Source organism: Podarcis cretensis (assembly GCF_951804945.1).
Source record: "Podarcis cretensis genome assembly, chromosome: 6".
NCBI classification, from domain to species: domain Eukaryota; kingdom Metazoa; phylum Chordata; class Lepidosauria; order Squamata; family Lacertidae; genus Podarcis; species Podarcis cretensis.
Window position 1 is genome coordinate 75,552,703 of NC_137175.1, and position 144,179 is coordinate 75,696,881.

The 144,179-nt window shown below is 43.5% G+C and overlaps 2 protein-coding genes across 2 annotated transcripts in view; one reads left to right on the plus strand and one right to left on the minus strand.

Annotated features, from left to right (window-relative positions):
- Positions 1-26,996: 26,996 nt before the first annotated feature.
- On the minus strand, positions 26,997-59,865 carry PLPPR4 (phospholipid phosphatase related 4). Its single transcript, XM_079981281.1, has 7 exons — positions 59,070-59,865; positions 38,972-39,157; positions 35,692-35,821; positions 32,301-32,496; positions 31,315-31,372; positions 30,606-30,779; positions 26,997-28,812 (listed from the first exon to the last, which is right to left on the minus strand). The coding sequence occupies exons 1-7, from the start codon at positions 59,607-59,609 to the stop codon at positions 27,475-27,477; spliced, it is 2,622 nt and encodes an 873-aa protein (XP_079837407.1). The 5' UTR covers positions 59,610-59,865; the 3' UTR covers positions 26,997-27,474.
- An 82,191-nt stretch (positions 59,866-142,056) lies between these two features.
- The window catches only part of PLPPR5 (phospholipid phosphatase related 5), a 91,403-nt gene continuing 89,280 nt past the window's right edge, over positions 142,057-144,179 (plus strand). Inside the window, exon 1 of the mRNA XM_079981685.1 lies at positions 142,057-143,335. Coding sequence (XP_079837811.1) covers positions 143,054-143,335 — 282 coding nt within the window. The 5' untranslated portion in view covers positions 142,057-143,053. The remainder of the gene's footprint in view (positions 143,336-144,179) is intronic.

The following is a 144,179-nucleotide window of genomic DNA, read 5'->3' on the forward strand; positions in this document are numbered from 1 at the left end:
AGATGATTGCTCTGTAGCAACTGCTGCTTCACTGCACCCCCCACCAATGTCAGCCAAGAATAAATCATTCATCCAAGTGACCCTTCCAGTTGAGGTTTATTGTAAATGACTTGTTTGCACCCCCAAGCTTGGATGAAGAGTAATCCAAAGGAATTCATTAATCGTTCACTGGAGCCGTTCAGGTACGTCAGCTGCACTTAAGGCTATCAATGTGCTCCCAGCCAAGCATAAATGCCCCAGAAACATGCCAATTATCCTTCTTCTTCAGTTCAGTACACTCCACGACACAGACAAACATGGCTCATAAATGGCCTATTTCCAACCTTGATTCGCCTCTCGATGCTTGGGTCACAGAAGTAGGCCAGAAGTTAGGCAGTAATCCTGGAGCACAAAAGTGATGCTTCCTAGGGGAAAGGGAAGGGAGGACACAACATCCACAGAGCTGCCTGTCGTTCAGTGTCCAATTTGGGCCATGACCTGCCTCAAGGTGGATGTTGCCCGACCTGAATTAATTCGCAAGGGTAGTTATGAAGCTGCATTTGAAGCCAACGATTTGATGCAGAGTTCCTTGGATTATGTCACAACACTAGTATATATTGCAACCAGCGACAGCCTTTATTAAGTGAAAGGTGTGAGCCAATTGTCACAAGTTGTGGTTCTGGAGGTGGTGGGGCCATGGCAACTGCAGCTACAGAGCTTTATTTTTTTAGGGCTGATGTGTTTTTCTTTTCCATTTAATGAATGCATTCTCATAAATATATGTGTGTGTGTGTGTTCTGTTTTACAATTTAGAATACTCATTTAAACATCCTTAAAACATCAGTGACTCCCTTCTCCTCTTTCCATGGTTCATTTTGCATATCATAAATCCCTGCGTATTTTACAGAAACTAAACCATTCAGTATTCCATTATTACCACCATCAGAACTTATTTACACTGTTGAATTTATCTTAATGCTGCCAACATTTTGAAGTATACGCAATTCGCCCCAATATATTCAATAAACATTTTCCAATCTTCTCTAAATGTACATTCAAAGCATGCTAACACTAAAATTGAGACTGAATATACTTCTGCTTTGGAAGAACTGGTTGCTGAATTGAAACGTTCCTATCTGTGGGAAACTGGGAGTTACAGAAGTGATCAATAGGATGGGTGGAAGTGTACACTTCTGAGTACATTTCCGAGCACAATTCAAAGTGTTGGTGCTGACCTTTAAAGCCCTAAACGGCCTCGGTCCAGTATATCTGAAGGAGCATCTCCACCACCATCATTCTACCTGGACACTGAGGTCCAGCGCTGAGGGCCTTCTGGCGGTTCCCTCACTGTGAGAAGCTGAGCTACAGGGAACCAGGCAGAGGGCCTTCTCGGTAGTGGCACCCGCCCTGTGGAATGCCCTCCCACCAGATGTCAAAGAGAACAACAACTACCTGACATTTAGAAGACATCTGAAGGCAGCCCTGTTCAGGGAAGTTTTTAATGTGTGACATTTTAATGTGCTTTTAATCTTTGTTGGAAGCTGCCCAGAGTGGATGGGGAAACCCAGCCAGATGGGTGGGGTACAAATAATAAATTATTATTATATTATTATCTCACCATAGTGGGGAAGACCAGGTGACCTGTGTGCTGACTCAGTCTCCCATGCTGGTTCTCACTGCTGATGGGCAACTTCAAGGCTCTTGATCTTCATAGTTATGCATCTTTGCCCTTAAGCTGGACTAGAGTTGGACACACCTTCAGATACAGAACTTCAAATGGAGGACACAAGAGCAAACGAAGAGCCTGCTGAATCAGGCCATTGGCCTACCTAGACCAGCCCCCTGTTTTCACAGCGGTCAACCTACAGGGAACCAGCAAGCACGATCTGAGCTCAACAGCACTCTCCCATCCTGTAGGATCCAGCAACTGGTATTCAGAAGCATGCTGTTTCTGACAGTGGAGGTATAATATAGTTATATGGTTAGTAGCCAATGACAGCTGTCTCGTCCATGAATCTGTCTAGTCTGTTTCTAAAGCTATCAAATCCTTTTTGGTAGCCATTACTCTTGTAGGAGGGACACGGGTGGCGCTGTGGGTAAAACCTCAGCGCCTAGGACTTGCCGATCGCATGGTCGGTGGTTCGAATCCCTGCGGCGGGGTGCGCTCCCGTTGTTCGGTCCCAGCGCCTGCCAACCTAGCAGTTCGAGAGCACCCCCGGGTGCAAGTAGATAAATAGGGACCGCTTACCAGCGGGAAGGTAAACGGCATTCTGTGTGCTGCGCTGGCTTGCCAGATGCAGCTTGTCACGCTGGCCACGTGACCCGGAAGTGTCTGCGGACAGCGCTGGCTCCTGGCCTATAGAGTGAGATGAGCGCACAACCCTAGAGTCTGTCAAGACTGGCCCGTACGGGCAGGGGTACCTTTACCTTTACCTTTTTACTCTTGTAGGAGTGAATTCCATAGTTTAACTATGTGCTATGAAAAAAAGTTCTTTTGTCTGTTCTGAAACTTCCAACATTCACCTACAGTGGATTTCCCCAAATTCTAATGTTAATGTATCAGGACAACACGACCACCCTAGAGCCAAATAATATCACAGGCATACATGCAATCCAGAAGACTGGCAACATTTCCTAAGCATGGGTGTTTACATAAATAAACCCTGAAGCTATAGCATCTTCTCATGTTTCCAAGGTATTTTAACTAATGAAACAGAGCCTTTGCAAAGTAAAAATTGATTATAAGCAGACAGATTCTGTTTTGATAGTTTGAGTTCTTCTGGAAGCCGTAGACAGCTGAGTCATAGGCTCAGTTCACTAGTAACAGAAAGAAAACCTAGTTTAAATTGGTACAGTATTATGTGAACATGACTCAGATTTTCAAAATTAGCCACTTAATATTTGTCTTGAGAAGCTGATTAGTGTTTGACTTATTTAATTCACAAGAAGCAAGGTTATGAAAAAATTGTGGACAACAGTCAAACCACAGATACAGAAATAATTCATAATGGATTAAAGTTCATGGGTGAAGTGAATAATAAGTATGATGATACAGTACGAGAGGGCCTATAATTCCAAACATCACATTTACAGGTATAATTAATGGGGTTATTATGGACTGGTAAGTTTTCTTATATATTATTGTTACAGTTGCATCCACCATGATGCATATCCTTCTTTCAAATTTAGATTGATCTCCTGATGTGCATGTTTTTTTTGTGTGTGTTTTATGCTCCTGGGTTTTTATAGTGCTGCATACTTTAATTTATAATTTGATAGCTGGGTGCTTGTTATATGCTAGGCAGCTCATTCTGTCCCCCAAGGATGCTGGAGCTGACTGCGACTGATGCTAGCTACTTAGTGTCAGAACTACAGAGTTCTACAGAATCCTCACACACATTACTGTGCTTGCTACTGTCAGTGCCCAGTTGTATCCCAGGCAAACGCCGTGGTCCAAACAGGCCAGTGGTTCTGGAGCAGGCAGATAAAAATACAAAAGGCCAGAGGTTGATGGGTGTGATCTAAACTGGGTAGGTGGTCAGGTTCAGGAGGAGGCATGGCAAGTCTTTGAAATTGCAACAAATCTCAAGGGGATCCTTATAAAAGGTCAGCAGGAGTCCTTTTTGTTCTCCAAGTCCCATTTCTTTTGGACTGACTGGGTGTTGTTTCCCTTCTAAGAATGGTCAGGTGAGTGCTGTGACATAGAAAGACCACTAGAAGCTGGGCCATTTGGGTGAATGAGAGCCAGTGTGGTGTAGTGGTTATGAGCGATAGACTCGTAATCTGGTGAACCGGGTTCGCTTCCCTGCTCCTCCACATGCAGCTGCTGGGTGACCTTGGGCTAGTCACACTTCTCTGAAGTCTCTCAGCCCCACTCACCTCACAGAGTGTTTGTTGTGGGGGAGGAAGGGAAAGGAGAATGTTAGCTGCTTTAAGACTCCTTTGGGTAGTGATAAAGCGGGATATCAAATCCGAACTCCTCTTCTTCTTCTACTGCCCCATCAACCTCAGTCTGCCCTTAGCCAGCCCTGTCTGCCTGCCATCTTATTACTTGTTCAGGGTATGGGGCATTGCCTATCAGCTTCCTCCTCTGTAGCCTCGGTACATCCTCTTGAGCAACTCAGAATGGAGGGCGATGGGGACAAAACTAGAATTAGTTAGCTCTATTGGTCAGTGGCTCCAGCTCTACATACTGTGGGTGGTATTCACTTACGTTTTACTGAAAGTAGACCAACTGAAGTCAGTCAGTAGAGCAGAAGACTCTTAATCTCAGGGTCGTGGGTTTGAGCCCCACGCTGGACAAAAGATTCTTGCATTGCAGGCAGTTGGATTAGTTGACCCTCGTTGTCCCTTGCAAGTCTACAATTCTGTGATTCTATGAACTTAGTCATGTTCATTCATTTTAATGGGTCTGCCCTGAATAAAACTTAGTTGAATGCCACCCCTTTCTTTCCATCCTACTATTCCCAAAGTGCACCCTGCACCACTGACCCAACCCTCCTCCTATAAGTTATGCTGGTGGCCCAGAGAGTAAGGCACTTGAGTCCTGCTGCCAAGATCTAGGGATCAAATTTGCAGGCAGATTCCACTGAGCACATGGATTGATAATATGGACAGATTAGCTACATACAAACGAATTGCATGTTGACACAAAATAAGAATGGATAAATATGAATAAATCTGGAACGAATATTTAAGCGATAAGGCGGATAGTGGTGGGAAGTAGAGGGAGGAGAGAGAGGTGGGAAAATATTGTTTAAAAAGGTGTAGTCATAGGTATATCAGTGTATTCAAATCTAAATTGTCAAATGGTGTTATTATTGTTATTATGATTTTTGTTGTATGTGTCTTTTGCGGTTTTTGTTTGTATCGGGAAAAAAGTAAATAATTTTTTTTTTAAGTGTGCAGGCACTTTGTAGTTGATGAAATGCACATTCCTGAGTTCATGGCAATGAGTGATCATGGATAGATGCATCCTGATCCTTCTGATGCCATATGCATCTCTTGTTTCCCATGAAACCCTGTTTGCAATTGGGTGCTGGGTGCCTTTTTCTCTGAAGTGGAAAGCAGGATCCAAGACTGCAGCCCAGAGTGGAATTTGTTCCAAATGTACAAGATAGATTTCTAGTACATCGATTTTTGGAGCGGAAATCTCAGCACTGAAATTCTGTTCTGAAATTTTCATGCTCTCCCCTTGATACTTTCTTGGCCTTTTCAGGTTCTCTTGCCTTGAAAATTCACTTCTTATGGCTTTCTCTGTTCTCCACCCACATTCTGTCTTTCCAAATGTTATGGCTTATGGAACCCAGAAGCAAAGAGCAGTCTTCAGCCAGCTAATTCATTAGTTAACAGCAGCTGTCAATTAAGCAAATTGGAGTTGGTAAATAATGTTTTGCAGCTTGGCCCAAGGAAATCACCTTTTCGGGTGTGTGTATGTTGAGTTTAGAACTCATAGACCACAACAATGACTTTTGATAATCGGAGAACAATTGTTTCTTCTCCTTTTTGGCTACAGAAATCCCTTCCTGAGATTCTTTTTGCAGAAGTGCTCCCTGCTTCAATCAGCTGACCCCTACCCCTGCACTAAACTATTCTAGCATCTCCACAAAACTACAATTCTCAGTGCTCCTTCGAAAATTATTTGAATTTGCAGCATAGACATATACAGAAGTCGTTTCAGAAAACTGCATTTTTCATTTTGAAGCTCCAAAGCCATAGCCTGAAAATGAGATGGTTGATTCATTTATTCTTCTGCTTCTCCTAAGTAGAACATGGGATTCAAATATAGCTTTGCTGGGATATTTTCTCCAGAAGTTATGCTTATTAGCGCAAGATGTGTTCTTAGTGTAAATGGCAACACATAGAGATAAAACAGCAATGTCAAAATATTCTTGCTGAGACCCTCTTATAAGGAATAACGCAATCCATTTAAAACCATCACAATACCTAGCGGGTGGAACTATGTAAAAAGGTCCAGCAGTTTGCAAATAATTTGTACACGTTTGTCTGCTGCTTAATACAGAACAGAGGCAAGAAACATGAAGGTCTTTTTCAGTAGGGTCCAATATTATACTCTTAGACATCTGTGCCATCCATTCATATTTTGTAGAACTTTTCACAGCATAAATATGACCTTGTATATTTTAATCTTCTTCCGCCCCTGACAAAACAGTATAATCCACAAAGCAGACTGAAAACTAAGCATAATACCAGATGCAAAGAAGAGGAGATTAAAACCAAAGACCCCAGTCCAATGGGGGGCAATCTGTGAACAGGACATTTTCCATGTCACATGCAATAGGTTGCATGTGGGGTCCAAATCTATGCAACCAGACAGGCTGGTCACTTATGCATCACTGAAAAAGAGGGTGCTGGTTTGCATAACATTGGTGTAGGTTAATTTATATGACTATGTGTCAAGATTTGTATGTCCAATAATTTTGGAAATAATTACTATAATTTAAATAGGAATGTAATAATTTCATTATAGTGGGGAAGACTGTGACCCAGTGAACTGTATTTGCTGAGCCTGTTGTGAAGGTATTAACTGAGGACAGGGCCAGATTTAGGTTTGATGAGGCCCTAAGCTACTGAAGGTAATGGGGCCCTTTATATGTCCAGCTGTCCTTTGTCTACAACAAATTGTCACTGTTTTTTGTGTGTTGAATATATGCTGTATGACAATTTATGGTCCTAATAGGCATCTAAAGTCCATTTGCACATGCAGAATGTAGGCACCCTATATCCAGAAATGAGCAAACCAGTGATATTTTAGGGAGCAGGCTAGCAGGTGGGGCCCATTACTTACATCAGGCTTCTTCAACCTCGGCCCTACAAATGTTTTGAGACTACAATTCCCATCATCCCTGACCACTGGTCCTGCTAGCTAGGGATCATGGGAGTTGTAGGCCAAAAACATCTGGAGGGCCGAGGTTAAGGAAGCCTGACTTACATCATAGGAGCCTACACAACACAAAACACTGTTGCTGTATGTAGGTTTTATTTTATTTGTTTTTTATCTTATATTTTGGAAATGTACATCCAGGTTTTTCCCCCCTTTAATTTTTTTGGGGTCCTCCAAGAGAGTAGGGCCCTAAGCTGTAGCTTGTTTAGCTTATACGTAAATCTGGCACTGGGTGGGGAGCTTCAAGGCCCCTTCTCTCTGTTCTTAGGATTCCTTGGTCTTTAAAGTGATCTGGAACCAGGCAGTCATTGAAACAGGGAGCTATTCTCTGTCACGTAGGAATAATAAACACCTGACATCCAAATGAAGTGGCCAGGTATGTAGGAACAAGTTTAGTAGGAGAGAGCTGTGAAATGGGCATGATGCTTCTGAACGCTGCATGGGAAGCTCAGGAAATCTATCCATGTACACATCACCCTTTTGTGGCAAGCAGGTTTTATCTATTTATTAGGCTCCTATACCGCCCTTCCTCCCTAAGCAGCCTAGGGCAGCAAATAACAAAGTGATACAGCAATGCATATTTTAAAACAATTCAGAAAATCTAAACCTTTTTTGAAATAACCATGTACAGTACCCTCACAGATGAAAATTTCAAAAGGTTGTCAGGAACAGTATCTTTCAGCCATGAAGTACCTGAGTAAACAAGATTCTTTTTCATGATTCCTTCTGACTGTTAATAAGTGGACTCAGCTACATTAGCCATGTTAGAATGCTATAACTGTGTTATAAACATGCGACACAAGATGTCGCTGTAGAGCACAAAGCTTTGTCAATGCAATTTTACATAGAGGTTTTTTTTTGTTATACCGATTAAATTTATGACTTCTTTATAGCGGGGTTTTTTCTGTGTGAAGATCCAGCCAAGGTCTACTTGATTGACTGAGGTCTACTTGAGTTGAAATGTCCACCACATATGCTGTGTCATACGTTCTGCGCAAAATCAGGTGCAGGCTGTCTCATGCATCCACCCCACATTTTGATAAATGTGCGATTCAGCTCTTACTACGTAACACAGCGAAACAGTCTTCTGACTCTCTGTTCCATTTTCTAAACATTTGAAGCCCTCTCTCCATCTACCATTTCTGATGCCACAAACTTACCGTATTTCTCCATCTACAGGACGTCCCTGTGTATAAGGACCCCCCCCCCATTTTAGGGGACTCAATTTTAAGAAAATGAGGGAAGATGGCCCAAAGTTGTTGAGCCTCTCCCCCCATGCAGCTGGGGGCAGGAAACACTCCCTAGATCGTTTCCCACACGCAGCAGCATCGGGGGAATTTGCGCTCCCGTCAATGAGCTGGCTAGCAGTGCACAGCTTCTCCCCCCCCCCCCCATGTAGCTGTGGGCAGGAAACACCCCCCCCAGATCACTCCCTGCTCGCTGCGGCATCGGGGGAAGCCAATCTGGTGGAACGCTCTGTCACAAGAGACTAGGGCCCTGTGGGACCTGACATCTTTCCGCAGACTGCAAGACAGAGTTGTTCCACCAGGCCTTTGGTCAGGGCGCAGCCTGACTCCCTCCTCTGGCAACCTGCACAGAATTTTGCTTAATCGGTTGCCATTAATTTGATTTTAATTAATTTTTATAATGAAATATTTTTAGAATGTGTGATTATTTGATTGTTTGATTATTGTTAGCCGCCCTGAGCCCGGCTTCAGCTGGGGAGGGCGGGATATAAATAAAATTTATTATTATTTTATTATTCATGCTCCCACGGCACCGTGCCGCTTCTCTCCCCCCCCCCCCATGCCATTATCTGTGTATTGGACAACCCCAGGTTTTTTACGTGATTTTTGAGTCAGAAAACCTCATCAAATACATGGAAAAATACGGTATTCTCTGTCCTCTTGGCAATTGCACTACATAAGGTTGAGATTTTTGAGAATTTTCTATGTTCTTGGCCTCAGGGACCACCTCTCCAATCATTTAATATATACAAATATGGTGTGTTACAGGGAATATTACAGGGGGAAAAACAATGCTGTCCAGGGTTGTAAAGACTGCAGAGAGAATAACTGGGTGCGTTCTTCCCACCTTAGATCAAATGTATCCTGCCAGGTGCCATAAGAAAGCTGCAGAGATAGTGCAGGATAGTGCGCATCCCGGAAATGATCTCTTTCAGCTTCTACCTTCTGGAAGAAGCTACAGGGTTATAAAGACTAGGACTAGCCGCCTGAGAAACAGTTTCTACCCAAATGCAATTCTGGTTTTAAATGCAGTATAAGGAGTCTCTATAGGAGTATATTGTATTTTAAAATGGGGTTTCAGAGTTTTTAGGGGGTTTTTGAATGTCTTATGTAGATTTTTCAATTTCATTGTTCTGTATGGGACAATGACAATATATATATATTGTATTGTATTGTATTGTGTGTTGGGGGGGGGGGCAGATCTAGGCCTTCTGCCACCTGTTCCATGCAGCATCATAGGGTGTAATCTCATCATCAGTTATGCAGCACAGATAATGAACTTGTTAGGTAACTGGGATCAGGGTTGGAACCATAAATGGGTGAGACGCTTTGGGTTCCATCAATAGGCACCTAGCAGACAAAATTGGAAGAGACCCTAGAGATAATTAGCCGGATGGAAGAAGTAAAGATGTTCCTCTATTCATCTTCTACCAATCACCTCACCATTTTCTGAATCTTACAGACAAAAGTGTATCACTGCTGTGAAAATAATACTCCCCCCACCCCTGATTTCAAGACTTCAGAAAATGACATATAAATGATAACCCTTGTAATGTCTGCCGTGCTTTCAGGGAGTCCAAGTTCTGTGATAATGGAAAGCTTGACACTCCAGCAATCGCCGTGTTAATGGATTATTACAAACAAATGGTCTTTCTAACATCTTATCTTCCTGGTTTTCATCAGATCAGAGACTACAATTGAATTTATGAAAGGGTAAACAAATGTGGCAAGCGACAAGGAGGGTAATTTTTCATCAGTGATGAAACTAACTAAAGCTGGTACATGAATTGTGTCCCACACAGTCTGTCCTCAGTAATACCAGTGAAGACTAAATGTGTTCAGTTTAAAAAACGAAATAATCTTGTTGCCTCTTACTAAGAAAACATAAAAAATAGATTCTGTGGCACCCTGGAGAGTGATGGAAGACGGCCTCCTCTGTTGATCTTAACTATTGCTGCTACTGCTGCTGCTGATAAATATGGACTGAATCCCTGTCAGTCATTAACTGCAGATCACTGTATCTAATTCTGGAGTTCATCTGTTATTAAATAAGCATTTCATATATTAATACATAGTTTCCATCGGTGCCAAGGATTGGGGAGATGACTTGCAGATGACTTGTGTGACAGGAAAAGAAAACGGATATTGCCTTTATGTGTTTGTAAGGTAGAGTACTTTTTATTATTTATTTTGCTTCAAACTGAGTGAGCTCTGGATACAAATCTCTGTTGTTGACGATGACCTCAGTATTTTTTCGAAGCAGTCTGAATTCAGGTCAGCATCTGTCCATTAACAGATTACAGGCTTGCTAACATCTTTTATCCAAGTTGCAGAGGAAATATGTTTTCCAGATTTCACAGGCTGGTGAACATTCTCTGATTTAAAAGAGTTTGGTAGGACTTGCTTCTTCTATGTGGTCAGTTGGATATTATGACGGGTGCTGATAGGGGTGCCAACAAGCTTCTCTATTTTACATCCTGCCATTTCATTTTTATCTGTTGTTGTTGTTTAGTCGTTTAGTTGTGTCCGACTCTTCGTGACCCCATGGACCAGAGCACGCCAGGCACTCCTGTCTTCCACTGCCTCCTGCAGTTTGGTCAAACTCATGCTGGTAGCTTTGAGAACACTGTCCAACCATCTCATCCTCTGTCGTCCCCTTCTCCTTGGGCCCTCCATCTTTCCCAACATCAGGGTCTTTTCCAGGGAGTCTTCTCTTCTCACCTTTTTATCTAGCATCAACTAAAAGTATGATGGGCCAGGGATGAATGAGGGAGGGGGAAACTCTGCAATTCTAGGCCAGTGTGCTTATTTGTACCACACCAGAGCACAATCAGAACTGAGAGGCAATGTCATTGCTTTCTTCTTTGTCCCTTGTCAGTTGTCTGTAGTTTGCTTATGGTGACAGCAGCAGCTCCTTTCTCCAAGCCTCACAGAATTTGCTCCTCAAGAGGGGTAGAACTGGAGATCTGAACTAGCTTCTGATAGGAACAATCTCAGATCTCCTGAGCTGACTCTGCTGACTTTTCCAGGGTTGCAATTATCCAATCACAGATCAGCTTGTTTGGAGACTTAGTAAGGGCAGTAGGCCAGAGAGGGTGGTTTCTCATTGACTGCCTGTCTGTATTCACTGCTATTAAATACAGCTGATGAGGAAAAGAGTATCCAAAGGATGCGACTGTGGCCAACACCAGTTGACTCCCAAGTTCATGGAATAATGTATTTACCAGAACCCACTCATGCCAGTTCTGATACACTTTTTGACACATGGCTTCTAGGCTAGTCCTGGGTCGACTTGCAGCACATAGCTACAGGGGAGCATTTGGTGTGCTCTTGGTCATACTTGGACCAGATGGGGTAAATGCACAGCAGTGGGTCTCTCTACTACCCCATTTGAATACCGTATGCCCTAGAACTGGACCCAGAATCCTCCGCAATGCACTCAAAGTTCTTGAGAAGTGCAGAGGTTTCTTTTTAAACATATGTTTTTAATTGGTTTAATAACATTAAATAACAGTACAAAATATGACAATGAGATACAGAGTAGCCATGCCATTAATATCAATGCCAATTACACATTTTATTGGTTCAGTCAGGTCAGGTAGAAGCAATGCTTTTTTTCCTTTAAAAATGTTTTTTTCCTTTAAAAATGTTTTTTTCCTTTAAAAATGTTTCCTTTAAAAATGTTTCGACTCAAGAAAATCACCATTTTATCGTTCAAATCGAGAAAAATAAAGTAAATAGACAAAAGTACAAAGATTCACAAAATGTTTAGGGATATGCGTCCCCCTGCGTCCCCCCAGAAAAAAGCACCGCCAATAATGATATATAATAAAGAAAGTAGGTATAGGCTCATGATATAATAAATATGGTTTGCTATTTACCCAAGGAGATTCCTCCATAATGCTCTGTGCATCAAGGGTGAACTGCAATCTTGTTCTTGCTGGGGTAAGTATGGAATAAAGCTAAGCCAATGTCTCAGTGTCTAAACATTTCTGTCCCCTCCCCATCTCTCTAACCTGTTTTGTAATTTTTTTTCCCATTAGGGCTGTGGACCAAACCTGGGTATACCACTCATTACTCATGTCCAAGCTTGCAGTTTTCCAGCGTTTTGCATTTACGATTCTGGCTGCCATGAAAAATTAAGCCAATAGGTCCCATTCATGTGCACCAGAATCTTCTCTGTCAAATATTGACTGGAATGCTCTCAAAAGGTTAGATATTATTAGGCTGACTTCGTGAAATATCCATGCACATAAATCCTGGACTACTGGGCAGGGCCACCACATATGATAGAAGGTACCTATCTCCTCACACCCTCTCCAGTGTAGGACTGGTAGGTTCTGTGACTCTGATAAGGATGTGGGGAGTCAGATACCACCTATGGATCAGCTTGAAATAGTCCTCCAGTGATACCTTATATGGAAAAGGTCTGTTGAAAGTAGAAACAAAGACCTTTACTTAATTCTCCGTCCTTAAACATATGAACCTAATTTGTACACCAGCAGATGAGTTAATAACGTCTCTTGGAAACTAATAATCACAATGAAAAGATCAGAGCTCCCAATTAGATATTAGAAGAGAGAAAGACTCAGAGATGGATATGGCATTCTTTTGAATTATTTTCTGTATTGGAAGAATAAAGGATTAGAGTCCTGTTTTGTTTTCCTTAGATTACAAGACAAAATGAGGCATCTCGCTGAAGTCTTTATTTCTTTAGAGCATGATTGATCTGCAATTCATAGAAAGAGACAGCTGTTTGCAGAAATAGTGTTGTATCCTTGGCAGCAGAGAGAGACTTCGCAAACCCAGCAAACAGCTGAACTTCTGAATTAATAGCTTCTTAATGTAATTGAATCCTCATATTCTGGAAAGACAGAAGGCCTTTTCATTAATGTAGGGGAAGCAATCTGCAGTTTGTGAGAAAGTGATAAGGTCAATTCTTGCTTTGAGATGAGAGGAAGTGTTTCTGTGTTATCCGCTCAGTCCCCAAACCTCAAAAGCAACTCCTGAAATTTCTGCACAAAGGGAGGTGATGATGAAGAGGCTCCCACACTTCCTGAGGACAAAGTGTGTTTAAGCAACTCAGGCTCCCTCCTGTTCTTTGCAAAGAAAGACTACTTGGCTATTCAGGCAAGCTTTTCTCGAGGACATTTTAGCAACTCTGTCCAAGCAGTATTTTGGAACCCATTGTAGAAACACATTTCAGGAAGGTGTAATGTCGCAACAGCAATGGGATGTTCCCTGGTGCAACGTTCACTGAAATGTACGGGAGCTGTGTAAAAGCACTGTAGCCTTAAGGATGCGCTGGGTATTATGGAAGGCATCTATCTGCTATTACACAATCCACCTATGACCATTTAAAAGAATGGGAGGAATGCCAGAGCACTGCTGTGGTATTGCCCAGCATCCACTCACCATGGCTGAGTTTGTGCAAGAGAATTGCTCAATGGAATATGCTGTTGGCATATATAGGCTGGGGGCAGACCAGAGTGAAACCTGCTCCACTCTTGTCTGCTCCCAAGCTCCACCCAGCCTGGCTGGATTGGCCAGAATTCAAAATATCGGGAGGCGGGAAAGCCTGCCAATCCAAGTGGCTGGCCCAGGAATTTCCCAACTGCTGGCCACCATGCCCCATGTCACTCCTCAAGGGATGGAGTCTGCTGCAACAGGTTGTAACAGCTGCCCACTCTTGGACTGGGGTTTTAACATTATCTGTGACCTGTTTGAGTGGGTGGGACATTTTAATAAAAAGACAATTTTTTATGTTTTTCTTTTATGTCCGTTTTAATGTATGTGTTTGTTTGTTTCTATATTGTAAGAAGGCTGATCGCCGAATAATTGATGCTTTTGAATTATGGTGCTGGAGGAGACTCTTGAGAGTCCCATGGACTGCAAGAAGATCAAACTTATCCATTCTTAAGGAAATCAGCCCTGAGTGCTCACTGGAAGGACAGATCCTGAAGCTGAGGCTCCAGTACTTTGGCCACCTCATGAGAAGAGAAGACTCCCTGGAAAAGACCCTGATGTTGGGAAAGATTGAGGGCACAAGGAGAAGGGGACGACAGAGGATGAGATGGTTGGACAGTGTTCTCAAAGCTACCAGCATGAGTTTGACCAAACTGCGGGAGGCAGTGGAAGACAGGAGTGCCTGGCGTGCTCTGGTCCATGGGGTCACGAAGAGTCGGACACAACTAAACGACTAAACAACAACAATATTGTAAGTCACTTACAATAAAAAGCAAACAATAAATATATTTACAAACAACAACCTTCCTCTCATTGTTCTTTATAGATCTCTCCAACTTGTACTTTACATTTGCCTTCTAAATTGGAAACATATGTAGGGGGGGGTGAATACACCTTTCTCAGTGTAATTGTAAAAAATTCCCATGATGCTTGAATGTGTGTGTTTAAGAAGATTTCAGGGGAAAGATGTAGCTGATGAGCATCACAGTTCCATCAGCTGCATGCTTATTTCTTACAAATGCTAAGCTAAACCCTTCCTTTGTAATGTACAGCTACCTGGTGCCTTCGCTTATTAAAACAGGATCCCCGCAGGCCTAATTTGCTGCCTTCATTTATGAAACTGGACTCCTGTTGACCTACTTGATTGGCTTCATAACACTATCTTACTAACATTTCTATTTAAAACTCTTAATACCTTGCGGTTACAACCAACATTATGCTGCGATTGCAAAGAGATTGCCAAGATATATGAAGGAGTTTACCTTGAAGCCATAAAACTGCTATTCTAAATTCCCTGGGTACTTTTTGGCTTACTAATTTAGGGCAGATATTACATAAAAGTTCCCAGCAGAGGGGTAGTTGGGGGGGGGGGAAGGCTCCTTTGTAAAGTTGGGGTTTTTTTAATTTGTCTTTGATGATTTTTTAAGCATGCAACAAGAAAACATCTGCCAAAGATAGTTCTGTTTGATTGAAATATGCAAATGCAGTATTAGTTTTATATCAGTTTAACTGGCATGCCTTCCTTCATAGAATCTTGGGAATGGTAGTTGCAGTGAGAATTCTCTGTTAGAGGTTCCTAGAGTCCGTTGCAGAAATAGCAGTGAATTGGGAAAACTTGGGAGACCATGATTATATGCAAAATGTGCTTCCTCAGCAGATGTGACAAGGAAGGAACACACACACACACACACACACACACACACACACACACACATTGTGGCATCAAAATTTCCATTTCTCTCATGTGTGGGAGCCCTTCAAGCTTGCAACTACATTATGACCAAACACAGACTCATAATCTTTTCTTCTCCTGACAGTAAGTTGGCTTTATTACTTACATGTCCAAAGTCTCTCAGTAGTTAGTAGCATCTCCTTAGGCTGTTTTAGGGTCCTTCTCTAGATCATCACTTTTTTGGTAGGATTCATTCACATGCTGGCATTTAAAGCCAGTTTGGCCTCTTGCAGGAAAGAAAACTGCTTCCCCACCCTGCCTCAAACTGGCCTTTTTTTGCAATAAGGACAGTGACAAGTAAATACACTGGAAAGTGTGGGATAATACTTGTGTCCCACTTGCACTGCACATTTAAAGCAGTATCGTGCCACTTTAAACAGTCATGGATTCCATCAAAGAAGCCTATGAACTGCAGTTTGTTATGGGTGCAGAGAGTTGTGTGGAGACCCATATTCCTTTCATAGAGCTGCAATTCCCAGAGGGACTGGTTGTTAGGCTGCTCTGATAATCATAGCTCATAGGAGTCTCGTCACAACTCACAACACTCTTTTTAATTTTTTAAAAAATAAAAATTATTTTTTTTAAAACAACAACAGCTCACAACCCTCTTAACAAAATGGAGTTCCCATGATTCTTTGGGGCAAGCCGTGACTGTTTAAAGTGCATGATGCTGCTTCAAATATATAATGCAGATACAGTGGCGTAGCGTGGGGGGTGCAGGGGGGCCGGCCGCACCGGGTGCAACATCTGGGGGTTAGGGTTAGGGGGCGCAAATCCACAGGTTAGGGGGTGCAAATCCACGGGTTAGGGGGCGCAAATTACTTGCCTTGCCCCGGGTGCTGACAACCCACGCTACGCCACTGTGCAGATAGCAACATTGCCTAACTTTCCCACGAACAATGGAATGCTCAATAAACTACTAATATTGCCTAACCTCCCCTTAAACTTTGTTCAAACAAATCAGGATACGTGCTCAATAAACAGGTCATCTGGAAGCAATCTTCTTCTAGTTGTCCCAGAAACCTACTACTTACATTACATCAAGGGCTGTAATCAATGTTTCATCTTCCCCTTAATTAGCAAGTATGTTGTACGTATTGTTTTATGTGTTCTTTTTGTTGCCTGTATTTTTAACTTGTTAACTTTGAAATGGGGTGTGTGTGTGTGTGTGTTTAAAATGAGCCACAGTTCCCAGGGTTGTGAGGGAATGACTCTTAAAGGAATTAAGCCTGTAATGTGAATGCTTGAAGAAAATCGTCATTTTAGCCAGAGCACCAAAACTTTCACATTAGTACTCATTACCATACAGAATGAAAAAGAGCATGCCAGTTTCAATATTTAAATATGAAATATAAATATTTAAAATGTAAACACTCTGCTCCTCCACACATGGTCCTGCCTAATGGCAGATAGGTCACCAAATTTGTTTTCAAGCTTCCTCAATATGGCTTGAGCAGTTCAATTTTGGTTTTCCAGATGGGGTCAGCAATATTGATGGCATGGTACATGAGGCAAAAGAAAACAGCCAAGTGAAACGCTTAGGTGGATATGTGCTTCGGCCAGCATGTGTCACCTTTAAATCAGGGTTAATTACTGCTTCAGTTGATACATTTCATGGGGGATGGGCTGTCACTGTGTGGAAGATAGACGCTGACTTACAGCAAGTCAGAGCATGGAGATTTCTAGCTGTCGTGAACTGGATGCATAGGAGTGGTGGGAGGCACCTAGCTGGGGAACCCCCAAGGGAATCCCCATGGGAAGAAAGCTAAGAGTTCGAGGAGTGGTAGTGAGATGACGATGAGTGGTCAGAGGAAGAAGAGGGAGCAGACTGGGAGGTGTAAGTGTCGGAAGCCGAAGAAGTAACAGGGTTTAGTGAGCAGGAGGAGTCTGTGGCAGAGAGCAGTCCAGAATCAGAGACAAAAGCAGAGGCTGGAGAGAAGGAGGACCAAGAGGTGGATATGAGGCAGGCTGCTGAAGAAGCCAGGGAGGCATCCCTCTCCTGCTGCGACCAGCTCCCCTCTCCCAGAACCAGAAGAGGTATGAAGAGGGAGGAGCAAAGGCAGGCATGGTGATCAAGTCTCAGATTGCTTGGAAAGGACCCAGGGGAGGAAGAGATGTAGGGAACTGTGGGGACCTTCAGTCCCCACAGCTGGTGCACAGCGGCAAGTCATGCTGGGATGAGTTGCTGTGCATACTAGGCCTGGGCTCCCGAGTCGACCTTGTTTCCATGACTAAAGAGTCAACTTCACTGACGCCGTGTGATTTATTGCTGACCTGCTCCTGGCTTCTGCTCCTGGAACTCACCCAATATTGTCTACACTCACTGGCACTGTCTCTTCAGGATTTAAGCAGGGCATATTCCTAGCCCTACATGGAGATGCCACTGAGTTTTCAGTGGTCTGCCTCTGCAAGGATTGCTGCCTACAGATATTTTTTGGCTGTAGCATGGAGACAATCTCATGGGTGAGCACAATCTGTGTGGCGAGCCAGTATGCATGAAACTGTTGGTTGCATGGTTGCAAAGTGTAGGCACTTTTGAGTTGCCTCGCTGTATTTGCTACACCCAGTGGTGCCTGGTGCCCATCGGGGCTAGTGGGGTGGAAGGCAAGGAGGCCAACAGCAGGTGGCGCCAGAGCCAATGACAGAAAGAGCCAACTCATTCTAAGTTTGTCCCCCTCCCTGGGAATTCTGCAAGGGCAACACTCAGTTTGAAAAGGAGAAAGCTGGCAAGTGGTGCCAACCCCTGGACTTGGCATAAGCAAGAAAGCAAGCAGGTGGGGACTGGATGAGGGCAGAGGGAGGCTGGCAGAGTGGTGATCCATTAGTACTAATGGATCAACCCCCCACTCCAGTTATAACATGTGAAGTGGCCCTATGCAAGAGAGTAGGAAGATATGGCGACTTCTGCCCTGCTTAATTTGTTCTTGAACATAGCACAAACAGGGCTTATAAATTCTTCATTAAAGACCCATGTATATTTCATCCGTGATCAAAACTGTTAGTGTTTCTCATACCCATTTTTGCATGTAAGTTCTTTACCCCTGTGTCCACGTCAACAAGGACCTCAGCAAGGCAGCAGCTTAATTGCCGATGCTGCCAAATCCCCATAGAGAATATGTCTCTTTTGATTCTGGTCTTCCTTTTCCTTGTTAATGCAGAAAGATGATTAAAAATTGAATTTCCATAATGCTGCACTATAAACGGCTATTTATAAGCAGATAACTGGATTAGTTGCTATGGAAACAGAAAATATCGTGCCGAAATCGAATCAGCATAATCTAGAAAGGATCACTTCTGTTCAGGCACAGCACCCTGTTACTCCTCTATTCATCTTCTCCTCTGCTCCCAGCCATGGCTGTAGAAATCCCATCATGGCCTCCACATCCCCTTCTGCATTGGTGGTCGAAGTGGGGTGGGTGGGGGGTAGAACGAGAAAACCATACTATGGAACTAGGAGGAGGTCTGCAAATTTTGCTCTCTCTCTCTCTTTTTTAGAATTGAGCTTCAGAATTTGGTTTTTTGTTCTGGTCCATTAAACTGTGGGGACTAATTCATTTCAAGCGAACCATACCATAATCACCACTTTGCGATTCTGAATGCCGATGTGCCGTCAATAAAGCTATCAAAAGAAGCTGAGCCATGTTGATATACAAAGATGGCAATGCTTGCCGTGTGCACATCAGGCTCCTGTGATGCTGGTATGTTTCTATGGCAACGGGCCTCTTGCCTCATCACTGTAGCAACAGGTGCCTGATCCCTTTGGCAGCCAGTCTGAAAATCTGCAACAGTATTGTAATTGTATCCTTTTTGCTGGCTCACAATTTTCTGCTCTCCAGCGCTGCTAATCAGGGCCAACAGAAAGAGCCCTTGCAATCCGGCTTGGCCACCAAGTATAAGAGGAACTCAATAAACTCCTCGGTATAAGAGGAACTCAATAAACATTTTCTTATCTGGACCCTCATTGCAAATTTTTATCAATGAATTGCTTAAAGGTGGTTCGAAAGTAATTTCATGTGGACCACCCAGAGCTTGCTGATTGCTGGAATACTGACAAAGAATGCTTGAGCTTTTAAGCAAGAGTGATTACTTAAAATAATTTAACAGACATTAGTTTTGCCTGACCTGTTCAGAAATCCTGAGTATGTGCTTTGGCCTTATAACATGGGGATTTTAGTAAGGTGGTACCTCGGGTTACATACACTTCAGGTTACATATGCTTCAGGTTACAGACTCCGCTAACCCAGAGATAATACCTCGGCTTAAGAACCTTGCTTCAGGATGAGGTATACCTGGGCCATATCTGATGACACACTGTACATTTAAAGCACTATTATACCACTTTAACTGTCATGGCTACACCAAATCCTGGGAACCTGTAGTTTGCTAAGGGCGCTGAGAGCTGTTAGGGAGACCTCAATCCGCTCACAGAGCTGCAGTTCCCAGAGTTCTCTGGGAAGAGGAATTGATTGTTAAACCAGTCTGGAAATTATAGCTCTGTGAGGGGAATAGAGGCCTCCTAACAACGCGGGACGCGGGTGGCGCTGTGGGTAAAACCACAGAGCCTAGGACTTGCTGATCAGAAGGTCAGTGGTTCAAATCCCCATGATGGGGTGAGCTCCTATTGTTCTATCCCAGCTCCTGCCAACCTAGCAGTTTGAAAGCATGTCAAAGTGCAAGTAGATAAATAGGTACCACTCCGGCGGGAAGGTAAACGGCGTTTCTGTGTGCTGCTCTGGTTCGCCAGAAGCAGCTTAGTCATGCTGGCCACATGACCCAGAAGCTGTACGCTGGCTCCCTCGGCCAATAAAGCGAGATGAGCGCCGCAACCCCAGAGTCGGCCACGACTGGACCTAATGGTCAAGGGTCCCTTTACCTTTACCTTTTAACAACTCTTGACACGTTTAACAGACTATAGTTCCCAGGACTCTTTGAGGGAAGCCAAGACGTGATATAACAGCTCTTTAACTGTGTAGCACGGATGCAACATATAACAGCAATTCTATCCATGCCTGCTGTGAACTCAGTACTGCTGAATTTGGTGAGGCTTTCTCCCAGCTAAACGAACAAACTAATGCTAAAAATTTGAGAATATCAAATTCTGTCATTATATCCTTTAACCTTCTGGGTTCTTCTGCAGTCAACATTGTTAAGGGCTCTTTGTTTTTTATTTAATACGAAATGTTCATTCTATGTTTTGGGAAGTCCTGTGAGAGGTCAGTCATTTTTTAATTTTACCGATGGTGCGGTCCACAGCTTGCCTGATCATGGATATACAATCTCATCTAACTGAATCAGTTGCACCCTTTGTATTCCAAGCTATAAAAAGATTTGCAAGCAATTCTTACAGAACTGTTGAAGAGGTACTGGTTTTAATTTTGTTCTCAACGTGTTTAAGTTTTTACTAATTAAATACTGAGTTTTATTTTTAAAAATGGAGCTTCTTTCCCCCTTGTTAAATGAAATGAATACCTCACGGCAACCCAGCAGATGCAGTGAATTGAAATCCATTTTCCCAGGTCATGAGAGAGGTGACAGCTAGCAATAGGAACCTCCTTTTTAAAGCACAACAAAACTGCACAACACCTCCTGGGTCCATCAGGGATGGTGTAAGGAAGATTCTCCCATGGAAAGCTGAGCCATAGCATAGCTACTTATTTATCCAGTGTGATTTTAGGAGAAATATTATAAATGAGTACATTTAAACATTTCGGTGAGTACAGTGGGACCTCGGGTTACAGACGCTTCAGGTTACAGACTCCGCTAACCCAGAAATAGTACCTCAGGTTAAGAACTTTGCTTCAGGATGAGAACAGAAATCATGTGGCGGTGGCATGGTGGCAGCAGGAGGCCCCATTAGCTAAAGTGGTACCTCAGGTTAAGAACAGTTTCAGGTTAAGAACGGACCTCCAGAACGAATTAAGTTCTTAATCCGAGGTACCACTGTATAGATCTCAATGACAGCAGTGCGACACTAGTAAGAGCTTTATAATATCACTTTCATAGAACATGAAGTCAAGGCAATCTGCTCATTTGCATAACTCCAGCCTAGGTTTGACGTTTTCATCCCCCAAAAGTTTTTGATTTGAGATTCTACTGAAATGAGGCTGCATTTTAATGTTGTATTTTAATCTTGTTTTTAAGTTGTATTTTAATCAATTGTTTTATACCTGGTGTTAGCCGCCCTGAGCCCAGTCTTGGCTGGGGAGGGCGGGGTATAAATAAAAATTATTATTATTATTATTATTATTATTATTATTATTATTATTATTATTAGGTTCCATCATGCTAGTTTCTGACACAAATATGGACTCCCAAAACTTATTTCTGAACGATACCCAACTAACACATTCTGTCAACACAAGAATTTCCACTGCCACAATGGGGCTTTACCCCCTCCCCTCTGTGCCCCACACTTTTGCTAAATCTCTGTAGGGTTGTGGGAGCTCCTAGAAACAAATTCAGGGGGCAAACAGGGAGGGAGGAAAAGTCCTGTTTCTCAAGTGCAAATCCTTGCACTGATGGGATGTGTTACTCAGTGCTACTTTGGATACAACCCCTGGTATTTTCTGTGCCTATTTTAGATTTTGTGTTGCCAAGCACAACACGTAGCAAAAGAGCATTAGGAAAGGGTCCTTCTCAAGATACAAGATCCGACACATGGCATTCGAACCCAGGAATGCTTTAAATTGATGGCAATTATTCACAAATAATGTGAATTATTTGTTATGTGTGTTATGTTGAAGACCTTTAAGCACCACTCATTATAGAGTCTGCAATTCTCCTGTTTATATTTGTTTTTGTACCCAGAAAAATATTGGGGCTTAGGAAACTGCTCTTTAATATTAATATTTGATTGAAAGAATTTCAATTCTGCATTGCATTTTTGTGTATATATATTCTTACACACATTTTTGTTCTCCCCCCCTCACTTCCCCCTTCCCCCCTCTGTATCACTTTATTTCTTTATATTTTTGATGCCATGGCTTCATTTCTCCACATTGCTTTAAAAAAAAAAAATTCCCACTTGCCCGTGTACCTGATTTAACTCAGGAAACTGATGAAGCAGACTGTGTCCCTTCAAAGCTTGTGCCATAATAAATTTGTGAGTCTTGAAAGACCTACGAGATCTTGATTGCTTTTACTGCAACATATGAACAGGACTGTCCCCCGTGACCTTGTTCAACATGTGAATCTTTGTCAATGTTTTGAAATGTTCTTAGCTCATGAATTGTGCATGAATAGCTCTGTATAGTTTTGTTGTTTAATCATTATAGCACAATCTGGCTTCTCACCGTTGGGACCTTGGTCTACAGCTGGCCTTGAATCCTGAACAAATGGGAGTAGCATACACTTTGTTGATTAATGCCTGCAAATACATCTTTATGCAGTTAATTTTCCTGTTCTGAGGGGATGACTAAGGAATGAAGCACAGAGGCCTCTGTCCCAGATCTGCAGGCAGAGTTATCCAGTGCTGGCCAAGGAAAGACCTCCACTGTGGATCACCTTTTCCATCCAAAGACAGCATGGTCCATAGCATTCTATAGTCCTTGAGACGCCCTCTCAGAGACCATCGAGTCACACCCTTAATCTTCAGAAATGCACATGCATATTCTATTACACAGAACCAACCAGACGACAAATTGACAACTGTAACTCTTGCGGGACACAGACGAGATACCTCTGCTTCAATGAGGAATTTCATATTTATTTTAATGATATTAGCACAATAAACTCACACAGTAGCATTGATTCTGTAATTATTTAACAAAATACATTTATAGCAATTTACAAATAGGTTTTTTTTTGTTTTCATTTTAAAACAGTGCATAACATTTTATTAGAACACAATACTTTATATAGAATTCTCGTTTAAAAACATATCTTGTATTTTACCCAATTTATTTGTTTTTCTTAGTAAAGCACAGCCTAACAAAGAAATTGGTGCCCGTTTTAGCGAGTAAGAAAAAACTAGAAGATGCCACCTGTCAATTTATCTGATTTGTTTGAAATTAAGGTATCAGTGGAATGTAAACAAAGGTTAATTTTATAAAAGGCTCCATAAATGATATACATGCCAGATTCAAGAGTTCCAATGTATATCTTATAGTTATTATTTTGTTCTTTAACGTAATTATGTTTCTGAGAAGCCAGTATTAAAAAGAGTAGCCTTTGGCACTTCTGAGTAAAAAAAGAGTATTTTCAATATTTTAAGTAAAGAATGCAATTACAATGATTCTGCAAGTGCTTTTAAAATTGTCTGCTATTAAGTAGGAAAAGTTTAGGTAGGAAAAATAGCACACTGCACTTGAAAAGATGCAGTGAATTTCAGAGACTTAAAAGCAACTTGTAATGCCTTTATCTATGGTAAACTACTAAAACAAAGCAAACTACAAACCATTGCTCCCACTAAAGCTCACTCCGCTCACCTATTGTTGACAGAATAAGCTGCTTTCCCAGAAGGGCTATTTTTTAGTCCTTGTTTTATTGCAGTTGCTTAAATTGTCATTTTCCCTTCTTAGATTATCAAGTTATTAACAACTCTGTGTTCTCTCACTATATTTCTAGGTCAGCCGTGATTGCGTCCTACCTCTTTGTTTCAAGGTCTTCCCTGCTTGGTGTATCTAAACTAAACTACAATCTCTCATCAAGCCAAGTCTTTGCAATATTTTTTGTAAAAAAAAAAGTGGGAGGGAAAGGTCAATACCAAGCAGATCTGCTTGGGTTGTTTTACAGTTTTTAAAAAATGCTTATAAATACTGTATATGGAAAACAGTCACCCCCAACCCAGCTAGGTAGATCTGTATGCAGATTTTCTACACAAAATGTTGGGATCTTTGGGTGCAAGAAAGTGCTGGATATGAAAATCTGCTGGCCGGATGCCTGCATCCAGCGATCAGGGCGGCATGCTTGGTTCCTGAGCTGGATTGGGAATTTGCATGGATGGCAACCGACACAGGGTCTGTTGAAATGGGATGTGGAGATACAACTGGATATCCACCCCAGTTCTCGGCATGGCGCACTCATTGTCGCAAAATGGTATGAAGATTAATGGTGCCTTTGAATCTAATCCAGATGAGAAATGCTAAACCCAACCTGCTCTCTGAAGTCACTGCACATGGGGCTTTTGTTTCTGCACAAGTCATTGCCTGCTAAATACTGTTGCGTGGGACCGACATGGGGTTTTTGAGCCGTTATCTGAAGAGCGCGTTTTGCAGGTGTGAAACCTCAGTACTGTCACTGTCTGGGCAAGTGTGAAAGGCTCTCAGGTAGGAAAACTGGGAATGACCTCTGTTTTAGGACCCCAGAGACTAGCTTTCGATGGGGGCAAGGTGTGAATGCATAGCTCAGCTGTGAAACTGGGTGATCTTGGGCAAATCGATATCTCTGTCTAATTTACTTCACAGCTGTGGTGAGGGGTAAATACCACTGGGCTCTTGGGCAAGGGAAACAGCTGCAATCCTATACACAGATACCTGGGAGTAAGTCCCACTGAACCCAGTGAGGTTTGTACTTCCAAGAACACATGTATGTGATTGCATAATTAGATTAACTTTGTATCTTTATACCCACTGTATTTTTGTCTGCTATTTTATAGCACTGAGTGGGTTTTACTCAGAAAGGCGGCCTACAAATATTTTAAACAAAATAAAAAAGTAAGGAGGAGGAAAATCATTAGCATCCAAAGGTTGTATCCAGTGCTAGTTTTGCTTGGAATAGACTCACTGAAAATAATGGACACAACTAATTTAGGTCCATTATTTTCATACAATCCACTCTGAGTAGGACTTAGTTGGGTATAATTCCCAAGTATTTTGAGGTCATTGGATTCTGGATAGGTCTGTAGGTTTTCCAAATGGTAGATGCTCCTGTGATTTTCAACGTTTCTAGCTGACTACTGCAAGAGGCATTCACAGAATTTGATTTTTGTGAGTTTCTGGTATGAATTGATCTTATCCGTGTCTCCAGATTAATGTGGAGATTGGAATTTTGTTTCATTACAGATTTTGCACTTCTTGAATATTCTGATGCAGTTCTTGGCAAAACAGAAAGTATCAAAATACCATATGTTTAAAAATGTGTTTTAAACTACACTTTAACATTTGTACCTTTTCTTTTAAAAAATCATATTTTGAGAGTCACATTTAAATGTGAATTTTCATGTCAGATTTTTATAAAAGAAATAGCAAACTAATGCAGAAACATGGAAGGGACGGAGTGAAAAAATGTCTCAGATAAAAAATAGTGTGGTTTGTCTATCCCTAGATAACTCCATTAGCTACATTCTGTATGACTTAGGGCAAACACTTCAGTTTACAACTGCCATCATCCCTGATCATCAGCCAAGCAGGCTGCGATTGTCATCCCAATTCCAAACCAGTCAATTTTCTCCTTAGAAAATAATCTCGGCAGCTTCTCATCTCCTCAGGATGAGTTCACAGCAAGGAAAGGCTTTTCAAATCCCTAACTGAAAAGTATGTTTAATGAGAATATCCACTGGATCTAATCTGTGGTACAATACAGCACTTGTGTATTAATTTGGCTGTTGCAGGCCACTCCAAATCTCAAAATAAAAAATAACGACAACCCAAATGAACATTCTAGGAGTAGCTTAATGGGCATTATGTGCCAAGCCAGACAAGTGAAGGAACAACGTCTTGGAGTGAGCTCAAATACGCGTTTCATCAGCAGTTTCCCACAAATGACAGGGTTAGCCCATCCATTGGACTGGGACTTTTGTCTATGGTATTATGCCCAGAGAGATTACCAGATGTCTCATTCCCTGACACTACCCTCATCAGGTTTGCCTTAAGGGATCTTAAATAACTCAGAGGAAGGCTAAACTGCCACAGTGGTGCAGGGATACAGGATAAAATACTGTACCTGCTTAATGTTGCCTTACTTTGAGTCTTTATGATGGCAAAAACCCATCTGGGATAGGACCTCGCAACTTAAACACCCAGTAATTTCACTGATGCTGTTTCAGGTCAACCCCTTGACGGTTTTTACTAGCTAAAAGGAGGTTAAGGTAAGTGCATTAGGATTGCTTGGCATTCTTAAATAAGTTCAGGTCATCTCCGAAGGCAGAGAATGTGGCTCAGGTTCTGGAGGAGGGTACAAACAGGCCCAAATCTTTGGAAGCCTGAATTATAATCCCCCCCCCCATCTTTACAACATAGTAGCAATTATCAGAGTGAAGCACTAGATAGTCAATAATGAATAAAAATTAGGAAAGATAAGCAATGAGACAAATCGAGAAACTGTTAAAAATGAAGTGTTAATCAGTGCTCTAAGAGATCCCTGTTTGTTTGTTTTTAAAAAATCCCATGCTATTTCAACTAGTCCCAGATTAGCTCACTGAGAAGTGACCTCTTTGTAGCACCTGAAACTAAACAATTGGAAAGAAACAGAAAAATTAACCAGAAGAGAAAATGTTTCCATTTTCATTCACATTGGTTTTTTTTTTGTTCCAGTAAACATTTCAAAGAACTACACAAAACCTTTGCAATCTTTTAATGTGAAATACCCACTATAACAAAGCTGTCAATATTTTTCTACTCTAAATGAATGCAGCCAGCATCATATTTTCAGCAATATCACTTGGAAAGGAATTACACATCAAAACGTCATGTGTCTGTAGCAATGAACAGGTATGTAAGTTTACTAAAAAAGTAAAAGTAAAAGTAAAGTTAGAATCAGCACCGACTTGTATTAAATTTTGGTGCAAAACCCGCAAAGGTGAAGTACAACACTGATAGTACACCTTTTGCCCATTGTCCTTAGACATATATAAATCAAAAAGTTGGCACATTCAGGAAATAAGGTGTCTGTATTTAAGATTGCTGTTTTTGTTGACATTGTTCCCATTGGAAAAACATTTTGAGTCTGAGGGAAAAGAAAAACCTGTTAGGTAACATCCCGTTTGATAGGTTCTTGCATTTGTGCTTCCCCCTCCCCCTCCACTGCAACATGAAACCCACAAATTCATGCACAATCACTACACATCAGCAACATCCAAAAATGGTCAGGCTGATGGTTGATATTTTGGCACATCAAGAATATTTCGGCATCAGCTCAAAAATAGAGCACAAAGCTAGTACCAAACGGTGTCGATTGTCAGTGGCATGGCTGGGCGGAAGCACCGAGCCTCATTCTTTGTAAGCTCTTGTGGGGGATGTTCCCTTGTAGAAGATGTTCCTGGTATTCTCCGGGCTGCTTCCTCTTTCAGGAATCAAAATGATATTACCTTTCCTTCGAAGCGTAGAATCACGGCTGGAGGAAACAGACAGGGTCTCTGAGCCAATCTCGCTGCCTTCCACTGGCGTGACCCTTATTGTCGTCATCCCGTGATGGTGGAGCTCGCTGTTGTCGATGTTACTTCTTTTTCTGTCCCCGGATCCATAACTGTCTTTCAAAGATTCGCAGCTCTCCGAGTCTCTGTTGAGATCATTGAGCTCGTACGTCTGGCGAAGGCTTCCTTTCTCGGGAGCTTTCCATTTCCACGAGCCACTTCCTTCACCTTCCGACGGCATCTGAATGATGGGCCTGTTGTTTTCGGGGTGGGCTTCGACTCGCACGATGCTGCTCGGCTCGTGGTCCGTCAAGGTTTTGTATCGGATGGAGCCTGTGCAGGTGACTGTGCTGCCGTCGGAGCTCTTTGGGCTGCCCTGAAGGACGCCTTGCTGCTTTGACATGGCGATGACCTGCATGATCCTTGGCTGGCTGTTGCTTCTGCACCCGACAGTCTTCTCGGCGGCTTTCAACCACTTAGCTCGGGCGGAGCTCGTTTTGGGAGACGTGTTCACATTCTCCTGCGTCTCTTCGGGGATGTGGACAAGCTGTGAAGAACCTGGCCGGGACTGAATAGAAACTCTTGGCCCACCAGAAAGGCCAACGCTATTGCAGCCTGGCATGCTGCCGGGCTGGATTTTCAGGTACTGACTGGGAGGCCCATGGTGATCGCCATTAACGCCAACCCTGGATGGCTCAGAGCTAGACCTCATTTCAATTGCTCGAGGTGGTGACTGCCCAGAATCCGTCTCTATCACCTGCAGGGACAACTTCCGGCTTTCATTCTTGTTCTTCCACTGGGACAGAAGCTGTTTGGAGCGGGCAGAATCCATAGATGCATGGATGGTTGCGTTCCGACGAGCTGACTCTTCCATTGCAGGCGTGTTGGCTCTCGGCAGTGTGTTGCTGAAAGTCACCATGTTCTCCTTCCCCATTGGACTTCGCGGCATTATAATTTCTACGTCGGCATTTGCCCTTTTGAGGTTGGTCAGGGAGCCAGTGTCCCTGTGGTTCCTGTTTAACATACTCTCAGTATGGTGAGGGGGGATGACGTCGTTGCCGCTTCCGTTTTTCCCTGGTAAAATTCGACTGGGATCTTGGCTCAGGTCAGTCAAAGACCTTAACGGTTCTCTGTGCGGGTTCTGGTTGAACATATTGTCTTCGCTCGGCAGGAAGTTCCCCACAGCGTACAGGCCCTGGCGTTGGGAGAAGAAAACAAAACACAGGATCCCATTATGAAAAATAAATATTTGGACGTTATTGACATTCAGTGGCTGTGTGTGCAGAAGCTAGAAGGAGAATCCACTTTATGAAGTCTTGGTTCTAATATGTCTTGAGAGACCAACACAGACAGGCCAGCAAATTGCAGGACATTTCTGGAAATGTCGCCTTGACATATTTTAATATCTTGGGCATGCCCAGTGGGATTCTGTTCCCTGCCCTGCTCCAAACAACAGGCTTCACCAATTGTTTTGAAACATTCCATAATTTAAATTTCAAAAGTTGCTTGCCAGATGGGCTGCTTCTGGGCAAGAAACATCAGCCTTTCAAAGCCCTTGCTGGGTGCTTGGGTTAAGCCAAACAGTCCTTTGGATCTCGACCACTGTGGGAAGCATCCATTGATGTTTCAACAGAGCTTACCTCCAAATCAAAAACCATTTTGAGTGCATCATTTACTAAACAATGTGGCTTAAAATGAAGAAGAATGGCAATAAAAGCAATAACAATAATACTAGAAATGCTATCATTTACCATTTAGGTTTGTGATAAGGTGATGATTTCTCATCATAATTCACCAGTAAATGAGTTAGGACAAAAATCAATCCGAGGCAAGTTATCAACGTTGCTGAACATAAATTTCAAAGAATTCTCAAAAGATTATTTTTCTTAATGTAAATACTGCTATTTCATATTCATTTTCAGCTTTGGGATAACTCCTGTCCCTCACACTCAATTTTACAGTCACACCAGCCTGATTTACCGATCATGGCCTCAACCTGATTAGTTTTCTGCTCAAAGGTTATGCCCTTTCTGTTGCTTAATAGCCATGTAATGCAATATCTTGGCGAGAGACAAATTCATCAGTTTCAAATCAATTTGTGCAGAACCTCAGCAGGAGCTTGAGCTTCTCTCTATTTACACATTCAGTGGTCCATTAAAAAGAAAATGCATTCCACTCTCTAAGGACAAAAACAAGTCTCAAGTTTGAAGAACACCAAGTTCATCACGCGTGTACTCCAAATGGGCTTTATAAATGATATAAGGCTGCTACAGCTGGCCTTATCCATTTTAATGGTTTCAGTGTTCAGGCACTTGTCTCAATGCGTGCTGGGTGGTGATTTTAGGCTGACCTTCCCCAACTTGGTGCCTTCATGCTGCCTCTCCTGGTATGCCCCGCGGAGGACCTTAAGGTCCACAAATAACAACACTTTGGAGGTTCTGAGCCTCAAGGAGGGTAGATTGGTTTCAACTTAGTTTCAACTAAGAAGAAGAAGAAGAGGAGGAGGAGGAGGAGGAGGAGGAGGAGGAGGAGGAGGAGGAGTTTGGATTTGATATCTCACTTTATCACTACCCTAAGAAGTCTCAAAGCAGCTATTTCTTTTTCCCTTCCTCCCCCACAACAAACACTCTGTGAGGTGAGTGGGGCTGAGAGACTCTAGAGAAGTGTGACTGGCCCAAGGTCACCCAGCAGCTGCATGTGGAGGAGCGGAGACGCAAACCCGGTTCACTAGATTATGAGGCCACCGCCCTTAACCACTACACCACACTAGCAAGGGTGACATAACTGGGCTTCTAAGGCTTAGAGCACAATGCCCCACAGCTGCAAAAAAGAAGGGAGCCATGGACTCAAAAAGGTTGAAAACCTCCGTTCTACAGTATCGTGCAGAACAGAATCTACTACAAATAAAAGTGAAACAAAATATTTCTTATTTGTAGGGCATTTAGCTACCAAAACACAGGCGTCTCTGCACACTTCCCGTCTACTTACCAAGTACAGGGCAATTCCACCTCCAATTAAAAAGCCACAGTAAACATCAACTGGGTGGTTTTTGTACTGGGTGATGCGAGTCAGTCCACATATAATCCCACAGATGATAAATGCGAATACTAGGAGTGGTTTCAGAAGCTTAGAGGAGTCGGTTAACGTGGAATTGAAGTACATCTTTAAAACAAAACAAAACATTTAAAAAAGCAATTTAGTTAAATCTCCCAGGTGGGATGGTTTGCTTCCTTGTTTCCTTAATGAGCTAGTAATGTGCGTCTCCTTAAGGTCCATAGTTTCTCATCCTGAGCTTTCGCTTTGAACTCCATGGGCTTCAGATCATGGAAAGTTTGTAGAAATTAACACAAACTTCTCAACTCTTTTCAGTTTCATTCATTTGATGCGGAGGTTAGAGGCATCTGATCTGCATTAATGTGAATTAGTGGCATTTTAAGAAGTACTTAACTTATTCTGAAATAAAAAAAACAATTTCATAAAATTTTACCCTCTAATTTCAGCCCAGATTTCTGATTTTTCTATTTCAGGCCTCCCTAAATCAATAAATGGGGGACGGAGAAAAAGTTTTTTTCTGCTTCTTTTGCGGGGGGACGCTTGGCAGCTGCAGTCTCAACCTTCCTGCTTTAAACAAGACATGAAATGACATTCTGACTTTACCCTTTTGTCCACGTTATTGCAAAGAGGCTTAATTACTCACCGAAACGTACACAGCTGCAAATGCTGCCAGGGTGGCGTGTTGCGAAGGGAATGACTTTCTGCAAAGGAAGGACACCCAAATTAAATTTCTCACTTAAAAATACATTCCGCAAGGGCTGATTTAAAAATAACCAAAGCACCGGGTGGTCCAGTATTGTAATCATATTTAACTTACAAGCTGTAATATCATCACGCTACAGGGCTTAAAAAAAATGCCGTTCAGTGTACTGGAGAGAATGTGGAATTTAGGCACCATTAACAGAGGAAACTTCTGGTCTCAAATAACGTGGGTTTTGGTTTATGTATTGCAATGGACAGATTCTACAATTACACAGAAGAATCTGTAATGCACAACAATCTAGGGAAAAAAGGTTGAGTAATTATCGCCATTGGGTTGCATCCAAATAAATTCCGCTCAGAGTAGACTTCTTGAATTAATGGACTTAATTCAGGTAGGTAGCTGTGATGCAGTCGAAATTTATATATATATATAAAATGTCCAGCAGCACCTTAGAGACCAACTAAGTTTGTTCTGGGTATAAAAAACTTAGTTTGTTATAGTTTGGCTATATTAATGCATAATGGACTTGGGTATAAGCTTATCTAAATCATGAGAATGAAATGCATGTATGCACGCCCAGGTCTTGGAAAAGCTTGGAAAAGCTTACAGATATTATCAGCAGATTTTGGTCCACAGTTATGGACGAAAATAGATGGCAGCACATTTTTGACTGGATTGTAGTAAGTGGCCTTAAACTGAGCCAGACCATTATCCATCTAGCTCAGGATTGTTTACCTATACTGGCTCTCCAGAGTTTCAGGCATGGATCTCTTGCAGCCCTCCCTGGAGATGCCGAGGTTGAATTTGGGACCTTCTGCATGCAAGACATATGTTCTACCACTGAGCTACCCCCCCAAAAAAACCCAAGACATAATAAACAATGAAAGACCATATTTCCCCCCCTCCCCCATCTTTTTGTGTCTAACCTTCCATCGTTGATGATGATGGGATCGGTTCCTGAGCAAATATCCTCCACGATGTAAGAATTTTCTGAGCAGGATACGTTGAGTGATGTATAGTTAGGCTTGCATACAGTCAGGAAATATGGCGTTTGATACCCAGTTGACAGCTGTATGATGTCAGTGATGAGAGCTGTGGCACAAAGGCCAAAGATGTGGACACCTAGAAGTGAAGCGGGAGAAGCCTTAACATCTTTGGCCAAATAGATACAGCACTTCATCCTAGGTCAAGGGATGGTAAACTGGTGGCCTGTGGCCCAAATCTGTCTCCACCGAACAATTTCATTTGGTTATCGTATTTTAATCAATATGTGTTTTCACAGAGAGCAATGTGTCATGGCTTAAAGCTAAACCTCTCTTTAGATTTAGTATGTAACAGCTCGGCTATATCTTCACATGCACACTCCACAATTGTAAAGTTCTCGTAGTTAAGTGATGCATCATCATTAAGGCTTGCTTCCCAGTTGGAGTTTGCTTGTGTAATAAAACCTGCTTCTAGCCTTGGGATCATAATCTGGATAATAGAGTGCTTTGCCTCCCTTGGAATCAATAGAACAATGCCCAATTAACAGTGAAAAATGGATAAGGTCATTGGTGCAGTTAGGTAATTCTGTAATCAGGATTTAATGGTTTTAAGGGAGCCTCCCTTCTTTAGGAGAGTGGCCTGGTTCATACCATGGTTTGTTTAAGGCATGGTTTGTTTAACAAACCATGGGCTAGCCACAAGTTGTGCCACAGAAGTCTGGTTTGTTTTCCTGTGGCTCTTGTATAACACCTTTGTAGTCAGGTGAGTGTCATACAAACCATGAGCAAGGAAAGGTGCTGGACTCACATGTAACACCAAGCCATAATGAAAACAAGATAATATCACCAAGACAACTATCTGTAAACAAACAATAAACATCCATAAAAATGGCAAAAGTTGTTTCCTTCCCAAATTGGTTTTATCTTAAACAACAGCAGACACAGTAAAGAAAGAGTTCACTTGTAATATATCAGTGGTTCAGTGCTCATTTCTTCTCTTTCCAAAATAGATTTTATTTCGAGCAATTGTGAACACAGTAATAAAGAGTCCACTTGTGATATAACAGTGGTTCAGTGCTTGGACATCATTCCAGTAATCAGATGTTTTGTTGCTAAAGAGCTTAGTCATCAAGCTTTGTAGTAAATAATATACAAGAGAAGACAGTATGTAAACGACTTAAAGGAGATATATCTGTCCCCATCTGCATGTTTCCATTGGGAGGAGCATAGAAAGAGGATGGTGTCTTTCAGTTTGTTAAACCTAAAGAAGGCTGATGACTAAACTCTTTAGCGACAAAATGTCTGATTACTGGAATGACGTCCGAGCGCTGAACTACTAGTATATCACAAGCGGACTCTTTCTTTACAGCACTTGCAATTGTTTAATATAAAACCTATTCGGGAAGGAAACTACTTTTGCCATTTTTATGGACATTTATTGTTTGTTTACAGATACGTAGTTGCCTTGGTGGTATTATCTTGTGTCGACTGCGGTAGTGACTGTATCACCACCCTGGTCTTTGTTTTATTATAATGAAAACAAAGCAAGGCTCTTAAGTCAACAAAAAGCATGGCTTCAGACTGTGGTTTGTTGGTAGTAAGCAAACAACAGTGCAGCTGCTGAGTGGGGTTCACATATACATGCTAAGCCACAGTTCCGTAAACCATGGTTTAGTGCAGTATGCAAACCAGGCTGGCATGTGTGATATTTCACTTACTTCAAAATGTGATAAGCAAGACCTGCTGTGTTTGGGGGCTCTTCTTCTGCTCAGTCTGGACTTCTCCCCAAAGTTCTGGCCTTGTAGCTCAACTAATTCTAAACATGTAATTTAGTTGCAAGCCACAATGATTTTAACAAGATCTGCTTCCACCAAGTATTATTTGTACTTTCTATTTGTTGTTTTTGAATGTATTATATTTTTATTGGTAATAAAAATTATTTACCCAGGATAGCATGACTGATGTTGTATCATAATTAGTTGGTTGTTTTTTTAAAAAAATAAAGTATATTACATCTCTTCAACCATCTTACAGCAGGATACTCGGTCCTCCCCCCCCTTTCTCCACAACAACCCTGTGAGGAGGGTAAGGTTGAGAGATGATGTTTGTCATCAAATGAGCTTCCTGGCTGAGTGGAACCTGGAGCTCTACATGTCTAGTTCTATACTCTTGCTGTTACACCACACTGACTTAAGTAGCAGTGGGGTGAGCTGTGCTGAGAAAAGTGGGTGGGTGCTTTGTAAATGGACTGTGCAATAGTTCAATATTATAATGAAAAGGAACACATTATGCACTGTGGAAAATGGATACTGAGCACTTGTGGTGTGAAGCTAAGAAACTGCTCAATGTGTGTGGGTCCCCCCAATGATTTTAGCTCTAGACTGTCGTTCTTTATTTCAAACAGAGCCATGCCAAATTAATATCACTGGCAGCTGTGTATTTATTTCTCATTTTCTCTTGTTAAAGGGGATCTATAATAAGTCTTCTTATCTTTAAAGGTAAAGGTAAAGGGAGCCCTGACCATTAAGTCGAGTCGTGACCGACTCTGGGGTTGTGGGGCTCATCTTGCTTTATTGGCCGAGGGAGCCGGCATACAGCTTCCGGGTCATGTGGCCAGCATGACTAAGCCACTTCTGGCAGCACACGGAAACGCCGTTTACCTTCCTGTTGGAGCGGTACCTATTTATCTACTTGCACTTTGACATGCTTTCGAACTGCTAGGTTGGCAGGAGCAGGAACCGACAATGGGAGCTCACCCTGTCGCGGGGATTCGAACCACCGACCTTGTGATCAGCAAGTCCTAGGCTCCGTGGTTTAACCCACAGCGCCACCCTCGTCCCTCCTTCTTTTCTTTACAATCAAGGAAAATGTTGACTTTTCCTTGTGATGTATTTATGGCCCATCAAGCAACCTGATTTATTTATTTTTAGGCTAACATTTCCAGATGTCAGGTATCCTTCCTAGACTGTACTATTTTATACTGCAGAAATATTTATATTTTTGAACATAAGCAAAGGCAGGGATTTCCACCTGTCCAGACTGGATGATCCTGATGAGATTATATAACTTCAGAAATAACATCTTACTTTCCTCTTTCCTTCTCTTCCCTTTCTCCCTTTTGTGTCATGCCTATTAGATTGTGAGCGTGTTGGTGGTCTCTTTTCATCTCTGTATATCACTTATGAAGATGTTTGACCCAGCCCTCATGGTACATTCTTGTACATCTTAAATCTGGCATGTCCTTCAATTTATTTTTTTAAAGAGACTAAAAGCAGCAGCATTCTTACAAATCAAAATCAGAAATTCTTCAACAAAGGCATGAGCCAAAACTCACCAACAAATCGGACGGCTCTCCTAAGGAAAGAGTTGAATTTGCAGCCTCCCGCATTGATATTGGCCTCGGCTCCTATCCCATTCCGACGTTTTGAAAGGCAGCAGTAGAGAATTCCTTCGCCCACCATGATCTGTTATGACAAAGGAAGGGTTCAAGGCAAAGCTAGCAATTATGTAGCCAGAGCATGATTTGTTTAGAAGGACTCATATATAGTCATAAGAGACCAAACTTCATTTGTGCCTGTTAACATTGTTCCAAGAACATGGCAAGGTTAGATGTAATGCATTTCACTGTCTTGAAAACTCATTGTTTTGCAAGGGAGATATTTTGATCTGTTGGGATAAGGACAGTGGTTGACCTTGGATCTGTTCCACCTCTCTAACAATGGCATGCTTTGGGGCTTCTTGGATTGATTATATGACTATATTAACAAACACAATTAGAACATCTGCACCCACACCGTCCGCCTCAAAAGAGCCCCAAGATCAGTATTTTTGTTTCACAACAACCCTCCCAGGTAGTTAGCTTAAGATACTAAGATACAATGTGATGCCCAAGGACACTAAATTAAACTCATCGCTGGGTGGAGAATTCACATTTTGAAATGCCTTGTTTTGACACTGCCATCAGGGCTGAGCTGTAATAACTTGCCCTGCTCAGTGACCAAACATGGCACGAAGGAGACAAAAACACAAGGTTGGGGGTGAATTGGGCCACAGTTATTTTAACGCCACCAACCTGCAGAGGGGAACCATGGTGAGACATACTCCCTACTCATAACAAACTGCGGGTGAGCCAACCTGCCAAAGGTGAGGGGTACCACTTCATCTAACCTGTCCCTTAAGCCCCACCTTTCAGGTGAATAAAGAGGCCCCCAGGATTATAGGTTAATGTTACACGTTGGCCCCAAAGGTGCCTCTTACCATGCCAGTGAGTCCCACAGCTCTGAAGGCGAGTCTCGGAACTACAACCTTAACTGCCTGATAACCTCTGGAGACCTACCTGCCAATGTTTAACCTATTTAACCGCCAGTTTAACCTATTTATTGGTTAATCTTTGTTCATTACACCTGCCAGCAAATCAGTACAGAATAGTGAAAAATAAAACCACCAAGGCCAATCAACTGTTGACTCCCCTCCCAATTTGGCCCTAAATGGTGACCAGCAATGGGAGGGATGGGAGGGTGGGTAGAATGAAAAGGTTGAAGGCAGGCCAGGGCAGGCCTAAATATGCCCTGCATTGGCCCTATCCCCAACAATGGGACTGTGGGGGGGGGGCACCATTTTGTCTATATAAGCAACAGCACTCACATAAACACTGGCAATAGAAGGCATGGTTTGGGGGCCATTCTAGATTTAACATCCTTTAAGCCAGGCATGGCCAAACTTGGCCCTCCAGCTGTTTTGGAACTACAATTCCCATCATCCCTGATCACTGGTCCTGTTAGCTAGGGATGATGGGAGTTGTAGTCCCAAAACAGCTTGAGGGCCGAGTTTGGCCATGCTTGCTTTAATCTGACTGAATGGCTTGTGAGTATAAAAATCAACAACACTCTACAGTTGTCCCTGCTAAACAAAAATTGCAACAAGCTGTTCATGCACTGAGGGAAGAACTCAGTAGTGCTCTTTCGCTTAGATTATATCCTACCCAAAGCCTGAAACGACCACAAGATCAATGCACAGAAACCTATGTTCGCTCTTAATCTCTCTTGCACCTACTGGAACGTAATAGTTCTCTTCAGTTCTTCATGGACTGTTAAAAACAACAACAACCACTCACAAACCCACAACCTTAGGGTTGGTACGCATTTGCCTGTTCAACCCTTGATGAAAGCAAATTCATCCAAGGTGTAAATTGAGCTATCAGAGATTTAGCAGCGCAGACACACAATGGCATTCAAAATGCAAAACCTTTCCACACGTTTACTTGCCTGTTGTCAAGGAACGTAACATGCATGAATATACATTTAATGCTCACTCTTTGGTTGTGGGAGGAGGTAGAACTATAAGGAAATGGATTCTAATTACCAATAATCAGGGTGACCCCCATGTATTTTAAGCATGAAGTAACGCGGGCGAGGTGTTATTTATTTATTTCATGTTGAAGCTTTAATTAAAAGCTGTGGAAACCCATGACTGCTGATGCAGCAGACTTCCTGCTGCGTGGTGAGCGGAGAGTTCAGTGGTCTGACGTTGTTGCTAGCCCAATAACCTTCTCCCTGCTGCACTGTGTATCTTAATGGGCTTTTCTTATTTCCCCTACAGCAAAATAAGGGCAGCGGAGGTTGTATAATTCCTCAAGAATGTAGATGGCGAAAGGGACCTAGGGGATTCTATAAACTGAGAGCTACTGTCAAAACAGCTTCTGAAAACATGATCTGTCTCCACACAGCCATTATGAAGGTGTCACTTCGACCAAGAGCAACTGATGGGGATTCTTAAATTTGCTCTTTAAAGCTCCATTAGAGAAAATGGCAATCTGTGGGAAACCCACTCTGATGTTTGCTCCGATTCCGGTTTAAAGAGTGGGTTTTCACAGGGAAAGCTGGGGGCAACAAATAGACAAACCACCACACTCAGACACAGAACATTAAAGTGCAGGCCTCTGACTGGAAAGAGTGAGGCAAAAAGCAAGTGTGGATAAGCCCTGGGTGAGTAGTTTCTGAATTATTTAGCCGTTATTGATTGCATTTATATCCTCCCTTTTTCTTCATGGGGCTCAAGGTGGCTTGCATGGTCCTCCTCATTTAATTCCCACAAGTCTGTGAGGTAGGTGAAGCTGAGAGTGAGTGACTGGCTCAAGATCACCCAGTGGGCATTTGAACCCTGGTCTCCCAGGTCCTAGTCTGACACTATAACTACTGCACCATGCTGCTCCTCTAATTAGGTGGATCACCTAATATGGATGGGGTTGCACTCTTCCTGAAGAAAGAAGGGAACACTTTCCTCTATCATCTATCTATATCTATATTATTATTATTATTATTATTATTATTATTATTATTATTATACCACCCTTCACCCATAGATCTCAGGGCAATTCACAGCATAAAAATACAAGACAAAAACACAAAATACGTAATAAATACAAAAACAAAACAACCACTCTCCCTGCCCACCACTACATCACTCTTGTATGCAGATGTAACTGTGCGATTCAAACATTTGCTGATTTATTCAAGCATTCCCTGATGAAAACGTGAACTCTGCTCTTCTGCCGATGCGTCGACAGTAGTTTGAAAGGGTGTTAAGAGGGGTAAGTGGGATGTTCTGCAACTCACCGTAATGGCAGGTGCCGCAAAAGCCAAACTGAGCAACATCAGGAAAGGAACAGCCTCTTGTGAAGGTTCGATGTATGGCATACTGAGACTCCTGTCATAGCAACTGAATCCAGAGTGAACCGGCTTGAAGACATCCGTCAGCTCAAGGAAGTAGAGGCTAACCACAGAGGAGGCCAGTATGGGCAACTGGGAAGGAAGGAGGAGGAAGAAGGCTTGTTAAAAGCAATGCATACATTTTTTTGAGTCTCATCTGCAAGCCTATATAGCAACACAAGCAAACTTAAGACGCAGAGTTGTGATGGCTTTGTAGGCGAAACGGGGCTAATCAGAGAGAGTTGCGTGCCAAGGCTCTGGGCCCCGCAGTTCCCTTAGTTAACAAACACACAGACATGGATATTTTAGGTTTATGGGATAAATGAGGCCACAACTTTATTGGTTACAGATGTGAGCGGTTTGGCTTAGGCACTGGGTGAAACCAGGCTATATCCTGACTCCTGCCCGTCTACAAGGAGTCTCACTAAGGGTAAACCACCAGTAGGGGGAGCCCTATGACATACGTCAAATCAGGGCACCCTGCGGAATCCCCATTGGGGTCATGACATGGCCCTAGCCCACATCCAGGCTTTGGACAGGATCCACACCCCCTGATCCCTTTAACAAGATACCCTTATTGCCCCCCCCCCCCCGGCTGCATCACAACTGAGCCAGTGTGGTATAGTGGTTAAGAGCGGTGGACTCGTAATCTGGTGAACTGGGTTCGCTTCCCCGCTCCTCCACATGCAGCTGCTGGGTGACCTTGGGCCAGTCACAGTTCTCTGAAGTCTCTCAGCCCCACTCACCTCACAGAGTTTTGTGGGGGAGGAAGGGAATGGAGAATGTTAGCCGCTTTGAGACTCCTTCAGGTAGTGATAAAGTGGGATATCAAATCCAAACTACTACTACTACTACTACTACTACTACACTTCTTCTTCTTCTTCTTCTTCTTCTTCTTCTTCTTCTTCTTCTTCTTCAATGGCCAGCGGCCACGCCCCCAGCTCCACTGATTGGCCAGCTGGGGGTGTGACACAGCTGGGCACCAGCATGACACAGGCGGCATCCCTCTACCCTCTGGCCGGATCACTAAGGATCCCGGATGCCTGGTCACAACACCGCCCACCGGTGAAGGTGAGTGGACTTAGCAGCACACTTGGTGAAACCCCAAGGCCAGCAGAAACATAATATTTAGCAGCAAAAGCATCCAAGGGGCAAACAACTCCCTCAGAGTTTGCTTCCACGATATTTGTGTACTTCTGAAACGTAAAAGCACTGTCACTCAGAGACTGAGTTTGCGATTAGTATAAACGATAATTTAAGCACCTTTTTTTTTTTTAAATGGAAGTGAGAGCTGGACCATAAAGAAGGCTGATCACTGAAGAATTGATGCTTTTGAATTATGGTGCTGGAGGAGACTCTTAAGAGTCCCATGGACTGCAAGAAGATCAAACCTCTCCATTCTTAAGGAAATCAGCCCTGAGTGCTCACTGGAAGGACAGATCCTGAAGCTGAGGCTCCAATACTTTGACTATCTCATGAGAAGAGAAGACCCTGATGTTGGGAAAGATGGAGGGCACAAGGAGAAGGGGACAACAGAGGATGAGATGGTTGGACAGTGTTCTTGAAGCTACCAGCATGAGTTTGACCAAACTGCGGGAGGCAGTGGAAGACAGGAGTGCCTGGCGTGCTCTGGTCCATGGGGTCACGAAGAGTCGGACACGACTAAACAACTAAACAGCAATAACAATTTTTTTTAAAAGCACAGAAACCTGATCATATATCAGTTAACATCTCTTAAATGTGTCTGATTTTATCTACACTCATAGCAGCCAAGCAGAGGCCTAGCTGCTGCTACTGGAGCCCCAGGGCCACATCACGTGCCTTTTCCTGAGGAGAGGCTGCAGTATCTTGCATGGGGAGGAGAAGGAAGTGGGAAAGTTCACGCACACTCTCTCTTGCACTAATCTGCGATGTAGCACCCTGATTGCTTTTTTCACACCTTCTTCTTGGTACTATCTGGAGCAGCTAACCCCTAGACCTCGGGTCAGATCAACCCTCCAAGCTCTCCAGTAAACACAGCACTGAGGTGGTCAGAGAGGTTTCACCTTCACCTCTCAGCTCAGTGCCCTGGTAGAGATGCAATTTGCTCCCTCTCTGCTCATCAGGCCGTCCATTTGATGCCTGGGAAGAGGCTGATAACTTAAGTCTCTACATCCAGTCCATACAAAACCAAATCAGACCGATATGGGTCACTCTGAGATTGGTCCAGAGTGGGTTGAAGCAGCACTAGATCCCTCTGAGGCAGTTCAGGTCCACCTGCAGTGATCTGGGGCTGTCAAAAGGTGGAGGGTGGTGGTGGTGGTCAGTCGGGTAGTGAAGAGGAGACAATACAGGCAGCGATGTTGCCTGCACCATCTCTTTCTTCCTTTCTCTCCTTGCCACCAACCACATCTTAAATTAGAGTTTAAAGCACTGATTCAATGTGGTCAGAAGGGGGAGAGAAGAGATGATGCAGGGGAGAGTCTCTGCCTGTATAGTCTCCCAACGATGCCACAGGACACATTTAATCGGGGTTTAAAACCTTGATTTTTAAATAGGGTCTATATATGTCCCTCCCCATTTGGTCTGGGTCCTGAGTTGGGTCCTGATTGGTCTAGGTTGGGCTGTGGCCTGATCTGGATCATCAAACCGGACCCCAAACAGAATTGGGGGTACCTTCCACAGCCCAGGTGATAACCCCCCTCCTCCAGGTCTTCAATACAGATCAGTTGTAGAAGGTGGCGGCTGCATGCCTATTCTTATTTTGATTATTTATTAAATTTGTATACCATCCTATACCCGCATGCCTCGGGGAGGTTCGCAACATAAAATCCCAATATAGAAACACAAGATACATAATAAAAACAAAAACAAGGACAACCCAATTATCCCCCTCCTCCCCATCACATTTTAAAAGGGCATTGGATGACAATCAGCCAAAGGCCTGGTCAGAAAGAAATGTTTTTGCCTGGCGCTTAAAGGTGCATAATGCCTATGTGCCACACTCACTGCTGCCATGTGGCCTCAGAGGCTTGGCCGAGTGCGAATTCAGCCCTCAGGCAAAAAGAGTTTTGCCACCACTTGCATGTAATAGACTTTTTAAAAAGAAAAAAGCCAAGGAAAAACCATGTATGTTTTCAAAGGAGAAGTTGCAGGTGGCTATTTGAACTTATGAATATTTATTGAGTGTGCTGCTTTGAACAGCAGGAGCATTGCAATTACAGCTATTAACTTCAAACACCTTGAGCATGTCCGATGTAATTAGGTGGCATAATGCACATTGCCTTAACTTTTGGGCTCAAATTGGAATTTTAAAGGCAAACAGATACAAAAGAGAGAAGGGGCCTAATATCAGCAACTTTAGCTGGTTGGTGGAGAGCTATCTTCTGCAATTAACCCTTGCTCCCGTTTGAAATTTACAGTGGGGGAAAAAATAAGTGAATCTTCAGTACAGTGGGTTTATGGGAGATGCTTCTAAGTATTCAGTGACAAAATTGTTTGTTTGGGATCCTAATTTTCTGGAAATGCATTGCGCAGGAAACAGTAGCCCTTGATTTCAGGAGAATAGGAGGTGAAGATGATCGGTATAATTAATAAGCTTGTTTAACCTCTAAATTGCTTGAGTTCTTTTTAGTATCGCACAAGTGTCGTAATAATAAAAAGGGCAAACATTGATATGTTAATCCTTAGGAAATCATAGTGAAAAGATAACCACCAAATCAAAAGTATTCAACATGAGGAATTATTCTACTACCTTTTCAGATGATGCTGCCAGGTATTAGTCACTCTCCCAACACAATGAAATTGATTGGCAATGGATTGAGGACTGAATATACTTCACAATATATACTTCACAATATATTTGGATATACTTCACTGAATATACTTCACAATATATTTGGATATACTTCACTGAAATGCATACTTTTGTCTGTGGAATTTAAGAGGACCACTCACATAGATGTAGCTTTCTAAATGGTTAAAAGAAATCCAAGGACAGGTCAAGGAACAGCAGTGTGTTCTGACAATAGGATTGACAGCTCCATGTTTTAAAGCAGTACACATCTGATTATTCCATACCTGGGGTCACCAGGGGGGTTGCGACTGCGTGCTTCTGACTTTCATTGGCCAATCTGTCTGTCTGCTGTTGGAAACAAGAGTTCAAGGCTCCATGGATGTGGAGCGAACCTGGCAATTTATGTGGTTCGGCCAGAAGCAGAATGTGATCAAGAGCACACACTTTTTACTTACTTCCATGGTTTATCTACAGGGGTCAGCAAACTTTTTCAGCAGGGAGCCAGTCCACTGTCCCTCAGACCTTGTGAGGGGCTGGGCTATATTTTTTGGGGGGAAATGAATGAATTCCTATGCCTCTCAAATAACTCAGAGATGCGTTTTAAAGAAAAGGACACATCTACTCATGTAAAAGCACGCTGATTCCTGGACCATCCATGGGCCAGATTTAGAAGGCGATTGGGCCGTATCCGGCCCCCAAGCCTTTGTTTGCCTACCCATGGCTTATCACGACAGGAACAAGGGTAGCCTCACACGAAGGTCCTAAATCTACCCCATCCTCTTCCGGCCGAGGGAGTTCAGAGACATTTGCTTCTGCTTTTTAATTGATTGCAGCTTGTTCCATTGTTCAAATCCAACAAACTGTGGTTAAGCGTTGTTGTTGTTTTGTTGTTTAGTCATGTCTGACTCTTCGTGACCCCATGGACCAGAGCACGCCAGGCACTCCTGTCTTCCACTGCCTCCCGCAGTTTGGTCAAACTCATGCTGGTAGCTTCAAGAACACTGTCCAACCATCTCATCCCCTTCTCCTTGTGCCCTCCATCTTTCCCAACATCAGGGTCTTTTCCAGGGAGTCTTCTCTTCTCATGAGGTGGCCAAAGTACTGGAGCCTCAGCTTCAGGATCTGTCCTTCCAGTGAGCACTCAGGGCTGATTTCCTTAAGAATGGATACGTTTGATCTTCTTGCAGTCCATGGGACTCTCAAGAGTCTCCTCCAGCACCATAATTCAAAAGCATCAATTCTTCGGTGATCAGCCTTCTTTATGGTCCAGCTCTGTGAGTTATTCAAGCCCCTTTGCCACGACAAGGCAGTGATCCATGAAGGAGTGGTTAAGCATAACTATGGTTTATTTTAAACTAGCCAGCTTCCAGCTATGATTTATGATGCTGCCTTATTTCAACAAATCATAATTTAGGTTAGTGTTTGGGGGCAACACTAAAATGTGCTTACTTGATCTCCTAGCAGCCATGCTGCAGGAGAAGCAGAGGCGAGCATTAGGATATCCAAACGGGCACAGAGCCCAAACTTTTAGAAATTCTCTGACAAAAAAAAAGTAAGCAAGAATTAATATCTTGAAGTTACAGGAGGGGAAGGACTTGTTGGAAGCGAATACACACACCTTTTGTGGAAATGCCCTGAAAAATACTCTGGAATTGTTCATGGTTCTGTTCAACCTGCCCTATCTTACCCAGCTTCTGCTGCAGTTCTTAATATTGAGTGCAGCGAACTAGTTACTACAGAGTTTCTTGCTACACATACACAAGCCACTCACCATTTCTCCTCCCAATTTGACTGACAAAAATACATACAATACGATTAAGTAAAAGATATTTATTTCAGAAACATGCCTGTGCTGCATTGCTTTTTTAAAAAATAAAAAATTATCAATATAAATACATACAAAATACAGTAAAAGTAATAAGTGTAACCAATACAACCCTTTTAAATATGAGATAGTTGAATGCTATATTGTATTCTCAGTTGCTTTCAGGTTTTCCTCCCTATTGCATCGTTGTTTTATTTTTTTCTATTTCTGCATGCGTTTGTATTGCATTGCTTGCTTGTGCTCTCTCCGGGTTTCTCTCTCTCTCTCTCTCTCTCTCTCTCTCTCTCTCTCAGGCAGCCATAAAGGAAATGCAAAACAAACAAACAAAAGCTCTCCAATGTAGGAAACACTACCTGTTGCTTCTCTGGTTATCAGAACATGCTGAAAGCTACAAGGAAATCCGGCCTTCAAAGAAAGAGCTCTGAGCAAGCTCAAAACAGATCTAGCATTCTGATAGGTTACCACATGGTGCAAGAATGCATTAAACAACTTCCCTGTACAAGGCTGCCTTCAGATGTCTTCTAAAGGGAATTTATCTGAACATAGCAAAGGGCAGGGCTAGTGCCTTTCCTTCACTAAGTGACACTCCAGAATGCCCCTTCCGATCTTCAGGAGGAGGGGGGGTTGTGGGATCACGACCACGCCCACACTCACTCTCGCGAGGCTGGCGTCAGCCTCGCGGGAGACAGGGATTCACCCAATTAGCATACCCTGTGGCGCCAGCCAATTGGCTGGCGGCAGGGGTGGGCCTTCGTAGGGCCACTTAAGGTCAGGGCAGCCCCTGGCTCGCCCCCTTTCTTCCCTGGAGACGACGCAGTTTCCCACCCACCCGCCCTTTAGGTTTTGCCATTGACCTTGCTATGGGCTTCGGCTGGTCGCCGCAAGGGGCCTGGTAGGAGTTTTTCCATTTGGCTAATTGGCTGGTTTTGTGAGCCACTTGGTTTTTTCGCCTACCTCGTAGCAAATTGTCACAACTCCCTCGGTTTTGGCGGTAGGCATTGGCCGGGGTATTATCATGCAGATGAGGTTGGGGGGGAGGAACGCCATCACCTCCCCCAATGCTTGAAGGGTAGTTCGTTAAAGGACTCCGAGGGGCGACGCCTCGTCTGAAACCTACGGAGGCTAGGGCCTAAAGCGCGCCCACGAGCGGTAACCCCTCGGGGAGCGCCTAGGGATATGCATCTCGGGTGGCTCCCCCTGTTGGTGTTTAACCCTTCCCGGTCAGACCGGATAGTCGGTTAGGGCCAATGCCTAAAGCCAATACCCTTCTTTCCTGTAATCAATAAAGTTGTGGCCATTTTCGCCCATTAACCTAAAACTCTGTGTCCGTTGTCTTCATTTATTCCACCTGTGGGGGGGGGGGAGGGAATAGCCACACAACACACATCTTCTCTAAATGAAATGAAATGAGTCAAATCAGCATGTAACCTAACAGCTGACAGAAAGCTCCTGTCCAATTCAGTCAGTGGAAGGTCTGTAAGCTGCAGTTACAGAGATGCCTCCTTCCCTTGTTGCCTGTTCCCTGTCTGTTCCCTGCCTCTTCCACCAGCAACTCCAGCTGCAAAGTGTCTCTGAGCAAGTACGTTCCATAGATGGGTAAGAACTCATCTTTGGGCTTCTATGCTACATCCTTAATTATTACTTATATAGTGACCTGGTGCTTTACACAGTACAAGAGAGCAGACTCCAGCCCCTGTACCATCTGACACAGGAGAAAGAGAGGAAGATAGGGAGAGGAAAGTGGAGGTAGGAATGAATAAAAAATAAGGCACAATTTCACCATCACACCAGTTGCACACACTGAAGTCTAAGTTATGTGCTTTATATTATGGATAGCGTGCTATGGAAAAGCCAGTTTTGGGAATAAGGCACTGTTTGCATGCTCAGAGACACTTGAAACCCAAAAAAAGAAAATAACAGAGCACCTCTAGTCATCACATACAGCTCCCAAGTTAAAACAGTACAACGCATCATCAGAGATCTACAACCTCTCCTGGACAATGACAGTTCTCTTTCTCAAGCTCTGGGAGGAAGACCTTTCATTGCCTACAGGCAGCCACCCAATCTTAAACAACTCCTAACCCACAATAATACTACAACCAGACTTAACACGGACACTGGCACCAGAGCCTGCAATAAACCCAGATGCCAACTTTGCTGCCACATACACCCGGACAACACCATTACTGGCCCCAACAACATCACACATACCATCTCAGGACTATTTAATTGCTCATCGTCTAACATTGTGTATGCCATCAAATGCCAACAGTGTCCTTCAGCTCTCTATATTGGACAAACAGGCCAAACCTTATGCCAAAGAATAAATGGACATAAATCTGACATCAGGAACCACAAGACAGAGAAACCAGTAGGAGAACACTTCAATCTCCCAGGACATTCTATACAAGATCTCAAAGTAGCTGTTCTATTACAAAGGAATTTCAGAAATAGACTGGAAAGAGAAGCTGCTGAATAGCAACTTATTACCAAACTTAAAACCATGGAGAGACCTGGTCTGAAGAAAGACATTGGATTCTTATCTCATTATACATGACAAAGCCATTTTTCACCTTCTCACCCCTTGCTTTTTCCTGTAAGACCTATTGCAGTCGTTAAGAGTCGTCAACAGGCTCATCACAGCTATATGCCAATCACCCAATCCCACCACCCTTCTGAGTAATACCCCTCCCCACCTTCTCACTATATAGAAGGGTCTGGTGACTTCTGTTTCAGTGTATCTGAAGAAGTGTGCATGCACACGAAAGCTCATACCAAGAACTAACTTAGTTGGTCTTTAAGGTGCTACTGGAAGGAAAATTTTTTTTTATTTTGTTTTGAAACAGCATGTCTGTCAGTCAGTCTAACTCACTGGTCAAGCATTTGGAGGACAGCAGCATACAGCTTTTAAAAGAGGAAGATGTTGCTTAGATAGGCTTTTAAATGTCCAACGCTTTAGAAGCTTTGAAACACCGCAATTTAAAAATCACAAGCAGAGTTGATGCAGGTATGGTAGCAACCACAACCTTCAGATTTGCTTCTGGAATTCCCCCGTGTCCTATGGTGCTAAGCGTAGAGGAACGCAACGCTGCTCACATGTGATATTGGCCCTGCAAGAGTTAATTATATAATTTATCTCTTTGCTTTCCATCTCCCCCTTTGTATCTCATCAAATAATCTGTGTCCTTGTAACTTTCCCTGCAACATGTGAGGACTAAATCCCACTCCATCTGGAGGATAAAAAAACCAGACTTCTGCATAATCCCCCCCCCTTTTCTAACATGACATAATGCAATAACAAAGGAACAACTTGCTATTTGCAGGATAATGAATGATTGAAACAGGGTTTGTTCCCTTAACGCTGTATCCATGCTGGCATTTTAAAACAAAGGAATCACATTATTTTTCTTTTTGATGCACACATACACACCAGAGCACAATTGGCACAACTTTGCTTTGCATATATGTGCATGCGCAGCCCACATTCATTAATGCATCGATGAGCCAAATATTTCAGCGGGAAGCAATGGAGAAGGCGAATGGCACTACATATAGAAGAGTTTACAAATGGCGTCCATGGGACTCTGATAATTAATAGGCTTGGGGCACTTTCCTATAAATTCAATGGGTTTCCTGACATTCAATGGGTTTTCACATCTGATCCTGTGCACAGGAGGTGAAAGCAAGAAAAAAAGAAACTCATACTTATCAATGGCATATATACAAGTGTTTGCCTTGTTTATATGATTGCATAGGTTTCAATATTTGCCATTTTTCTCTACACCTGTCAGTATAAAGTGTTATGGTGGTACTCTCAGGGGCATAACTATGTCAGAGACTAATGAAGAAAGCCTCTCAGATGGCTTTCAATGGGGGGTTGACAAATGCAAGGTGTGTAAGGCTATCATGGGCTAGTACTAGTCCAGGTTCAAAGATCAAAGAATCATAGAATAGTAGAGTTAGAAGGGACCCTGAGGATCATCTAGTCCAAAGCACTGCAATGCAGGAATATGCAGCTGTCCCAAACGGGGATCGAACCTGCAACCTTGGCATTACCAGCACAATGCTCTAACCAACTGAGGTATCCTATTAGGGATAGAATGACTCTGAATCCCAATTCCTGTGGAACCACAGCAGGAGAGGACAGTTGTCGTCATGCCCTGCTTGTGGCCTTCTCAAGAGACATCCCATTGTGGGAATCAAGATGTTGTGCTAGATTAGCCCTTGGTCTGATCCAGTAGGCATCTTCTTATGTCTTTATGGTTGAATAGCATTTCCCCTTTCTCAAGGAACCCTTTGAACCATCGTTCCCTGAAAGGTCCCAGGGGTCTGGTACAGAATCCTTTGCCTCGTAAGTAACCCAGGATCCCCAAAATTCTTGTTATGTCCATTAAACTGGCCAATATAGATCTATAGTGTGGGGATGTCCTAAGACTGTATCAGAGTGTATGACCCTCTAGTGAGATTGATTGATTGATTGGTTTATTACGGCCATTGGCCCATATCTAAAAACAATACATCAAAATTTATCCATAAACAATACATAGAGGGAGCTTATTGACATAGAGGGAGCTTATTGTGTATAGTTTACTTAATTGAAGTAAAATTGGTTTTATAGGGGTGTTTTAACTTGGAACTGACCCTCTAGTGAGAGTTTCCGGGCCAAGGGTATAAAATCAATGGCCACATTCCTGCACAAGGCTAGGTGTACTTCACTCCCCATTGATTTCATTGGAAACTTCTCAGTAAATTTAATGAAGCTGGCTTGGATGCTCAATTTGCAAGACAGAGAGTGATGCGGCAGGGCATGGCCTGAGTTGGGCATAAGTCCAGACACATTTATTTTCGCTGCCATGACTCAGCCTTGGAATTCGTGAAGTGAGACGTTAATCTATTTTCATGAGGTTGAGGGTTTCCCAAATCCTGCTACTATTTTTTCCAGACGATGCAGCTTTTATTCCTCAGGAATATATTGCAGAATGTGCTAGTGCAGCTTCTTAAACAATACACGGTTGGACAGGCCAGTTTGTTTAAAATACTATTGTACTGACAACCACAATTTGGCTTAGCTTGTTCTTTGACGAGTGACATGTTTTTCCACTTTATGATCACAACATGGGAGATTACCTTAAACCCACTTAGCCCAACTGTTTCTCACTACGAATCCTGATGATGTCCACTCTGCTCAGTTACATCATTCCTCCTTCCCAACTCTAAGCAATGCAGAGAGCAAGCCCAGCTCCAGACAGGTCGGGATGGTTATGAAGCAGGTATGCAGCGCTAGGGGTTTCTGACAATGCAATTTTGCCTTTGCATGTGGATACATGGACCTGAACCCTCATTTAAGTGGCAGGCCCACTGTAATCCATTGCTACACACACAAGCTATCATCTTCCTTCTGCAAAATGTACACAGCAAAGTTACTTCATGTCCTTCAGAGAGCACATTTCATTGGTCCACACTGGTGTGCAGGAGAAGCAGAACTGTGTGCCATCAGCATACTGCTGACAACGTACTCAAAACTCTGGATGACCCTACTCAGTGGCAGTGTTAGGAACTGAGATATGAAAGCTAGGAGCTGAGCGGCACATTAAACTGAGGTTATGGGCGCCACAATGGAGTGTTTAGGTGCGCTTTTTTATAACAAGAATGCAAAGCTGAAAATGAATGAACTGCAGCAAAAATCTTATGTTCCTTTTTCACATGCCTTAGTCCTCATCTGAAGACTGCAAAAAACAAAGCCATACTTCCCCTGCCTGCCCCCTTAATATTCTTATGAGGTCCCTTCTCCAGTCTTCAGAAGGTGGATGGAAGTGAGGAGGCAGAAAAAGGTCCTTTTCTTCCAGCAGTGGCAGTTTTAAACTGAAATCTTGGGCTCAGTACTGTGCCCACAGCTCAGAAACTGCTCGCATTAATGAAACTCCCCATCGCAAAACGCACCTAGAACAATGGGAGTTTCAAACGCTGCTCAGCGGTTTCATGTAGATGTTAAATAGCATAGGGGATAAAATTGAACTCTGAAGAACTCCACATTGAAGGCTCCATGGGGCTGAAAAGCACTCCCCAAGCATCACCCTCTGGGAGAGACCATCCAAGGAGGACAGGAGCCACCACAAACCTACCCCCAACTCAGACAGCCTCTCCAGAAGGATACCATGGTCAATGGCATCAAAAGCCACTAAGAGGTTGAGGAGAATTAACAAGGTTATGTTTCCCATGTCTCTCTCTTATTTAGGGTGACCCAAGCAGTTTCTGTGCCAAAACCAGGCCTAAACCTCCATTGAAATGGATACTGAAAAACATTTCCCTCCCACAGTTTACTTTACATCTGTGGGTGTGGCAGTGGATGTCTTAGACCATTGTTTTGCCTTGGTATCAAACTCGATTTGAGCCAATAAACTGAAGCTAAATCCAGATAAGATTGAGGCATTGTTAGTGGGTGGTTCCCTAGACTGGACAGATGGGAGGCTGCCTGCTCTTGAGGCGGTTACCCTCCCTCTGAAGTGGTGGTTATGTAGCTTGGGGGTATTCCTGGATCCTTTGTGGATGCTTGAGGCTCAGGTGGCGCAGAGTTGCCTTCCATCACTTTTGGCTGGTGGCCCAGCTGTGCCCCTAATTTGTAAAAGGAATAGCCTAACTTCTGTTAACCTCTGGATATACAAATTTAATGACTAATTATAACAGGCCCAGTGCTCTGAAACAGGCAGCTTTCACATGTCCCTTGCCTAGAAAGCACGGGTCTGAGTGGTTTTCCGCTTTCCCCATTGCTTTCACTGGGGAAATTCGCTCTTTAGTGTTGAATTGAAGCAAACATCAATCCACAGAAAATCTGATAGAAGTTTGCTCCAATTCAGCTGTAAATATTGGGTTATCCTAGTGGAAAGAGGCAGGACAAGAAGAAGTCTAGATGAGCCTAGGCTGCAGTCAAAAGCAAGTTCAGCACCATGGACAAGGACCATAGTGCTGGTTCAGCACCATAGGCAGAAGTGCAGCTGCGGAGGCAGAAAGAGCAAATGATCTCAACATAGGGATAGATTAAGTGGGAGAGAGCTTGATAGTATAAATCCAAAATTTAGAAATAATTACTACGATTTGAAAAACAAAACAAAACAAAACAAAACACAGTACAAACTACCATAATGGGGGGAGATTGTGACCAAGTGACCTCAGTTGCTAAACGCTGATGGACAAATTTAAGGTCCCTGCTAGCCCTTTTTAGGATTATCTGTCCTTAGATTAGAGTTGGACATGTCAAATAAAGGCTGGCTCTCTGTAATATAGGTCACCAATATGTCTGTATGCAGGGCAAAGCCTTCCCAAGGCAACTTTGCAAACAAGATATAAAAGCTAAAGCATCTCATTTCAGTAAAACTAAACAATTAAAACAGCAGCATTTTAAAAAAAGGATTAGACCAATTCATGGAGGAGAGGGCTATCACATGTTGTGCTTAATATGAAATAAGAGCCAGTGGTCTGATCCAGCAGGCTATTCTTATGCTCTTATTTCATACTAAGCACAACATTTGTCTATTTATTACTTAATATCCCTCTCTTAAACCTGAAGGCTCCCAGGGTGGTTGGTATATGGCAATTCATAAAAATACATCATTACAAACCTTGTAACACATATATAAATAGAACAAAAATTGATATAATAAAATGACTAACATCAGAGAGAATCCAGCAGCAACTTATGTCTCACATGAGCCATTTATACTTGCCAGGGCCATGAATGAAGGATCTGCAAATGAAAACTTCTCATTGCCCTGAGAAGAGAGATCCACCCCCGGTCTACCAGGGGGATCTGAAAAGATTACTCTTTGCAACTTGAAATCCTGTTCCCGAGAAGCCAATGGTTGCAGAAAATAGCACTGAGCCTTTGACTGACCAGATGCAGCTTTTCATATCTCTGATTTTGACCACCTAGTCCAGATTACAAAGCTCTGCAAGTAGATCCAGGACAATTTTCTCTATCTACTTCAGCTGCTCGACTTCCAGCTATGATCCTGTACCTACGCTAAAGTCCTTGTACATGATCCTGAACTTGCTTTTGTTTCTAGCCATATCCTCAGATATATGGGCCATCATCTCTTCTCGGTAGTGGACTTCACAATACACCAGGACAACTCTCATATAAAATCAACATAAGCAATTAAGGAAAAAACCAACATTTCTTTAAAACCAGCAACAATGTAAATGGTTTGAAATGGTCAAGGCTGCTTGAAAGAAATGGGTTTTCAAATCTTGTTTGAAAGTGAACTGGGGCCAAATGTGTATGTTCCACATATTTGAGTCCCTGTCTCTAGTGGCTGCCAATATGTTAGCTGCCTCTGGGAACAAGGACATACTAGAGCTATGAAATTCTCTGCAGAAGGCCAGAGGCATTTCTCCCAAGCAACCTGGCAAGTGGTTGTGTGCGTGTCTATTCCCCCCCCGCCCAAGGTTAGTGGGAATACCATGAAAAAGCCACTGACTCATGGCTATACTAAAGAAATAGAAGGTATATTCGCATATCTAGGCACCAGTTTCCCCAGTACTGGCAAACTGATTCCAGCACCACGTTTTCAGCCAGTCACATGTTATTGGGCTTTAAAATAAAATAAAATAAGGTAGTCCTTTGGTTGGTTGCATTTTTGAAAGACTTATAAAAGTGAGCTCCCAACAGGCTTCCAAATGTAGCAGCTTCAGAATATTATAACATGAGTGAAAGCTGGTGGGCTGAATCCATCCATAGTTAAATTCATGTCACGAACATGTCTGCCTTTGTATTAATTCTGAAACCATCTCAACTGTAAGAGCCGCACAGAGGCAAAAGGTTGCGTCTTCCAGACAATTTATGCTATCCTTTGTCCATGATTATAAACAGAACACTTCTCTCCCCTTATCTTTGCCTTCCCTTTGAATTTACTCTGAGCCTTGTTGTCAAGACCATGTGGGTGGCAACACTGGTTAATTGCACTGGCAAGTCTCCTAACGTTCTATTTCCCTTTTCCCAGGACAACCTCAGTGTTTAAGCCTTAAATGGAGTCAGGATTCAACTTAAGTGCTGTATACCTTGTAGGATCTACAAATACAGTGGTACCTCGGGTTACAGTCGCTTCAGGTTACAGACTTGGCTAACCCAGAAATAGTATCTCAGGTTAAGAACCTTGCTTCAGGATGAGAACAGAAATTGTGTGGCAGCAGCGGAAGGCCCCATTAGCTAAAGTGGTACCTCAGGTTAAGAACAGTTTCAGGTTAAGAACGGACCTCCAGAATGAATTAAGTTCTTAACCTGAGGTACCACTGTAACATTAGCAGAGGGTAAGTATCTTAAAGTATCGGTCCAGGTAGATCTTTGGGTTTCCCCAGCTCTGCTCTGAATAAGAACCTCAGAAGAAGTTCAGATCCTATTTGGATCTTTCACCAAGCAACTCACATCTCTGCCAGAGCACCTAATTTTCTGACCCTGGGGCCAGAAGGCCCGGCTCTTCTGCTGGAGGTTAAGGATTCTCTGAATCTGATTTGGGGACACAAGCCTAACTCCATTTAAGGTTTAAACACTGAGGTTGTCAACAGGAAGAAAGTTCCAATGTATAGGTGCTGCCACACTAAAAGATGGATTTCTTACAAACGTGGTATTATTTGGCACCCGGAACAGCACCAGTTCTACACTGTGTTTGCGTGAAAGAGTGTACACCTGTTGCTTTGCACAGCTCAAGTACAGTGTACACAGGGTCACAGATAATACAATCACATGTGAACACCTCTAGTGCTTGCCTGGCTGTGACGCTGGCTGCTAACAACCTCTGGCAGGCTGGAAGATTGGCTTGCTTTTGCTTTCTAGGAATAATCAATGACCTTTAAGAAAAGAAGTCTAATTTCCCTGCTTACCATACAGAACTTCGGCCTTGCTCTCCTCCAGCTGGTAGCCACCTCAGGGGCTCATATCACTGTATGCATGCCTTCTTTGTACAAAAAGATTACCAGCAGATAAGCAGAAAATGTCACTCTTCTTTTCCCACACTTGAAACAATGCTATGCTTTGCTAAATTAATGGTAGCAACAGACTTAGGTTCAAGAGTGTGCCTGATCCAAAAAGAGGACACCAATTTTCATAAGATTCTCATGCGGTAATATTTACTATAATTGAAACAGAAATGCGACACATCTAACCATAGTGGAGAAGACACCAGAGGTGATTTGTCTGCCTGCTTAGTTTGCAGATCAAGTGATGAAAACTTGTTGATGGGCATCTTCAAAGCTTTTGCTCTCTCTTTCTATGGTCATTTTAAAACCAGTCTTAGGCCATATTTACGGAGGCCCAAGAATTCTTTGGGTGGAAGCCATCATTGTTGAAAGTGGTATCATAGTGCTTTAAATGTATGCAACCCTGAATGTGAATGCAACCCTGGACTGGACAACCCTCAAATAGAGGACACTATCAAACAGAGGACTGTCCTTTGTAAAGTAGGCCTCTGCTTACCGCACATTTGGTGCTATTGAGAGGGAGGCCTATGCACTCAAAGATCATCCACATGAGTGAGAACCCTGATAGACTGTACACTTCATGAACTGTAAATCACCTCAGTGCATATGTGTCTGGAGCCATCCAGACCATGGAAATCCAAACATGAGAATCCTCACTGAACACACCACATTCCAAAATGAGTAACATTCCCCTTCTCAAACGCCCCACCTGAGAAAGTGTTCTCTCCTCTGCATGCAAGTATATTTCTATTACATGCTCTTCACTGTTGCCCTCATGCTCTGTGGCTACCTAAAACCATGCAAGTTTACATTTTCTTCTTTCCCTCCCACTCTCCACACCTGCGGGCTGCCTTGCCCTCTCCTGCTGGCTTTGGAGAAATAACAGCCAGCAGTGTGTTTTATTTCTTTCATTGTTTAGTGCAGTGAAGTCTTAATGGTTGGTTTCCCTGTACTATATACAATTCTGAGAGCTATTCCCTGGGCGACAAAATGAAGTGATGACTTTTAAAAGCCATTTTTAGACTGATTCTGTGTGGGTTCTTCTGGAGCGATGGCAGCCTCCACATACTCTCTGATTTAAGAGGGAGAGAGCCAGCCCACATACCCTCCTCCCTCCTCTGGACAGAGAAACAAAATGCATTAACGTGATATCATCATGCTTCCCATTCCCCTGCTGCCACGTGTGGGGGGCTTGAAGTGCAATGACATCATTTGCTACCAGTCGGCTGCTGAGCCAAGTTCAAAGGTGCTTGGGCTGAGATTTAAAGCCCTCCATGGCATAGGGCCCACATACCCATTGGATCAGTTACTCCCCTATATACAAGCCCAGACTTTAAGACATTGTGACATGTGCCCTTAACAATGTGACATGTGCCAATGAATGGTATGTAGAAACCTGTGAGAGGATGCTCTCAATCGCGCCACCTTGATTATGGAATGCCCTCAATTCACAGACTCAGTTGGCACCAATGCTGACAGCCTGTGGGCACCTTCGAAAGCAGTGGTGGGGGACCTTTGACCTTCCAGATGTTGCTGAACTACAACTCCCATCAGCCCCAACAAGCAGGACCAACAGCCAGTGATGATGGAAGTTTTAGTTCAAGCAACACCTGGAGGATCAAAGGTCCACCACATCTGCTTTAAAGAGACATTTATTCACACAAGCATTTGGCTAAATTGGTCAGTAGAGTTGATTCTGATTTCTTGTAATGGCTTTTGATGTGTTTTTAATTTTTTTTAATTGTTGAGCATGTAATATTAATTTTCCCTGTTGTAACCTGCTTTGGGATTGATTTTGAAAAGGCCAGGCTCGAAGTGGCTCCAATGAAATAAATAATGTTCCATTCTCCACATGTGCATTAGATTCTTCTAATCAATGTTGCTCAGCTCTCTGCAGCCTGTTTCGGACGGTGTTGTGTTCTGAAATCAGCAAACAGCTACACTTACCTAAGCAAAACTAATATGAAACCTCTGAGTACTTTCCTTTGGCAAAGCAGCCAACCAGTCTTAGACTCCCTTGACTTTGTCATTTTGGATTGAACCAAGACCATGGATGATGAAAGAAGTCCCAAGTGGAAGCAGTGATGTAGTAATTCAAAAATTAAGCATCTCATCCTTTGAGTGCCTCTCAACAATGGAGCATTTTCAAAGAAATATAGGAAGTAGACTCATACCAAGTTGGACTATTGGTCTAGCTAGATTGGTCCAGCTAGCTCAGCATTGTCTACACTGACTGGTAGATGCTCTGGAGGGTTTCAGATTAGGGACATACCCAGCCCTACTTGAAGATGCTGGGAACTGAACCTGGGAACTTTTGCATGCGAAGCAGATGTTTTACCACTGAGCTTCAGCCCTTACTCTACCCTACGGTGTCAGGAGGACCATACATTTCAAAGTATGGTGACCGTGATGTCATAGCTGCTCTCTCCCAATATAGGCCAAACTTTGCAAGAGTCAGAAAGGGCCTACGAAGAACATTCCATCCATTATCCTATCTCCTCCCACTCTGCTACATGCCCAGGAGGGAGTAAGGACCCCAAACTTCTGCTTTCTTCATTTAATATCATCTGAGCACTCTGGCACAGATGCTAATGACTCCATTTTTATTTCTTGTTTATGGAGAATAAGGGAGTGGAGGACAGTTAGGGAAAGACTTAAAACTTTTCTTACTTGGGATAACTCACACATTCCCTCCTTCCCCTTTCAGAACTTGAGGAATCTTTGAAGACTCTTCCCTGAATATACTTAAGCTTCAGTATATAGGGCATTTCCCGTAAACAAAATAATAAATGCTTTTCTGAGTGATCAATAAAACAATGCACCCAAGGAACATTTTAAAAACACTCATTTGCCTGCACCAGTTTTCAGTGTCTCTGCATCCTTACACCTTTAGTGTAATAATTTCTACAGTCCTTGTATTCCAGATATCTAAAACTTAACTGCTCTATATGACTAAGGTGGAACATCTGTGGACCTTCAGATTTGTTAGACTACAAGTCCCATCATTCCTGACCATTGGCCATATTGGCTGGAGCCAATGGGATTTGGAGTCCAACAATATATTTGGCGAGCCAACCTTGCTATATGCCAATTGATTATTGCAAATGAGACACAACAGCTAGGCTTTGTGAAGCAGCTATTGGTTATCCTGGACCAGAGTTTTCCTATTCTGTCAACACAGTGCCCATCACTGGGGGTCTAGATGGGATGGGATGAGCTTCTTTTCTCCAGGTGATGGTGGGAGGCGGCTGACTTCTACAACGTTTTCTGAGTCGTCTTGTCAATCATCTCTGAAGCAAACACAGACTGACTCAGTCCAACACTTCTTTCCTCAGCATATCCTCAGGTCTTCCAAGGATATGCTTGCTCATTTCCTGAGCTATCAACAAAACGTACAAATATGAAATCCCTTTTTGTGCCCCAGTTGCAAAAGAAGCAGTTCACAAGTGCCTATACATCACGCTGTCAGAAAAGAACCAAAATGAGTGCTTGTGGAACACTAACAAGGTACAATACAGAACAGCCATAACAGTTCTGAAGCCATCAGTGGCGGAAGGGGGGAAGGCAAATGCATTCACACAACCGCTTTGCTTCTGCGAACACACACATCACACCTCGGACCATGTATGGAAACAGGAAGCATCCAAGCACCTCCCATGTACCTGAACATTCACCATGTAAGTGCATGCCAACAATAATGCAACACCAATTGTTTAGCAATCTAAAAACGTTTGTTCCCAACCTTAATGTGCCCTCATTTTAATTTTCTCAAATAATGTGTGCCCGCTACATGTACGTGTAGAACAACCCCCTTCCTCCCCCCAACCTTGCTCTCCTATTGGAATGATCCTGAGCACGTGAAGTGATCTCCCCTTCATTTGCAACCCTCCTTCAATCTTTGAAGTAATGATTTCTCCCAAACAGTGGATGAAGTCTCTGTGTGTATGTGTTTCGCCCCTCCCCCAATTTCAAGCCAGGTTTACACTCCTACAGACCGATGCTTCCTGATGCATCATCCTGATCTTTTTCTTTCTTTCTTTCTTTCTTTCTTTCTTTCTTTCTTTGTTTTTGCTTTTCAGGAAACAGTTCTTTAAGGTGATGCAAAGGGAAGGGAATTACATCGCCTCTCTTCCCTCCCACCAGTCCTTGATTAGAGATGAGATCAGGAGGAGACCCAGTTTCTGGGCAGGAATGCCAAGCAGGCTCTCCCCACCCATGTAAAGCATACATGCTAAATGTTGACAGGCAACCCACCTCAACCTTACCCCCCCCCCACGCCACTAATACACAACTGCTCTTTGCTTATGGGAACCTGACCCTGGCGCGTGCCAGGTGGGGGCAGGCGACAGATCCTGCCCCCTTACATCATTTCTCCCCATCATCATCACACAAAAAAGAGAGGATGGCGCCCCCCCCCTATAGTCTGCCCCACTCACCTCGACGAAATAAAAACAAGGCAACAGCGTGACGCTCTCCTTGACCACTTTGCTTTTCTGCCTCTCTTTCGAAGACATGCTGGACGGCGCGGGCAGGAGACGCGCAGCCGGAGCGGGCGGCAGCGAGTGCGCGACCGCAGCGGCGGCGCTGCCGGGCAGCCGTCCCCCTCTCCTGCCCCACTGCCTGGCGGCGGCGGCGGCGCTGATGTCACATCCCCCCGGGGCCACCTCCCGGTGCGGGAGCAGCGCGCAGCCCACGACCTCCTCCTCTCGGGGCGGCAGCAGCAGCAAGAAGCCCGCTTGGCCGTCGGCGCCACCGCCACCGCCACCACCGGCGCTGGCCGGTCGGCCGGCCGCTACTCCTCCGGCTCCCCTGTCGGCCAGCAGGCGCCGGGCGGCCTCCTTCTCCAAAGCGGCGGCGGCGATCAGCGCCTCCTCGTGCCCGGCGCACTCCCCTCCGGCGAAGGGCCCGCCTTGCCTACATCGAGCGCTGCCGCCAGCCGTCGCTCTCGCCAGCCGGCTTCTTCGTGCAATATTCATAGGTCTGACGTCAAGGAAGCTGCTCCATGCGAAAAGGGGAAGGGGGCCCGCTTGCCTACATGGTGGTGGAGCGGGAAGAGGAGGAGGAAGGAGGGGCGCGGGCACAGGGAGGCGGCCGCCTTAACCTCTTCGCCGCCGAGCCCCGACGCAGCATCCTCCTCCTCCTCCTCCTCCTCGGCGACGGCAGGGTGGGGTGGCGTCGGGGGTTGAAGGCAGCTGCGCGAGAATGTAGGTCGCCCGGGGAGGGTGGGTGGGTGGACGCGCGAGCGAGCGAGCGAAGGAAGGCCCCCTTCACACGTTCGCGGCGTGGGCGGGCGGGCGCCTCCTATGGGACGCCTCGGACGGAACACGTGGCCGCTCCGGCGCGCGCGCACAGGCGCCCACACGCGTCCGGGAGACGCGGAACGCGCCGTCCGGCAGGATGCGGGGAAGGGCCCCAGCTAGGTCGGGGTTCAGGATTACACGAGGATGTCCAGTTGGAGAGACCAGACGGGAGCTCACCTGGCTCAGGTGCTGCTGCACACCTGGCCTAAGGGAATTTGGATTGCCGGATGTAAATACATGGGCGTAGCCAGGATTTTGGTTGAAGGGGGCAGGCTTTTGTTGGGGCAGAACCTCAGATTTGTATTGATCTTTATTGATCGGGGGGCAGCTACCCCTTTCCCCCTTGGCTACACCCATGTAATAATACTAACAACAACAACAACAACAAATATAGCTGTTTCTGCACCGATTTAGAAATGGGGCCAAGAATAATGGAGTAGCCCTTAAGCATCTTTTTGCTGTATCAGAGCAATGATGCCTGTATTTCTGTATTTTTTACATATTTGCTCTATAATGTGACAATTAGTTTTGCTTTTTGTGCACCGAGGCCCCTCCTAACAGCTCAGTTGGAAGAGCCTGAGACTCTTAGTTTCAGGGTTGTGGGTGTGAGCCCCCCATTGGGCAAAAGGCATTGTGGGGGTTTGGACTAGATGATTCTCGTGGTCTCTTCCGACTCTACAATTCTATCATAATATGAGGCTCAAACTGTAACCTACCAAGCTTGTGCTCCAGCACTGCTAGTTCTGACAGTGACAGATCAGATGGCTGTGGGAAGCTTGCAAGCAAGAGCCAAGGGCAGTAGCAGCGCTTTCCCTATTTGTGATTCCCCAACAACTGTTATTCAGAAAAAATATTGCCTCCTGTAGTTGAGGGAGAACATAACCATTGAGGCTGCTGGCCACTGCTAGCCTTATCCTTCCAGAATTTGTATAATCCTCTTAAAGAGTAAGTTCCATGCTCAGGGGTAGGGGGAAACTATCAGGATTGTAGGGTTACCATATTTCAAAAAGGACACCCTGAAAGTTGTTGACCTGATTTTAGAAAGACCCCGATTTTGTTGAGCTTCTTTTATAAAAATGCCAAAAAAGGCGATTTATTGATTGACTTGCCGAAGATCCAGGTCACCTTTTGGAAATTCCCCCTGGACGTCGATTCCACCTTTGAAATCCTGGTAATGTGTCCTTAGGATTGGGACGCAAGCTTGGGCAGTGTGTATGGTAGTTCTGGGCTGCCCAGACAACAAGACCCCCTTCTCAGCCTCAATGATGTTGTCCAAAGGAAATCAGATCAATACGTTTGGCACCAACTTGGCTGCAAGAGTTGACAGAAGGAGGCATGCAAGGCTCCATCCAACCATCTTAGGGACTCCACTCTGGATTTGTGTAGGGTTTCCTCCTTAGCCTTCTCTTCTCGCAAAGATGTCCCACAAGACAGCCGTGATTTAGGATCAGAGGTTTCCTTCTCCTAGATGGGCTACCTTGCCAGGTTGATGAGCCCCATCTGTCCCTCACTTCCCTCTACAACTGCTTTCTTAACTGTTGGACCTACGATTGGTCTCATCCGCTCAATCTCCCAGAGCCTGCCTTTGCATGCAGGGGAAGGAAGTCCCTAACTCAAAGAGGACTTGAGACCCATCGGCTACCCTCACCTGGTTTAGCTGACCAGTCGAAGCCATTCTCAGGATGTGTCTGCTGTCTCATGCTGACAGCTTCTAGGAGCCGCAGATGAGAGCTGAGTGCAGGGGTGGGAACCAAAGGTGGACAAACCACCCCAGAAGGAGCATGACTTGTCCATCACCAGAGGTCCCCCCTAATTCCATACACCTCACTTCTATATACATAAATGTATCATCATCATCGTCATCATCATTTTTTATTTGTATGCCGCCTTTCCACAGTTAAAAAACGATGATCAAGGCGGCTTACAGCCTTAATTTACAGAATTACAAAAGTCATAAACAATAAAGAAACCACAATACACAACCAAATGGGAAACAATTTCCACATAAATCAAAATCTAAAACTAAGAATACAGCATTAATATCAGTTTAAAATGACATAGGTAAAAAATAACAGCAATTTAAACAAAAACCAAACCAAACGGAGCCCTCTCTGTCCAGCAGCAGCAGCAGCAGCAGTCCTTTATAGAGCCCGTCAGGCCCCGCCCTGGGCCAGGTGTTGAGTGGCAGGACTGGGGCCGTCAGGCGCTGAGCAGGGGAGTCCTCCTGGGTGGTAGCCGCAGCAGCAGTTCTTATAGGCCTGTCATATTTGAAGTATCACAATAAGTGAAACAGCAGTTTCATAGCAGACAACGTATGACTCAGCATGGCATCCACCCCTGGCAATGCTAGAGCAGCCGTCTTCACCTCTTACAAGACTGAGTCCCGATAAAAGCCTGGAGGACAGAAATAGGTTTAATTATTCTGTGAACCGCCCTGGGACTTCCGGACATAGGGCGGTATATAAATTCAATAAAGTCAAAACATAGCCGGAGATGGCATCTATCAGATTTACAGGAGGGAGCTCCATAGCCAGGGCACCACTACAGAAAAGGTTCTTTCCCAGGTCACATATGGCTATAAACCCAGAAGGGCATCTCCTGATGGTTTTTATAGAAAGCCCTTTTTTAAAATGTATCTGGGTCCAATGTCATTCAGGGCTTCATATGTTAGAAGTCAACACCTCAATTTGGGCCCGATAACATATCAGAAGCCAACACAGCAAATGTATGAACCCGGGCTTCCTTTTTAGTATGCACTTGGTGGTGAAACTTGCTTGGCTTCTGTGCGATACATGAAATAGCCCAACAGCTACATGTTCCTGCATTGTAGGGGGTTGGACTAGACGAGTTGGACAACTCTACGATTCTATGACGATGTTTTGCTATTCCTAGAATAATGGTTAGAAGGGAGAGGCTGAGCTCAGGAGACATGCAGCACCCTAATACCAGATGGATGAAATTGTCTAAGGTTACTGAAGAAATCGGGACGCGGGTGGCGCTGTGGGTTAAACCACAGACCCTAGGACTTGCCCATCAGAAGGTCAGCGGTTTGAATCCCCGTGACAGGGTGAGCTCCCGTTGCTCGGTCCCTGCTCCTGCCAACGTAGCAGTTAGAAAGAACATCAAAGTGCAAGTAGATAAATAGGTACCTTCTCTGGCGGGAAGGTAAACAGCGTTTCCGTGCGCTGCTCTGGTTCGCCAGAAGCGGCTTAGTCATGCTGGCCACATGACCTGGAAGATGTATGCCGGCTCCCTCGGCCAATAAAGCGAGATGAGCGCTGTAACCCCAGAGTCAGCCACAACTGGGCCTAATGGTCAGGGGTCCCTTTACCTTTTACTGAAGAAATGGGATTCTGTGTGTGCTCAGAAGCAGCATTTAAATGCTATGGCAATCCTCAAGAAAGCAGTTGTGTAAAATAAGAATGACATGTATTGATGACTATTGTACTGGTTGAAAATCAAGGAACCAGCTTAGATTTCAGTAGGGATGGGGCAAAGAGGTATCACTGGGAAGGCAGAGGGATGTAAAGGCTTTTTCTTGGATATAATTCAAGATTAAATTAAGAAGAGGAGGAAGAGGAGAAGGGTGAGGAGAAGGAGGAAAGATAACCACTAGCGTTCAGTCTTAAGAATCAAATCATCTAAAAAGCCCATGGGGGGAATGAATATTTAAATCACTAATTTATATCAAGTTTCCTATTTTGAAATTCACATACCGGTATTTCTTGAATCAGCATTCATACAAAATGGTTGCTGTAAGAATTATCATATTTGTTTGGATCTAAACAGAGCCTAAAAAATGTGCATATTAAAAGCATAATCCAAAACTTTTAGCTATGCCATCCTTATGTGCCCTTTCCTCTGGATAATGATACCTGCTTAGAGATAAGAGGCAGATTTTTATTTGGCACTTGGTACACATGCAAGGATACTAAGCAAGATCATTTCCTTGAAGGCTATCAAGTTTCCAACAAGGAGATAGAAAGTGAATGTGCATGGTGTTTGATTTGTAGAGTCATAAACATTCGTAATTTGAGAACTGAAAACATTATAGGACTTGGGTAACTGAAGGACCTCAAAGAGCAACCACAGTGACTCAGTGGATGACCACGGTGAGAAAAAAAGAAGCATTTCTGGGATTCCTACATCTGTAATGATCTCTTGGTCCTGTATGAAGCCTACAACTATTAGCATATTGCAAAATTTCCTGTGAAATTTTAAATGCTTAAGTTCAAATATCAGAGCCCAGCTTCGTCTGGAGAGGGTGGGATATAAATAAAATTTTATTATTATTATTATATATTTTCCACAGAGGCATGAGATATTTTCTCATGAAGCAACCTTCAACTCAGTCTTTGAAATTGTGTGTGGGATTGAACAAGTTTGTATTAAATTCAGATTTCCTTTAAGCTAGGCTCCCCCCTCTCTTTAAAACTATAATTGAAAAATGTAAAACATTTACACTCCAATTAAAAAACAACTCCTGATTTAAACATTTTTTATTTATTTTCTCTTGAAAACAATTTTTATGTTTCCTGTACTGTTTACACATGTGCCCTTCATATCTGATGAAACCACCCTACTCAGGCAAGGTGGGAAACCTTTTTCAGGCCCAAGAGGGATCTATTGCAACCTTCCAGGGGCTTCATATCATTGGTGGGTGTAGGAAAAGTGGGTGTGGCCAGAAAAATGTCATCCTCCATCTAGGCAAGCAAGACGTGTGGTCACCATCCAAGGACACATTCCAGCCAGGTAAACTCACTAGAGGAGGATGGAAAGCAGGGCCAGTGAGGGGATGTGGCCCAGGCAGAGTCTTGAGGGCCATCTGCAGAGGCCTTGAGGGCCACATTTGCCTTAGAGGGCTGAGATCCCCTCCCCCTGCTTGTACTAGGCTACTGACACCCAAATAGCAACGTCATGCAAGAAGCAGCCCATAGATGCAGCTGTAGCAAAGGAAGAAATTGAGTGGGAAGACAGGCCATATAAGGAAAGATTTTTGCAAAAGAAGAAAGAATGAGAACGCACAGAACCACAGATAATTTCTGCTAACAGTTGCAAATACACCTCCAGAGATGACAGCAGGGATAATGTGATGAATTTTGTTTGCATAAAGGTAAAGGTACCCCTGACTATTAGGTACAGTAGCGGACAACTCTGGGGCTGCGCACTCATCTCGCTTTACTGGCCGAGGGAGCTGACATTTGTCCACAGACAGTTTTTCCGGGTCATTTGGCCAGCATGACTAAGCCGCTTCTGGCAAACCAGAGCAGCGCACGGAAATGCCGTTTACCTTCCCGCTGGAGCAGTACCTAATTATCTACTTGCACTTTGTTGTGCTTTCGAACTGCTAGGTTGGCAGGAGCTGGGACTGAACAATGGGAGCTGACCCCGTTGTGGGGATTCCAACCACTGACCTTCTGATCGGCAAGGCCTAGGCTCTGTGGTTTAGACCACAGCGCTACTTGCGTCCCTTTTTGTTAGCCTATCATTAGTTTTTCCAGTAATCTCTATATGTCCAAATAAATAACTGGACGTTATGTTCAGCTTACAAACATATATACATGTATCTTAATGGTCCCATATATTGTCACTGAATTATTTTGCTTTTGTCATTGTTGTTTATACATTTAAAACTTCCTTGCCTCCATTCCACCACCCCCAACACACAACATGTATGTGTGTGTGAGAGAGAGAGAGAGAAAGAGAAAGAGAAGAGAGAGATTCATCTGATGAGGTGGATCCCACAAAAGTTTGCATCATATGGGCATAGCAATCCAATGCCCTCCCCTTATGTGGAGCTGGGGGGAGTTTGGATTAGGCAAATATGTCCCTCCCTTCAGCTGTCTGTCTCAAGGAGTCAGCTGCTGGCTGCTGAATGTGTGAATAGTCAGGAAGCCAGACTCCTGGGCCAATGGAAAGCCCTGAAACATGGTGTTCCAAGAGTGAGAAGGAAGTGGGGCTGAGCCAGCCCAAGATCCAATGCATTGAGACTGATTGGGAGTCAACTGCTACACCAGCCTGCCTCCCCACCTTCCATGGTGGCTGCTATGAGCATCAGGGCTGCTTGTGTGGTGGCCCCACTGCTTCACAGCCCTGCAGGAGGAGGGGGGAATTTGGATTGTGCCCTAAGGGTGCATATAAAAGTAATGCTCATTGAATTCTATAGGGCTTATTTTTAATGCATGGGACTGGACTATAATAGTGTTGATTCCCCGATTTACCTCTGATCATGCTGACCAAACATTTTACCAACAAAATGAACAAACGGGCAAAACCTCCAGAAAAGACATTAATTTTCTCTCCCCACATATCATCAACTTATCAAAATAGGAACCTCTGAATTGCATTAGGCAAAAAGTTAGTGACAATTGACCCTATTCATAACTTTTCCCCGGTCTTATCAAAATAACTTTTGCTTCCTTCATGACTTCTGCATTCTTATAATTCCCTGTTGGGTTAAAATGGATGCAAAAGCTGTTGCATCTCTGCTGAAAAACTCACTGCCGATGAGTTTTCACCTGCCCAGCTTAGTTCTATCTTTTTAGAAAGAGGTAAAGACATTTTTTGGGTTTGTGTGTGTAGTTTTTTAATGACTTGGGAGGCTTTACCAAAACTAACATTTCTTCCTTGATAGTTTATGGTTGATTTTAGTTTCACCTTTACAACACGGTCCTACACATGTCTATCCAGAACTAAATTCTGTAAAGTGGTGTTCACCCATAAGCAGGTGTGTATAGGATTTCAGCCTAAATGTATTCGATGGATTTTCTCTGTACTGTATATTCATGATGCTTGGAGAACCACGAAAAGCAGGGTGATGATGCATGAAAGAAACAGATGAATGGATGGAAGGGGAAATGATGAATGAAATAATTTGAATGGGTGTGAATCTGTAGATTAAAACTTGGCAGCCCTAGTTGCATCTTGGCAGGTACCTTTGCATTGGACCTGCCAGTCTTTGACTTTTAATGTGTTGTCCAGAACCGGCGAGAGGCGTCTGCTAGCTTGGCTTGCCCATTGAAAGATCTCTAGGTTGCAGCCTAAGCATTATTACAGTTGAGAAAATGACTCACACATTGAGTTGTGCACTCACAAAGGCATCCTGTATTATTCCTGGCAGGATCCTGAAGGAAGCTGACTTCACCATGAGCAATTGTTTCCATGGTGAGCTGTGTTATTTTGGGGGAGAATAATATAATAGGCCGAAACAGGAAGCCTCCTTTTAAGCTGCCATTGAAGTTAATGAAAATGTTGCCGTAAATGCAGTGCATCTGTGTGTGCTTATCTGTTATGTATATATTTGCATTTGTAGCTGTCATGAGATACTACCCTCTCCTTTTTTGGCAATTCACAGAAGCAGCCTGCAAAGAAAGAACAGTGCCATTTTCATATGATAATATTCCTTAGCATTTTTATACTCTACATAAAAGGTGTTTCACATACATTTCCTTAGGCTGCAGTCCTAAATTCTAGGGACAAGAAGGGAGAAAACTAAAGGTGGACAAACTGCCCTGTCGAGCTCTGGTGATATTTTGGTGTGTGGAAGCTATGGGTGAGACATAAACTATGGAGCTCAAAGACTGGCATAGTCACCGTCCTAGTTTGAGAACTGGAAAAGTGTTGGCTCCTTCAGATCCAAGCCTTCTCCTAAGGTAAAGGGACCCCTGACCATTAGGTCCAGTCATGACCGACTCTGGGGCTGCGGCGCTCATCTTGCTTTATTGGCCAAGGGAGCCGGCGTACAGCTTCCGGGTCATGTGGCCAACAGGACTAAGCCGCTTCTGGCGAACCAGAGCAGTGCACGGAAACGCCGTTTACCTTCCCGCTGGAGCGGTACCTATTTATAGGTACCTATACTTGCACTTTGATGTGCTTTTGAACTGCTAGGTAGGCAGGAGCGGGGACCGAGCAATGGGAGCTCACCCCATAGCGGGGATTGGAACCGCCAACCTTCTGATCAGCAAGTCCTAGGCTCTGTGATTTAACCCACAGCACCACCCGTGTCCTAGCCTCCTTCTAGTGTGCCCCAATCTGCCCCTTTTCAGGCCCACAGAGGTTGGAGGTTCACACAGTCCACATCCCTGCTCTTTGCCCCATTTTTCTCCTTCTTGGAATCCTTATAACACTATATTCTCCTTAAGGGTTTCATGCACAGAGACAGTTCTTATTTATTTACGTACTTAGAACATTGGTTTACATTGGGGAAAAAAAGCATCCAAGAGAAGAAGGTTGTCTCATTATACTTGGTCCACTCCTGCTTAATTGGAGTAATTGAAATCTCAGGTGGGCTGAGTAAGCCAAGACCGCTGCGGAGATGATGTCAGGGTATTGAGGGCAATGGGTGCTGTTTATAGAAAACACAGCATAGCCACTGGGATATTGGCAATATTTAGATTAACTTTCAGCCTACCCATGCAGCTAGAAAGATCCTGCCAGCTTGCCAATAAAATTCCCTGTGGCTTACGAAGCTCTTAGACAGCAAAAGAAATAAAGGCAGAAAGGATGTCCAAAATGGTCTTTGAAATGAAGGAAGTAGAAACAATTGGAAATGTGCTGGTTGTCATTTTGCTACTTAGCTAAGTTTAAGGTTTTTCTGTCAGTGTATGTGGCGATCACACAGGGTCCCCGGACATTTGACAGTCTATTGATCCCTGTGCCACCACTGTCCTCGCTTCCCCGCTGCCACCAACCCGTTACTCTCGGGTAAAACACTGAGTCCAGACAGTTGCTAAAATTAAACCAAATAAACAAGTTTATTTTATATGCGTTAACAAGTTTGTGGTTTCTCAGATAATAGTCTTGTCAGTTTCTTAATTTTAGTTTCTTTACCGGCCTATACCTTCCTAATATCTTCTGACTGATTATCTCAACTGTTTAACTGACTCCTCTTAACAGATTCTCTCACTCTCTCACATCAGACTAGCCCAACCCATAGACTTATCCTCTCTCTCTCTTCTCTAACTCCTGACTGACTTCTTAACAACTCTAACTCTAACTCCTCCCCTTGGGTTCCTATTGGTTAATCATTTAACGCTTAGTTAACCCTTTCCTTATGAACCCAGTATGATGTCACACACCTAGGAGGGCAAACGCCACAGTGTATAAAGCAGGAAAAAAGGGGGGAGGGACCTAGTCACCTAAAGCAACTCCTTTCTATATGAACCTGCCTATTCACTAAGATTTTGGGAGGAGGCCTGCCTGCATGTGCCACAACTTGCAAGATTCCAGCTTGTGGAAACCTGTAGCAGGGCCTTTTCCATGGTGGCACCTACTTTGAGCTTTTCCCATCTGCTAAAAAAGTATGTATTCACCGAAGAATTTTCTGGTAGCTGATGCTCAGCGATAGCAACTTCTCTGCCTGCTGTATTTGCCTACTGTGTTCTGTTTCATTGTAGCTTTACTGAATTGCTTTATTGATCTTATACACCGCTATGGAATTTTCTGCTGAATAAAATATATTCTTTTGAATGCAGACATGTTTTTAAGTAAAACAAATAGTTCCACTTTTCGACAAAATGTGTTCTTAGGAATATTGACAGCCGCTGCACGATCTGAGTTTATCACATTAATATGATAATCCTCCCAGGAGACAGCTGCATTATGGGAGTCAAAGTCTGCTGTGTAAGAACAGCCTTTGGGCTGAATTTGGCAGTTTTAGCTCGTCTCCAGAATGTGCATATTGCTCTTGCAAAGTGAATTGGATCCCAGCTGGACACAGGACAATCACTTCTATTGCAGATCTTCACCAAAGTGCTTATCCATGCAGGAACAGCTTACATCCATAATATATAAACTTAGGGTTTTTTTTATTATAAAAAAATAGCTTTTGAAAAACTTTTCAGTTCGATCTTGATGCTGTTTTGATTTCAAATTGTGTGTGTGGAAGTACTTTTGGTTGTTCCCACAAACCGCTTGTTCAAAAAAATAAAATGCAAATCTGAGAAATATTAGCAAGGGTGGGGAGCAAGGGAAAACAACTGTGAACGATATGTGAAAATGGAATTTTTGAATAGAATTGAGGGAAGACAGTTGTTAATTATTAACGTTTACATTAGCTTTTAGCAGCTTCATTTCCCCCCACTTTCTAAAGTTTTCTTTCTATCGGAGAAACATTCTCTGCTTTGGTCCACACGGTAGACCTCAAGAGAACAGGATAGAATTGTACAAAATAGAAGGAGTTTCACAGTGGGGCAGGTTCAGTGTGTGTATGTGCGTGCGCGCGCACACATATACAACAAACGCCTCCGGAGAGTACAAGAAAGTTGAAAAGTGCCTTCAAGTTGCAACAGCTCAAAGCAATTGTCTCTATTCTATTCATTAATTTCTCATTTCGTTTACCAAGTGGTGTCCTCTCATGTCCTCTCCTTGTAGACCCTGCAGTATGTAGGTCAATGTCTTAAAGCAACTATTGCATGTGGTGTTTGCTCCCAAAGAGAAACTCTCTGACCGGTGAAACCAAGCCTCTACCGGTTTGAAGAATGTGGGGTTAGTGGGGGAATGCATGCACTCTGCCTTCCCCATGCTGTAAATCTCTCTCATCCACTGGTCACGTTGATTGAGAAAGATGGCGGCTCAAACCTCTTCAGCTATAATTCAACCAAAAAGCTGGTAGACATCGGAGTTTAACAGCCAATGGCTGGGCACAAGAGAAAGACTCAGAGAACAGCTGTGATAGAATAATCTGACTGACAGTGTCTTGCAGGTAAAAGGACCCCTGACCATTAGGTCCAGTCATGGCCGACTCTGGGGTTGCGGCGCTCATCTCGCTTTATTGGCCGAGGGAGCCGGCGTACAGTTTCCAGGTCATGTGGCCAGCATGACTAAGCCGCTTCTGGCAAACCAGAGCAGCACACGGAAACGCCGTTTACTTTCCCACCAGAGCAGTGCCTAATTATCTACTTGCACTTTGACGTGCTTTCGAACTGCTAGGTTGGCAGGAGTAGGGACCGAGCAACGGGAGCTCACCCCGTCGCGGGGATTCAAACCGCCGACTTTCTGATCAGCAAGTCCTAGGCTCTGTGGTTTAACCCACGGTGCCACCCGCGTCCCTCCCAGTGCCAGATTTACATATAAGCTAAACAAGCTATAGCTTAGGGCCCCACTCTCTTGGGGGCCCCCAAAAAAATTAAATGAAAAAACAAACAAACTGGGTGTACATTTCCAAAATATAAGATAAAAAACAAATAAAATAAAACCTACATACAGCAACAGTGTTTTGTGTTGTGTATGGATCTATTAGGTCCATAAATTACCATATAGCATATATTCAACACAAAAAACAGCAACAATTTGTTGTTGACAAAGGACAGTTTCAGTAGCTTGGGGCCTCATCAAACCTAAATCTGTCCTTGGGTAGTCAAAACAATATTTGCATCAGAAGTGAACCTGCTAGAGGCTTCCAGAATCTTCCAGCACTTTCCAGTTTCTGCCCTCAAAGACCTTAGTCATGACATAATCATAGGCACTTTTCCAGAGATGATGCAGTCGTGGAACAGATCCTATATGAATAGCATAGGAGAGTCAACATTCAGCTTCGAATGTGGCAAAGTTGTGATGCTCCAGTCGTTGTTGGTCTACATCTGTCTTCACCCCTTGCCACTGGCCATACTGAAGTTATGGGGTTCTCATCCTTTATCTACAGTACATGACACATAAAGACTGGGTGACTGAATTCCATTGCAACTACCTGTGCTTTCAGAACTGCCGCTTTAGATTATACCATCCCATGCCTGTTAACATTAGCTTTCCTAATGTTTCCTAATGTGTGATTCATACTAGCAATCTCTTCCTTAATTTATAAATTATAAGGTCAAGTGTCTGGGCTCAAGCCAGGTTGGGAATTGTATGCCAGCATGCAAGCTCTCTCCCTAAAGGAAGAATATTGGGAATTTGATTTACACTTACATGTAAGTCAGTCTTATTGGACTCCATGAGGCTTACTTTTGAGTAAGCAAGCACTCCTTTGCATGTATCATCCTTTTAAGATGCTTGTCCTAAATCATAGCACAAAATGATTTGGGGCACCCCTGTAGTCCTTTAAAAAGGAAATGAGAAAATGCAAGACAATCTCTTCTCCTTGCCATCATCCAGTTTCAAATTCCCCTAAATTTGAGGATTTATACCCATTTATTCATTTTATAAAATTTATACCCCACTTGATTGAAAAAACCCTCTAAGCACTTTACGAAAAAGATAAAACAATAAAATTATTAGTAAGAAAAGGTGATGACATTAATGTAAGAGTTTCCAAAAATTAAAATAACAATAGACTAAAAACAGATTTAATCCCATTCCTTTTCTTCCTACTAATCATCTATTCAGGAACAAGTCTATGCATCCACAATTCGTTTTGGGTTTTTCATACATATATATATATATATATATATATATATATATGTATGTATGTATACACACAAAACGAAAGCCTGATCAGTTGCTTATAATTTCTGTCAGTTTTAAATTAGAACCTAACTCTGAAAAGTGAAAAGATGGGGTGTCCATGTTTTGTGAAAATGGTGAACAGTGAAAAAAAGGAGATGGCAATTGATATTCACGCAGATACAGCAGAGGAATGCCAGAAATGCTGATGTGGCTGAGCTTGCAAAATATTGCAACACTTTATGAATGCAAAATACAGAGGAGTCAAATTTTGGGCACTCATGAAAAATTCAGCGCTACAACCCCCTACCTCTCTTCATTAGAATTTTAAATAAGGTTTAGTGTGGATATCCAAAGATAGCAGCATCCTACTGACCAGTGGTGAACATTCCCTGATTCATAAACACCAAATTAAACTCTCGCTCTTGATTCTGATTTGCTGTCATCAGAGCTTCAGAGTTTTGCTTACCCACCCGCCCCCTTGAGCTGACGCTGAAAAGTGATGGATTCCAAATGGAAAGTGTCAACAACCTCCTGGGATTTACTGCATGGCCTGTGTAGCATCAGATCACTGTAAAACGAGAATAGAGTTGTTCTAAAGTACAACCTAAAGCATAGGAGGCAAGGTGGACTTTATGGTGTAATAAGTAATAGCCACACACTGTCAGACATAAACAGAAAAAAAAGAATGAAGGCCACTCTGGATCAGCGTACCTTGGACTGCAATATTTCAGCCTTCTATGTGTTGTAAGAAATAAAGTTTTCATATTCCCACAGGTGAGAATGGAGCTTTGTCTATACACAGTTATCAATGCTTGGGTTTCCTTCTAGTTTTGAATTGTTTAAACATCAACTGAGCATTCCACAAGTATGGCTCACCTCGGCCTTCCCCGACCTGGTGCCTTCAAGATTTTTTGGACTACAACTCCCATCTTCCCTGACCATGCCAGCTTGGGGGTGGGGATGGGAGCTACAGTCCAGAACAACAGGAGGGCACCAGGCTGGGGAAGGGTGCTTTATACCATCACTCCAATTCCTCTGGTGGCTATGAGTGCATGGATGGCCCACCCATGAGGCAAGGTGAGATGACCGCCTCAGGCAGCAGGATCCAGAGGGGCAGCAGACCCAGCCTCCAAGGATAAATTACCTGCTGCTGGAGCACACCCAGTCTGATTCAGAGCAGGCCATTTCCCTGCCATGATTCCCACTTCAACCATCAGGTAAGGTGGATTTGATTCCCCTCAGCTTGTTCCTGATGTAGATCTGCACTCTCCACCTGTTCCTGATCTAGATCTTTACTCACCTTCTTCACTGGTGAGGGCACCATTTTGTGGTTCTCCTCAAGCGGCAGAATGTATTGGGCTGGACCTTGTTGGCTGGCTTGCATGGGAAGTATCCAAGTGCAGATGGACTTCCAGGCATTTCTCTGTAATGCAGCAACACCAGCTTGGTGCTTTCCATGTTGTGAACTGCCCTGAGATCTACGGATCTACAGTATACAGATTTAATAAATAACCATAATGACTAGTAGATCCACCTTAGAAAAGGATTTATATGTGCTTGCTGCCCTGTGGAGGCTCATCAACGTGACTGGCATTTTCAGTGTCGCATAGCGTTCCATCGCCAATGAAATACTCATCCCGGGCTAACAAGTTTTCTGTTCAGCAGCAATTTTTATTTTACAGTGAATCATCACAGCATTTCTATCTTGGGAAATCTTGCATGTCAAACCCTTGACTGAACAACTGAAAGACCATTTCGGATTTGCGTATGGAGATTTGGGAAGGCGAACACAAAAGCCAAGATGACGTCATCTTTCTGTCTTAATCAGTAGACTCCACTTTCCTCCAAGATATCGAGTCACTATAGGTTACATTGGCAAAGGATGAGGTACGGGTGCTTTGCATCTGCACAGGTACAGCCCAATATGTTTTGGTACTTGAGGCTAACAACATAATGTTCCCCTCAACACCACCACAGGGAAGAAGGGGTGAGTGAAGATCTACATTAGGAACAAGGGGAGGAATCTCCTTACTTTCTTCTTTGGCCCACATCCCCGCCCCAGTCCCAGCCTTTTCTGCCCCAGTAGTTCATTGAGCTCCATCCTCTTCTTGGTATTCCCTTTCCCCTCCTTCCACATTAATTTTTGTCTTCTATTTTCCCATCTCTGTTCCATCTCGGCTCCACCTCCCCCCACCCGCCAGCTCCTCCTTGCCTGTTCACTGCCTGCTGCTGACAGATGCTCTTGTTTAAAACCATTTGCTAATTGGAAATGGTAAGGAGAAACCAGGTGACCCAGTTTGGAAACAAGGAGGAATAATGTCATGTTGCCATATCCCCCCCCCCCAACACCCCCGCTCCACATCACCACCTGAGACTCTTGCTGCTCTCATCTTACCCTTTAAATATTCACCATGTCAGGGATGTCACTGACTATCTTAACATTGTTTTGCACTTTGCAATAGAGGGCAAGTGCTGCTTCAGGAGCTGTCCAAGGTAGGAGTGTGCAAGAGGCACCGATCCTTTGATTTCTGTCTCTTTTCCTCCTCCTGCTTCCAAGTTATTTCATGCAAACTCTCAAGGAAAGTCAGAGCAAACTCTTTCCTCCTGCTGAGCTACCTTGACTCTTTGTGGGTACTAGTGGCTGGGCGGTGACCTGTTGATGGAATCAATGAGAACTATATGAGATCAGTGTAAGGATACTAATAGTGTAAGGATACAAATAGGGCAAGATCAGGTGGTTCTGCTTTCAGAGCTAGGGCTGCATAGATACCCTAAGTTTAAAGCACATTTCAAGCATATCTTGAAATGTAGTTTGTTAAGAGTCGCTGGGAATTTCAGCTCTGTGAGGGACATTTCTTGGGATTCTTGGAGGGAGAATGGGCTTTAAGTCATACCACTTGTGCTGTTTCTGCAAGGAGCAGGGATTACAAATGAATTGTTGGGTGCACAGTTCCATGGGCTAGGTGTTTTACCCCCTTTTGAGAAGTGAAAATAAAGTCGGGTCTCCCCAGATATTCTTGATGGTGCCATTTTCTTGCTGAATTCAGATAACCTTTAAAAAAATTTTTTAATTCCAATAAGGGTGGAATCCCATGGTTGAGGAAGCAAAAACCAAAGGTGGATCATCCTGAAAATAAGGTTATGAAGGATGTGAATTTGAAAAGAGTTTTTTATTTTTTCTTTTTATGTTAAATTTCTCTTAAGTCTTTTTAGGTTTGAAATATTTTTCTTTTTTCGGTTTTTTGGTTGTGTTTTGATTGTTTGTTTTTGTTATTTGAATGTTGGTGTTTGTTAATGTTTTGATGCTTGTTGTTTTATTGTAATCTTTCTTTTTGGTAAAATCAATAAAATATTATTAAAAAAACAAAAAACAAAAAACCAAAGGTGGATCATCAACCTTGTCCTGTTCTCTGCTAGTCCCTCCCTGGGGCTAAGAATACCAAGAATACTCTTGGCTTCCTCTGTACTTTTCCCTCCCCCCCCCCCCCCCTGCTATGAGAAGCAACAATGGGAGAAGGATTTTATGAACACTTCTGGTGTTGCTTTACAGTATGCTTGCAGCAAAAGTTGCCTTAGATATAAAGTGCAACCCTAATCTTCGATATATGCACCCAGGGGGTTGGTGTTAGGATCCAGCCGACATTCTGTACTGCAGAGTGTGCTCCCCCCTACTGTAGAAAGCATAGTGGCCATGGAGAGTTAGAGCTGTGCTGACCATGAACCTGATGGATCCTAAACTGGTCTTGCCCCTCACCTGTGTCAGCATGGAGATACAATCCTAGATACACTTACTCAGTTGGGTACACATGTATAGGATTGCTAAGTTTTCTCATCTTCCTTATAGGAACGGTTTCCCTGCAGAGTTACACAGATGCCTATAGACTGGATCTTTCTGTGGTTGTCTCTAAGGAAGTAGGCATGGCTTCTACTTTGCTGGCTTTCAAACATACCTTGAAGAGCCATCTGTCTATTATCTATTATCTAACCCAGTGTTTCCCAACCTTGTGCCTCCAGCTGTTTTTGGACTACAATTCCCATCATCCCTTGCCACTGGTCTTGCTAGTCAGGGATGATGGGAGTTGTAGTTCAAAAACAGCTGGAGGCACAAGGTTGGGAAATCGGCTTGCTTATTGAGAGTTGTGCTCTGTATTGTTTTAACTGCTGCTGTTTTAATGTTTAATGTTCTTTGTTTTGGATTGTGAACTTATGTATGACAAATATGATGCTATTGATGTGAGCTGCCATGGGAGGTCTTGTGCCCCGAAAGTCCATTTCTTCTGTTGTTTTGCGGTATGCTTGCAGCAAACATTGCCTTAGATATAACGTGCAGCCCTAATCTCTGATATGTCACATCACACACCTCCTTAACTCAGCCTTGCATCAGATATTTTTGGGCTCCAATCAGCTTGCATGACAATTAGTCAGGGATGATGGGAGTTGTAGCCCATTAATTCTGCCTGATATGGAAAGATGGGTGAACCTGACCCTGGATTTTCATTTTCAGCAGCGACTCTGTGATCAGAACGCCATGCCTGTTACCCCCCAAGCATACAATGGAGAACAGCGAGAGAGAGGCTTGCACTGCCCTTAGCAACTGTCCGCAGCTCTGAAAGACCTTCCTAACATCATCACCGCTGCCTCATATTTTGATAACCATTACCCAAATGCATTCTTCCTGGCAGACTGTTCTCTGCAGCCATCTGTGCCTCGTGCATCAGAGGAATGGTTAAAAAGGAAAGAAATCAACATCAGCATGAATAACCTCCAATATAAGACAGCACTTTAGATGATCAGAACCATTGTTAAACAAGCCCATCAGTTCCAAGTGCACTTCTAAGCAAAGTACTGACTGTATGGAGACCAGGCTCAAAAACACCATATACATTCCGCTTGAGTGACTTCCAGACAAAATGTGTTGGGGGGGGGGGTTGGGGGGGAGGTGCTAAACTATTCTCCCAAGAATCAGTAGCTTTGCAGATGGAGTTTGTCATGCAGCAGGAGACGACCACATCTCCTTGGGAACCCAGGATGGTCCAAGAGAGGACCACCTTGTTAGAGAGAAAAAGTTGAGTTAATGGAGTGGCCAAATTTTTTTTCCCAGGAAAAAGAAGAGTAGTTATTCTCTTCATTTCCCTGTTCAAGTAATTATCTTCCTGGCACATTTTGAGAAATCAGTGGGTGATGTCCAACTAAGACATACTCTGAACAGACTTACTGAAAGCAATGGATGTAAGTTGCTTAAGTCTATATACGTATATCCAAATGGCTCTCCACTGTTGGATCTCATCCCACCTCTTTACAAACTTGAAAAATGCAGAAAAACACTCCAGATATCAGCACCCAAGTTCCTAAATGATATCTAACAAATTCTGTGGTACTCATCTACATGCAGCACATGACCTGGAAAGCTGTCTGCAGACAAACACCAGCTATCTCGGCCTGAAAGCGAGATGAGCACCACACCCCATAGTCGCCTTGGACTGGACTTAACTGTCCAGGGGTCCTTTACCTTTACCTTACTCATCTACAATATTTAAGACTTAAACATACTATATTTAGTTGTGCTCCATGCGCATTTATGGTTTGCAGGGGGGGGGGGAATGGCAGCCCTCGGTGCCATATTAAACTGAATTGTACTCTCTCTCTCTCTCTCTCTCTCTCACACACACACACACACACACACTTTCCATCACTTATGTACAATAGGACCATGCAATTTGCATGAGCAGGATGATGCATAGGATAACTCTTCCCCATCCCTACCAGTGGGGAAGGTGAAAAAGAAAGGGTTATACCTGTACACTCAGGTTATCAGTGACAACTAGCCAAGAGAGTTACGTTCTACCTCTAGCATTATTCCATTGCAAAGTGCAAGTGGGGGCATCCCGTAGCCATCTGGTGAGAATAAGATGGTGCACTAGATGGGCCTTGGGTCTGATCCAGCAGGGATCGCCATATGTTCTTATACTCTTATTGCTTCTGAAGAAATTGGCAGCCACCCTCTCTCGGTGGCTGCATTATCAGTAGGGGAGGGGGAATGTCAAGAGATTCAATCATGTATTTCCTGTCATTTGGCCCTCACCATGCTACTACAGCCACAACAAACTGGCAGCTTGAAGGACAGGATTATCTCTCAAGGATGATTAGGAGCAATTTAGCTACATTTTGAGAACAGGGTTAGAGAACAGAAAATACAATGCAATCTGTCACCAAATGTGTTTTTCTGGGGTGGGGTGGGGGAAGCTGCAATGGAAAAATAGAGCACAGGAAAAGGGAGGAGTGGGAGAGGGGTGGCACTGTAAGAAATAAATAAATCTTATTGTTCCTTAAAGATTAATTGATTTAGGATAATTGGCTTCCAGTATGTTTCTGAGCACAATTCAAGGTGTTGGGGCTGACCTTTGAAGCCCTAAATGGCCTCGGTCCTGTATACCTGAAGCAGCGTCTCCACCCCCATCGTTCTGCCCAGATACTGAGGTCCAGTGCCGAGGGCCTTCTGGCGGTTCCCTCACTGCAAGAAGCCAAGTTACAGGGAACCAGGCAGAGGGCCTTCCCAGTAGTGGCACCTGCCCTGTGGAACGCCCTCCCACTAGATGTCAAAGAGAAAAACAACTACCAGACTTTTAGAAGACATCTGAAGGCAGCCCTGTTTAGGGAAGCTTTTAAGGTTTAATAGACTATTGTATTTCAATAATCTGTTGGAAGCTGCCCAGAGTGGCTGGGGAAACCCAGCCAGATGGGTGGGGTATAAATAATTTATTATTATTATTATTAGATGCAATCCTTTCCCTGAACCAGTTTGGGGCAGTGGTTAGAGTGTTACGACTGGAACCATGGGCCTTCAAATCTCTATGAAGTTACGAAGCTCGTTGGGTGATCTTTGGCCAGTCACTCTTTCTCCGTCTAAGCTATTTCCCTCATATGCTGCTTGGTTCTCTTTGGAGGAAATGTGAGATATAAATGAAGGTAATAAATAAACCCACCCACTGAGCAGCCCTTGAAAGTGGTGAAGGTGCTGGTTGACTGGCGGAGAAAGGAGGTATAAGGGCGAAATGGGATGCCCACCTTGAAACATTGGCAGAAGGCTCTGCAGGCTGGAAGTCTCTGCCAGCAGAGTACGGATGGCGAAGAGGAGACAAAAATAGGCTGTGGCATAAATGACATGGAGGGGAAGCAACCTGGGGTCCATTCAGATGTCCCATCAGTCCGATACACTCCTGTAATCCAAAGCTTCTGGAGGTCATCAGGCTGACAAATCTTGTTCTGTCCATTAATTGGTCATGATGCTAGCTATCTCAGGCATCTGCTTCCCAACATGGAATGGAAGAGAAGAAGCCCAGTCTGTGAGGGCACATTAAAAGCCCCTGAGAGTCCTCACCAAAGCTTTGGGCACCTGGTGGCACAGTGGGTGGTGAAAAGTCTTTGCAGGTTCAACAGGACCTGCACCCCTTGCCTTCTGTACTCTGGAAAAAGTAGACACAGGAAGTATTTAAAAGCAGACCTGGTTCACAGACTGGGCTGAGTTCATCTCCAACAGAATCCAAGACATTACAGAAGGAAGCAGGCAATGCATTATGCAGATATAATTATGCCAGTATTTGTTATTCTCTGATTATTGAATAAACATACATTTGAACTCCAGAGCTCCCACACTGCCGTGTTGACTTGCATCATCCCCTAACACTTGCTTCGTCCAATTTGCTCCCTAATTTAAAATTACAATTTGAGGGCAGTAATTTTTTATTAATTTTGTAAAAAGATAGAAATCCCAGAACACTTAAAGGCTCCCACAATGACATTCACTATCTGTAACGAACCAATGCATTGTAATTCATTTTGTGTGCGCCTGTTTTCTTCTAAAACCTTTTTTATTTTTATAGTGGCCTTTTTTCTTTTTCTGATTTTCTTTTTCTTAGGGCTTCCATATAGCCATAAACCTCTTGTTAATTATACAAAGTTTCGTCCTTTGCCATGGTAGGCAATATGATTTAACTATCAGCTCCCTATTCTCCTTGTGGGGCGGTTAGACAGTGTACCACCTAAGCCCTCTTCAGGTTTCATGCCTCTCACCTGGGCACATGAATGCTAGCTCCACCTTCCCTTTCGGATCAGGTCCATGCTGCTCGCCACACATCGGAGGGCAAATCTCTGCAGCGTATGGTCTCTGCAAATGATTTAGAACCCTGAATGACCAGTGTGGAGGGCAATGGGAATGGGCAGAGTGATGCAACAGAGTGGGAGGAGCTATGTGGGACTGCTTTTTTGAAGATGATTCGGAAACTTCAACTGGTCCAAAATGCAGTGGCTGGGATTCCCTTGGTTGCCAGTTCATTTCTGGGCCTAATTCCAAGCATCACACATAATGGCCTAAGTGAGAGATGTTAACATTTTTAAAATTAATTTTTAAATTGATAATATTTCCATTGAAGAAAATAAACTGGAAATAAAAAGTTAACCGAGTAAATTGGCAAAAATGTATAAATCTAAATTAAATAAGTTTTGGAAAGATGGTTCTTTTTATCATATGTAGTGTGGTTAAAGCTTCTTGGGAAATGATATATGATGAATGGAAAAATATGTTTAAAATAAGATGTGTAAAAAAATCCCCAGAAGCTTTCCTTTTGGGAATTATAGGGACAGAACTACCCAAACTGTACAGAAATTTATTCATGTATGCGGCTACAGCAGTAAGAATGTTACTTGACCAAAAATAGAAAGAAAAAGTAGTCCAGGCAAAAGAAGAATGGATACAAAAACTTGTGGAATATGCAGAATTGGCAAAACATACTGGAAAAATAAGAAATCAAGTTAACAAACTTTTTATAAAAGAATGGAAATGGTTTACTGATTCTTTCACACAGATGTAAGCATGTATGGTTATTTATAACCTCCTATATTTTTTATAAATGCTTTCCCTATATTGATATATTTGACCATGCGAAGTCTACATCTATAAGTAATCCGCTCATAGGTTGTGAGTGTTGTCATATCCTCAAGCTATTGACTGAGGGCAAGGGTATAGATTGACCTTTCTGGTGCATCAACATCAGTCTTTTGGCCGCAGTAAGGGCACAAAGAATCTATTTACATCATCCAGTTGTTAAATTCCATACAGTATGTACGTAATTCAAAAGAATATTTTCCTCTGAAAATTTTAACTTTCTCTGCACAGCCATGTTTATACAAACCTATACTTTCCCCCAAAATTTAGCAAGCGAAGGACATTGTAAAAACACGTGATTCAAAGAAGCATTATCCTGACTGCATCTCCAACAGCACGCTGTCTTAGATAGTCCTTTTCTATAGAAATGTAATGGGATCCAATAAATTCTAAATATTATTTTCTGTTGTGTAAGTTGCAATTTAGCGAGCGATGTTAACATAATCACATAAGAGATGCAACCCTGCTCTGGAGCAGACTGAAGGCCTCCATGTCAGGAGCTCGTCCTACACTTGAGTAGGACCCTGGCAGAGACACATGCCTGAATGGCATGTTCTCTCCTTCCTGGTTGATCGTTCGGGAGCTTCAAAAGCTTTCTTCAGCCCGAACATCACAGCGACCGATGCCAACAGACTTCGGCACACTTAGGGATCCGCAGAGTGTTCACAGTTTGCGTAACAGAACTCAGCAACTCAACATTTAGGCTAATCTACTTTATTTACATATAAACACACACGGAGCACTGCAACATGGCTCCCTCTCTCTCTAGCATCAGATAGCAAAGAGGAAGAACAAAGGACAATAGTTCCACTTCACGGAACACAGTAACACAAACATCCTGTCTCCGTCACTTCCCACTCTGTGGAGTCAAAACATATACCGTCATGTGATAGACAAAAACCCCATGACTGCAATCATGGAGCAGGAATTCTATCTAGTCCAGCTTCTTTTTCTCATCGTTGCCAATCTGATCCTTGTGGTGAACCTGGAAGCAAGACACGAGTGCAACATTGCTCTCCCACCCTATCTGTGATTCTTAGGAATTGGTATCCAGAGGCATCAGGCCTCCCAACAGTGGAGGCGGATGCTTTTGGAGGTCTGTTGGTAGAGCATGAGACTCTTAATCTCAGGGTCTTGGGTTTGAGCCCCACACTGGGTGGCAGATTCCTGCACTGCAGGGGGTTGGACTTGGATGACCCTTGCGGTCCCTTCCAGCTCTAACATTCTATGCTTCCATGACACCAGCATGGCCAGAGACCAGGGATGATGGCAGCTGTAGTCCCACAACTTTGGGAGCTGGGTGAGCACAGGTTCCCCATCCTTGCTAAGGCAAGAAAGCTTTGTAAAGACACAAAAAACAGACGCTGCTCCAAACACTCGTGGAAGGATTTCCTACCAACTAACCTTGCCTCAGTTGTCCCAAAGTGACCAGCGTAACTTGGAATAATTGCCTGTTCAGGGGACCAGTAATGGACTGCATGCAGTGCATGACAGGATTGGTGCGTTTAAGTCACTTAAGGAATCTCCAAATGGCAGCACTGGAGGACAGGGGGAGAACTAGCCTTTCTCTGGCTCTGTTATTGAGCTGTGTAACTGTATAAGCTCCTATTAATTCTATGGCAATTTCTCTTACGGAGTTGCCTTGCAAGAAAACTGTTGCTCACTCCAGCAATGACATTTCAGGCGCATGCATCAGGCTGATCATCTCATTACACACACCTCAGGTTCTTCAAATGCTACATATGCCCTGATGCCTTCAGAGAGGCTTATGTACACAGGTGTATTTGATGGGTACATTTGTGCACAGCTGAATGGTTACATGTTCGTTGCACATCCATCCTATTGCTCACACATGCAGAGCAGACTTAAATTTAGGGGTCATAAAAAAGGCTTCTCAATTCTGCCAGTATCCGCCATGAATGCAAAAGTCCCTGCTGCAGAAATTCCACCCCACAATGTCTCAGGAGAATGGATGCCACCTCGAGGGCAGGGCTAAATGCATAGCCCTGTAGCCCCAAGATGTGATGCAGTGTGAATGCCATTATTATTCCATTTTTCAACCCGGACATTGAGATCTAGCTCGGAGGGCCTTCTAGCGGTTCCCTCTCTGACAGAAGTGACTGTGCAGGAAAGCAGGCAGAGGGCCTTCTTGGTAGTGGCACCCATCCTGTGGAACGCCCTCCCATCAGATGTCAAGGAGATCAAGAACTATACAACTTTTATAAGACATCTGAAGGCAGCCCTGTATAGGGAAGTCTTTAATGTTTGATGTTTTATTATGCTTATATATTTGTTGGAAGCCACCTGGAGTGGTTGGGGCAACCTAGTCAGATGGGTGGGGTATAATAATAATAATAATAATAATAATAAATAAAATAAAAATAAATTTATACCCCACCCATCTGGCTGGGTTTCGCCAGCCACTCTGGGCGGCTTCCAACAGAATATTTAAATACAATAGTCTATTAAACCTTAAAAGCTTCCCTAAACAGGGCTGCCTTCAGATGTCTTCTAAAAGTCTGGTAGTTGTTTTTCTCTTTAACATCTAGTGGGAGGGCGTTCCACAGGGCGGGTGCCACTACCGGGAAGGCCCCCTGCCTGGTTCCCTGTAACTTGGCTTCTTGCAGTGAAGAACTGCCAGAAGGCCCTCGGCACTGGACCTCAGTGTCTGGGCAGAACGATGGGGGTTGAGACGCTCCTTCAGGTATACTGGACCGAGGCAGTTTAGGGCTTTAAAGGTCAGCACCAACATTCTGAATTGTGCTCAGAAACGTACTGGAAGCCAATGTAGGTCTTTCAAGACCAATGTTATATGGTCTCAGCGGCTGCTCCCAGTCATCAGTCTAGGTGCCGCGTTCTGGATTAGTTGTAGTTTCTGGGTCACCTTCAAAGGTAGCCCCACATAGAGCACATTGCAGTAGTCCAAGCGAGAGATAACTAGAGCATGCACCAGTCTGGCGAGGCAATCCGTGGGCAGGTAGGGTCTCAGCCTGCGTACCAGATGGAGCCGAAAAACAGCTGCCCTGGACACAGAATTGAACTGTGCCTCCATGGACAGCTGTGAATTCAGAATGACTCCCAGGCTGTGCACCTGGTCCTTCAGGGGCACAGTTACCCCATTCAGGACCAGGGAGTCCTCCACACCTGCCCGCCCTCCTGTCTTGACTTCTGTCATGTCAGGATTCAACCTCAATCTCAAGGTGATGATGATGATGTCATTCTTCTGAGCACTGAAAGACTACAGTGAACCTACATAGATAGGCTTACCTAGCAACCGGTTCTCTGTTTACATCCATTTTCAAGGAGCATAGGGAGCTGATCCTACTGTTGGGTGGCGTGAGGTGACAGCCTCAGGTGGCTCATTTGGGGTGTCATCCAAGTCAGAAAATAGTTAGTTATTTACACAGAACCTGATGCATTTCTACTCTGACTAAGTCCAGCAGGCTTCAGGGGAGCGTAGTGCTAAGTGAAATGTATATAGCAGGGGTGCATAGCTAAGGTGATGCCCTCTAGCTGTTGTGACCATTTCTGACCGCTGTCCATGCTAGCAGGTGCTGAATGGAGCTGCCCTCCGCAACCTCTGGGGGAGATTGTGTTGGCTACTCCAGTCCATGGGACAGTGGTGGTGTGCTCAGGTCCTGGTTGGCACCTGGGCATCTGGTTGGCATTGTGAGCATCTAGTTGGCCACTGTCGGAACAGAATGCTGGAGTAGATGCACCTGTGACCTGACCCAGCAGCACTCTGGGTGCATTCAGACACACACACCCTCATTCTGCACTTAAAGGCTTAACCCCTGCTTGACCCCTGCACCCATTTTAAGTTGGCTGCATGTGAGAGGATAAGTAGATGAAAACATGCCAAACAGAAGCAAGAACCTGCGGTCGTTGTGCTTTCCTAAGATGAAACACGGTGCAATTGCCAGCTGATTGAGAGCCCTGATTTAAAACAATTACTCATCTAACGATAAGCCCCTTCCAATGCGTTTTCGCTCTGCTTTTGCTACAGTGCCTTTAACTCAGCTCCTCTCCTTCTTCTCTGTGCAACAGGACATGTTACCATGGAGACTGGGGGTGGGGGCGAACTGGGGGTGGCGGGGAAGAAATCTGCGGTGAATCTGCCTGCCGAGCTTTTCCTGGTCTTATTCTAAACCCGAGAATTGAGGGCTTCTGTTTATAACGCAGCCTGCGGGATTTTGTTTTCATGCTCAACTCAAATGTTTTTTCTTCTTCTGTTCTATATTTATTTTCCTCTTGCTCTCCCCCCCCCCCCGGGCATGCACGTGTTTGCATGATGGGAGGGGGAGGATGGTAGCGAAAAGGGAAAGAGATATTATTATTATTATTGCTGCTAGCTAGGGTTTCTTCTTAAAACTGGGGCATCTGCTTAGCAATATCAAGCTCGCCATTAAACAGCGATGGCTAGCTAGCTAACAAGCCCCCCCCCCCATCCCCTTTAACACACTGCCTTCCATCTCTTTCTGGTCTTTCATTGCAATAGTTTGCAAAAGGTTGCTACCTGGTGGTTAGAAGAAGGAAGTGCTGGCTGTGATGGTTGCGATACCCTTTGCCTGAAGTTATTCAGCTTTCTGTGCTATTTTGAAATTACAGCGATGGAAGTAGCATGACTATAGGCAATATTTAGCCAAGTGGAAGAAAAGCTACTACTGAAGGGACAAGCAATGCGTTGCGCCAACAGGGAGTTTGGGAAGAGAGTTCGTTTTTATTTATGTATTAAAGTATTTCCATACTGATAAGCGTGCTCCCTCTAAGATATGTCTGGAGGGTGACAATGGGAGAGTGGGTCATTTAAAAAAAAAAATATTTGCCCTCTGTTTGTGGAATGGTCTCTGCAGGGTGACAACTTAGTCATTTGTCTGATGCTAGGCAAAGGTTGTTTTTATTTTTTTCAGCATTTGGACAGCAACATTGTCCAGGCTTTTGGTGGCTTTTGGTCTTCATCCTGTGTGGAACAATGTGGGTATTTTGTGCTGGTTTAGAATTTTTTTTTTTTTGGATGAGGGCTTTCAGCATTTTATATTTGCATACTTTGATTTATAAAATGCATTTTGAAATTGTTGTAAACCATGTTGGGAGACCTCTGAAAGTTGGACGCAATTTATAGCAAATACAGTGGTACCTCGGGTTAAGAACTTAATTCGTTCTGGAGGTCTGTTCTTAACCTGAAACTGTTCTTAACCTGAGGCACCACTGTAGCTAATGGGGCCTCCTGCTGCCGCTGTGCCGGTGCTGCATGATTTCTGTTCTCATCCTGAAGCAAAGTTCTTAACCCGAGGTAATATTTCTGGGTTAGCAGAGTCTGTAACCTGAAGCATATGTAACCTGAAGCATCTGTAACCCGAGGTACCACTGTACAATTAGCCAACTAACTGCCCTGTTCCAGTTGTGAGGAAATGGAAGACTTCGTAGAACTCTGAGTGGCACAGTGACCTAGAAGTGGGAGAGAAATTCAACCCAGGCTTCATTTGAGGCTGAATCTAGCACTTTCGGGGGGGGGGGGGAGTGAACTGAAACCCAGCTAGCTTTCAAAATTTGCACTTACCTGAATTGTGCTGTGCGGTTTGCCAACTAAGCAACATTTAGAAAGGTATATACACAGTGGTACCTCGGTTTACAGACACTTCAGGTTACAGACGCTTCAAGTTACAGACTCTGCTAACCCAGAAATAGTACCTTGGGTTAAGAACTTTACCTCAGGATGAGAACAGAAATCGTGCGGCAGCAGCGGGAGGCCCCATTAGCTAAAGTGGTGCTTCAGGTTAAGAACAGTTTCAGGTTAAGAACGGACCTCCAGAACAAATTAAGTTCTTAACCTGAGGCACCACTGTATTACTGGAAAGTGTGTGGCAAAATAAATACATTGGTGAAAATAACACCCCAAAATGCCATATATTAGGGGGGAAATTGCTGGCAAATTAGCCAAAGTTCGGTATAAAAATGTGTTTATTAGGCTAAATGCATGCTAAAATCCCGGTGAATTTTCATGAATGTGTGGGTGTGGGTGTACACCCCCAAAAAAAATGTCTGCAAAATGCGGTGGACTGAATTTAAGATTGGAAAAAAAGGAGAAATTGAGAAAACTGGAAGTTCTGCCATCCCTATAGTGGCTGTACAAGCCAGTTGCAGGATTTGGGGTCAGGACTTTACTGGCAACCCTCTGAGATCATTTATTGGCTCCTCTTTGTTAATTAGCAGTCTTCATCTCTGTTCCCTCACAGCTCAGCCTCTGATTTCTCAGCAGTCTTTGTAATATTTTGTTAAGATTGGACATAATTGAAAGCCTAATTTTCCACAGCTATAACAAGAATATATTTAGAAACTAGAAAGTCTCCGGGAAGCGCCCTCACAGAGCCAAACCAAATAATAAATCCGTATTCAACAGAGAGCTTAATGTGCCGTTAATGGCTGCTTATTTTTACCACACGATTCCCCTTTTCTGATTCTTTCACACAGATGTAAGCAGATGGCGAGGACAAAATCCTCCCTGCTTTCCGCAGGGAGAGCCCCCTTGTGGGCAAATGTGGACTCCCACCCAGAAAAATGCAGCAGGCAGTTAGAACTGGAAACTAGGTGCCCAGCAAAACAATCCTATGTGGCAACATTGCAAGGTCTGGAGGTGACAGAGTTGAGGATTCCCACTGTAGAAGCCTAGCAAGGAAAGCTGCTCAACACACTTCCAGCCATTAAGAACAAATTTGACCAAAATTAAGCACTTATTTTTTGTCCTGCTGATTTTGATAGCCTAGTTAAGCATGTGCTTCAAGGTAAAGGTAAAGGTACCCCTGCCCGTACGGGCCAGTCTTGACAGACTCTGGCGTTGTGCGCCCATCTCACTTAAGAGGCCAGGGGCCAGCGCTGTCCGGAGACACTTCTGGGTCACGTGGCCAGCGTGACATCGCTGCTCTGGCAAGCCAGAGCCACACACGGAAACGCCGTTTACCTTCCCACTGGTAAGCGGTCCCTATTTATCTACTTGCACCCGGAGGTGCTTTCGAACTGCTAGGTTGGCAGGCGCTGGGACCGAGCAGCGGGAGCGCACCCCGCCGCAGGGATTCGAACCGCTGACCTTTCGATCGGCAAGTCCTAGGCGCTGAGGCTTTAACCCACAGCGCCACCTGCGTCCCCAAGCATGTGCTTAAGTCTCTGCTATTCAGCTCATGGGTATGCAAAAGTATTTAATTCTGGCTGGGTAATAACAACAACAATAAATAATTTATATGCCGCCCATCTGACAGGGTTGCCCCAGACACGCTGGGCAGCTTTCAACAAATTATAAACATGTTCTTATTTCAAATGTGTCTCATAATGTACAGTTCAATGGGTGAAATAAAAGTTCTTCCTTGTTTTGCTATAGGAGGGGTAGCCAATGTGGTTCATTCCAGATGTTTGGGACTACCATTCCCACCATGTTGTCAATTTCTGACCTATAGTTCTCTTGATGCATTACAATACATTTGGGAGCGGGGGTGGAGCAGGATTGTTGTAGATGCTCTGCTTTCTTCCTCTACGTGCAAAATCCACCCCATGTCTGCCAGGGCTTTGCATCAGATTTGGCTAAGACCTGAGCCAAATCAGGCATATTCAGAGGGGTCCAGATGTTGGATGAGGCAGGCATAGATAGCAACAGATTGCTATAAGTTTGGTGGGATGGTGTCAGGCTCAAGGGCTTCTCTCCCCCCCCAGGAGCATCAAGGATCAAAGAAGAAACAAGAAAGTTCGTACAGTGGTACCTGAGGTTCTGGAGGTCCGTTCTTAACCTGAAACTGTTCTTAACCTGAGGTACCACTTTAGCTAATGGGGCCTCCTGCTGCTGCTGCGCTGCCGCCGCACAATTTCTGTTCTCATCCTGAAGCAAAGTTCTTAACCTGAGGTACTATTTCTGGGTTAGTGGAGTCTGTAACCTGAAGTGTCTGTAACCCGAGGTACTACTGTATTAGTGGTTTTTATTCAGTAATTGTGGAGCAAGGCAAACAACCCAGTCTTAACTCCATAGTGACGTTGCTCACTCTGAGCCCCTCCCTTCCCTGGCAACAGCCTGTGGCTCTACAGGAGACTTCAGGAGTCAAATGTCGTTGAACCCTTTGCTCTTGAATTCTGAGTGAGCGACAAGTACGGGGTGAGGGTGGAGCTTCTATGCTCTCCAAGGAAGTCTCTGCTGGCAGTACTCCAACTCCTCCTCCTTTGCCTAAGATCTCATAGCTTGGCAGCTCTGCCTTCTGCTGTAATACAATCCTGTCTCCCTCTTGTCTAGAAACTACTGGGGGGGTGATTCTCCCCACTCCCCCTCCTCCTCCGATGGAAGCAGAAGAGAAGGAGGGGCTGATTCCCAAGCCTCCTCTTCAATCCAGCCCCTGACATCTGGCCAAGAGTGATCTATGGCTATCAGGGGGTAGGGCATCACTTACTACACTACACTTGATCTTAGCCAAAAGGCCGAGAAGCGATCAAACAGGGAGGAGAGGCATAATTGGGTGGGAAAGCACCACAAAATGGCAAACACCTACCCTGACCGCTTGCTGTGTCTTCCCTGGAGAAAGTAGGAGCCCACCGCTTGACACTTCTTCTAGCCTGAGGCTTGTCCCTTGAAGTAGCACCAGGCAGGATGAATGGCTCCATCAGCAGAGACATCAATCCAACAGGATGCAGGGTGATCTCTTACAAGTGGCTTCCCTGCAGAGACTGAGCAACCCCGCTGCACAGCTGTTAACAGCGATGATTCACCAACAGTGTGTAGGTGAGAACACAAACACCCGGGGGACAGGTCAGCTAATTAACACAGGTGATAGAGATGAACTTCTTGATACCTTGTAATTCAGCAAGTTTGTGTTTCAGGCTCCCCCACGGAGTTCCTTTCTTCAAGAGTATTTATTTATCTGTTCCAATATTTATACTAACTTTCATATGAAATATCAGAAGGTGGTACAGGGACAGAAAACACAGCATTGCTGTAAAAACAATGAAATCAGCAAACATGTCAGTAAGAGCTGGTTGGCCAAGGATCTCAGGTTCGAAAGTCCCATCCGGATAACACAGTCTTCAGAAGACGCCTAAAAGCGAGCAGGGATGACTCTAGTGGCAAGGAGTTCCATAGTCTGGGGCCTGCCACACTACAGGCTCAGTCTCTAGGAAGGACCAGCTGAGCCTCAGGGGCAGATAAGACCACCCAAAGTGTCCCATCAGAAGATCTCAGTGATCAAGGGGATCCTTAAGGTACTTTGAGTCCAAGTTGTTTAGTGCTTTGTGAATTAGCACAAGATTCTGGAGGGTAGGACTCGAACCAGTGACTTCAAGATACAAGAAAGGAGACTCCAACTAAACATCAGGAAGAACTTTCTGACAGTAAGAGCTGTTCAACAGTGGAACGGAGGTTGTGGGCTCTCCTTCCTTGGAGGTTTTTAAGCAGAGGTTGGATGCCCATCTGTCATGGATGCTTTAGCTGAGATTCCTGCGTTGCAGGCGGTTGCAGGCAATTCTATGATCCTTGACCCTGGCCCAGTAGGAAACTGATAACAAATTCAGCAGCAGAGTAACTTGTTGCCAGTAGTCTGTTCCTGTGAGCAGTCTGACTGCTGCATTTGGCATCTCCCAGAACAGATGCAAGGGCAGCTTAATTATTACCTTAAGGCACAGAGTCCTGGGAGACCGAACTGTCTCCCTGCTGTTTCTTTTTATCAATCATGCCAATTTTGATGTCAGATTCATGGCCTTTTATCCTTTTGCATAGAGACCTGTGCTGTCCTGTCTAGATGAGGGAAGGACATTTCTGACAGATAATAGCACGCATCACACTGGAAGATAAACAAGTGAAGTAATCTTTCTATCTCTCCTTTAAAATGGAATAATGGAATTGCCCTTTATTTAAAACAGAAAGCAATCTGATGCACTTTTCTATGACATAATTGCATTATGTGCTCAATGAGTGATGAATCCTGTTTTGTAACTAAGGAGATGAAGAACAGCACAGCTGCCATTAAGATGTGTTGAAGCTCTTTTGGAAAAAATGGCACCAGACTCCTATCAATTTTGGTTTCTCTCAGTTTCCTACTTTTCCATTCTTCCATTTCCCACATCTCCCCATCAGTTTCCTTTTTTTTCATTTTTAAGTCCCCATGAACACTCTGGTGCGAATTTCCTCTAATAGACAAGTTTTTGCATGTAATTTTGCTTCCATACTCAGTTTTACAAAGCAGTTTCCCCTGATATAATGCATGTGTATGTTGTTGCCACTAGTAGATGAGTTTCTTTGCACACTGTACCCAGTGCATGCATTTTTGTACAAATTGCTTGGCTTGAAAGCTGCATTGCAAAATTCAGAGACATGCGAATTTCAAAGACCGGCTGCTTTGGTTTGAATATTTTTCAGGGAAGTGCAGCCTAGGTAGATTTGTTTTTCAATGCAAACTGAGTGCAATTTATTCCCCATTCCTAGATTGGAGTTAAGAGACAGTGCAGACCCAGAATCATGCAGTCGGTGGGCTTTCTGTAGTCTTGGACAGCTTAAGGAGAAAATACCATTACAAGGCCATAGATAAGCTATGATAATAATGAATTCCAGTGCTCTGCAAAGATGTTTACACCTCCCCCTACAGCTATACACTTGCAGTTTTACCTAATCATGCACAGGGTAACTCTAAGTTCACAAATGATTCATGAGCGTCAGCGCAGGAACCTGTTGCATTGCAAATGTGTTCCATTAAATTCAAGGTGGATGCATGTATTTCCCCCTGCAACAGAACTTTACATACATTTGCAGAGAGTGAGCTTATTGCTAGTGGCTTGCAGTGCCTGTTGAATGACACAGCCAAGATTTTTGGCGCTCATGGACACATGGCCTTTGGAAGAAACCTCAGCTTCTGTAATTAGGAATGAGGAATGGCAATAATAATAATAATAATTCCAGTTACAGATAGGTAGCCGTGTTGGTCTGCCATAGTCAAAACAAAATAAAAAAATTCCTTCCAGTAGCACCTTAAAGACCAACTAAGTTAGTTCTTGGTATGAGCTTTCGTGTGCATGCATTCTCACCCCTTGCTTTTTCCTGTAAAACCTATTGCAATTGTTAAGAGTCGTCAACAGGCTCATCACAGCTATCTGCCAATCACCCATTCCCACCACCCTTCTGAGTAATACCCCTCCCCACCTTCTCACTATATAGAAGGGTCTGGTGACTTCTGTTTCAGTGTATCTGAAGAAGTGTGCATGCACACGAAAGCTCATACCAAGAACTAACTTAGTTGGTCTTTAAGGTGTTACTGGAAGGAATTTTTTAAATAATAATAATAATAATAATAATAATAATAATAATAATAATAATTTATTTATACCCCACCCATCTGGCTGGGTTTCCCCAGCCACTCTGGGTGGCTTCCAACAAAACACTAAAATACAATAACCTATTAAACATTAAAAGCTTCCCTAAACAGGGCTGCCTTCAGATGTCTTCTAAAAGTTTGGTAGTTATTTTTCTCTTTGACATCTGATGGGAGGGCGTTCAACAGGGCGGGTGCCACTACCGAGAAGGCCCTCTGCCTGGTTCCCTGTAACTTGGCCTCTCGTAGCGAGGGAACCGCCAGAAGGCCCTCAGAGCTGGACCTCAGTGTCTGGGCTAAACAATGGGGGTGGAGACGCTCCTTTAGGTATACTTCAGGTTGAGGGAGTAGGGTATGCTTAGCTTGGTAAAGAGGAGACTGAGAGGAGATCTGCTAGCCATCTTCACGTATTTCACATATGTCCCATGGAAGATGGAGCAAGCTTGTTTTCTCCTGCTCCAAAGGTAAGTCTCACTGAGTTAAGTGGAAGAGTCAAGCACATGCTTAATTGGTTCTAGCTGAAATCAGCAGGACTTAAAAGTACGTAGCTTTGACACTAATAAGGACCTGTGTCTTAACAAAAGCCCTATGCATTACCAAAGTGTTCTCTGTGGAGGGTGACAAGATCATTAAAGAAAAGGCCTGCTACAGAAAAACAGCAAAGAGATGACCACCCGTAACCACAATATATACCGTCTCTCTTATATGTTATCTGTGTGGGCACATATTTCCCAGCAACTGATCTGTTCCATCCCATTCTGCATCAATCAGTGCTCTAAAGTAAATTGTGTTAGGATATTTCCGTTCCACCTTAAAAGGGAGCAGGCTTTGTGAGTCACAGAGTCTGCGTATTTCCTGTTCACAGGAAGTTTATGTTTTGTCTTTGCTTTCGTTTCTCTCTCTGTGCCTGAGACATTAAAGCAGGCAGTCATGTTTTCTTTGTTCTGACCAACGCTGAATAAAGTTGTAAATAATGCTCTCCTGCGTGCATCTTTCGCTGTGCATTATCTGCTGATAGAGCGTGCACCAGCTCTGGAATGGGGCAAGCTATTTCTGGAGCTCGTGTCGCTAATTGAATGATACTGCGTGTCTACGGGAGATTGATGGATCGTCCGGAATCGACGTGGGGCCTTGATGGCTGATGTCTCCCTGGCAGTATCCCAACAAATTGAAATATATGCATTTTTGAATATATGGAAAACATTTTGCACTGTATTTTGTGAATTATTATTTTTTGCATAAAATGACCATAGAGCCAGAAGTGCTGGGATAATGTAAGACATAATGTAGCTCATCTGCAACAGCCTCTTATTCCTTCTGGACTTCATACTGCCTACAAACTGTGATTTTTTTTAATCATCAAAGTCAGCATGAACTGCATAAATCGCTCAGGGTTTAGGCTAAACTGATTTCAAGGGAAGGCACAACAACAGCACCTTCGAGTTTCTGTTTCTTTAATAGGAAGCTGTAAATATACTGACTCACTTTCAGTGACTGTGGTTATTATAAGAATACTTATTCTTGTTTTGGTGCAGTGCTTGTCATAACTTGTATCACATCTCCATTTTCTTTTGGCCTTTGTAACACAACTGCTTGCTGTAATATTCCCCAAGTCTCGTTGGTTTACCCAATAGATCCTCTGAACAATTGACATTTTGATAATCTTTACTAGTATCAGCTAGGGATGGATGGATTGGTCAGTACGCCTTGCAGAGGTGTTCATTCACAATTTCATTCTCTCCTGTTTCTGCACAAATTTGCAATTTATTTATTTTTGGTGGGAGAGAATGACATTTGTCCTAATCATAGACGTGCTTGCTTAAATTTTTGCTTCAATGGCCTAATTCACTAATAGTAAAAAAAAAAAACTCTCAAATGCTAATAAGCAACTAATTGTAAGCAGATAAACTGTGCAGAGTAGACTCAATTGCACCGTAAGTAGACAAGACCATTGGCTGAATTAGTCTAGCTCCTTTAACAGATCTCATTACATCAGTTAAGGCTTGGAGGGTCACTTATCTAAACATGCAAGAGATGAAAATGACTCATTTCTATGTCATTATCCTCCACAGATCCAAGGGGTCTTTTCTTCATGCTTCACATTAGTACAATTTCATTCACCTTAGTGGAATTTCAACCCATACTCCAAAGGCACAAAAGAGAAATTTACAGTTATCAGGGACAAAAGAGATGCCTCTTTAATCTAGAAATCCACACTTTTGCACAACTATTTCAGGTGCAGAAGCTCTGCCTCATTTGCATCCAGCCACCCTGGGATAAGTGAGTGGCTTTGAAGCACCCTAATCTTGTATTTTGCATAGCATGTCTCCTTCTACATGATGAGGAAAGGGGAATGTAAAGTTACTATACTAAAATGTTTTGGTGCAAGTGGAGTACTGGTGGCATTCATCAGCCACAGGGACATACAGAAAGAGGACCGACTTATTTGACATCAAGGGCAAATCTTACTCTGTAGATACAACTACATCCAGTGCCATCTAGTGACTAAATGATATAATGACACTATCCACTTTTGCTATTTTCAATTTCCCCCCATTGCTGCCTCACCTCCGCTTTACTCTATTGCATCCTCTTTCCCTCTCCCTAGCAAAAACCATAATTCTTAGCACATAGCATGTCCAAAGCACTTTCAATGTATCAGCTCGGGTCCATTTCGTGCATTCAGTGGCATGTTTGTGTGCATGGATGCATGGTGAAATCATGCAGGGGTGCAATGGTGAAAGGGCAATTCGTGTGCCATTCAGATAACTTCCAGTGTGAACTAGAGACAACTGAGCTTCCTGAATCTTCTTTGGATCAACTCAGAAAAATAACCTTAGGAAAACTCTAGGGGGAAATTGGGTAATTTTTCTAAGCTGATCCGAAGGTTTTGAAATATGACCCCACTCCTAGAGTAAGAGGTATTCTTTTTTTGTCTGCTCCTGTGAAGACTAGCATAGCCTCTAACATTTTTCTGATGAAAATAAGGATGTCCTATTCAACAACAACAACAACAACAACAATTATTTATTGAATTTATATACCGCCCTATACCTGGAGGTCTCAGGGCAGTTCACAAAAAAGGTCATGATATATAAAATTAAAATAAAAACAATAATCCAATAACACCCCCCCTCAAAAAAGAGCCACATTTTAAAGGGTATAGGATCACATTATCCCAGCTCTTATGGCTTTATGGTCATTTGATGCCCCCCCCAAATAAAAATCCACAAAATACAGCCAAAATGTTTTCCATTCATCTAAAAATATGTACAAAGGCCTGGTTAAAAAGGAATGTTTTTTTGCCTGGCACCTAAAGGTGTATAATGAAGGCGCCAGGCAAACTTCCCTAGGAGAGCATTCAACAACAACAATTTTATTTTTATACCACCCATTCTGGGTGGCTTCCAACACATATAAAAAACGTAACAAAACATTAAACATAAAAAAATCTTCCCTATACAGGGCTGCCTTCAGATGCTTAGCTCGGGTGGGGGGGTCGCATCACTCCATACCTTCTAACATTTCTCTGATGCAAATAAGGATGCCCTAAGGAAAAGCGGGACATTCCAGGATCAAGTGAGAAACCTGGAGGGCTTCTGTAAATTCGGGACTGTCCCTGGAAAATAGGGACACCTGGAGGGTCTGGACTAGTGGAACTGTTCCTTTGGGTTGTATAAGGGCAGGGGAAATCCAATGTGGGAGTAAAATCAGAGGGAAGAAGGCCACCCCGCCCCAAGAGTGACCTTCCCCTCCACCCTCAGGAAATGGATCATGCAAATTGGGCTTCCATATGGTTGTAAAGTCATTTAAGGTGCGTAGTAAATACCCCCTGTTGGACTGGTCATGTTGTGATGATGTCTGATGATTGTCTTCCAAAGCAACTACTCTATTCCGAACTTAAAAATGGTAAGCGTAATGCTGGCGGTCAACAAAAGAGGTTTAAAGACTGTCTCAAGGCAAATCTAAAAAAAATGTAGTATAAACACTGACAACTGGGAAACACTGGCCTGCGAGTGCTCCAGTTGGAGAACAGCCTTTACCAAAGATGTTGTGGGCTTTGAAGACACTCAAACTCAGGATGAAAGGGGAAAATGTGCTAAGAGGAAGGCACGCTTGGCAAATCCACACTGTGATCAACTTCCGCCCGGAAACCTATGTCCCCACTGTGGAAGGACGTGTGGATCTAGAAATGGCCTCCACAGTCACTTACAGACTCATTGTTAAAATCGTGTTTATGGAAGACAATCTTACTCAGCTATAAGTGATTGCCAAAGAAGAAGAAGAAGAAGAAGAAATGCCACCTGTGTGTTGGAGGGGAGAGACTCATGCTATGTTATCTCATTCCTACCACCACCATAGTTGAGTGTTATGAACACATTTATTCTTACAACCCTGCATAGTAATTCAATATTATTCTCTTTTCTTTAAAAAATCAATTTTTTTTAAAAAAATTGATTTAATTTTCAAATTTTCAAATTTACAAACGATCAGCAAGCAACCAAAACAAAAAGAGAATTCAATTTTTAAAAATCAATTTTATTAAAGGTTTTCAACACTGAATACCATAAAAACCAAACAAAGTTAATATCTAAAGAGATATCGTCATTCAATAATAGTTAAATATGATCATCAGAACTTATTGGGAACTATATTTAAATGTTCATTTAAAAGCACACTTTTAAACTGCTTAAGGGTTTCCAGGAGCAAAATCAAAGTATTTTGAGTTTTCACTGTATAAAGGATAAGGTTTCAGTCAGATGAAAGAGCTGTCTGATCCAGTCACCTGGAATTTCTTCTCTCTGAGGACAACCTCGTCAATCTTGAAAGAAGGTGAGTGGCAAAAAAAGTGCTTTGATAGCGCAATGCATTTCATTAGCAATACTCATCATTTGATCTATCTTAAGATTATTAGACAGAAGTGAATCCCCCTCCCTAGCTATTTCTGAAAGAGGGGAAGGAAGATAGAAACTGTGCATTAACAGCATGCTTTATTTAACAAGAAAAGAACTCTCTAGCCTCAATCCAGACACGTATCTGCTTGGATGTGCATGAAAAGAGCCAATTGCACCAATGATTCGTGTCCAGTTGGGGCAGATCTTTCTTGGATTTTTACAGTTTTATATTCAATCAAACAGCACAATATAACATTTGTCATATAAAAGAACCACCACCCCCTGCCCCGTTACTTGCGTGTCAAGACCCCGCAGCCACCCCCTTGTTGAGAAATAACAAGGACACGGATATTAGGTTAATGTTATTGGGCAAATTTTGGCCACAACTTTATTGATTACAGAATGTGTGGGGCATTGGCTTAGGCATTGAATGGACCTGACTATATCTGACTCCTGCCCAATGCACAGGAAGTCTGGTAAGGGTAAACCACTGGAAGGGGGAGCCCTGTCTATGCATACCAACTCCAGCTCCCCCTGGTGTTCTTGTCGGGGTCGTGCCATGACCCTAGCCCCCGACCCGGGCTTCGGACAAGATCAACACCCCTGGATTCCTTTAAGCTTGGAGGGGCAGGGGATGGCCACACCTCTCCTCCCCCACCACAAAGTCAAACCACAACTATAACAAAGTTGCGATGATTGCCACGAGGTAGGCGAAAACCACATGGCCAGTGCCAATTTGCCAAGTGGAAAAATTCCTAGCAGGCCCTTCAATGACAACCAACCGCGGTCCATAGCAAGGCCAGTGCCTAAACCTGCAAAATAGGGAGGGAGGGTGAGGAAGTGAGCCAGAGAGGAAGCCCTCTGGCTCACGCCTGGCCACACCCCCCACCAGCGGATTGGCTGGCCGGGCTCTGACATGGCCGAGATCCCCGGGCAACTAAGTCCCCCACCCCCAGAGGGGAGTGGGTGGCCACGCAGTCCATCACAACTCCTCCCCACTGGGAAGTGGAGCGGATTTCATTTTGGGGCTAGTAGAATCCGAGCCGCCGTTGTAGCATACATAAACAATTTATTTCGCTCTTTTGGTAGTTCCTGTCCTATTATACCCAACAGAAAAGCTTCTGTTTTTTTAACAAATAGTTGGGGCAGATCTTTAGAGAGCTTCCTTCTGGTCTACAGCACTCAGATTCTTACAGGAGTAGATCTACTAAAGTCTTATTAAGAGCCCAGCTATCAAACTGCAGGGGAGGCAATATTTAACCAGCTGAAAGGGTTTTTAAAAATAGAACGAGGAGGGGACATTTTCCTATAAATATCCAGTAATATAAATTATTCTTTAAAAATGCATTATGTTAGATATTAAGCTAAGCTAAATATTAAACAAATGTGGTGCAAAAACCTACCGTTTTTAATAGAATTATGAGGGACCATTTACCTATAAAGTTCTGGTAGCATAATTTTTCTTGTATACATTTATTTATTTATTTAAAATCCACTTTATATTAAATTGTTATTTGTTTCTCCTCTCAGCTACTGTTTCAGTGCCACCCCCCGCAATTACCCTCTTCACCAGAATGATTTTAGCCAATCACATTTGGCTACATGATTGTGTCACTGAGCATAAATAAAGCCAATTGTCAGTGAGGAGATTCCTTCCTACATCACTGGCATAAGTGATCAAGGCCAATTAGATTCCCCTTTCCTCCTACTCCACATGGATGGACTCTTTTGCCTCCCCCCCCCCACATTACAGTTCTTGAAAAAAATACCCCCCTCCCCACAAAAAGAGAGGGGGAGTTTTGGATGCTATTGAAACTGTTCAGCAAAAGCACCCCCTATCAGCTCGATTCTAATCCTATCCTATCTAAAGCTGCCATATCAAGGATATTTATTTACCGGAGCTTATTTCCTTCAGTAAAATGCGCTATTGCAGGACAAAAGGAATTTAAAATATACTGTGCTGAGAGGGGCTTTCAAGCCTTCACTTCTTCAAAGCTTTATTGCTGGTCAACGCTGTTAAGAGCACAGCCCGCTGGGAATAAAATGAGGTGGCTGCTTCACATCTCATGTAGGCATAGCAACTATCACTTGAAAAATGGGTGACTAAACCAAACGGTGCCTTTCAGCCTGTTATATTCCCTGTCTTCCGCACCAAATGGGGAATGGGAAAGGTGAGGTCGACACTGAAGCAGCTACATCATCTAGGAGATGAACTGCCAGCTCATCCACTTACTTAAACCTTAGTCTTTATTTAGCCTTTGGCACACTTTGTGGAGGCAGCACCATTTAAAGAGGGTTGAATCACAGAATAAACTCCCTAACTATTTGCGGCATTGTATCTTCGCGTGTGCCATGGTATGGTGTCTAGCACTTCACACACTGGCTGAGGAAACATTGGTTCTGATCCCCGCTTGCGGCAAAAAGCTCACTGGGTAACTTTATTTAGGCCCAAGCTACCTCATAGGGTTTTTGTGAAGGATAAAGGGGTAGTAGCCCTAGGTACACAACCAGGGGTGCCAACTTGAATAAAATACCGGTGGGGGGGGGGCTAACTTACTCGTGTCTATTCATTTCAGTGGGTGTATTCTGAGTAAAATTTAGTTGACTACAATTCACCGAGTCTACATTTTTGGATTGAAAAGGGTCAGCCAATCATTCTGGAGCAAATCAGTTACAGTGGTACCTTGGTTGTCGAACTTAATCCATTCGACTCCTGGAACTGTTTGAAAACCAAGGCACGGCTTCTGATTGGCTGCAGGAGCTTCCTGCACTCTATCGGAAGCTGCGGGAGCCATGTTGGAAGTTCGGCTTTTGAAAAACATTCACAAACTTACTTCCAGGTTTGCGGTGTTCGGGAGCTGATTTGTTCAGGAGCCAAGCGATTCGACAACCAAGGTACCACTGTACTTTTGGATGAAAAATAATCTACTGGGTCAAATCCAGTTGTGCCCTTTCATTCACAGAAGGGCTTTTGAGCCAGTGGGTGCTTCCATTGTACAGTACATACATTGAACGTGCATAAATACTCATGTACAATGGAGGACAAACAAAATTGCAGAACAGCAAAGAAGTTGCAAGCAATATAATAGTGAAGTAAGAGGTGAGTGTGACTTGGACTGGATCAGACCACTGGTCTACACAGCCCAGACAAAAATTGAAAACAAAATTGGCTTTAGCTTGCCAGCAGTTGTAAACGCAGCTCAGTTTGTGAGTGCATGATTTATCGTATGCCACTTTTCATGTTCAGCATGCACACAAAGAAATCCTTTCTATGTATCAAATCCATAATGTCAGAAGCAGCTGCTGAGGATAAGTAGCTTGTTGTCTGTTATGGCCATCCATGCCTCTGTGAAAACTATTATCTCTCTCTTTTAAGTACACCTTATTTCATCTGACAAATGTTGGAGGGCATGGATTCCAAAAAACCCAAAACATCCTCCAGTATTCAGAAGAGTGGCAAGTCTAAAGATCAAGACTTACTTCAGATGTGTAAATTTCTGCAGCTGATCAGCTTTTATGTACTGTTTGCTATTCATGACATAAATGACTTATCTGGAGGGGAAGGCTTTGAAAGAAAGGATTTTGTATGCTACAACATTTCCTTGATCTCTTAGATAATAGAAAAGGTGTAAAAGCCAGCATGATACTGTGATTCAAAATAAATTCAGATTCTGCAGTTCCTACATGTATAGAGACAGGGAGGGGGGGGGGAGAATGAGAGAAATTATGTCAACCATATGTGCATAGCTGCCAGGGATGGGGGGAAACTGGGTAACCCTAATTAGCACTTCCCAAAGCAGTAAACAAACTGAAAAGCAGCTATCACCTCTTCTCTGAATTCTGTGATTCCATTCTCCCACTTTTCTGTAGAATAGTGTGCATTAAAATGAACATTTTAGTGAAAATGGCATACAAAAATGCATTGTGTTTGCAAAGATGTGAATATTGCAGGAAATGGCATACTAAAATGCTGATGGGTTTTTGAGGGGACTTTAAAAAAATCACGGGTGTACAAAAGTGAGTATAAGACTGGGAAAATGAGAAATGGAGGAAAGCATATTGTTGAAAGACATCTTGAACTACTTCTTCTTCTTCTTCTTCTTCTTCTTCTTCTTCTTCTTCTTCTTCTTCTTCTTCTCCCCTCTCTCTCTCTCTCTCTCTCTCTCTCTCTCTCTCTCTCCCTCTCTCGTTCTCTTCAGGCTACCTGCCTACTCCCATTACCCCAGCGATCACAAACAAAATGTGGCTCTCTTTTTGGAAGAACTAGCTGCCGTTGATGCAAGCATCTCCTGTGAAGTTTTCAAACTGCAGCTGATGAGAGAAGAAGTCTTCCTGTTTTATGGGGTGTCAAAAGGCAATGAGATTTCTGCACATAAAACATTTATAGTGTGTATAGAAATGGGGTGGGTGTGGATTGGCCAAAGGAAAGGAGATATGATGGGTTTATAATGCTGAGGGAAATTTATGAAGCTGACAAACAGATAAAACGTGGCATTTACAAACCAAACAAAAACCAAACACAATCACCAGACGGTTTGAAGCATTTTTCACTTCAGTGTGTGCCTCTCCGAGTGTAATCTGCAGATATTTTTGTTGATTTTTAAAGGCAGTTACAGGGATTTCCCCCTCTTAAATTAAGCACTTGAAAAAGCAACAACCCAAGGCACCCGGGGAGAAACTGGAGGAAGCAAACTTTTCCAAGTTCTGGGAAAAAGGGAGAAACCTGCTCCATCAGCAATTCAGTAAGTAGTTGGAAGCATAGATGAGAACTAGAAGCTATTATAGCAAAGAGAATCATAGAATCATAGAGTTGGAAGAGACCACAAGGGCCATCGAGTCCAACCCTCTGTTTGCAAGTAAGTCTATCAATCTCATCCTGGAACATACACACTCCAAACCTCTTGGAACAGAGACAGGAGGACTTTGTTTCCTCTCTGTCATCCTCCACTACAAGGCTCAGTTCCTTGAAGGCCTTGTTATGAACCCATGTCCCTGTCTAGGACTGGGGGCGAAATTTGATCCAGTTGTTATTTAAAGGCAATCTTACCTAATTTACACTTCCTGGAACCGGATGTGAACCGAAATGCAGCCGTTCTTTGAAATTCGCACTCCTCAAAATTTTATAATGCGGTACTCCAGCCAAGTTATGTGTGCTAAAATACACATGCTTGGGTACAGTGTACATATGGATGCATATACTGGTGAAAATAACATACAACAATGCGTTATTTTAGGGGAAATCGTTTTGCGAAAATGTGTATACCCAGCAAAATTACACACAAAAAATGTACATTAAGAGACATTAAGAGAAAGAGATTTTCACAAGCACTTTAAAGAAAATAATATGGCAAATCACTGTGGAAACGTGAAGAACTTAAGAACGGAAAAATGAGAAAGTGAGAGAAACTAAAATGGATATATTCTCACATCCTTAGTCTACTGCAGGGGTTGGCAAACTAAGGTCCGTAGGCTGGATTAAGCCCAATTGCCTTCAGGATCCAGTCCACGGACTGTCCATGGATTGGTGTGGGGATTCTGTTCATTTGGGCTGCGCCATTTCCCCCCCTGCGCCATTCCATTCCCCCCTCCCACACACACACTGTGGCGGTGCCTCCTCCCTCCCTCCTCCTGACTTCTCCCTGCCCTGCCTAGAGGAGGAAGGGGGCTGGGCTGAGCTGGCTGAGTGCCATTTTAAGCAGCCCCTCTCCAGAGCCAGCCCTTTCGTGCCACTCATCTTCCCTCCTCCTCCTCCGCTGCTGCCCTAGTGCTCCTGTGGGCCAGAGAGCGGAGCGGATGAGCTCACTCTGCCTACCCACGCGAAGCAGCAGCAACAGCAGCGGTGGTGGTGGTGGCAGCCCCAGGTTAGGTAAGTGCAGTGGCTGGGGCTGGGGATTTGGGGTGGGGAGGACTACTTGCCCCCCTCGCCTCTTCTTCCAGCTCTCCCCCCCCCCAGTGCTGCTCTCTGGCCCACCACAAGGTCTGAGGGACAGTGGACCGGCCCACAGCTAAATTTTTTTGCCGACTCCTGGTCTACAGGGACAGGGAAATTAATGTGCTTCAGGCAGAAACTACTCCATGTACAGATCACTGAGTTGTATCTCTTCTGCTGCTATGATTAATGACTACTTTAGGTGCATAGGATGCTCCCATCTGAAAGGCTCAGGGAGAGGCAACAGAATATATGAATGAATGGTAAGGAAAGAAAGAACCTGGAGCATAATCACAACCCAATAAAATGTCATTGTGTTAAAAGAACCTCCCCTTCTAATGATTGAACCTAGACGTTTAAACCAGCTCAAACAGGCTATTCTACCATGAGAGGATAAATCTACACTACAAGCTTACATTGGTTTTCATGCCAGTTTAATTGTTGTGCCTTCCTCCAAAGAACTTAAGTTCCATGAAGACCCTAGCAATTCTTTGGTAGAGACCCCTCATAACTATTAAACCAATTTAACAGGGTAAGGTCAATGCATATATAGAGCTCATGCATATCAAATTTTGGACATTGTTGAAAATAGGACTTCCTTAATTAATTTGCAGTACCACCTCACATCCCATTTCAAGGGACAGGTGCATGTATGTTCTGATTTCATCTCTTATAGTAACCAAGGTAACTACAAATGTGTGTATGCAATACCGGCTTTCTGTTTTCTGTGGCGGCTCCTCAACAATGAGCATATTTATTTCATTTCATAAAATTTATACATTGCTTGATGGTGAATAACCTCAAAGTGGTTTACAAAGAGATAACACAATAGAACTGAAGAAAAAATTGCAACCCTACTTTAAAACATACAAATGTTAAAAGACAAAAACAGACTAAAATTAACACCATAGTTATGTCAGTGACTGAATAAGGCGCCAACGTGGAGACAGTGCAATTGTATTTGCTTTAGTTTGGTACAATTCTGGGCTTAAACTGGTTTAAATTATGGGTTTCTGGTGGGCACCAACTTACTGCTGATATAAAACTGACTACATTGTTCTATGCCATTTTAACATTTTGTACTACTTGAGGACAAACAGGTGCAACAAAAGTAATATAGTCAATAATTTCCTGTAATGGGGAAGGGAAATAACTGAGGATAGTGGCTATGCCTTGCTTTGCTGGGGTCATGACATCGGATGATTATGCAGACTGACAGAAAAAAAAGCTTCTTGTACAGCACTAAAGCCAACCCAAAGCCTCAAGGGAGTATTCACAGGAATATAAATTGGAATGGATTTGTCCATTTATAATCTGGTCTGTCAGATATGATCTGTGGCTTGCGAGCTGCTTTGAGTTCAGCATTTGTGGTCTCTCTCGGGTCCTTTTGGAGTTTGTTTTCATTTAAATCATTATCTTCCTCCACAAAGAGACTCTTCAGCTTGCAGTGTTGGTCTAAAGCAAGGCAAAGGGAAGGAATTCCATTCTGAGGTAAAATTCGCTTCAGTCTTCCTCAGCTAATTAAGCTACATATTCAGCTCAGTAATAAGACAAACAGAGGTGTGTTGAGGGCTGTGTGGCCTACCTTGATTTACTTAGTACATACATATCTTGCATGGTTTTGACCTATGAAGTCTTGCATGCCTTGGGAATCCCATCAACTCCTGCTAGTATGGCCAATGGTCAGGGTTGATGGGAGGCAGAGCCCAACAACATCAGGAGCTCATTGGCTGGCCCTGCCATATGCATTTTCTGTTTTTTTTATATTGTAATTTTATGTTCTGTACCACCCTGAGATCTACGGGTATAGGGCAGTATATATATATATATATATAATATAATATATAATAATAATAATAATAATAATAATAATAATGTATTATACTCCATCACTGCCATCCCATTTTTTTATCGCGAGACCATTTTGGGTGCTCACACAATTTCACAATGCAACTACCCCCCCAAAAAAACACTTTTTTTTGGGGGGGGAGGCTGTGGCACAAAATTGTATGAGATCATAGCAACCAAAATGGCCACTGCACTCTCACAATAAAAAACGGAAAGATAGCGTCTCGGAAGGTGGCGTCCCAGATTTTGGCTTCAAAGTGTTGGAAGTCCCATCAACCAACATTTATATAGTGTAAACAACTGCAAAATTGCCCCCTCCCTGACTGTTAAGTCTTGCAGGAGTATAATCTCCAGTGAGGATTGTTGTCCCTGTAAGTGGTGAAGAAGACAAAAAGGGACACACGGCTGCATATCTAGTTTGTCTCAAACACCTCATCCCATCAATTCTCCAATCCAAGAGGCCAACTTGAATAAAATATTGTGGGGGGCCCAGATAAGCCCTCCCCAACATAATTGATCACATGACACGGTGCACACACACCATTTGAATGACAATATCCATCAACTTTTGGGGGAGGTGTCCAACCCCCTCAAATATTTTATTGTGGGGGTCAAACTCCCTGTGGCTCCCAGGAATTGGCTCCTATGCTCCAAACATTCATCAGTGGAACTTTCCTTTTACTCTCGTATTCAGATCCAGCAGCTTCACCCATTCAATAAACTCTAGTTCTTATTTTCATTAACAGTGTATCTTTCTGCTTCTCCTTGGTTTAATGTTGTTTCCAGATGATTCTATAACTTTTTTGAGATTGCATTTTAAAAATATATTTTAACTGTGTATCTCCCTGAGGTGCTGCATGGTTTAAATAAATACATAATGCCCAGGGACGAAAATGACCACTCTTCTAATTACCAGCAAAGAGAAACTTGAAAAAAAAACCACCACACACAACATTTTCATGCAGTTTGAATGCAAAGCCTTTGGACAGTTAATTTAAAACTGATGGCCCTTACTGATCTGCAAGTATTTAGAAAATATTTTTCCCTTATCTGACAGGTAAATATTTTCTTCCCTGGTTTCAGAGCACATGTGCTGACTCCTTTAATCTTACTCTCTAGCTAAACTCAGTGCTTCCCAGCTACATATATTCACCTACCTTTGGGCAAAATATTACATTTACACCTCCCTGGGGAGCTGAGAAAGCTACAGAGAACCATAATGAGTTTGTGTAATGTTTAAATACGTTTGATTAGATGACAGTATTTATCTTTAGATGCAATGAATTATTGACATCTGTTTTGCCCACAGCCTAGGTGAACGTCAGCCAAAAATTGTAACAAGGTGAATGACTGGAATCTAATATGTCAATCCTGTCTCAGTTAAATGCTGAATTATTATTATTATTATTATAAGGTATGGCCTTGCTGAGAGAGTTATGGCTGAATGTAACTATTGAAACTCTCAAACCTAGAACTTTGATACCCATCTAAAGTCTTTTATTGCTTTTGCTTTTATGTAGCTAGAACTCCACCACCCAACCATGCACAATAGGGGGGCATTGATAGACTTGACGGAAACCCACATTTTGTGGATGTACACACACACACACACACACACACACACACACACACAGATGGAGGGGAACCCTCAAACAGCCCAACTGAGCATGCTCAGTTCCCACAGAATGTTGGTTGGCTGTTGAGAGCAGGAGCCAGTGGAGGACAGCATAATGGAGCTAGCTTTCAGGCAGCAAGATCACTACAGCTTCATACCCTCCAGCAAGTCCACGATAAAACCGGGCCATGTGTCTTCCAGGCTGTGCTTCCTGGTGAGTCACATGACCCACATGAGATCACACCCTATAAAAGTGCTTTGTTTCAGGGTAAGATCGTGGCATGAGATCATGGTGCCTCAAATGGCTGCCCTGCTCTTGAGCAAAAAATGGGATGTCCCGGTTTTCTCGGGACAGTTGAGGGGTATGCAGCTTACCTGGACGGTAGGGGCAGGGAGATGGCAAGGACATGAAAGCGCCCCAACAGAGCCAGTCTAGTGCTCTTGTTGGTATACCCACACTGCCCCAACCTCATTGCCACCTTGCCCTGTCCTTCACCATCCTGGTAGGTGGCAGCAAGACTGATGCGAGAAGGCCAGCTCTGTATAGCACCTCATCTAACCAATCACTCATGGTTGAGAGAGGGGGAAAAACCTGGCCTGAAAATAGTGTAGGAGGGGAAAACTGACTGGAGCTAGTAGTAGGGTTGCTATACATCTGGAATTTTCTGGATATAGCTGGGGTTTGGTTGTGTCCAGACGGAAATCACTGAAATGTCCAGGAAAATCTGGACATATGGCAACCCATGTTGGAACTGTAGATTCTGGCAAATTTCACTCCCCCCCCCCCAGATTTTGCTAAAAAAGCTCAACAACTTTCACCCCCCAAAAATCTGCCCAACCTTGGCCTCTCTGCCACCTGGCTTCAACCCAGCACAGTTCCAAGCAAGCTGAGGCAACCCCAGCACTAAGGTGATTATTTTGGCTGTGACTGCATTCAATTAGTCACTCCTCTGTCCCATTCACGCCCTACATTTAAAGCCTATGGCTTCCTCCAAAGAATCCTGGGAACTGTAGTTTACCCTTCACAGCTATGGTTCCAAGCACCCATAACAAACTACAATTCCCATGATTCTTTGAGGGGAAGCTATGTGTTTTAAATGTACGGATGTGGCCCATGAGTGACAGAGTGCAGCTGTGACAAAAAGAATCACCTCAGTCCTGAACACATTGGATGGCTTTGGGAAAGTCACTATTCTCATTAGCCACAGCTCACAGGACCTCACTTCTCCCATAAGTCTTCACTTCTTTCTAGCGTTTTGCCCCCAATGAATAATAAATTATAACAATGGCACATTTCTCCCTTCAGCGAGCTGCACCTTTCAGTTTAGAATGACTGGGCACTCAACTAGCCATATGCAATATTAATAGATTGTATTGCATAAACAGCACATCTCTTTTGTAGGGTTATGCGAAAAAGGGGCTCAATGGGAAATTTGTGTGAGCAAGGAGAAAGAAACACTGACTAAGGGTTTTGGGATATGGACTCGAGTGTAAATTATTACTCCATAAAAGAGCTGTCATATTCAACTGGCACTTTATGCTTGTTCCGATTCTTAGTAATCAGATGACAATTTCAGGAGCCCATCCTGCCTCTAGTTTTATGAGGCATTTTCTTGTTCACTGCTCTTGCTATGAACATGAGCAGCATGTCAATAGACCTCACTATGTTGAAAATCTCAAGAGCAAATGACTGGAATATGGAGGAGCAGAATGACCAGGGCTGGGGAAGAACAAGGAGCAGTGCCAGATTTATGTATAGGCTAAGTAGGCTGAAGCCTATGGCCTCCAAATCTAGGGGGGCTCGACAGCCCGCGTGCTCCCCAGCGGGCAGTCTCCCCTCTCCCAAACTTGCAAACCCAAGACTTCATGCATGGGCAGGACAACTTGGGCCTCTAAATCTAGGGGGGGTCTCACCTGCCTGCCCTCTCCCCAGTGTCACAGTCTCCCCTCTCCCAAAATGGTAAACCCAAAACTTCATGCAAGGGCAGGGCAACTCAGGCCCAGCAACTATTAGACTCAGGTCGGGCCCAATTTGAAGCAGTGGGGCGCAACTTGGATTTTTTTTTTGTAGGGCCCCAGTTCGCAGCCAAAGTCTGCAAAATCTTATAGATATAAATAAAATCCATCTAGATTGCCCTGGTGCGGGGGGCCCCTATGGAGCGGCACACGGGGCCCAATTTGGCCCAATTGCGCCAATTGCCTTAAGGTCAGCCCTGATGAGACTGTGCAGGGGTTGGACTGACAAGCCCTGCACCTTCTGTGTCCCTGGTGTCACCATTCAGAGTACAGACTCAAGGACTTGTTATGGAAATAAAGGTGGCACTTATTGGAAATCAGTTTTGTCACCTCTTCCCCCTAAACCCTGAGACAATGAGCCCATTTCCTGCCAACCTAGCAGTTCGAAAGCACGCCAGTGCAAGTAGATAAATAGGTACCGCTGTGGCAGGAAGGTAAATGGCATTTCCATGTAGTGTTTTGTTGCACCAGAAGCGGTTTAGTCATGCTGGCCACAAGACCCGGAAAGCTGTCTGTGGACAAACGCTGGCTCCCTCAGCCTGAAAGTTAGATGAACGCTGCAACCACATACTCGTATTTGACTGGACTTAACCTTATATGATAGACCCACTCTTTAATTCTACCAGATATCTGCATTCTTCATTCCAGATATTTTTGTGTGGCTTGTGGGACAGAGGGAATTTTTGTTGGGGGGGGGGGGAACAGCTAGAAAGTGGTATGACTGTTTACAAGTAGGACATGAATGCTCTCCAGGTCATGCTTGTGTTTATTCCTTGGCAACTGCCTTCTTCAGTTACTGCTGCTGCCTCCATTCCTATTCCTTCAATACATCCCTAGATAGAAGAATTAAGAGGAATGGAAAATGCAATGGCTTTTCCAAGCTTTGGTTATGGGACTGGATGTTTGGGGAACTTCTCTCCATTGCGTTTTCTCTTGATTTTCTGTGTCCCAAACTGTCAGTGCAACGAGCTTCACAAATCAAGAATCCCCATTCCCTAGTTATGCATGGTTCCTGGACAGATCTGTGCCTCTGTGGATGGATAGCCCATTTGTGCTGACATCATGGAGCAAAGCGGATGAACCAGTCTTAGGAGAGAGGCTGACTATGTCAGATCCCCCAATCACTTGTCAGGAGTGGCGATGTAGTTACTTCACATTTTACACTGCAATCATGTTTGATTGCTTAGAACTGCTTCACACGTCGAGGGTTTGGAATAGCTACAGGGGGGCTACCTCCCTGCTGTTTCCTACTGTAAATGCCAGGATGTGCAGGACAGACACCCCCCTAAATTCCCCATTAAAAAAGCAAGTGGAATCTCCCTTCACATCCTCGTCTTTTCATGTTGTGACAGAACAAGGCCAGCCCCACCATTTGACTGAATGAGGTGGTTGCCTCAGGTAACAGGTGATGGGGCACAGGGCAAATGAAGAAGAGAGCTTTGTGTGCCACTTGGCCTGCACTGCAACCCTAAGCTAGCCTGCTGCTCTCAGGTGGCATGTATTGTCACTTTGTTAGTGTTGAAGTAAGAATCTCAGCTGCCAATCTGGTCAATTTCGGTATGGAACTATAGTGGGGGAGCCATCTTCTCTCCTGTTCTAGGCATGAAGATGTTATGTCCTAGCCCTGTGGTAAAGGGATCCTGCACAAGATAATTATCTAGAAAGAGAATGCTAGAAATGCTCAAATATGGGTATATATTAGGGTTTTCTATATTTCAAAAAGTGAAAATCTGGACACAAAAGCTGTTGATTTTATTATTATTATTATTTTGCAAAATCTCAAAAAACAAAAAGAAGTTTTGGGCCAAAGTTGTTGAGTTTATCTTTTTTCTTTTGGCCAAAGTTGTTGAGCTTTATCTGATGACTGAATCCTGCTATGTCTGGGAAATTCTGGACGTATGGCAACCTTAGTATATATACACAGGTTATCTTTATCTATCTCTACCCATATGCATATATTTAGGTGCATTTTATCCCTGTCTCCATCTCTGTCTATTTATCCATCAATCTATCTATCTGCATGGATTAGAATTTATTTTCCCGCCCAGGCTTGCTCTGTGCAGGGCAATGATCAAAGCTGAACAAGAACGAATACTTTGCATGCCTGTTCTACACCAGGTGTTTTCTCCCCCCACAGGTCAACATGCCTTCCTACACTAGGCCGCATCCTCGTAAGATCAAGACACTTTTGCCATGCTTTATTTTAGTTGAGGTAAGAAAACACTCAGAGTGCTATTGTGGAATTACCCGTTTATGTTTCTGAAAGAGTAATAATAAAAAAGAACCTCTCTTGAAAGAAACACCCTCAGATTTATCATCGTGCTTTCAGTGAGCTCAAGGAGCCATTATTGTGTTGTTACAGCATGCTATCTATTTACTAGCAATCACTTTCCACAGCCATAAATGGTCCCGTTCCTGCATTATTATTGTTTCGTTCTTTGAAGGTAGGAGAAATAGGAGTCCTGTTCACTGACTTTGCCCCTTGGCAATTTACATGGGGCTGGATGGGATGCAGTGGGGTGGAGTGGGGGTTGACTTTGGCTTCAATGCTTTTGAAGTGATAGATTAAGCAAAATCACCACAAATAAAAAATGGCGCCATAAATAGAGGTGGAGAGCATTATTCATTGTGTGTTATATTGCATGGCTCAATTCTGAGAGCTACTATAGGAGCAAATAAGGGGATTTTTTTCATTGAATGCAGTGCTATTTTTCTAGAAAAAGAGGTGCCAGAACTCACCATGAATGCCTCCCTTATAATGGCACTGGTGCCCACCTGAGAGGTGCCAGAACTGAGTTCCTGTGAGTTCCAGCTGGAAAAAAGCCCTAGTTAAATGTAACCCACAAACTTAGTTGAATACCACCCATTGGGGGTACTCTGAGTACTACTAATGTTGGATATCACCTAATATATTTTTCTACTATGCATTCTAAAGGGAAACTTCTTAATCGTTTTGGAGGTGTTATTTTTATGTGCGCTAACATAATAGTTTGCTATGGCGTAGCAAAATTTTGGGTACTGACAACACAAGAATCCTGTTCAGAGCTTCTCCACAGCAAGGGGATGGATCTAGACACATTAAAAAAGCGTTTCAGGAAAACACGTTGTAAACTTCATAATGGGAAATCACGTTGGCGAAAGATGGGACTCCACAGCGCCATCTGGTGTCACAGTGTTATAACGCATATAAAACACTTTTTCTTTACTAATGTTGCTGAGTCCAGGGTAAGTGTGTGATGTTGGAAGCAGCAGGACCACACTACTGGCCCTCCTGCTTGCCATTCATACACATTCACACAATGTTCACAAAGGGGCATCTGTAAAACACATAGCTCTACATTTGTTGACAGTCCATGCAACTGTGACTCTCAGTTGCACAGGTTCCCAGCACCTGCATGCTTAGATCTGCACACACTTAGAAGATCCTTTGCCATTTTTGCACTGAGCACACATACATCACACTGAAGGACCAGTGGCACACACAAAATTGAGGGAGGGCCAGCCATGTGGTCCTACTCTTCCTTTTCCAGACATTTGCCCTAAATGTGGAGAAGGTCTGAAGTTGGGCTATAGCGATAGTCCATTTAGTGCTTTGCACCAATCGCTCATTTTATAAAGTACCATTCTTATTACCAGAGTTATAAAAAGGTTTCAAGGAATGCATCTGGAGTCAGAATTAAATGCGGCAGGAGCTGGATGGTTTCTATTCAAAGCAAAAGACCTTCACCTTCTCCTCCTTTTCTTTCCCCCAGTAATGTCTACAGCAGTTTCATCACATCATGTGCTTTGTAGTACTGCAATGTAATACTACAAAGCACATGATGTGATGAAACTGAATATCAGGCTTCCCTGGTTCTGGAACTGGCAGCCAACGCAGTAGTTCTATAGTACTAAATGTTACTTACTGGGGGAAGGAGGAATAAACGATTTGGCACTGTTTGCTACCATTGGCAGTGCCTCACCTCACATCTAGTTGTGGCTTGAGGAAAACGGGGAGAAACAAAGAGATAAAGCCAGAAGAAAAGTATATTTAGGCCATTCTTTTCAAGTACTATTCGCTGGCAGGAAAACCCAGAAAACCTCACAAATAAAAGCAAGGACAACATTACCTTCATATTGTTGAATCAGCTGTAAGTTGTCCAACTTAATTTGGTTCTTGGCAAGGAAAATATCTTAAGATTCAGTGGGAAATGGTTGCATAAAAAACTTTGCAGAGTGTATAAGTGAATCACAGATCGATGACCTGCCAGTTTTCCTGAAGAGGCTTAAAAAAAAAATACACCTCAATCTAGCAAACACATTCCACATTTAATAGAGCTGTTGTGTGTGTGGAATGTTTCTCCTTCAGGCTCCTACATGAACCTGCTACAACACTGAAAATAAGGGTGGAAGAGTCTCTCAATTTTGGTTTATCTTAGAGTCTCCTATTACCAAGTCTTAAATTCCATTTGCTCCATTTCAGCAGAAGTTTGCACCGTATTTTTCACTCTATACGACGCATCAGACCACAAGACACACCTAGTTTTTGGAGGAGGAAAACAAACAAACAAAAAATATTCTGAATTTCAGAAGCCAGAACAGCAAGAGGGATTGCTGCTCAGTGAAAGCAGCAATCCCTCTTCCTGTTCTGGCTTCTGGGATAGCTGTGCAGCCTGCATTCACTCCATAAGACGCACACACATTTCCCCTTACTTTTTAGGAGGGAAATAGTGAGTCTTATAGAGAAAAAAATATGGTAATATTTCTTCAAGGTCCTCGCCTAAAATCTTCACAGTGAGGTCTTTCCATGCTTTGCCATTCTTTGGAGGGATTGGATGAAGGAAAGAATGTCAAGCTTGCATGGGGGAATTGACTATTGTGAAATGAGTTCAACGATTTAAGATATAGCAAGTGAAAGTCAAATATCTTCATGGAAAAGGCTCACCTGCTCCAATATATCTGGGAGTGAAAGGGAAGAGCTTTTAGCTCATAAAGTGTGACTTCCAGGTAGCCTTAACCCCTGACATCTCTTTTTTAACGACTTAAGTATAGATGCTTCCCTATCTATTCCCTGCTCAGAGCCTGTAAAATCCAGCTAAATGCATTTTACTGGATTCTACAGCCATGCCCCAGAAGTGAAACTGTGGTTTGAATGCTGGCAAGGCACTGCTGGCAGCTGCTATAGTCAGTGTGTCCTTGTACATATTGATTTTTCTAAGTGACATGTTAGATCTGGCTTCTTGGACTTCCTATGTGCTTTAATTATCTGGGTTTTATGATGTACCTGGGTTTTTTGAAAAAGCACCTTCTGAGCTGTTGATGCTGATAGGTTCATTCATAAGGTTTTCTGCCCCTGCAATTAAAGGCTTGATCTAGAGTACAAAGGGTGTTTCACATGAGTACTAAGGTATGCATTTGTGTCTAGCCAAAACTACAGATATGTAGTTTCCCATTGCATTAAGATACAGTAATATGTCTGAGACTGCATGGGCAGGCAAACTAAGGCCCGGGGGCTGGATCTGGCCCAATGGCCTTCTAAATCGGCCAGCGGATGGTCCAGCCAGCGGATGGTCCGGGAATCAGCATGTTTTTACATGAGTAGAATGTGTCCTTTTATTTAAAATGCATCTCTGGGTTATTTGTGGGGCCTGCCTGGTGTTTTTACATGAGTAGAATGTGTGTGTTTATTTAAAATGCATCTCTGGGTTATTTGTGGGGCATATAAATTTGTTCATCCCCCCAAAAAATATAGTCTGGCCCCCCACAAGGTCTGAGGGACAGTGGACTGGCCCCCTGCTGAAAAACTTTGCTGACTCCTGTCTGAGAGTGTAGCCCAGCTATCAACACAGTATCATTTTCTGCATATTCAACACTCTGTATATATGAAATCGGTTTTCCCAATCTGCACAGAATTTGTTCTGTGACAATCCCTTACAAGTATTCATGTCTAGAAAGCAGAACAGTAGCATCTACTCTTGTTTTTGGAGAGGGATGAGGGAGAAATTCAGTTTACCTCACATTATGATGCAAACCTACTCAATTTGCACTTCCTGAAACTCAATTTTCACTTCCAAAACATCTGGAAGGTCCCATGTTGGGGAATTCAGCTTTCCATGAACCAAACAATCCACAGCCATTTATTTGATTGTGCAGGCATTTTCTACAAGTTGCCACAGAAATGGCTGTGAGCCTGACAATGGAAAGCAGACTTCCCCATTGTGGGACCTTCCAAATGTTTTGGACTACTACTCCCATTAGTCCCAGCCAATATGTCCAATAACCAGGAATGATGGGTGTTGAAGTTCAACAACAAAGAATCTACCGCAAGAGTAGAGAACATTTTCCCCCTTTTTTTCTTGGGAGTTAATCTCCTGGGGGCCATTTGCCATCAGTCGGTGGGGCCGTAAAACAGTACTGGACAGAGCCTGTGCCCCAAGTTGGTGGGGCCAGAGCCAAAAGTGGGAGGGGCACCATTTCCCCCTCTCTGTTTTTCTGCCACCTCTTTTATATCTCACCATCACTGCCTCCCCCTGCCCTGCCCTTTTCCTCCTTGTCAGCCTTGAGTAAAATTAAGCTGCCACCTCCCCCCATCCCAATGGTCACTACTAAGGACAGGCTTCTTCCTGTGGTTTTTTTGTATGGTTATTTATGGTCAAATCCACACTGTACATTTAAAACACTTGGATTCCCCTGCAATGACCACGGCTTTGTGACCTACAGTTCGTGGGAACTGTAGTTTGTGTATGGTGCTGGGCACTGTAGCCCTGAAAGGGGTCTCTTAACAACTCCCAGCACCCTTCGCAAATGACAGTTCCCAGGATTTTTGGGGTGAAGCCTCGGCTGTTAAAGTGGTGTAAGAATGCTATAAATGTAGGTTGCGGAAGTGAGTTTACTCTCCAGTCTGGCATCCTGCCCTGTTACCTCTTCCTTCTGTGGACAATATAATGCTCTTCGGAATCTGGCTGAAATAAATAGACACGGAACCCAGAATGCCCATCAAAATTCTGATCTCTTTTATGCAGCTGTGTCACTCTTCTTTCTCAATTAGTTTTTTAAAAATTGGATGGGGAGTGTTCCTGGCTGCTTTCTTCAGTTGGCTGCAAACCTTCGCTGGGAGCTAGCTTATTCCTGACACTATGTATCTGCAGAATGGCCAGGATCATTCACACACTCATACAATTAGCACTTGGTGCTCACTTGTCAAGTGGTGTGTTTGTGTGTGTGTGTGTGTGTGTGTGTGTGTGTGTGAACCAGCGCTCACAGATGTGTCAGGTTTCTGATGCCCTTCCTGGAACATTAAAAAACAACCTCCTCCCCCAATAATCCCATTCATGTCTTTAACACATTGCTCCAGCATTGAATAAGTACCGGTAATCTATGAAGCTAGGTTACCCCTCAGAACTTGGGATGCCTTGGTAGGTCAGGATGTGCAGATGTCAGAATGATTCAGGATTCCTGAGCCACAAGGACTTTATTGCAAACATAAATTGGTCCAGAACTGTGCCCATCGATAGGTTGCCATTTAATTCCCCCCCCCCCCAACATTGTGCTGATAAATGCCAGAAATTGAAGGTGTTGGAGATATCTTTCAAGAGGCTGAAACATGGAACGGATGAGTAAATTCCAACCGAAGTTTATAAATAACTGAAAGGCCACTGTGCAGCACAGCACACCCAGAACCCACTTTGAGGTAATTACATGGAAGACAAATTGCAGGATACATTATCAGAGGCAGTTTGTGCTCTTCAAAGTGAACACGGCTAGATCATTTTTCTTCTGGAGTTGGATAGCACTGGAAACAAGAAGCTGTTTTTACTTGTCTTTGATTGAGTTGGGAGATGATATGGTGCTGGACTTTCATGATATCTGATGGAGGGGAGAAATAGAGTTCTCTTCCCAATTTGACCACTGGTAAGGCAAAATATAGGCAAAGTCTGGATGTAAAATCACATTTTTTGGTGATATAAGAGTAAATTCTCGCCAACTGCTTGCCTTTACTTTGAAGGTGCACTCCTCCATTGTCTCCCGAGACAGACGGATGCCAACAACTCACACACCTATTAGATATACACACATTGGGTGATATCTAACTAAGTCAAACTTAGAGTAGACCCATTAAATTCAAGTGATTGCTGATCATTATTCATACTCATTATTCTACTCTGGGTATGACTAACATTGACTATTATCATATGTGTGTGGCACACACACACACACACACACACACACACACACACTCTTACTCAAAGTTTCCAAAATTACACTTTCCAAAGAATGAAAATTAGGTGTGTTCATGGAAGACTGAAAATATCAGGAGGAAGGATTTATCTGTGCAGTTGTATTTGGGGGTTATATCAGCTGGGTAAGGTTAGGATTACTACAAAATTCTGTATGTTGCTGCAATTTGAAATTATGTTGGTGAAGTGGCGTTGCAAAGGCATAATGACATCATGATGCCAGCATAACTTTAGATTTGTGTGAAGGGAAATTGGGTAGAGATGAGGGTGGGATGCAAGAAGATCAGCTTAGTCCAGTAAGGACTTCAGCCCAGGCTGATGCAAGATTGCAAAACAGCTGACATACAACAAAATGCACATTCATAGGAGTCCATTCAGCCAGAGTTCTTTTTTCTATTGCGTCTTTAACTTTGCTACTGGGGGAGCATATGCTGCTACAAATTGTAGTGGTCGCCATCATATAGCTAAAAGGGTCTCTCAGTTCATGTCCTCATGGCCTGATCCTGTGAGTGCTTACTCAGAAAGAAATGAACTGTCCAATAAGTGTCCATGGGATTCACCCAAAGTCCCATGTTAAACATGATATTTAAATTAGCTATGGTCAACATCTTTCATTGGTTTTGAACTACATGCACACTTTACTTTTAAAGCACATTCAAAGTACATTTCACCTCTCAAAGAATTCTGGGCATTGTAGTTTGTTAAGAGTTGCTGGCAATTGTAACTCCACAAGGGGTAAACTTCAGTGCCCAGAATTCTTTGAGGTGGAAAAGTGTGTTTTGAATGGGCTTTAAAAGTAAAATGTGTGTACACAGCCTTAGCGGGAATCTTGTCACAAGAGACTGAGCCATTTTCTAATGAAATTGGATTTACCCAAGAAATTTTTTAGAGTTTTTTGGGCACTTCCGGTCGGCGCCAGCGCTTAATGGCGGTCCGAGCCTCGAGCTCCGAGGCAGGACTGCTCCGTTAGTTCGGGTCTTACCCGCTACGGCAAGCGGGGGACCCCTAAAATCACAGGCGCGGAGCCTGTGAACAAAGGAGATTCGGTGGGCACCTTTTGCGCCCCCCGGTACTGTGAAGGAGCCTTTTTAAAGGCTTCGGAGCGGCATCGGGGTAAGCGCGGTGCTGAGAGTCGTCACCCAGCTAGCGGAGTGAAGCCGCGTCGCCATGAGCGGAGAGCGCCGATTCCTTCCTGCAATTGGAATTTGATTACAGCACCCGTGAGTAAGATTGAAAAAGTAACGGGACATTAAAAAAGAAATTTGGCTGAAAACGGGAAAGGCAAAAATTAAGGAAGTCTGCCTCCCCGGAACTGCAGAAGAGATAAAGCAACGAAAATCAAGCTGCACTTAAAGGGAATCTTTCTAATTTTTTTAAGCTGTCAAACTGACATCGGACTTAAAACCTCCCCCCAGATTGGCAGGAGAAGGGGGGAAGGGATTGGAACGTTGTTAACCTGCTGGAAAATTAATGGAAAATTAAGATCTTCCATTGCCAAATCCCCCGGGGTCGGGCTGCCCAAATAAGACACCGGGACGTGGACTGTCAAACTTTGAGAAGTGGGGGTTTGTTTGCAACAAAGTTATCGGACCTTAGACGTACCCTGTTGCATTTTGGCCACATAGAAAATAGAGACATTACAATTTGGATATTGGAAACTTCTGGCTACTGTTATATTTCCTTGCCTCTTTGTTTTTTTTCTATCTTTGCCATTTGGATACAATTGAATGCTCCCTCTAGAGGGTTCTATGTGAAACTGTTGCACTTGGAAAAGTAACAGTGGGATTTTCCACTTGGGAATCAACTCTGTGAAAACGACCTTGAGGATATGAGTGCCCCTACAGAAGGCAGTAACAAGGCAGAAAGCAAAACAATCTCAGAAGAAAAGGGGCTCTATATCAGGAACTGCAGCTGTGCAGGAAAAAACACCAGCTTCTATGGATCCTATGACTCAGGCACTACTTAAAATAAATCAATCCCTGGAAGCATTGACAAAGCTATCAACAGAGAATTCTAAAAAATTAACAGAGTTGACAACAAGGTTGGATGTGAATACAGCTAGTGTTAAATCTAACACAGATTCTATAAATAGATTAATTCAGGAAAATTCAGAAACACGAAAGATTGCAGAAAGTGCAAAAACAACGGCTGAAGAGACAAGGGAAAAGTTTGGGCCTATTATTAAAAAAGTGAATGAGCATGATGCAGCCCTCTCCTTACTGGAACTTCAACATAAAGAGAAGAACTTAAAATTTAGATTGGTGCCTGAAGGGGAAGGGGACAACCTTGTGAAATTTCTTACAGAGAACATTATAACTTTTTGGCAGGAGGAATGGGAGGAAGACGAGGAACTTGAGATAATATCAGCCTTTCGACTGGGTAGAAAGCAGGATAAAAAACCAAGGGACTGTCTAATTACACTGAGATCAAAAGAAGAAAGAGATAGAATATTGAATCTGCATTATCAAAAGGCATTGGTGATCCAAAATTGTCAGATACAGATTTTTAAGGACATTCCTAAATACATTTTAGAGGTGAGAACATATTACAAAAGCCTAGCAGACCTGCTGAAGAAAAACACTATACCATTCAGATGGGAGTTTCCACAAGGATTGTCCTTTAACTTCAAAGGAAGGAAGATTAAAATAAAAACAATTCAGGACAAAGAACAATTTTTGGAGAGGTACCTGGAGGATCTGCAGAAAGGAACTGTGGAGGAGAGGGAACCACCTGATATAGCAAATTTGTCATTTGGACTTTCACTACCACCATCGGAGGAAGAGCAGAAGCTTGGAGCAGTTGGAGGAACAGCTACCTAAATACAAAATGTCTCTGCAACTCCTTAGTTGGAACTGTAACGGTTTGAACCTTCCTCGGAAAAGAAGACAGGTTTTTCACATTTTGAAGAAAGAACAATTAGACATAATATGTTTGCAAGAAACCCATATTGCCAGGATACATAGGAAATTACTGATAAATAAGAGACTCGGTCAAGAATTTATCTCATCAGACAAAGTAAAGAAAAGAGGTGTGGTGATCTATGCAAAGGAAAAGTGGGCTCCAAAATTGATATTTAAAGATGATCAAGGAAGATACCTGGCAATTGAAATACAAATTCAAGGAGAAAAGATATTAATTGTGGGAATTTATGCTCCAAATGAAGGGAAGGCCGAATTCTTTAGGAAGTTGCATGAGACATTAGTTGACTTTTTAGATTATAAAATCCTAATGATGGGAGACATGAATGGAGTTGTCTCAACAAACATGGACAAAGCACAGAGACAAGTGATTTCAAAAGAAGGGAGACTATCAAAGATCTTTTTCGAAATGACTGAAACAATGGACTTGATTGATATTTGGAGAATAAAGAACCCTCTAGAGAGAGAGGGAACTTTCTTCTCTGAAGCAAAAATGACATGGACAAGAATAGACCAAATCTGGATTTCTAGCAGTCTGGCGTCAAGAACAAAAAAAGTAGAAATATGCCCAAAAACGTGCTCCGACCATAATGCGGTGAAGATGGAGATGAAACTAACAACAACTGGATCCTTTAGATGGAGAATGAATGACACCCTATTTAAGGATGAAGAGATCCACAAGAAGGCCCTTAAAACATTAAAAGATTACTTTGAGATCAACAGGAAAACAGATGTGGAAAAAAGAATAATTTGGGACGCAAGCAAAGCCGTGATGCGAGGTTTCCTGATTCAACAAAATTCTATTAAGAGGAAGCAACAAAATGAGAAGAAGGAAAAAATTTTAGAAAAAATAAAAGAAGGAGAGAAGAAGTTGAGGTCTAAACCAAAATCCCATGAGATCTTGAGAGAAATAAAGTTCTATCAGATGCAGTACATGGAGCTTATGAACCAACAAATAGAATGGAAGATAAGGCAAATGAGACAAAGAACTTTTGAATCAGCGGATAAATGTGGGAAACTTCTGTCATGGCAATTGAAAAAAAGGCAGAAAATGAATACTGTAACAAGTTTAGAAATGGATGGAAAAATTATCCATAAACCCAATGAGATCAACAATTGTTTTCAAAGCTTCTTTAAGAAATTGTATGCACAAGGGTCAATTAACGAGCAAGAAATAGAAGAATTCATCAGAAAATACGGTTTACCAAAAATCTCAGAACAAAGTAAAAGGATCTTAAATGAGGAAATAACAGAACAAGAAATAGAGGGTGCCATTCAAAATATGAAATTGGGAAAATCACCAGGACCAGATGGCCTGACGGCCAAATACTACAAAATGTTGAAAGAATGGTTGACACAACCATTGAAGGAAGTTTGCAATGAAATTTTGAAGGGGAAAAAGGCACCTGAATCGTGGAAAGAGGCTTTCATCTCACTTATACCGAAAACAGAGACTGAGAAGAACCAGGTTAAAAACTACCGCCCTATATCCTTACTCAATGTGGATTACAAAATTTTTGCAGACATTTTGGCAAAAAGATTGAAAAGAGTTTTAGCAGAAGAGATTCATAAGGACCAAACAGGCTTTCTCCCAGGTAGACATATGTCAGACAATGTGAGAAACATTATAGATATTTTGGAGCTGTTGGACGTTGACATTAATAGGAAAGCAGTTTTGATTTTTGTGGATGCAGAGAAAGCCTTTGACAATATTTGTTGGACTTTTATGAAAAAGAATCTCCAAGGGATGGGGGTAGGCCAAGGTTTTGAAAACGGTATAGGTGCAATATATTCTCAACAAAAGGCCAAATTAATTGTAAATAATGTGGTAACAGAAGAAATACCTATAGAAAAAGGTACACGACAGGGTTGCCCAATATCCCCTTTGCTTTTTATATCAGTCCTGGAGGTATTGTTAAACATGATCAGAAAGGACCAGTTGGTTAAAGGAGTTCAGGTCGGAGTTAGACATTATAAATTAAGAGCATTCGCAGATGATCTAGTATTGACTTTGCAACAGCCAGACACCAGTACCAAAAGAGTATTAGAATTAATTGATATATTTGGTCGAGTAGCAGGTTTTAAATTGAATAGACAAAAAACGAAAGTGTTGCAAAAAAATTTAACAATGGAAGAAAGAGAGAGTTTTCAGAATGAAACAGGCTTGGAAATAACAAAAAGGGTAAAATACCTGGGGGTAAACTTAACATCTAAGAACGTGAACTTATTTAAGGACAATTATGAAAAATGTTGGTCAGAAGTTAAAAAGGATTTGGAAATATGGTCAAGGTTGAAACTTTCCTTGTTAGGCCGAATCGCTACCATTAAGATGAATGTATTGCCTAGAATGTTGTTTTTATTCCAGACGCTGCAGATTGTGGACAAGATGGAATGTTTCAAGAAGTGGCAGAAAGATATATCAAAATTTGTCTGGCAGGGCAAAAAGCCCAGAATTAAATTTAAGATTTTAACTGATGCAAAGGATAGAGGGGGGTTTGCCCTGCCGGACTTAAGACTTTATTATGAATCAGCAGCTTTCTGCTGGTTGAAACACTGGCTACTTCTTGAGAACACTGACATTTTGGACCTGGAAGGGTATGACAATAGTTTCGGTTGGCATGCATACTTATGGTACGACAAGGTAAAGGTGTATAAAAGTTTTAAAAACCATATTGTAAGGAAAGCATTGTATAACGTTTGGATTAGATACAAAGATTTGTTGGAAAGTAAAACCCCTAGGTGGGTGTCACCAATGGAAGCTAGGGAAGTAAAAAAGCTTAATATGGATTCTAAATGGCCAAAATATCATGAGATTTTAGAATATGATGGCGAAAGGGTGAAACTTCAGAGTTATGAGAAACTAAAGCCTAAGGTTCGAGATTGGTTGCATTACCATCAGTTAAATGAGACATTTAAACAGGACAGGAAAATAGGATTTCAGAAAGAGAAGTCAAAATTAGAAACAGAACTGTTGGAATCCAATACTAAGAACTTATCAAAAATGTATAACTTGCTGCTAAAATGGAATACACAGGATGAAACGGTGAAATCAGCTATGATTAAATGGGCACAAGATATCGGTCATGATATTATGTTTGCTGACTGGGAACAGTTATGGACCACCGGTATTAAATTTACTGCATGTAATGCATTAAGAGAAAATATTATGAAAATGATCTACCGATGGTACATGACCCCAGTCAAGCTTGCAAAAATTTATCATTTGCCTAATAATAAGTGTTGGAAATGTAATGAGACTGAAGGCACTTTCTACCACCTTTGGTGGACCTGCCCAAAGGTTAAAGCTTTCTGGGAAATGATCTATAATGAAATTAAGAAGGTCCTTAAGTGGACTTTTCCTAAGAAACCAGAGGCTTTCCTCTTGGGCATGGTGGGCCAAGTGGTGTCAAGGAAGGATAGGACTTTCTTTATGTACGCTACTACAGCAGCAAGAATTCTACTGGCAAAGTATTGGAAGACGCAAGAACTACCTACTCTGGAAGAATGGCAAACAAAGGTGATTGACTTTATGGGACTCGCCGAGATGACGGGCAGAATCCGGGACCAGGGGAAAGAGACAGTGGAAGAGGACTGGAAGAACTTCAAAATATATCTTAAAAATAATTGCAAAATTGAGGAATGTTAGGATGTCAGGGGGTAAGAAGTAAAGAATTGCAGCAGTAAACAAAAAAAACTTAAGAAATTTTTATGAAAGGGAACTAAGATAATGGACTCAAGGGTTGCTAAAGAATTATTAAACAAGGATGCAGGGATGGGGAGGTATGGGGAAGTCAAAGAAAGAAGGGTAAGAACCGATGAGTATGATGTGATACTGTTTTACATTGTTCTTTATTATATATGTGGAAATTAATAAAAATTATTATATAATGAGAAAAAAAAAAAAGAAATTTTTTAGAGTTTTCTTCAAGGCAAACATGTCTCTGTTTCTATGGCAATGGTCATTTGCAAAGTGGTGAGAACAGAACATACTGTGCCCAGAATTTGACCATTGGGCCTGCAGAAGAGAGAAGTACACTTCCACAGATTAAATTCTGTCTTTTAGTAATAATAATAATAATAATAATAATAATAATAATAATAATAAAACACAAGCAGACATTCACAAAATTACTTCGTGCTCAAAACTGTTAATCTTAAACATTAAATAGGCACCCAGGATACTTGGAAATACATATATATGTGTTTGTGTGTCACATGGTGATTCTAGTATAACTGATGTCCTAGCTGCAGAGATGCGCTGCATTTTCTTCACAGCAAAATATAATGCACGGGTTGCCCAGAAAACGCATCTTTCCTGAAATAAGAATGTGACTTTGAAGGAAGCTGCTTAGACCATGAGTAAACAGCAACTAATCAATGTGCACTTAATCTGCATCCAAACTGATTCTGAAGAAAGGCCTTGACATTTTTATTCAATAAATTCAGAATAAATAATTTCCAGATAAACTTGGAGAGCTCACTCATCGTCAGTACTGAGATCCTACCAAATCCAGACCTACAAACTGGAGGCTCCATCCACTGTCCGGGACAAAGGCTCTGAATGTAAACGAATATTTTGCATCTCTCATTCTTGTGGACAAGTATGTCAGCATTAATCTCTGCCAGCAATTAATGGATTTGGCAGACTGAGTCACATGATAATGAGGGAGATCTTAAAAGCAGATTCAAAAGAGAGATAGAACTCACCCATAGTAATTCTATGTATATTTCATAAAGGAGATCTCAGAGAGGGCTCTGTTTTGATAAATCATACCCCCTTCTGCCCTCTCTGTGGTTCTCTCTCTCTCGCTTTTGTCAAGACCCCAGGCCTTTTTGTACAGTACAGCCATGTGCTGATGTTGCACTAATTATCTAGACTGCCTAGTGGGCTGTGTTATTTGAACTTACGGCTGGATGAACTTAAGGAAGGGGGAGGGGAGAGGAATCTTCTGGTTGAGTCATTTCTGATTTCACATTCATTTTAATGCAGTTTACATTGTAAATTTTATATACGGCAGCAGCTATTCTTGTTTGTCATTGTTGGACAGAGCAAGACGTTATTAGAAAATGTGAAGCTATATCTGACTCTGCCTGATATTTTAACTTTTAAGAATGGCGGCAAATTGTTATTGGAAATGAACTGAGAAATTAAGCTTTGAGGTCAGATAATGTGGCAATGAATATTTCAGAGGAAGGTATCTGTACTGAGTGTTTACTGAGAGCAGAGCTATGAAGGCTGTGGGGGAAAAGAGTGAGGATTACAAAAGATGAATTGCCCTCATAAGTTTTTATTTGCATTCCAGCCAGTAAGACCAGAGGTAGATGAGCCTTATTTTCAAAACAGAGAGCCATAATAGATTGCCATCTAAATTCCTCCTGATGTTGTTGGAATCTAGCTCCTGATAACCTCAGCCAGTATTGCCAGTGCTCAGACATTATAGAATGTCCAGCAAGATTGGAGATGGCCCCAGGTTCCCAGCCCTTCCTGTGAACTGTGTTGAGCAAGGTGGAGCCTGACATTTGAGGGGAATTAGCTCAAGTAAATGGCTGCAACAGGATCACCTCAGCCTGCTTGGATGACCAGCCGCTTCAAATATGCTTGGGACCGCCTCTCCTGGTATGCCCCGCAGAGGACCTTAAGGTCCACAAATGACAACACTTTGGAGGTCCCAAGTCGCAAGGTGGTTAGATTGGTCTCAACTAGGGCCAGGGCCTTTTCAGTACTGGCCCAGATTTGGTGGAACGCTCTGTCCCAAGACACCAGGGCCCTGCGGGCCTCGACATCTTTCCGCAGGGCCTGTTTCGCCTGGCCTTTGGTTTGGACTCAGTCTGACCTTTATGTTTCCCTCCCCTTATGGTCTTGATTTATTGGCTATTTTAAAATGAGGCTGCATTTTAAATTGCATTTTAACCTGTATTTTAAATTGCCCCCCTTATGTTTTTACTGTGATTTTATTGGTGTTAGCCACCCTGAGCCCGGCTCTGGCCAGGGAGGGAAGGGTATAAATAAAAATTATTATTATTATTATTATTATTATTGGACAACAACAATATGATCGTGAGGATCTGATTCAGACAAGATGGCACTCCACTGCCAGAAACCATCTGGACCAGCTTCAACACTGGTGATCCTCCACATCTGAGACAGCAGAGCCCAGGAGAAGGGGATGTGGCAACAGAAGGGGATGGTGGAGGGCTCAGGAGGAACAATGAAAAGCTGCTGCTGCCCCTGGGCGTCTGTCCTTTGAGGCTATTCCCTCACTCTCCCTATTGATAGTGCTGGCCCTGGATCTAATTTAGCAGCTAATGAGAAAAATTAGGAAGAAACATTTTAGATCTTCCTCCATTGAGGCTAGGCTAAGGAAGAGCTGATGTTGCTTAGGAACCAGCTGATGGTCCAGGTTCCCGGAGCAATCCTGTAGTAGAGCCAGTGTAGTGTAGTGGTTAAAAGCAGTAGTCTCGTAATCTGGTGAAGCGGGTTCGCTTCCCCACTCCTCCACCTGCAGCTGCTGGGTGACCTTGGGCTAGTCACACTTCTCTGAAGTCTCTCAGCCCCACTCACCTCACAGAGTGTTTGTTGTGGGGGAGGAAGGGAAACGAGAATGTGAGCCGCTTTGAGACTCCCTTCGGGTAGTGATAAAGCGGGATATCAAATCCAAACTCCTCCTCTTCTTCTTCTATGTGCTAAGCCTGTACATTCCTAAATAAAGCATTACAAAGGCATCAAGAGTCCCTGTTTCCTCTTGCAAGGAGAGTTACAGCACCTGTTGTGGCTGCAGAGGCCGATACAGGAGAGACATGTTTTATTGCAGGTGGGTTAGATGGAAGGGCCCGGTTGTGCTAATGTCAGTGTACCATGGTGTTTCTTCTTTTTATGGACCTCCCAGTGGTCATTCTGTCTCTAATCACTGCTATGGATACTGTATGCAACCTAGTACTATGGCCGTCTACAAAGGATTACCACATGGTGTGGTTAATGTCCTCAGCCTTCATGCCATTTTTGCAGACATCTTTGTAATGCAGACTTGGTCTGGCGATGGACCTGTTGCCTGAAGTCAGTTCCCTGTACGGCACATCTTTGGGGATCCTGACATCTTCCATTCCATGGACATGGCCAAGTCAGCATAGATGTCGCTGAGCCAGGACTTTGAACATGCTGGGATTGTGGACTTGGGGAAAGTTCACCTTTCTTTGAGGCATTGTCCTGCCATGTGATGCACAGAATCTTCAAAGTAAAACCAATACCCTCATTACAAAAAATACATTTGTTGCGCTAGGGTGACGGGAGGCTTAAATCCACTTTAACTGCACAAACCTAAATTTGCAGTATGCGCTTTGAATCCCTCCTGCAAAATAGTGACTGTCTGGAGGCAGCCTAAAAATCAGGGTAGACATACGTTGGTAGGAGCTTTGCTGCTCAGTCGGCCTAGAATATAACGACTCATTAGAAGAGTGAGATGGAAAGTTCAGAACTCCTTCCTGAAGCTTTGATTGATTTGGGCAATATATATAAACTGAATAATCAATGGGAAACAGTCTGAAATGCGTCTTTCTGCTGACAAAGGGGCCCCTTGCGCTAATGACAATCTAAGCAGTGAAAGTGCTGGCAGGTTCTGTGTGGATGTGATGTTAAGTCATTTGCCAGGGAGGCATGCAGGCTTGATTCAAGGGCTTCAATTCACTCTCAGAGCAGAAAAGAGGAATCCAGTGGCATTTTCACTGTAATGCTGATAGTTGTGGCTCTGAGTTTACATTGTAAGGGAAAAATAAAAAGGATACTCTTTCAGAATTGTAGGGCTTGGTGGTGGTGTTTTTTTTGCAGGTGTATCCTGTAACATGTTATTGATGCAATAAATAGTGTGCATATAAACTACTTGGAGGTTTTTCCTACAATCAAGCAGTGTCTAAATTTTATGAACTAAATACAGTAAATGAATGATGTCTCAGTGCAGTGCTGCTGCAAAGCAGTTGCACAATTCAGATGAAGGGTTGTGGAAATATATTTTTCTTTTCTGAGTTAGAGTCATAGAATCATAGAATTGTAGAGTTGGAAGAGAACCCAAGGATCATCAAGTCCAGGGTTTTCAAAACTTGAGTCTCCAACTGTTTTAATTTTTTAAAATTCCAATCATCCCTGACCACTGGTCCTGCTAGCTAGGGATGATGGGAGTTGTAGTTCAAAAACAAGTGGAGACCCAAGTTTGGGAAACTCTGATCTAGTTCAGCCTCCTGCAATGCAGGAATCATTTGCCCAGTGTGAGGTGTACTGTTTGTCAGTGTTGATGTGGCTCATTGTGAGACTCTGCCCCATCGGCCTTGCTGTGTACCTGAACAAAAAAGTTTCCATGCCAAACTACAGCATTCCTGCATCTAACCATTGTTGTTGTAAGTCTCCAGAAGGCATGAGATTCATTCTGAGAAGGTGCTATTCATTGATTCTTCTGTTCAGCTTTTGCAAATGGGCATTCCTCCTAGTAGGGATGTGGGTGGCACTGTGGGTTAAACCACAGAGCCTAGGACTTGCTGATCAGAAGGTTGGCGGTTCGAATCCCCGTGACGGGGTGAGCTCCCGTTGTTTGGTCCCAGCTCCTGCCAACCTAGCAGTTCAAAAGCACAAAGTGCAAGTAGATAAATAGGTACCACTCCAGCGGGAAGGTAAACGGCGTTTCCGTGTGCTGCTCTGGTTCACCAGAAGTGGCTTAGTCATGCTGGCCACATGACCTGGAAGCTGTCTGCGGACAAACGGCGGCTCCCTCGGCCAATAAAGCAAGATGAGCGCCGCAACCCCAGAGTCGGTCACCACTGGACCTAATGGTCAGGGGTCCCTTTACCTTTTTATTCCTCCTAGTACAGAGGAATTTTGTGTTCAAGAGCCTGCGGGTTGCTTCACATGGTCCTTGAGACCACTGTAGTGGTCTGATATTTCTTTTGAAGCAAGATGGCAGTTTGATACGGTGACCGTTTCTATGGTGGTAGCCTGAGTGTTTGAAAAAAGTTATTTGAGGTAATAGAGGTAGGCAGAAAATGCAGTACTGGAACTGTTGGTATTCATTTTGTGGTGGCCTTGTAGGCATCTTTCTGGTGAACCAACAGACAGCCTTGTTTTGCAATTTACAGAGAAAATTATAATATTGTCAACCAGCCCACATAAAAAACCCTGAGTAGTTTGTTGAATGAAGATAAAATTAATCACTTCGCATGTTTCTTAAGGACATCAGTAAATCAGATTGCAAATGTATACTGTACTGTCACCAAAGATTAAGCATAAAGCTGTTGTCAGATGTATATTCTATAGCCAGTGAAATATTGCTAATAAATAGAAATTGCTTATAATTGTAGTATACAAGACTGCTGACTTTTTGCCTCAGGGTCCCCTTTTACCTCAGTTATGTAGAAAATGGGCCTAGCTTGATTGTCTGTTACACAGTATTCATTTATTGACATAATTAATTCCATTTAAGAATCATTTCCCAAAGAATATCTCAAAGCAATTTCACAATAAAAACACCAGCGATAAAAAACCCCAAACAGTTTGATATATGAAAACAATTATAACATATGTCAAAACAATTTAAATCCAACACAGATGCAAACTGGGATAGCACTTTTATTTATTTGCATTCATTGATTGATTACGTTGTATGTACAGTATTTATAGGCCTCCCTATATCAATCTTTTTTTTAAAAGGAATGCTACGTTAAACAAAAATGCACTGGACCTAATCTGTCTTAATGTCTCCTGTCTTCGCTTAAAGCAGTTTGTAATGAATAGCGAAATGTAAGGGTCAGGTTTCAAGGTCCAATGCAGAGGGGGTGGGGACTTTAAAAAGTTTCATACAAGTTTCAACTTATTCAGCAGAAACTAAACTTGGAAAAGTGCTAGGTTCTGGCCAAAACAGATGAGCTGTGTCAGCCCTGTTATATCCTAACCACAAAAGTGTGCAGAATCTCTTGGTACCTCTGGTGCATATCATTTTCTGATCCTTAGAAAGTACCTGAAGCAGCAGAAACTGTCAGGATTAGCCTTTTTAAAGTTTCCGTACCATGAGAAAATCAGGGCTGGCCCTGTCATTAGGCAAAGTTAGGCAGTCTCCTTTGACAAACAGCGGCAGCAAGATGGTGGAAGACTAAGATGGTGGAGGACTGAACTGGGTGTGCAACTGTTCCCCATAAGGTGGCGCTGCTGCCTTCAGGTGTGGTGATGTTAGGGACTGGACTGAGGAGGAATGGTGGAGGCCGCCCCCCCCTTTCTGAACCTTCCTGAGAAGAGGAAGCCAGTATAGATTTACAGCAGTGGTTTGCAGAAGGTCATGACTCTGAGACAGAAGAAGGATGGAGCTGGGAGATAATGGAAGAGGAGAAGGAAGCAGCAGAGCCAAAATAGCTGACTGACACATTATCATTAGAAAGCATTCCTGACCCTCCTCCTCATAGAACCAGGAGGGCTGTTAAAGTGGAAGTGCAGAAAGCAAACAGACAAAGGGCTTTATGCAGCCACTGTATACAGGGGGGTGCTACAGGTGAGGGAGAGTAAAGGGGGGGGGGGAGAAGATTACTTGGAGCACCGCCATGAATGAATGAATGAATGAATCTTTATTTGCGTCTGCCATCGGCCATAGCAATAAAACAATAATACAATATACATAGAACAGAAATAAAAAGTCAATTATATAAAATACATTTTAGGGTTTTGAATCAATAGTAGATCTTATTCTGATTGCCCCAGCTAAAAACCTTACAACCTTTGCTGTCACCTGTTCATCTTGATCTGCCAAGAGAAAGGACACTGTGGCAGTGGTTGGGTGACCCAGAATGGACAATAAAAGAGGGGTGATAATCTCATTCCTCAAGTCTTTATAAAGAGTGCAAGCCAGAAAGGCATGCGCCATCAATTTGGTACTGCCATCTCCGCAGGGACATAAGCGTTTTTCATGTGAAATCTCTTGGAATCATCCCTCAAGAACAGCTGAGGGCAATATATTCCATCTTGCGAGAGTAAAAGGGTGTCTATATTTTAGAATTGCTAGGTTATGCAATTGATTAATAGGGACTACATACCTTTCTCTCTGTGTGTAAATCCAGAATAAATTACGTGGTAAGGACTCTTCTTGTTACCTGCTTTGTTTTTCTGCCACTGGGGGAGGGAAAGGATTCCTTGAACCTTGACAGGTGGATGCAGCCGTTGTGTTGAAGTTAGAAACATGTGATGGAACTGCAGGAGAAGGCGCCATCTTGCTTCTTACTTCAGGCAACAAAATGCCTCGGTTCAGTCCTGAAAATACTGGAGACTTGTGCTGGTTTTTTGAAACACATTTTTCTTTACCAATATTTTGATTGAGTGGAAAACAAGTACAGTGGTACCTCAGGTTACATACACTTCAGGTTACATACACTTCAGGTTACAGACTCCGCTAACCCAGAAATAGTGCGTCAGGTTAAGAACTTTGCTTCAGGATGAGAACAGAAATCATGCTCCGGTGGCGCGGCAGCAGCAGGAGGCCCCATTAGCTAAAGTGGTGCTTCAGGTTAAGAACAGTTTCAGGTTAAGAATGGACCTCCGGAACGAATTAAGTATTTAACCCAAGGTACTACTGTACACAGGTAGACAATCCAAAGGCAGCATCAAGGGCGCTGCCTACTATGGCTTTGGAGATGAATAAGGCCTAGTCCTCTTTTCTTGGGTCTTGTACACTGGCTCTATGATATGATCTATGATCCCCACAGATATGTCCCCATTAGTGCATAAGAGGATTGGGAAGCTAATGGCCCTTCAGATGTTGTTGGCTTCCAACTCCCATAAGCCCCAGCCAGCATGACCAATATTTTGGAATGATGGAAGCTGTTGCTCAACAACACCTGGAGAGTCACAAGTTCCCCATCCCTGGTATCTAGAAATGACTTGATTTGGGTATACATTCTGGAGTAAGTTAAAAAAAAAAATTAAAAAATAAGAACACCAGAACAGAAGGGCTGAATTAGACCCAAGGTCTATCTAATCCAGCAAACTGTGTCCCAGTGGCAAACCAGATGCATGAGGGCATTTCCTATTGGTATTCAGAAGCATGCTATTCCTGATCTTAAAAGGTAAAGGTAAAGGTACCCCTGCCCGTACGGGCCAGTCTTGACAGACTCTGGGGTTGTGCGCCCATCTCACTTAAGAGGCCAGGGGCCAGCGCTGTCCGGAGACACTTCTGGGTCACGTGGCCAGCGTGACATCGCTGCTCTGGCCAGAGCCAGAGCCAGAGCCAGAGCCAGAGCCGCACACGGAAACGCCGTTTACCTTCCCGCTGGTAAGCGGTCCCTATTTATCTACTTGCACCCGGAGGTGCTTTCGAACTGCTAGGTTGGCAGGCGCTGGGACCGAGCAGCAGGAGCGCACCCCGCCGCAGGGATTCGAACCGCCGACCTTTCGATCGGCAAGCCCTAGGCGCTGAGGCTTTAACCCACAGCGCCACCTGCATCCTTTTCTTAGAGGTGATCTTAGAGGTGGCATATTATTCCTGATCTTAGAGGTGGCATATTACCATCATGACTAGCAGCCATTGATAAGCTCATCCTCCATAAATTCAGGGCATTTTTAATCTGGAACTATCCGGAACTCAGTTCTGGCACCTCTCAGGTGGGCACTATTGCCATTCTAAGAGAATAAGGGAGGTGCTCATCATGAGTTCTGGAACCCCTTTTTCTAGAAAAATAGCACTGCATAAATTTGTCTAATCCCCAAAGCCATCAAGGATGGTGGCTGTAAGCTAGGGGCCTTAACCCAAACCCTGAACATCGCATGATAAGCCTAGAAGGCACAGGAGATTTTTTTTTTTTTAAGCCATAGAAGAGAAGAAGAAGAAGGGTTTGGATTTGATATCCCACTTTATCACTACCCGAAGGAGTCTCAAAGCGGCTAACATTCTCCTTTCTCCCCCCCCCCCAACAAACACTTTGTGAGGTGAGTGGGGCTGAGAGACTTCAGAGTAGTGTGACTAGCCCAAGGTCACCCAGCAGCTGCATGTGGAGGAGTGGAGACGCGAACCTGGTTCACCAGATTACGAGTCTACCGCTCTTAACCATGACACCACACTGGCCATATAGCTAAAATGCTATTTATGAAGTGATTTCTGAATTTCTATGATGTAGTCTCATGAATTTTTCAGTAGTTTTTTTCAGTGATGATGGATAAAATGAGAATTTTAAAATACAGCTGATCTTTCTTTTTTTAAAAATAATAATAAAAAAATGAAAATGAGGCAACCAGGAGCCTAATAAGAGTGGTGGCAAGAGTTTCCTGCCTTCCTGCCTTTGTAAGTGTGTGTGAAAGAAAGAGTTCAAACACTACCATTGAGAGTACATGAAGTCAGTATGGGGAGAAGGACTCACAGTCTCATAGCAAATAGGAACTAGAAAGGTTTCTGTGAAGTCATGGAAAAATGGCCTTCACACATCTCCCCAGAAATAATGAAGCCAGTCTCCTCAGTTACAGTTAGCTTGGACTCAAACATTTGTCTTCATTTTTCTCATAATTGGCTGGGCATAGGTATCAATTTTCAAGCAAAGGGCTTAAGGCCTCTACAGAAGTGTCGGGAATTGAAAGTTAATGTGTGCCCATGGACAGCTAAATATTGAGAGAGAACATAAATATCCACACATAAAGGTGACTGGTGGGAGGGACACAGTCTTCCTTGGTTTGAAGCTTCAGGAATTTTGGAAGCTGATAAAGCAATCTTTTTGTAACCATGATAGAATGGCAGGGGCAGCCCCTTTATGTTCATCATTATTATACCTATACAAGTTGATTAAACAATTGGTTGCATTAAGTTCTGCCTGTGTGTGGACATAGCACTTGTTTCCTTCACAAAATGTCCAAAGGTCAAACTGAGTGATGTACACCAAATCCGCCATGTTAACCTTGACAGATTGTTGTTGTTGTTGTTGTTGTTACATTCTAATACTGCATTTTTAGTGTGAATTGTAAAGTTCTATATGAATTGATGTGCATTGCCTATATTCTATAAGAATTCTATATGAATCCCGTCTGTATTGTGAAGTTCTATATTTTATTTGAAAGTGTGGTTTATAAATCTTTAAATAAATAAAAATTAAAAACGGAGCCAGGTCTTTGGAAATGCTGGTGTGCTGAAAACAAGCATGTCTATACTTTGCAAAGTTCTGAAAACTACCAGTCTTCAGTAGCTGTGCAGCTGGTCTTGGGATACCACCAGACCAGGGTGTGTGCTGAAATGGAACTTACAACCTGCTAAACCAGAGGTTCTCAACCTTTTTGAGTCGATGGCTTCCTTGACCAACTACATCCTTTCTGTAGATGCCCTGGCCAGCCCCATTCGCCTGGGGAGCTTGTAGTCAGGGCTGCTGCAACAAACAGTTGCACAAGCCTTTGGGAGGCAGATACAAAAAAGAGCATCATAGGAGGGAGGGGAGGAAAGAAAGAGGGCCAGGGGCCAGTGTTGCCTGTGGCACCCCTGACTATACTTCAAGGCACCCAGGGTGCCATGGCACACTGGTTGAAAACCACAGTGCTAAAAGATTGGGCAGTGGGTCCTGCCCAGCACATGGGCGTAGCCAGGATTTATGTTGAAGGGGGAGAGGACACCCACCCGCCACCATCCTCTGTCTCTTTTCGTTAAGTATTTTTATTCATTTACTTGATTTGGGGGGGCAGCTCCCCCTGCTCTCCCCTGGCTATGCCCCTGGTGCTGTAGTATTAAAGAAGGCAAACTCTGCTAACCCAGAAATAGTACCTCGGGTTAAGAACTTTGCTTCAGGATGAGAACAGAAATCACATGGCGGCGGTGTGGCAGCAGCAGGAGGCCCCATTAGCTAAAGTGGTGCTTCAGGTTAAGAACAGTTTCAGGTTAAGAACAGACCTCCAGAACAAATTAAGTTCTTAACCCAAGGTGCCACTGTAAATTGAAGCCATTGGTTCAAGTCCTGCCCTCCTGAGTAGGAGAAAACAAGTTTGTTCCCTCTTCCAAATGGCGGCCCTTCAGGTATTTGAAGATGGCTGTCATCTCTCCTCTCAGTCTCCTTTTCTTCAGGAGAAACATACCCAGCTCCTTCAACTGCTGCTCATAAGGCTTGGTTTCCAGACCTTCCCAGGTTGATGAGCCCCATCTGCCCCTTCAGAACATGCAGAAACCACCTTCTTGACTGTTGGACTAACTCTTGGTCTCGTCCGCTTAATCCACTGGAGCCTGTCTTCACATGCAGGCGAAGTCCCTTACTCACCGAGGGCAATGGGGTGAGTGTGTGAGTAGAAACAAGCTTCCTCTGGCCCTGCCCACCACTGGCATGTGGTCTCCAGAAATTTGTCCTGAAGGGGATATGGTCCTAAGTCTGAGAAAGTTTTCCTGTCTTGGTCTACTGTCCCATTCTTGTCTTATCTTTCTTTCTTTTTTTCAAATTTTTTCAAATTAGTTTTCCAAATTTATAACAAACGAATAAAAAAGAACATCAAAAAACAAACAAACAACAAACAAACATTTATTCCAGCTGTAATAGTTCCACTTTTGTTAACATTGTTGGGTGACTTCCTTGAATCCGCCTAGCCGAGTTTCCATATAAATCATTGCAGCAGTTTTCCAAAACTATTTTCACTAAGATTTACTTAATCAATTAACATCTTTCTTTCTTTTCATTTTAACTTTTAACATAGTATTCTACAACATCACATATTTAAATCCTAGGCCTATCTGATATTCACAAGTAATTCTATTTAAGATACCTTAACATATTTAGCTAAGTAGTCTTTGAATTTCTTCCATTCCTCTTGGTCCTCCTCCTCCTTCTGGTTGCGGACTCTTCTGGTCAGGTCAGCTAGCTCCCAAAAGTCCATCATCTTCATCTGCCATTCCTCCACTGTTGCTACTTCTTTTAATTTCCAATTTTTGGCCAACAAAATTCTAGCTGCAGTTGTGGCATACAAAAACAATCTGACATATTTATTGGACAATTCCAAACCTGTTATTCCAAGCTGAAAGGCTTCTGGTTTCTTAATAAATGTATATTTCAACATTTTTTTCAATTCATTATAAATCTTTTCCCAGAAGTCTTTCACCTTGGGACACATCCACCACACATGGTGAAAGTTACCTTCTTTTTCTTTACATTTCCAACATAAGTTGTCACTCTTGTGGTAGATCTTTGCTAGTTTTACAGGGGTTAAGTCATTCTTGTCTTATCTTTTGGCTTCCATACTATGAGTAGATTTTGCTCTCCTCTGCCAGTTGTAAGATTTGGTTTCCAGGCAGACCAAGACGACTGGGTTGATATCAACATGGTTGAGACTCTGTGGCTGCTCTGTTGTGGAACTTGACATGTTCAGTTTGTTTTAAAATTTTGTTTCTAACCTTTATGATTCCGAGGGGCAGGGATCACTTAGGGAACAACGTGATTGGAATTCAAACATAGGAACTGGTACAACAGACAATTAAGCTTTTTTTTTTTTTTTCCTTTGCTGGTATGTATGCTTGTAAGCCAATGTTTTCACTACTAGACCTTAGTAAATGTCACTTCGGATCTCAATTAACTGGTGATCAGTTCCAAACATCCTAAGACCTGCCACTTCTCATCGCACTTTAGAAATTGCACAAATGGCATTGCAGAAGCAGCACAACATGCCTGCAAGCTAAATGCCATTAAAGAGGGAAGTAAATAAGTTCATAGCCTGGACTCTGGGTGATTGGCTGCTCTGCAACGGAAAACAGTGTTTCTTTTTTTAATTTGACGTTTGTTGATGCTATCAAAAGGTTCTGAAATTCAAGCTCTTTGAAAGGAAGCATCCAGGCCAGAGTATAAGAAAGCTCAAAGTTGGGGACAACAATAATACACAGAACTATATTCCATCAGATTCATAATTCCATATCTACAGTAGTGCATCAGAATTTCTGCATACAAGCACAGTGGGGACTCCATTTACAAAGAAATTTCTTACTAATGCCTTATTTACCCTCAAGTTGAAATTAGTTACAGCAGTTACCGAATAAAATAGATGCATGCAGGACTCAAAATTAAACAACAATAATGGAAAACATCATCACAAAATAGTCAACTCAGACAATCAGGTTGATGGTTTGCGTAAATGTTAGTATCACCCTGTATTTATTAATGGAGACCAGACATGAGAACCAAGTGACCTATACAACATCACTTTGCTATATGCTATTACCATTAGCATTTGGGGAGATCACATTTCCCCCACCTCTGGGCTAGAGGAATGATGAATGACTTGAAACACCTTTATTGTTCTAAGATCAACCTATAGGCCTTTTTGAAATACCTGGGGTTATGTGAACTTAGGGCAAGTCCTCAACTTACCAACTTCTTACTACTAAGACAGTGGTTTTCCACCAGTGTGCTGTGGCACCCTGGGGTGCCTTGAATGATGGTCAGGGGTGCTGCAGGCAACACTGGCTTCTGTCCCTCTTTCCTTCCCTCCCTCCTCTGATGCCCTCTTGCATCTCTGCCTCCCAAAGGCTTGCACAGCTGTTTGTTGCAGCAGCCCTGCCTACAAGCTCCCCAGACTGGGGCTGGCCAGAGGCTGCTTCCTAGGCCCTTGTGGGGCAGTGGGAGGAAACACCTCTCTTTGGGGCAGGGGGGCAGATCAGAGACCAGGGGTAGCAGCAGTAATTGCCAGGAGGACTCCCAAGAAGATGGGAGAGGAGAGGAGGCTGAGGGAACACTCCACATGGAAAGGTGTTTGAAAAAGGCTGTGCAGGCAAGGGGTGACACATCTGGGCTCCTGAGCCCCACAGGGGTGCCGCAGAAAGAATACCTGTGAATTATAAGCTATACCATTACAGATCTCCATAGTCCAGCCTTAGCTGCACCACTGCATACAGAACACACCCAATAATTTCCTACCAGAGGATTCTAGTCCATTTATGCTAGGAGGCAAGCATGAAAAAAGTCATGCAGAAAGCCAGACTCTTTCATTGCTTCAGACATGTTGGGCACACCTCTAAAAGTGTGCCATCCTGTGTTGTTGAATACATGGGAGTCTGGCCCTGAGCCACTGGTTATCTATACACTGGGCTTTTTCAAACTAGTGCCCTCTAGATGTCATTGACTCCAATTCCCATCAGCCAATGGTGAGGGATGATGGGATCTATAGTCCAGCCTGTAGGACGGCAACAGGTTGGGGAATGGTGATCTGTGTGCTCATAGGTAAAGTGGCTGGAATGTTTTTTGACTAAGAGGTCTAGTGAAGTTTATTTAAGCAGTCTCTCTCCCTCCCTTTAAGAATGCAGATTTCCTGTTCTGGAAGAACAACTTTCTCTGTAAGAACATACAAGTGAGCTGAGGACAGTTATATGTTCAGAAATGTTTGCTGCACCTGTCTACTTGCATTTTTTCATCAATGAAAACTTTATTGCTTTTTCAGCACACTGTCTTCCTTAAGTAAGGTGCACAACAGCTGCTTGTCAGCATCTGGTTCTTCTGAGCTACGGTTAAGTGCAACTGAATGTTGGAATAGGTGACCTGCATAAATTTAGGTTTGCCCTTTTGTATTCAGAAACTGTGCTTGACGATGGGAAGGGGAGCTTCGCTCAACTTGCCTTGCCCTGTCAAAGCTTGAGCAGCACAATTGTAACCAGGTCTACTTGGAAGTAAGTCCTACTGAATTCAGTAGGTCTCACACCCAGGTTAGTGCTGTTAGGATTGCAGCCTTAGTGACTCGGGAAACTTGGCAAGATCCTACGGTTCTTGTAGTGGCTGCTGTGAATATTCTGCTTCAACTTGTGAGACACATCCCAATGATTAATTCAGCTCATTAGGATGCAAGCTTACCTAGCTTATGCATGGCACAGCACAACGCTGCTTATGTGAATGGCCTGGGGGGATATAATGCCTCTCCCTTTAAATAGATAAACAGGAGTGCTTTTTTGCATTGCATTATTCAACTAACCGGGCTAGATGGGGACATAAAGAAATACTATGGAAAACTAGGTATTTCAGAAATCCAAGAGGCAGGCAGTTTTGAGTTTTTATTGCAATTCTGCAAACACTTTCCGCTTCCATATTTTGTGTTTTACTACCATTTAAGCAATTGTTTAATAAAACATCTGATTTTTAGTAGCCAGCATTTGACTTTTTAAAAAATGCACTCAAGTTTTTCCTCTTGATAATATCAAGAAGGCAGCCCTGTATAGGGAAGTTTTTAATGTTTGATGTTTTAGTATGCTTTTATATTTGTTGGAAGCCACCCAGAGTGGCAGGGGCTACCCAGTCAGATGGGCAGGGTATAAATACACACACACACACACACACACACACACACACACACAGGACCCCTGGACGGTTAAGTCCAGTCAAAGGCGACTATGGGGTTGCAGCGCTTATCTCACTTTCAGGCTGAGGGAGCTGGTGTTTGCCCACAGACAGCTTTCTGCATCATGTGGGCAGCATGACTAAACCGCTTCTAGCGCAACTGAACACCATGACAGAAACCGGAGTGCATGGAAATGCTGTTTACCATTTTGCCACAGTGGTACCTATTTATCTACTTGCACTGGCATGCTTTCAAACTGCTAGGTTGGCAGGAGCTGGGATTCAAATCACCATCCTTCTGATTGACAAACCCAAGAGGCTCAGTGGTTTAGACCACAGCACCACCCATGTCCCAATCCTGTGCATATAGGAAGTGACTAGGAAGAGCAAACTGTCTCTCAAGCATTATGGATTTTGGAGGGGAAGTTCCACAGCTGTCACCGGAAGTACTGCTGGGCATAGTTGCTCCTGTGGCATCACATTGGCAAACTCTAATGTAGGGTAGCAATTGTGGCAGTGGGAGAGGGATAGCTGGAGAGCTGCAAATTCAAAGAGTCCATGTAGTGAGGGGAAAAGCAAATGTAGTGAGGGAAATTTGTCCCTCCTTGTAAGAAATCAGTACAACCTACATTAGAAAGCTCAGGTCATGCTCTCTTTAATGTTCTCTTTAATTCAATAGCTAGATATTTGGGAAGTTCTTTTCACAGGGTTGATAAAGGACCTGCCTTTTCTCCAGTCCAATAAAAAGAATTTCGAAAAGAAATTCCACACAGCTACTGACATTGTAAGTCGCCTCAGAAACATACACCAAAGATGCCATTGACAGCGTTTGTGTGCATGCTAACTGTTGACCCCCAGGAAAGTTTGCCACATTAGCCACAAACCCAAGCATAGCAAAAACATAATTGCTCCAGGACAAAACCAGTATTAATGTTCCATCAAGGCCAGATTTTCACGGTAGTTAATATTCCATAGATGTGCCTATGAGAATATTTTATTCCGAACCTACAGTCCCATAGAATACATTGCATGATTTCTTTCTGGAAGTCAGTTGTGCATAGAAAACTTCATGACTCTCACTGCACTGCACTGGCTCCCAGTGGAGTACAGGGTCAGGTTTAAGGTGCTGTTTTTAACCTTTAAAGTCCTATGCGGCTTAGGACCCACGTACCTACAGGACCGCCTCTCCTGGTATGCCCCACAAAGGACCTTAAGGTCCACAAATGACAACATTTTGGAGGTCCTAGGTCATAAGGTGGTTAGATTGGTCTCAACTAGGGCCAGGGCCTTTTCAGTACTGACCCCGACTTCGTGGAACGCTTTGTCACAAGAGACTAGGGCCCTGCGGGACTTGACATCTTTCCGCAGGGCCTGCAAGACAGAGCTGTTCCGCCTGGCCTTTGGTTTGGACTCAGTCTGACCCTTATGTTTCCCTCCCCTTATGGTTTTGATCTATGGGCTGCTTTTAAAATGAGGCTGCATTTTAAATTGCATTTTAACCTGTATTTTAAATTAGGTTTTTACTGTAATTTTACTAGTGTTGGCCACCCTGAGCCTGGCTCTGGCCAGGGAGGGCGGGGTATAAATAAAATTTATTGCTGTTGTTGTTGTTGTTGTTGTTGTTGTTGTTGTTATTATTATTATTATTATTATGTGTGATAGATACACATGTAGATCCATTTCACCAGTGACACTATGTGACAACCTTATCCTGGAGATATCCACAGAATTGATGTTATCGCAGGAAATTTATCTTGTATGAAAATAGCTGCATTGATAAAGAAAGTATTCAGCAGTATCAGTGGCTCAGCTACACTGTCTCATATGCAACTGTTGCATCCACTAGTGTTGATGGAACAGAGAGGAAAACCTTACACACATACAAACAGACAAAAATACACACACTGCAATACTCAAGCAATTGCAATCCCAAATGTAGCATGCAGTTTTCCAATGGAAGAGGATTGACTCTGTAGCAGTGGCTGCATCCACATTATACCTTCAAAGTGCATACCTCAAAGAATGATGGGAACTGTAGTTTTCCTCACACAGAGCTGCACCCTTAAACTACAGTTCCCAACGATTCTTTGAGGGGAGAAACGTGCTTTAACAGCATACTGTGTATGCAAGAGAACTCTTTGTGCGCCCTTTGTTTATTCAGGGTCCCAACCCTTCTTCCATCATGAAATTCAAGGAGGCACACAAGGAGATTCCGGGTGGCTTCTCATCCAGGTACTGGCCAAACCTAGGAGATTTCTGGATTGTCACTATTTTCAGGTAGTATTTGGCAAGCCCAGGTTGCACAATGACTGCTGACTGGGACGTTTTGTGCAGCAAATCCACTTATCCAAACAACTGGGCTTTTTGCGATAAGGAAAGTGAGGAGGGGATTGCGCTAGAAAGTGTGGGTGCTTTGATGGAACATCATCTAACCGCAGATCAGTAGTGCTGCTGAAGCCAGAGCGATGCTAGATGAAGTTGTGGCTTTTCCCGTTGGGCAGCCCTTCTGTCGTTTGCACCAGTTTGCATAAGAAGCCTCTCAAGATGGTTGGATTCTGAGAAGCATCTCTTGTGTTTCTAAGCAGCTAGTAGGAGCTGAGAGCCAGCTGCAATGCCAGAGCTTTAAAGCAGCTAGTTCTCAAAGCAGGAGGAGGAGGAAGAGAAGGAGCTATATATATTTTATATATATAATATATTACACACATGGGAAGCTGATGCTTCGATTGACGAGCACGGGGGAGTTACTGCTTCCGCTTTTTTCTTTAAGGGGGAAAAAAGCCACACACAACCAAAAATCCTTAATAGGGGAGGAAAGACGCGAGCGAGAAGGAAGCGCCTTTTCAAAATCCACCCACCTCTCTCCCCACCCCCTCCAGCTCTCCGGCAGCCTTGGAAACGGCATTTGCGCTGCCTCCGCCGCCGCGTTCGGGCAGGGACCGGTTCAAAGCAAGGCAAGGGATTAAGCGCATGGCGAGCTTTTCGCAGGCGCGGGGGCAGCCAGCGGAGAGGCGCCGGGGGGCCGCATCCCCGCCGCGAAGGATGGAACTTTGAGCGCGCCGGGAGCAAGGAATCCGTTCCCGGAGTGGAAAGGATCCCTCCGATCGTCTCCAAGGCTTGTTGGATCCAAGTCTCCAGTCTGAGGGATTTATTTATCTGGGGGTTTTTTTGGAACGACTTACTGATATATTTTTTTTGCACGCAGGCAAATCTGCAAAGAGGCGACTTCCGTGCGCCTGCGGGGGGCTGGGTCCACTACCCACTCTGATCTATACAGGACGCTGCGGGATTAAAGGACCGGCGACACCCCCCACCAACACCCCCCTGCAGTGGTCGTAGCGGAGGGCTGTGTGCGCGCGCGCCGCGACCCGTTTCCCGGCGCGCAGTTGCTGCGCTCTCCTGCCTCGCTCGGAACGCCTTGGAGAGCTGCCGCGGACGGAGCGCGCTTAGGACCCACTCCCCAGCCCCTCCAGCGGCGCCCGGGGCTCTGCCTGCCGCGGGGGAAGCCCGTGCTGGTTGCCTCCATCACTCCCCCGGAGGGGCCTTGCCCCACGTGCGCGATCCTGCGCCCAGGACCTCGCCGCCTCCGCCCCTTGCCATCCATGCGCTCGGCCGTGCGCCCGGACGCCTTTGGTCCTCTTCTTCTTCCTGCTCCTGCCTGGGACTAAGGCGCCTCCTCCTTCCCCCGGTGGATGCCTCCGGGAAGCGGGCGGAGCGCGCAGCCGGGGAGGGGGGCTGCCGCTGCCGCCGCCGGAGTACATGCCAGTGCCCTCTCCTCCTGCTCCTCCTCCACCTCCTCCTCCTGCTGCTGCTGCTGCTGCTGCTCTTCTCACCAGAATGCTTTACTTCCAGATGGTGATCATGGCAGGGACTGTGATGCTGGCTTATTACTTCGAGTACACCGACACCTTCTCGGTCAACGTGCAGGGCTTCTTTTGCTACGAGAGCGCCTATCGCAAGCCTTACCCGGGCCCGGAGGAGAGCAGCGCGGTGCCCCCCGTGCTCCTCTACTCGCTGGCGGCGGGGGTGCCCGTGCTGGTGGTAAGTGTCGCTGTCGGCAAGCGAGGTCCCTCCCCTCTGCCTCTCCCACCCTCTTGGTCTGTCCCCCTTTTTCTGGCACACCCCCACCCCAGGAAATATATACAGTCTATGCTTTTCGCCTTTTAAGTTGCTCAACTTGTTGACAAGGTGTCAGGAAGGCACAGGGGTGCCAACTTGAATAAAATTTGGGGTGGGGGAGGCAGGTAAGCCCCATCCCACATAATCGATCACAAGACGGGGCACACCCACACCATTGGAATGCCAATGCCTATCAACTTTGGGGAGGCCCTCAAATATTTTATTGGGTGAGGGGAGGCAAAGGGACCTCAGCCCCTAGGAGTTGGCACCTATGGGAGGGCACAAGGAGGGGGCAATAAATTCGAGGGGGGTGGAATCCACTGTCAGTGGGTCAGTTGTTTGGGGGTAAGAAATCCTCCTTCATGCTATGCCTTGTTGTTAGTATTTTGAGTGCTGGAATATTATCCAACATTCTTGCACTTCTGTTCCTTTATTGGGATCAGATAGTGCAACCCCTTTTTTTTGCTTGAGTCCAAATTTGTTCCCTGGTGCCTTTGAGATGGGTTCAGCAATTGGGCCACCAGTTGGACTCTCTCATTTGGGGAGGGGGCTCTCTACTCTTCTCAGCCATTTTCTAAGGACAGCTAGTTGAGAGAGGGCCTTCGGGTTTTCAGAAAAGCTAGATTAAGTGCTAGTCTGTTTCGGAGAAGGAATAGTGGCTCCCCTGCCCCCATCCTTCTTTTAAAAACCCAACCCAACCCTGACATGATTTTTGTTTGGCTCCATTCAAAGCATGTGTTAGTCACAGATCTGGTGGGTAGCATAC

What these genes read in the sequence shown, in the direction of transcription:
- PLPPR4 (XM_079981281.1), bottom strand. Translation starts at nt 59,609, where the DNA reads ATGAATATTGCACGAAGAAGCCGGCTGGCGAGAGCGACGGCTGGCGGC. An exon ending in CTTGTTTTTATTTCGTCGAG is followed by an intron (nt 39,158 to 59,069) that starts GTGAGTGGGGCA and finishes CTTCCTTCCCAG; the next exon opens with TTGCCCATACTGGCCTCCTC. An exon ending in GTGGAATTGCCCTGTACTTG is followed by an intron (nt 28,813 to 30,605) that starts GTAAGTAGACGG and finishes TCCCAACGCCAG; the next exon opens with GGCCTGTACGCTGTGGGGAA.